A 144,179-nucleotide genomic window follows, 5' to 3' on the forward strand; every position below is an offset into this window, starting at 1 on the left:
CCTTCATTTCTTGGGTGTACAAGGAGGCCTACACGCGGCACCCCTGTTGAGATGCAAAATATTGCATGGGCCAACTCCTACAGGAAGAGCAGGTGGATAGTTTAGATCCTGCACATTCTCGTGGGCGAATGCAACATGCAAACGCTTTGCCATTTTAATTAGTCATTTGACTTGAGGCAGCCAGTAATTGAGTCAGGAGTTGACTGGTCAGAGCACACATCCCTTTCTCTTGTGCAGCATACTTTTAGCCAGAGATCCCAAACAAGAATGCAGCACATCAGGTGTTTCTGACGTTATTGTCAGATCTGACAAGATTAGCTGCATGCTTGTTTCTGGTGTGATTCAGACACCACTGCAGCCAAATAGATTTGCAGGCAGGGCCGGTTTTAGACTTTTTGCTGCCTGAGGCAAACTTGTAAGGATAAGCCCCCACCCCACCCCCGATTAGGAATGATCGCACAGCACCCGACAATTTACTCTGCTTCATTGAATGTTCTCACATGACATACTGCAGCTCAACACAATAGCATACTGGCTAGCTGTGAGTCTGTGACAAACTGCTCTCCCTCAGCCACTCCATTCCTCCTCAGGAAGGTAGACACAGTACAAAAACACTACCCCTGAAATCCCTGCACCTGATGCAAATGTTTCACCTTGCCTCATGAGAGAACCGGCCCTGTCTGTAGGGCTGCCAGGCAACTGGTATTGTTTAAAAGGAAATAAATATGGCAGCATCCATAGCCCTCTCACCTCGGGTTCACTTTAAAGCTAGGTTCACAGAGGGTGTTGCCTTACATGTAAAAAACAGGAATGCAATGCAATGGAATGGGAAAGCGGCGCCGCAAGTTATCTGCCTGTTGCGTCAAATACAGTGAATCATATAGTCAATGAAACCTATGCTTCACTGTAGCTGTAAACACATGCGTTTTGTGGTAACACATGCAGTGCATTACGATTTTGCACGCCGTTACATCGCAACGCACCCAGCACACTGTGAACGTCTCATAGGGGTTGCCTTGCAGTGCGGTAAGATGCGTTACAAAAGCGGCCGTTATGCCACAACGCGCCGCTGTTAATGTAGCCTTAGTCATGAATGATGAGCTCCAAGCTTTATCATATACGGTACATGGATATGCCTATCTGTAAATGCTATTAATAGCATGTTTTATTTCAGCTCACTCATGCTTCGAGTTTATGGGTCTTGTAAATTCTGCAGCAAAGAAAAACAACACCAAGATGTAAGCAAATCCTCTCCAAAAATAAAATGTAGAAGAATGTGAAAAACATGGGATCCCGTTTAGTCCCTCTGCAAGTTCAGGTCCCTCCTGCCTCGTTCCTGCTCAATCTCGTAGCTTTATCTTGCAAATAAGTCAACTGATCTGTTTAAGGTGAGAACGCTTCCTGGTTGCTACAGGTACACTGCATGACCTGCTAGTGAGTGTTGTGTCTCTGGCATTATGACAGGAAGAACAAAGGCAGTGAGAGAGCAGGTGGAGAGCGACAAAGGGAAAGCCAGTTACTGTGAGCAGCGCTGCTACCTTTCTCATGGACTCTCCCACACACATCATTAGAGGGGCGATCCAAAACATTTCATGAACTTGGAGTCAGCTCAGGATCTCGCTTTCTGAGAAGGACACTCCTAGAAGAGGAGATTTTATTGCTGAAAACTTCTCTGAAGATCCCAGCAGACAGGCTGGCTTGTATTGTGCTATGATGGAGATGGCAAAAGATCAGCATGAAAGGAAAAAAGCCTTACAGACTTCCAGTCAGGAAGTGAACATGAAAGCGCCTCTGAAGTGGTAAAGAAATAATGAAGAGGATCCTATACAGGTATAGCTTTTCATCTGAGTGCAGAGTGAGCACGTTTATAAACGGTGTGTTTTTTATTCTCAGTGTTTTTTTTCTTCTGAATTGTCACGGCGTATAGATAGGCGGAAACTTCAGCTTCAGTTCATCTAAGCTCGGTCTTGGTTTTGGATGTATGCAGGTGGATTTTAATGATCTACCGTATATTACTGTAGGACTCTCTGAGCTGACTGTATGTCAGTTCCCAAGTCTGCCCACAGAGCAGGCCTTCACAAAGCCTGCCATTTGCTTTACCTTACAATCAATACATCGGAGGCCCTCAGATAAATACAGGTAGATCCACCAGGACTGGTGCTGTAAACTGGGCAATTGTCCACGGCCTGAAGCTTCTTTGAAGAATCAGAAGCTTCTTAGGGCCCCCATGTTAGGTGTTGGGTGTTGCAGAAGCTTCTTAGGGCCCCTTATGATAGGTGTTGGTTGTTGGAGACGCTTCTTAAGGCCCCCATGTTAGGTGTTGGGTGTTACTTAAGCTTCTTTGGGCCCCCATGTTGGTTGTTGCAGAAGCTTCTTAAGGCCCCCATGTTGGGTGTTGCAGAAGCTTCCTAGGGCCCGCATGTTAACTTCTGGTTGTAGCAGAAGCTTTGTAGGGCCCCCATGTTAGGTGTTGGGTGTTCCAGAAGCTTCTTAGGCCCCCCCATGTTAGGTGTTGGGTGTTGCAGAAGCTTCTTAGTGCCCCTATTTCAGGTATTGGGTGTTGCAGAAGCTTCTTAGGGACCCCATGTTAGGTGTTGCAGAAGCTTCTTAGGGCCCCCATGTTAGGTGTTGCAGAAGTCCCTGGAGTTTTACTGTCAGTACATTGCTAAAATGTAATGTTCATTTTTGCTCAGAGTCCCATTTTGCCAAAACCCTCCCTGAGATCCGTGGCCAATCACAATTGAATGGGAATGTCAAACAACTTATACATGTGTCTTCCACCTGATCTTTTCCAAGTTCCCTTGGGCAAGTTCCCTTGGTTTCTTGTTCCTGTCACATTACATAGATTGATTGTTTGCACAGCATAAAGTGAGACATACTGTTGTAGCCAATTGATACACACTGGCACATATTATTTTATTGCTGAACAACCATTCAAATAATTGTTTACCAGGTTTTTCTTCAAAATAATTCACCTCGATTTGTTTCACCAACTCATTATTTGGTCAGATTGCTCAGCAGAAAATAAGTCAGTTTTGGCCTTAGACTAGGTCTAAGACTCCCTGTAATGACTGCAATGATCATGGTGGAAGGACAGCTGGGACAACATATGAGGTCTCTGCATAACAATGTTGCTATTTGAGTGGCTAACAGATAAAACGCAAGAGAATAATTCAGACATACCAGATTTAGGTGAGCTTAGATTTCAAGATGACGGCCACTTTGCTCACCTAATTATGTTTTGTTGTGTAATTACTGCTTATGCAGACATTATAAGACTATTATAAGTACCTGTAAATGTAATAATAATATTGTCTAAGGGACGCCAGGACATAGGAATAGCATTACAATTTGAGATATCTTCGTAGAAGCTAAAGCAATAATAATGGTTGGATTTTTTAGGTCCCAACAATCTATTTTTGTCCTTCACCTGAAGTGTTTAGAGGAGAGGTCTTCTATTCACATAACTATTGTATGTGTAATTGCAGGAGAAGCAATTGTTGTATAGTAGAAGCAGGAAGTTGCATATTGGTATGAGAAGCAGCTGGGCAGAAAAATGTTGCCAGTTCGATCGTCTTCTGATTTCCAGCTGTCGCCCAGTGTTTACAGATGGCGTTAGTTAGTTTTCTGTACTGCCGGAAAATATTGGAAATTTATAAAGAGCTTCTGAGCTGTCATTTTTGGCATTGCTACTGCAAACTTAAACTACTTCCTTTAAGTTGTTGCTTCACCCATTCAAAGAGAGGATGTCAAGAAAAAATGCATTCATCAGTTGAATTTTATAAAATTATACTGATATAAACAATACATAAAGCATATATACAGGAATATACATCTCTCCAGCTGTTGTCCATCATCTGATATACATTGTCAAAGTTCCTTTAGCAAAACAAGTCCATATCACTATAGCAACTCTTCTCCTGTAGGTTTTATCTTCCATCGATAATTGTTGTCATGAGATGCATGGTGCACACAAATATAGCTTTATCCTTAGGAATGGTATATAGAGTTCTATTCAAGTATAAATAACTGTATATATCTTAATCAAACAAAGCAGGGGAGTTGCCCCTAAGCTTTCAAATGCATTTAAATAGTAATGCCTACTGATAGGTATATAAAAAATGTCATAAAAATTTATCTAAAAACTTTAAATTGCGGAAGCTTTGAAATGCCAAGTTCTTAGCATTTATATAAATGATTGTCAATAAATCACCAAGAATAATATAAATGACCTCTCTTGGATTCTACAATCACAGTGGAAGGCAGTCTTTCTTTCAGCTTTTGCCTGTCAGGCCTTTTAATAATAAATGTTTCTAAGATGGAGTCTTTTAAGGGATTTTATGGTGACGCACTATAATCATACTTATTTTTAGTTTGTACATTAGTTTTGTACATTTTCTAAATTGTGACATTTTAAACTATCCGGTTATCTGAGCAGGTGCCTATATGAACGACTTCACTTGACTTATTTAACATAAACAACCTCCATATTTTTTAATCAAAAAGGCATCAATAAACATTTTAATTAGATCTTATGACACAAGTGGTGTTGTTATGACATCTCTCTAGATCTGATACTCCTAATTGGAGTGAGGTAAGCCAAGATATAATACATATGTTCATTACGTATCTTTATTCTAGGAATCTGGTAGGTACATCATTAATTAACGTCATTTGTATGCAGTGGCATAGCTAAGGAATTGTGGGCCCCATGCAAGTTTTACATTGGGGCCCCCAAGCACTCTATACATAACAATTGATATGGTACATCAAAACCTGCCAATGGCAACTACAGTGTCAGAGGTGCAAGAAGGAGATGGGGAACAATTTGTTAATGATTACCACTATTCAAAGTATCTATAGAAGTGATTATTATGAGCACAGGACCAATAGAGAGCTAATACTGTAGTTGAGGGAGGGCCCTTCTGGGTCCCCTCTGGCCCAAGGGCCCCGATGCGGTCACAACCTCTACCACCCCTATTGCTACACCCCTGTCTGTATGGTCACCAGAGATGTCGCGAACCTCCGATTTTCGGTTTGCGAACCGGGTTCGCGAACTTCCGCGGAAGGTTCGGTTCGCGGAAAAGTTCGCGAACCGCAATAGACTTCAATGGGGAGGCGAACTTTGAAAAATAGAAAAAATTATGCTGGCCACAAAAGTGATGGAAAAGATGTTTCAAGGGGTCTAACACCTGGAAGAGGGCATGGCGGAGTGGGATACATGCCAAAAGTCCCGGGGAAAAATCTGGATGTGACGCAAAGCAGCGTTTTAAGGGCAGAAATCACATTGAATGCTAAATTGCAGGCCTAACGTGCTTTCAAACATCTTGCATGGGTATACATCAATCAGGGAGTGTAATTAGAGTACTGCTTCACACTGACACACCAAATTTACTGTGTAACGCACGGCAAACAGCTGTTTGTGTAGTGACGGCCATGCTGGACTACTGCGCAACATGGCGAGATTGCTCTTCCTCACTCAGTGATGTCAGGTAATGTGTGACTTCCTTCTCAACTTTCCATGTCATTGTTAAAAAGCTTACGTTTTGTTTTTAAATTACATTTTCTACTTGCTGTGTACTTGTTCAGTACCGCTACAATGAGAATCCTGTGGAGGCGGGCAAGTCTGCCATTGTGACCCCGGGTAATGGCCGGGGAATGAGGGGTTTGAATCCGGTGTGGAGCCTGAGCAACGGCTACCACTACACATCCAAGGAGGGCAGCGGGCAGGCATGCACGCCCGCCCGCCCCGAGGTAGTGACCAAAAATAACAATACAGGAGGAGGACTTTCGAGGCCCTGCTGTGTATTTGAAATGAATGTACTTTAAATCCTTTAACGAGAACCAGTTATGGTGGGCAAAGATGACACCACATTCCTTTCACGAGAATCATATGGAGGCGGGCAAGTCTGCCATTTGTGACCCCGGGTAATGGCCGGGGAATAAGGGATGGAATCCGGTGTGGAGCCTGAGAAACGGCTACCACTACACATCCAAGGAGGGCAGCAGGCAGGCATGCACGCCCGCCCCGAGGTAGTGACCAAAAATAACAATACAGGAGGCGGACTTTCGAGGCCCTGCTGTGTATTTGAAATGAATTAACTTTAAATCCTTTAACGGGAATCCGTTATGGAGGGCAAGTCTGCCATTGTCACCAAGGGGAATGAAGGTTGGATTCCGGCCCGAAGTGGGAGCCTGCTGAGACCCATGCTGTAGCTGCCCTGACCGTGCTTTGCAGACCAGGCATCTGTGGTCAGATGGACCCTTAAAGAGGAACTGTAACATAAAAAGATCCCCTGGGGGGTACTCACCTCGGGTGGGGGAAGCCTCCGGATCCTAATTAGGCTTCCCACGCCGTCCTCCATCCGTCAGGGGTCTCGCTGCAGCCCTCCGTGGAGTCCGGGCAGCGGTGACGTCATTATTTACCTTCCTGGCTCCTGCGCAGGCGCTCTGACGGCTGTCGGCTCCGAACTACACGGAAATACCCGATCGCCGTCGGGTCCGCTCTACTGCGCAGGCGCAAGTTTCCTGCGCCTGCGCAGTAGAGCGGACCCGAATGAGATCGGGTATTTCCGTGTAGTTCGGAATGGAAAGCCGCCACAGCGCCCCCGCTGGAGCCAGCAAAGGTAAATATTGAAATGACAGTCGGCACAGTCGCCGGCTGTTCGGAGGGCTGCGGAGAGACCCCCGTGGGACAGAGGACGGCGTGGGAAGCCTCATTAGGATCCGGAGGCTTCCCCCACCCGAGGTGAGTACCCCCCAGGGGATCTTTTTAATGTTACAGAGTCTCTTTAAGCCAGCGGAAGACAAACCAAGTCAAAAGCATTTGCCAAGAATGTTTTACGGAGGGCAAGGTTTTTTTGCCCTTTTTTATATTGTTTGAAAATGATAGATGGTTGTATTTTTAAATTGTTTGAAAGTTTAGATGGTTGTATTTTTAAATTGTTTGAAAGTTTAGATGGTTGTATTTTTAAATTGTTTGAAAGTTTAGATGGTTGTATTTTTAAATTGTTTGAAAGTTAAGATGGTTGTATTTTTAAATTGTTTAAAAGTGTATCCATTCTTCCTCCCCCCAGCCACGAACAATACCATGGGAACGTGGAGCAGCAGAAGCCCCCTGTGACGGCTGCCGCGGTTGTTCTCCGCGGCTTGTCTTTTGAGGGGTGCTGCTTTTCCTCAGGTGTTCTTGCCATAGCTGTTTGTGCCTTCTCTCCAGGTGCCTTCGTAAAGCACTTGTCCCTACGTGACAGTTGGCCTTTCCACGGCTCAATTTTTGCTGGAAGAGACAACAGATGGCTTTGCTCCGATCTGAGACACACACGTTAAAAAATTTCCAAACAGCTGAGCCCCCTTGGGCTGATGGCGCTACGGTGGCATCAGCAGCTGAGGTTGAAGGGCATGTTGGCTGTCTGGCCATAGCGGGCGATACATGGCGCCGGACACTGCCCCCAGCTGTTTCTGAGGACGAGCTCCTTCTGCTTCTATCATGGAGTCGTCTCCTCCTAGTCCTCTCTGACTCCTCCTCTGAACTGTCCCCCTGGTCATCTCCTCTACCGGGAACATATGTGGTATCCGTATAATCGTCATCATAATCCTTCTGGCCAGCTGCGCTTTCCTCAGAAACCTCCTCAACTGCACCAACTTCAGGTGGCCCATCATCCACATCCACACACGTTACGTCCATACTATCGCCACCTAACTCAGACGTAGGCGGTGGTGTACCTGCGCCTTCTTCTTCTTGTTGCAGTAGTGGCTGTGAATCGGTGATTTCACCACCACCACCACCAAATAACTCATGCGAAGTGTCAAATGCAGCGGATGTGGTGCTTGTTGTAGCGCTGGTGGCTGCGGGAGATGAGGTGTTCTGTGTTAAATACTCAATCACCTCCTCACGATTTTGGGAAGTGATGGCACGTGCCTTCTTCTGAGCACTGTATTTTGGGGCAGGTCCGCATGAAATCACAGCAACACCACCTCGCACAGACCTGCCGGTGCCTGGTGGCCTTCCTCTGGGTCTGCCTCTACCTCTTCCTCTACCTGGTTTGTCCATTTTGTCCATCTCGGGGGGATGCTAGGTATATGCAGTGAGCTGGGTTCACTCAACACAACAGGTAGTAGGTATATGCAGTGAGCTGGGTTCACTCAACACAACAGGTAGTTATGTGCAGTGATGAGGTGGGTTAAGTAAACACAACAGGTAGTAGTAGGATGCAGTGAGCTGAGTTCACTCAACACAAAGCTAGGTATATGCAGTGATGAGGTGGGTTAAGTAAACACAACAGGTAGTAGGTATATGCAGTGAGCTGGGTTCACTCAACACAACAGGTAGTAGGTATATGCAGTGAGCTGGGTTCACTCAACACTACAGGTAGTTATGTGCAGTGATGAGGTGGGTTAAGTAAACACAACAGGTAGTAGTAGGATGCAGTGAGCTGGATTCACTCAACACAAAGCTAGGTATATGCAGTGATGAGGTGGGTTAAGTAAACACAACAGGTAGTAGGTATATGCAGTGAGCTGGGTTCACTCAACACAACAGGTAGTAGGTATATACAGTGAGCTGGGTTCACTCAACACAACAGGTAGTTATGTGCAGTGATGAGGTGGGTTAAGTAAACACAACAGGTAGTAGGTATATGCAGTGAGCTGGGTTCACTCAACACTACAGGTAGTTATGTGCAGTGATGAGGTGGGTTAAGTAAACACAACAGGTAGTAGGTATATGCAGTGAGCTGGGTTCACTCAACACTACAGGTAGTAGGTATATGCAGTGAGCTGGGTTCACTCAACACAACAGGTAGTAGGTATATGCAGTGAGCTGGGTTCACTCAACACAACAGGTAGTAGGTATATGAAGTGAGCTGGGTTCACTCAACACTACAGGTAGTTATGTGCAGTGATGGGGTGGGTTAAGTAAACACAACAGGTAGTAGGTATATGCAGTGAGCTGGGTTCACTCAACACAACAGGTAGTAGGTATATGCAGTGAGCTGGGTTCACTCAACACAACAGGTAGTTATGTGCAGTGATGAGGTGGGTTAAGTAAACACAACAGGTAGTAGGTATATGCAGTGAGCTGGGTTCACTCAACACTACAGGTAGTTATGTGCAGTGATAAGGTGGGTTAAGTAAACACAACAGGTAGTAGGTATATGCAGTGAGCTGGGTTCACTCAACACTACAGGTAGTAGGTATATGCAGTGAGCTGGGTTCACTCAACACAACAGGTAGTAGGTATATGCAGTGAGCTGGGTTCATTCAACACAACAGGTAGTAGGTATATGAAGTGAGCTGGGTTCACTCAACACTACAGGTAGTTATGTGCAGTGATGGGGTGGGTTAAGTAAACACAAGAGGTAGTAGGTATATGCAGTGAGCTGGGTTCACTCAACACAACAGGTAGTTATGTGCAGTGATGAGGTGGGTTAAGTAAACACAACAGGTAGTAGTAGGATGCAGTGAGCTGAGTTCACTCAACACAAAGCTAGGTATATGCAGTGATGAGGTGGGTTAAGTAAACACAACAGGTAGTAGGTATATGCAGTGAGCTGGGTTCACTCAACACAACAGGTAGTAGGTATATGCAGTGAGCTGGGTTCACTCAACACTACAGGTAGTTATGTGCAGTGATGAGGTGGGTTAAGTAAACACAACAGGTAGTAGTAGGATGCAGTGAGCTGGATTCACTCAACACAAAGCTAGGTATATGCAGTGATGAGGTGGGTTAAGTAAACACAACAGGTAGTAGGTATATGCAGTGAGCTGGGTTCACTCAACACAACAGGTAGTAGGTATATACAGTGAGCTGGGTTCACTCAACACAACAGGTAGTTATGTGCAGTGATGAGGTGGGTTAAGTAAACACAACAGGTAGTAGGTATATGCAGTGAGCTGGGTTCACTCAACACTACAGGTAGTTATGTGCAGTGATGAGGTGGGTTAAGTAAACACAACAGGTAGTAGGTATATGCAGTGAGCTGGGTTCACTCAACACTACAGGTAGTAGGTATATGCAGTGAGCTGGGTTCACTCAACACAACAGGTAGTAGGTATATGCAGTGAGCTGGGTTCACTCAACACAACAGGTAGTAGGTATATGAAGTGAGCTGGGTTCACTCAACACTACAGGTAGTTATGTGCAGTGATGGGGTGGGTTAAGTAAACACAACAGGTAGTAGGTATATGCAGTGAGCTGGGTTCACTCAACACAACAGGTAGTAGGTATATGCAGTGAGCTGGGTTCACTCAACACAACAGGTAGTTATGTGCAGTGATGAGGTGGGTTAAGTAAACACAACAGGTAGTAGGTATATGCAGTGAGCTGGGTTCACTCAACACTACAGGTAGTTATGTGCAGTGATAAGGTGGGTTAAGTAAACACAACAGGTAGTAGGTATATGCAGTGAGCTGGGTTCACTCAACACTACAGGTAGTAGGTATATGCAGTGAGCTGGGTTCACTCAACACAACAGGTAGTAGGTATATGCAGTGAGCTGGGTTCATTCAACACAACAGGTAGTAGGTATATGAAGTGAGCTGGGTTCACTCAACACTACAGGTAGTTATGTGCAGTGATGGGGTGGGTTAAGTAAACACAAGAGGTAGTAGGTATATGCAGTGAGCTGGGTTCACTCAACACAACAGGTAGTTATGTGCAGTGATGAGGTGGGTTAAGTAAACACAACAGATAGTAGGTATATGCACTGCAGTGAGCTGGGTTCACTCAACACTACAGGTAGTAGGTATATGCAGTGAGCTGGGTTCACTCAACACAACAGGTAGTAGGTATATGCAGTGAGCTGGGTTCACTCAACACAACAGATAGTAGGTATATGCAGTGAGCTGGGTTCACTCAACACTACAGGTAGTTATGTGCAGTGATGAGGTGGGTTAAGTAAACACAACAGGTAGTAGTAGGATGCAGTGAGCTGGGTTCACTCAACACTACAGGTAGTTATGTGCAGTGATGAGGTGGGTTAAGTAAACACAACAGGTAGTAGGTATATACAGTGAGCTGGGTTCACTCAACACAAAGCTAGGTATATGCAGTGATGAGGTGGGTTAAGTAAACACAACAGGTACTGGGTATATGCAGTACTGGGCAGTACAATGTGCAACTCCCTGTCACACACACAGGCAGTCAGTCACTGAATGTGCTGGGCTGCTGGCAGTGGCACACACACACTATCAATTAGCAAGGCTGTGCATGCAACAAAAGTGTCAGTTTGACACACAGTAAAAAAAAAAAAAAGTACAGGATGAGCTCTGACAAGAGGTAGGGTGCTATAAAAGCAATAACAATCAGCCAGGAGCAAACTAAGCAGCCAAGAACCTAACTAATCTGTCCCTAGAAGAACAAGTCTGCAGCAGCTGTCCCTTTCCTCTCACTAGCAGGCAGACGAGTGAGTGTAATGGCCGCCGGACCCTGCCTTATATAAGGGGGGGTGGGGCTCCAGGGCTTACTGTAGCCTGAATGGCTACAATGTGCCTGCTGACAGTGATGCAGAGGGTCAAAGTTGACCCTCATAGTGCATTATGGGGCGAATCGAACTTCCGGAAAAGTTCGCCTGGCGCAGGCAAACGCGAACCCCCAATGTTCGCCTGGAACCGTTCGCCGGCGGTTCCAGGCGGTTTCGCTACATCTCTAATGGTCACATGTTTTTTGTTAATGACATGACTTGATCAGAGCACTCTGTAATGTGATGTGGAAACCATGTCAAAACTATGTAAATATAAAATAATAAAAACATTAACAAAAAATGTTGTTTCTATCCTGCAAAAATAAGGGCGTCTAACCCATATCACTGAAGATCAATGCTTCTCTGGAAAGGGAAACTTCTTTTAAGTATCTAGAATATTTCGGCTATAAATACATCAATTTATCCTGTAAAGCAATTTAAAGAGCAATGCTCATATCTATGCAAAGCATGCTGGACCAAGTTCACATCATTTTACAGCTATAGATAACTGTCTTGATATTTCATCTTTGTACTGTTGTGCTGTGTACACCTATATACCTATATATACAGTATCTTAGTGTGATTTTATTGCAAAGAAACTTTTAGGCACGCAGATAAAGTAAATATAAACAAAGCAATTAAAGAGGGAACAGACCCATTGTTGTGAATGTATGGATTTACATGGGGTTAAGAGAACTACTTCATTTGGGAAAAATACAACTGGAGTCCAAGTATCTAGTGCTAGTTGCTGAGTGACACACTCAGGTGATCAATTGACATTCTAGCTACTCCCTATGAAATGACTTCCTAAGATGCAGTTACTGCTACTTCTTCCCAGTAGGGGGCACTGAAGCACATTTGAAGGCATATTTAAGGTACCCGTACACTAAACCGATTTCCTATCGAAATACAGCAGATTCAATCACTGTGATCGAATCTGCTGTGAAATCGGTAATGCAAATGTTGACCGATTGACTGATTTCCACAAGAAATCGATCTATTCAATTGATTTGTCCAAGCGAAAAATTTAGCTCGATCGCCAGCGGGTCGGGAGCGCGTTGCTATAAGCGTTCGATATGGCGACAACCGACGCAGCAATACATCACCTGTCCACTGGGGTGGGTCCCCGCAGTCTCTCGCTTCTTCTCCATCTTCACTTTCTGTCCCAACAGGAAGTGAAGAGAAGATAGAGGAGGACGCTGAAAGAAGTGAGAGACTGCAGGGACCTGCGCCAGCAGACAGATGATGTATTGCTGCTGGCAGGGGGCGGTGGTTCCACAGGTTGTGAATCGGTTTCATGCAGAAATCGATTCAAAATCTGTGCAGTGTATGGGCAGCCAATAGATCCCTCTGTGATCTGATCAGAGAGGGATCTATCTGTTGGTCGATCTGGTGGCAATCGATCAGTGTATGGCAGCCTTTACACTTGGCAAGATTGGCGTTTGCAGGAAAAAACATCACATTGTCTTGTAATTAACTGCTTCTGGACCGCGTTAGTTGCAATCTACGTCCTGAAGGTGGCTGAGCATCTTTGACAGGACGTAGATTTCAACCAGTCTGCTGTGCGCTACCGCCGATCTTTCTGCTCTCCCCCTGCCGCAGTTCACTTGCCCTGCCGTCTATATGATGGCAGAGCTCTGTGAGCCGGTCAAGAGCCGCTTTTATTGGCTCCTGACCGTGTGATCCCTGTGAGCCAATCACATTGGCTCACATTGATTGACAGGGTCAGGAGCCAATGAAAATGGCTCCTGACCAGCACACAGAGCTTTGCCGTCATAGAGATGGCAGAGAGAGGGGCCTGCAGCAGGGAGAGAGCAGCGAGAGTGGCGGTAGCGGCGGGTATGTGTGGTGATTCGTCGGGAGGTGCCGTTTTGAGGTACAAGCAGTCTCTGGTCCTTAAGGGGACAAAGTAATTGCTGTGCAAAGTAGAGAAGCTTCTCTAGACCATAGATGAAAATTGAGTTTCATCCAGGGCTATGGTGTCAGAGTCGAGGAGTCAGAGTCGGTGGTTTCATAAACAGAGTCAGGTGATTTTTATACTAACTCCACAGGCTTGGTAAGTATTAGACTAAAGAGTCGGAGTCAAGGAGTCGAGGAGTCGGAGCAATTTTGGGTACCCAGAGTCAGAGTCAGTGGTTTCATAAACTGAAGAGTCGGAGAAAGATGATTTTTGTACCAACTCCACAGCCCTGGTTTTTGCATGTTTGCACCATTATGAAATAAACAAATATCTATCTATCTATCTATCTATCTATCTATCTACATACTAGGGCAGTGACGGCTAACCTTGACACACCAGCTTTGACATAACTACAAATCCCATCATGTCTCTTCCTCCCCGAGTTATGCTTAGAGCTGTCAGAGTATTGCAATGCCTCATGGGACTTGTAGTTTCACCCCAGCTGGAGTGCCAAGGTTAGCCATCACTGTACTAGGGGGTACTAAAGATGTTACCCACAATAGTGTATATTTAGGGACTGTAGACATCAAACCAACAAGGGTTGATTCCAGTAATACCTTTAAAGACTAGCTTTACATGGTTTATTACAAGCTTTCGTAACTTTAAGTTTCTTCTTCAAGCATTATACAGAACTGAGTCAGAACCGTACCCAGTTCTTTATAATGCCTGAAGAAGAAACTTAAAGTTTGAATAATTTGCAGGACTTCCCTGGAAAACATTCCCCAGCACTTTATCTTTTAATTAGTGTGCATATTAATGCATGCGTACATTAATTATTCTAATCATTGTCTGTGCAGCATTAAGAGACATTTATACTGTCAGTTATTATAGCACCGCTGACAGTATGTGACAAAAGCCCATAATTACCAATGCTAATCTCCCAGACGTATAACTGCTATCCACCCTGCGCTGCCAAATGTTAATGATTAAACATGAAGTTGGCGTCTCTATGCACTCTGCTAGCAGCAATACATAGCTGCTTATCTTTCAGCTTTTCTATACCTCAGCCAATTTATGTTCTCAATAAAGCTATATGATTTCACTTTTCAATTCCCTCCCATTTAATGGGCCAATAAAACAATTATATTAGTTTCATGTAATCAGTTTCCTGCATACATACATACAAAAAGGGACTTTAACCAAGGATCCCACTCAGTAGCTGATACCCCCATTCTCAAGAGAAATCTTTGCCTTTTCTCGAATAGAGCATCAGGGGATCTGTATGGCTAATATTAAAGTGAGAACCTAATCCACTCTCAGCTGAGGAGGAGGCCTTCCTGGTGATTAGACATTGCTCTGGCTGACTATATAAGAAAGGCCTGTAGTCAGCAATAGGAGACATGTCTGCGGGTTTTCCTTATTAAAGGGTCGCATTTTTAAGGGTGGAACAATCAAATTAAACAGAATTCACCAGCAATTCAACACAATTCTGCAACACACCAAAGCTAATTTCCTCTGTATAGTGTTCATCAATCAGACTATTATGGAATCTCGATGCAGTCCCCCTCCTACCGCATCACCACCATCTCCCTTTAGGGCCCTCCCTCCTTGTTTATTGTACCTGATCATACATTTTGCTCATAGATTAACATCAACTTGTATTACTTGGACTACTACTGCACTTCATGATCTAGGATTATGTGTCTTATTGCTTATTACCTGTATTTTGTTGTATGTAGCCCCTATTATCAATGTCTGTAACCTAATTTGTTGTACAGAGCTGCTTAATATGTTTGCACTATATAAATCCAATAATTATTAATAATAATGATAATAACACCCTTCCAGAGTGTGATGTCATGACCATGGTCCTGACAGTTCTCTGTCTGTGAACCTCGTTGCATTGTGGACAATACCCTCTACCTCCCTGTGTGCATAGAATCCTCAGAAACAAACATTCCGTACAGAGCACCTGGCAGAAGTAAAGATGTCACCATGGGCAAACACTGATTAAATAATTTATAAGTAAATATGGTAAAAAAAAAATAAGCAATTTTATTCATTACACATGTCTGCAAAAAAAGTTTTGGTCATTCCTTGTAATCTTTATGGTTTTTGGTGCGCTGAATCCAAAAACAACCTCCATTTTGTCATAGGACATCACGTTTCCTGACAATTTATGTAACTATGTTGTTGCCATCATTGTGCTCCATTTACCCTGGTATCTCCTTTCCATCTCTTTAATGTCTTGGTGGAACTGTTCCCCTTGTTTCTCACTCACAGCTCCCAAATTAGTACATACCTCCCAAATTATTGAGATAAGAAAGAGGGACACTTAAGCAACGTCCCTGCCACACTCCTAACCACACCTCAGTCACACATACCATAAAGATTTCATAAGAAAAATATGTTGTTGTTTTTTTATAATTCAAACCACACTGGTCCTTTCTATCCTGGTTCATTGTCCTTCACATTAACATTTGAAAATAAGAAATATATTAATATAAAGGATGGGAGAGTCAATGAAAGTCTTATTAGATTAGAGTCAACTAAACACATATTTCAGTAGATAAAATATATACTGTATATTTACCAGGGGTCTAGCCCTGGGAAAAGAGGTCAGTGGACTAACTCGAAAAACCCCTGCGCTGCCATTGCGTGGCGCGCCCAAAAATGGGCATGGTCAAGCATAACATGGGCGTGGTCATGGGTGAGGCCAAATATACATGAGAAGTGGTGTAAAAGGTCTGCCGGGGAAGTATGAGCTCTGCCGTAGTGTATCCCCCAAAAATTGATGTAATCTGACAGCATTTCACCAAAAGGACACGTAATCAGGCGTGGAACGCCGAAACGCGTTATGATGGACTACGCGCAGGGCAGCTGCCACCATTCACACTGTGTGCAGCTGCAGTTCCTGTCTCATCTACTGAACTGATTCGGTTCAGCGTGATGAGTCCGATCACTCAACTCACAGGAAAGAACTAACTCAAATGAACCAATCACTCATGAACCGGACATCACTACTTCCCCAGTGCTTGGATCGAGGAAGACGTAAGTCCTGCTCGCTGCCAGCCGCCCGCAAATTTTAGTTCTAGAGGAGAGAGTGAGGAAGGGGGACTCAGGGAGCCCCAAGGTGAGGGAAGGGGGGTAGAGGTCCCCCCTTCCCCGCTGCTGTCCCCATCGCTTCCTCTTCACTGCGCTCTCTCCCTCCACACATGCTAGGGTGGACTACGTCCACCCTCTGAAAAAAGCAGGTGGACGTCGTCCACCCACGTTCACGTACGACTCGACCCCTGATATCTACATAGATCTGTACATGAGTCCTGAAAGGGGGACAAATGAAAAAGAAAGAGGGACAGAAGGGCTGGGTTCCCAAAGAGGGACTGTGCCTCCAAATGAGGGACAGTTAGGCGCTATGAAAGTAGTCAAGGTGGGACTGGAGAAAATGCACTTTCAAACTCATTGGGCAACCTAAAGCTTAAAATGCTTTCTTTTTGTAGTGAGGATCTTTGTTAATGCCTAAATATTTCTGTATGACTTCTTTAAATGCAATCCACCCTTCTTTTTGAGGATCCAACAATTTAAAAAACTGATGAATTTGAAGACAATGTTGCTTTTTGTGGGAAATCATGGCATCTAGGGGTTTTTCAATATTTTATTTGTTTTCAGCACACCAAAACACATGGAAATTTGATGAAAATAATCAAACAGCTTTTTAGTTGCAGACCTGTGCTATGTTATTTTCACTACGGTTCCTCTTTAATTTGCACACTAGGAATGTACTGTACTTGGCCATAATACAAGGAGTTCTCATTTTACATTTTTACACTTCATGAAACAAATGAAGCAACATGATATCCTAGATCAGCCATTTTACCGGTTTAAACAAGCTGTGTTGTGCAGGTTTATTTTGAATTCCTTAGGATGAGGACCCACAAAAATACATAAGGTGTAAAGGGACTGTCTCCCAGGGGTTTACTCTTGGAAGAGTTCTCTGCTATGGGGCATTTTACAGAGATTCAGCGACATATGATACTCAACAAATAATTGTATTTGTTTGGAACTCTACAGAGGTTTGCCAAGATTTAGTATTATACAGAAATTATCTGAAATGTGTTACCCTACAGTGATAAATCAAGATTTGATACACTAGAGAAATAACAATGAGAAACTGAAGACATGGCTGCCATCAGAATTCATAAAAACAATGTTAGCCTAATACAAGTCACACTTCAAGGCCCTTTTTGGGCTCCGTGAATGGTAAAGTTCTGGGATGCACTCTTTTTATCCGGTACTGGAGTAGTACCTGTAAACACCCCCCGACATATGGCAGCTCTGTGCCCATACATCAATTGAGGCTATGGGCATACCGACCATGAGACAGATTTCTTTGATCCAATATGATCAGAGGGGTCTGTTGCCTGCCCATACACTGCAGACCGGTTTCTGATTTCAACATGAAATGTATCAGAAATTGGCCTAGCATTGCTGCCTCTGCCGCCTGCCTGGCAAACCCCTTTAGTATGAAAATGTCCCGCTGTGCCTGTGCTCCGTTGAATCCATAAAATCTCACCTGTCTGACACCTAGTCTGCGTTGTGTGGCTGTACCACACACGGGGGGACCAATGCTGGGGGTCCGTTAACCTCCTTGGCGGTAATGACGAGCTCAGCTCGTCCATTACCGCCGGAGGGTGCCGCTCAGGCCCTGGTGGGCCGATTTTCATCATTTTTTTTATTACATACAGCTAGCACTTTGCTAGCTGCGTGTCTAACCTGATGGTTGCCGCCCACCACCAATGCGCCCCCCCCCCCCCCCCCCCGAGACCCCATGCGCAGCCTGGCCAATTAGTGCCAGGCAGCACTGAGGGGTGGATCGGGACTCCCGATGACATCATCACGGTCGTCGCCATGGCGATGGGGGAAGCCCTAAAGGAAATCCTGTTCAGAACGGGATTTCCTTATGGGAAGACGCGCCGGCAGCGATCGGAGGGGCTGGGCGGACGCTGCAGGGAGGGAGAAATCATGTAGCTAGCGCTAGGCTAGCTACATAATAGAATTTTTTTTTTTCAAAAAATAGTGCTGCGTATCCACCCTGGTGGTTAAGAAGGTCAGTCATCACGATATCAAAAATTATTATTGCCGCGCACCGATCAAGCACTTGCGACCAAGATTTTCCAACATGTGCCAGTGATCCTTTTTGCCGATTTCGGAACTGAACCAATCAAAATCTCAATTGGGTGGACAGGTTGTTGCAACGATTTCCCCTGAGTCAATGAACTTATCGAATTAGAAGGTCAATCGGTCTGCAAAATCCCCTGGTATATGGCCACTTTAACATTTTAAACTGAAAATATAAAGCACATATTCTGGGAGACTAAGAAAAGATATCAGAAGACATTTCTCTTAGTCATTCTGTATGAAGATAATAATATAAATGCCTATCATTTTTTCATACATCGTAAATTGGCACTTAAAGTGAACTCGTGGCCCACTGCCACATTTTGAGCTGCTTTGCTGGCTGTAGGGAAGACATAAATCAATAGTAGGCTGTGATGATATTTGGACAGGAGTGGCAATAAAGAACATTAACCTGTCTGACTCTACTCGGTCAGTGATAATATATGGTGTTATCACAGTGATTGCACAGTAATATCACAGTATTTTAGAATCTGTTGTAATTTACATAGTCTTCAGTTGACATTTTCCCATTTTCGACAATGTAATTGGTATAGAAAATAATTATCGGATTCACTTTTTGTTGCTTTGCAGCCTAAAGTGATGACACACCAACGTGTATAATATAATAGCAACAGTTCACAAAAAATAAAAAATAAAATAAAAGATACACTCACTGAGATAGATATTATATTACTTGTTAACTCAATAAGGTGTACCTAGTCACCTTCTGCTTTGCACAGCAAACTAATTGGTGTCCACTTGTGATCAACTGTAATAACTTTGATTCATTCAGCATAAATACAGCTACTTCCTGAGCATTCCAGTACTTGGCAGTGCAACTGAGGCAGGGAACACACTTGTCTTTCAGTTTTCCGCGCGCGTTTTCCTGCATACTTTTTCTGCACACCAAGTGTGTCTCTATGCAGGAAAACGTGTGCGTTTTTTCACAGCAGCTGATGTAATTGATACAAAAAACTGACAAAATGTGCAGAGTCATGATGCAGAATGTTAGTTTATTTTCTGCGCGCGAACAAAATATTAAGTGTGTACTAGCCCATTGATTAACATGAGTTCTCAGTTTTTCTGTGCAGAAAACGCGTACGAAAACAGTCAAGTGTGTTCCCTGCCTGAAAGCAAACAATCAATTATGGTTGGCAATGCACTGTTAAAAGGGATATTGTTATAGAAAGGCACAAGTCAGGAGGTAGAATAAAAAACCTAAAGAAAGCCTTTATGAAGCCCTAGGATCACAGTTAAGTCAATAATTAATGAAGGGGAAAGTGCTACTAGGACTCTTCCTAGTAGAGCAAAGAGGAAACTGGTTAGAGAGGTTACCAGGAAACTTAGGGCAACTCTGAAGTGTTTAAATGAATTTATGGCAATGAGCAGTCCTAGTGTGCATATGATAACAATATCATAGTAGCTGAGACAAATGGGGCTTGTGCTATGCATCCACATACACTAGGGCTGTATGTTGGTTAAAAGCATGTCTGTATTTTTAACATATGCTATATCAAAGTTCAAATTGCCTTCTGTTAAATAACATAATAAAGTGCCATTAATGATTTTGCTAACCGGCAGACATCAGAATACTTCTATGCTACATACTGAAAGATTTCCTTCTAGCAGCCCTCCAGGTTGCTGAACAGCATTGTAATTTAACTGCAACGATTACTTAAAGGATTTGCACTTTTTGAAATATCTAAGCAGGGGTGGTCTATACGTTTGGTTTGAGATTACTGTTAAAATGAGTTTGTACTGCCACTCCTGTCTCTACGAGGCGGTAGATATAAATATATTTGGTGAGCATCATTTCCTAGATTTTTGATTGTAGGTTGCTGAACATCCTCTGTCCTAGTTTTGCCCTCCAAATTAGCATTGCTTAGAAATCTGTGATCCGAATCTTATATCTGTGATCTGTTATATGCCTAGTAGTCTGACCAGTGGAGAGAAAGTTGGCAGCAGCCACAATACATGTTTATATAGGTCACAGTCTGTTGGTAAAAGAGCAGCTTTTGAACACTGAGAAGACAGAGAGTTCTTAGTTCTCTACAGGAGGGTAAAACCAATAATAAATTATATAGATTTATTTATCAGAGAAAATGTAGGGCTGATATAGCATGGGTATGTTATAAGTACCCCAAAGCCCCGTAGACACACTAGATGAAGCTTGGACGAGGCAGCTGATAATGACTGCCTCAGGCAACAATCCAACATGTGCACTCCCGTCCTCAGCCGAGCATAGGCTGAAAGCATTGTTCTCCTCACTTACTCCTCCCGCTGTGTGGCGCCACTCCTGCACCACTCCATTGGTCCTCTGCCCCCCCCTCCCCGCCAGCATAGGAAATGAAAATAGCCAGTCTGAAAGCCTTGGGCCAGTAATGTCGCTGAGAGGTCATCTCCCGATCTCTGCTGGGCAACATGCTTTGCACGTGTGTGCAAGGCTTTATCCTTTAATATCCATTTACACTTGCACACTTACTCCATCACTGAGGGCAGCTCTGTCTTTAAAGAGGAACTTAAACTTATGATTGAGCTTCATCCCAATCAGTAGCTGATACCCCCTTTCGCACGATAAATCTTTTCCTTTTCTCAAATAGATCATTGGGGATGTCTGTATGGCTGATATTGTGGTGTAACTCCTCCCACAGTGTGATGTCAGGTCCATGGCCCTGACAGATTACCCACAGAACTCAATTATTTCTTGATCTAATTTCTATTATTTAACTTCTCACTTTGCAAGGGGCGGTGTGTGGACAGTATACAGTAGATGAACCTGAAGTGGCTCCAAGTGTTTTCAGGGATTGTGGCTGGACAAGGGAATCATGTGACCCTGAAGATGAGAACCCCTGTTGGGCTAGTTAGGGGTGTGGGGAAGGAAGAGTTAGTTAGAAAAAGATAATTCACAGACATGTACTTAATATCATGACAGCAGGCTGTACTGTGATCCAGCAGTGCTGATCCAGTAATTGTTGCTCCTGCCATTCTTTGGGCTGTAGCTTGTAGAGCGTGGTCACGGGTGGTGTGATGCCCGGGACCCCACCCGTTTTGCACATTTCTGTGTAGGAATTTGGTAATCTAGAGTCGGGAAGGAATGTTGTCTCCTTTTAGGGGTCATTAGTCAAAAGCCTTGTAAGGTTTTTTTGCCTTTCTCTGGATCAACCAGGATATGTGAGGGTGCTGGCTGGTGAACCATATTGGATGGATGTCTTTTTTCAACCCAACTATGTAAGTAACTAAAATTATGCTGACAGCTGTAGCTCTGAACAGTCCAATGATCAACTGAGCAGCCACCTGAAATACTAAGGATGAGAAAAAGAGAGAACACCAAGAGCCCAATATAGTGTAGTATGTACTGGTAAGGTATAATTGATAGAGTAATAATATTAATTTAATACTCACAAACCAGGGTTACCAAGTAGGCAACCGCTGTCAAAGCAGGTGGGGAGATTGTCCTGACCCCACTCAGGATTAAAAAGTTGCTCTCTGTAGTTGAAGAAGGAAGGGTACAACCCTCCACCAAGGGTGGACTTGATGTAGATAATAGGATAACAGAGGCGCCAATAGGATAAAAAACGATAAAAGAACTTAAAAACCCATCTTGGTAATAGAGGAGGCAGTGGTGGACTCACCCCCTCCAAGCAGAACACACGACTGTGGATTTTCAGTCAAAACAATTTTATTGGACACTCCAAATAAAGTGCAACGCGTTTCACGGGATACAAACCCGCTTCATCAGGCAATAACAGATAGGAGTAAACAGCATCTGCCAGTATCATCAACACTGAGCGCCTCAGTGTTGATGATACTGGCAAATGCTGTTTACTCCTATCTGTTATTGCCTGATGAAGCGGGTTTGTATCCCGTGAAACGCGTTGCACTTTATTTGGAGTATCCGATAAAATTGTTTTGACTGAAAATCCACAGTCGTGTGTTCTGCTTGGAGGGGGTGAGTCCACCACTGCCTCCTCTATTACCAAGATGGGTTTTAAAGTTCTTTTAGTGTTTTTTATCCTATTGGCGCCTCTGTTATCCTATTATCTACCTGAAATACTAAGGTGGAGAAAGTGGGGCAAAAACACATGAAGTGAAGACTTTTCCTTAGTTAGTTTAAAGAACTTGCATGCACACTTTAAGATAAAAAAACCCAAAACCTATATTATGCTAATGTTATCTAACAATGCTAAATCATTTTTGGATGAAAAGGAGTTTCATGTCAGAATGTTGTCTCGATTGGCCTGTACAAATCATGCTCAGAGTTTGTCTACGTATTATTTTTCTGCTGGAAGAAAAATATTGTGCTTTCAATAAGAGATTGGAGGACTGTTCTGAGAGGAGACCTATGCCAATCAGCAAGCGAGGTCCACCTAAGAACCCCTTTAATCAACTGTAACAGAGGCATATGAGAGAAACTTGTAGGTCACTAGAGAGGTCAGCGACTGTCAGTTCTGCCCTTCATTATAGTTTCTGATAAATGTCCGCCACAAAGCAGTCTCCCACTTTCCTGATGAAAGCAGACGTTCCCTTTAATCCAGCTGGACTCTACCCTGTACTTGAACTATATGGTAAGAAAAGATGGAAAATCCTTCTGTAAGGTGCATGTTAGCATTAGTGATGTCACTCCCCCCACTAACATTCTTGGAGGCATCCATGACATCCTTCTTCTCCAGAACATCCTAGTGTTCATGACTGAATGCGTGTGCCTGTGTTGTGGTTCGCTGGTTGACCAGCAGACCCACCCGCAAGCATTTGGGACTGTGCAAATCTCACGAATGTTCATCTCTATTGGAAATTCCAACCCAGCTGACAGGCTGACCTAGTTTAAAGTTATTATAGAACTAAAGTTCGCTGTTGGCAAATGTACATAAAAGTTCATAAACACATGTGGCTGCAAATCTCAAAGTTTGTATCTTTAATAAAACACATTATTTTTTATTTAAGGTTAGGAAACATTACAATAAACCTATGATACTACTGTTTATTTGTGGGAGGTAGGATGAAGGTGGTCTGGATCTTTGTGTTCTGGTCATTGCCAACCTCATTGCAGTGGAAGTCTACCCCAACTTTAACCCCCACAATGTCAGGATATGGGGGGAAGGTTGTGACCTAACAGTAATTTTTAATGGACGGTTGGAGAAAGGCAAGTTAGGCTGCTTTTTTGCCGATATGTACAGAATGAGTTAACTTTAAGATGTACATATGCTTAGCAATCTTACTAGAATTTGATGGCAAGTAAGCATGGTATTAATAGGTAAAACCCATAAAACTAGGAAACAAAAACTCACTCTTGTTTTATATATGTGATTTTCCTCTGTCTCCTCCTGCTAAATCCTTGGTGCGCTGAGCAACTCCCTGCTGTGTGAGGCCGAGCTGAAGTACTATGCAGGTCACCACCCAATTGACCAGGATATCTGCCCATCCCCTTTTCTCCACGTGGCACCACATCCCTCCCATGCATGAGCAGGTTATAGGAGACAGCATGACAGCCTTGAAATGTGGAGTGCATAGTGATGTCATCACACACATGCAGATATGAACACTAGGAGAAGTGGAGTGTCATGGATGCCCCCTGCAAGAATGTAAATGGGGGTGGCACTGTGGCAGTAAGGCTGCTCAGATGCTTACTGTTCACTCAAAGGGCTTAGGCGGCCTTTATGATAGGCACTGTATAAATAATTGTAAGTTCAGTTATCTTTTAATAGGATATAATGTAAGCCCAAGACCTCCAAGGCAAGACTAGAACATGATTAAATCCAATTCTATTTAGAACTAGGCTGTATTAATTATTTCTCACTTTAATTGTTAAGAATCCAGAACTCTACATGACAGATTCCCTGCAGTCAAAGTTAAACTGCACTATAACTCTTACTGACAACTTATTAGAGTTTATACAACTCCTGCATGGCTGAGAAGAACACACCTGAGAGCAGCAAACAGATTACAAGTGCAATAATTCATGATCTGTGTATGGGAGCTGAGTGACCATTAAAATCTACCCTCATGTACCGGAGACAGTTAAAGCGAACCTTAAGTCCAAAAAAAAAAAAGACTGCAGCTGTCCGGTGCCCTCGCCGTGTCCCTCCGATCCTCGTGTCCCCGCCAGCAGCCACTTCCAGTTTCGTCGTCAGGACCCGACAGGCTGGGAACACGAGTGATTCTTCGCGTTCCCAGCCACAATAGCTCCCTCTATGCTGCACAAATTCTTAGGTGCCTTTTTTAACCTCCCTGGCGGTCTATTAGGAACCGCCAGGGGGCAGCGCAACACCATTTTTAAAATATTTTTTTTTTATATCATGTAGCGAGCCTAGGGCTCGCTACATGATAGCCGCTGTACAGCGGCATCCCCCAGCCTGCTTCGATCGCCTCCGGCGATCTTTGATCAGGAAATCCCGTTCAAAGAACGGGATTTCCTGAAGGGCTTCCCCCATCGCCATGGCGACGGGGCGGGGTGATGTCACCAACGTCATGGACGTTGTGACGTCTAAGGGAGTCCCGATCCACCCCTCAGCGCTGCCTGGCACTAATTGGCCAGGCAGCGCACAGGGTTTGGGGGGGGCGGCGCGGCGAGGCAAACAGCGGTGATCGAGCGCGGAGCGGCAGCGATTGGAATGCACACGTAGCTAGCAAAGTGCTAGCAGCGTGTTGCAAAAAAAAAAAGTAAGTAAATCGGCCCAGCAGGGCCTGAGAAATCCTCCTGCGCGGCATAGCCCGAGCTCAGCTCGGGCTTACCGCCAGGGAGGTTAAATGTACACATGCAGGTTTTCAGTGCTCTCTTCAAAACAAAAATATCGCTACATACAGATTACATTTTTCATGCCTTTTGGGTGAAGTATACTCGGATATTAATGATCTCATTTTGTTATTTACTCTTTTGCAGCTGTCACATTGCAGTGAATACAGAGGATGTTTTAGTTAGAACTACAAGCTTGCTGTGGACCTAGGAGACTGGCACCGTGTATATTATTCTTAAAATTACTGCTGGATTACAAACATCTGTAGGACATTCAAAGATGGCGAATTCTCAGATAAACTGTCTGGAAGATGACCAGGAGTTTGTGGACATTACCGAAGCAAGTCCTGCATTTTTCTACTCTGAAAAGCAGAGGGCGGCCTTGGAAGCTCTGTTAAGCTCTGGGGAAAATGCTTTTCAAAATTACCTGAAAAATGAAGGAATGCGCCAATTCTTATCTCGGGAGGAAGTTACTTCCATCGAAAAGTCTGCAGTGGATTCTCAGGTGGGAAAAGTAGAGCTGGAGGAAGACACAGAGCTGGACGATGACTTGAGTATTAGTTATTGGCCTGGAAAAACTGATGTTCCGACTCCCATGCTTGATCTGGGGTGGCCAGAAGGAGATACGTGGAAAGGAATCACACGAGCCGAAGTCTACACTCATCCTCCATCTAATAATGCTCCACATATAAAGGTCGTGGTCCGAAGAGCAATACAACAAGCTACAAAGGTAGAGTATGCATCATAAGATTATTCTTTCATTTTCATTCTGCAAATGCAGCCTGGTGCCGTTATGGCCAGAATTTGAAACAAATGCATGTTGATTTTAGGCATTTCTATTTTCGTTAAAGCACACTTGAAGTGAGAGGGATATGGAGGCTGCCATATTTATTTCCTTTTAAACAATACTGGTTGCCCATCTGTCCTGCTGATCTTTCTAGCATCAGAAGTGTTTGAATCGCACACCTGAAACAAGCATGTGGCTAATCCAGTCAGACTTCAGTCAGAAACATCTGATCTGCATGCTTGTTCAGGGTCTATGGCTTAAAGTATTAGAGGGAGAGCATCAACAGGACAGCCAAGCAATTTGCATTGTTTAAACTAAAACAAATATGGCAGCTTCCATATCCCTCTCACTTTCGGTGTCCCTTAAACAGTGAGAAATTGTTTATTTTGCAGGGTGATGAGAGGCAAACAATACAGGGAGAAACTAAGCAGGTAGATGAAGAAACTCTGACAAGCTGCAGTGTAGGCTGCAAAGAGTTCACCTCTCAGTAGCAGAGGGATGTGGTGGGCTGATTCTGGTGATAGGCGCTGTTTTGGGAAATAAGACCTGTTCCCAAGCTGGGAAATCATAGCTCCCAATTGTTCCTTTTTCAGAGGGACAGTCCCTCTTTGGGAACCCAGTCACCCTGTCCCTCTTTCCTCCTCATTTGTCCCTCTTTCAGGACTGATGTACATATTTATGTATAATAATAATAATAATAATAATAATAATAATAATAATAATAAATTGTAATAAATATTTGTTGGTTGCTATGGGCAACAACACTACACCTTTGTTCAGCACCATATAACCAGTGGTGCTCGGATACCTCTTTTTGATATCTGGGTTGTTCCGAATCCAGATAGTAAAAAATCTGGATAAATCCAGATATCTGGATTCGAACCGAAATGGCTGTAAATTAACATGAGGAGGTTCCAGACAGCGGTCGTGTAGCCCACATTGTGTCCAATGCACAACTGGGACATCACAGATTTCAGCCCAGACATCTCAAAAAAATTAAACAATTTTTTCTTCAACAAAATACAGCTATTGTAGTGGCGTAATAGCTGGTGACAGTGGCAGACTGGCAGCAGAAGATTTCTTCTGTTTGGTGGGCCTGCTCATCCACCATCAGCTCCATCACAGGCTCGGCGTCTTTCTCCTTCAATGGCTACACGCTGCTGCACCTCTGCAATGTGACTCCCCCTAACAGCTGGGCTTCCAGTGCGTCCGCGGCCAGTGGCTAGCAGCGGAATGGACACTGACGTGGCAGAACTGCCGACGGTGGCAGCAATGCTGCTCCGTCTCCTCTCGCCCTTGCTTTTCATGCTGCCCCTCCCCTGGCTGCCAGTGCCAGCAGACATAGTACAACTTTATATGTGTCCAAATGAAGTGGGGTACTTGTACTTTATTCAAATCAGTAGTACTAGTAGATAGTAGCAGTAGTAGAACTTCAACTAATGGAGTGACAGCAGAGTAGCACACACTGACACACTAACTGTCTGTCTATCTGTCACACTGCAACAGCACTGCAATTAAAGTAATCTTACTCAATACAAATTAACTATATATAACTGGTAGTAGTAGACTAGTTGTAGTAGTGCTAGTAGAACGTCAACTGACGGAGTGAAAGGAGCACACACTAACTGTCTATCTGTCACACACTGACTGACTCTAACAGCAGCACTGCAATAACTATCTGTAGTAAATGAAGCTAACACAGTAGTACTCTCTCTAACAACTAACTACACACAATATAAGACTAATAGTAGTACAGTAATCTAATCCCTAATAACCTACAAGCTATACTGTAGCTAAGGCTGGCAGCAGGCCTAGCCTGTGCACACAGCAGGCCCTAACCTAGTCTAGCAGCTGCAGCACTGAGTCTGACTGTCACACTGACTTAAAACAAAATACAAGCTAGCTAACTAAAAAACAATAAAATACTGGTGTAGTACAGGTGTTTAGGAGCAAAAATGCTAGTTTTAACTCAGTAATACAGCATTTGCTTAGCCAATAGCACTGGAGATGTCTCTCAGTGAGCAGTCACAAGCAAGGACAAGATTCTCATCATGGCGCTCACCTTTTATACTGGAGGGGCTAGCCAGGGTTTCCCTCTGTGATTGGTTGCTAGGACTTCAGCTGGGAGCCCTCTGATTGGCTCAATGACGTCATGGGCGTCGTCTTCGTAGTTACGCTATCCGGATCCGCAGGGCCGGCGCTACCATTAAGGCAAAGGAGGCAGCTGCCCCAGGGCCCCAGAGCTTGTAGGGGCCCCCAGTGGCTACAAGAGGAAAGTTTCATTTAAAAACCTGCTGACTTTAATGGTTAATAGCAAATCCACCTTAAAAGCTAGAAACCCTAAATTTGCAGGACATGTTAAGGAGATCATTAGGAATAAGAGGAAAAAAACAATTTTTCAAAAAGACCTTATAGTTTTTGAGAAAATCGATTTTAAAGTTTCAAAGGAAAAAAGTATACTTTTAAATGCGGTAAATGTCACTTTTAGTAGCAAACCTAACGGTAGTGTAATTTTACATGCATCAAACGAGAGCGCAATAAATTTCCTGACGGGGTTTCCAGGGGGTCTATACGCAGCCACAGCGCTTTGGCCAGGGATCGCTATACAGCCGCAATATGGCTGTATGAAGATCCCTGACATTTTTTCCTATTTTGTGGGTGAGTGTGGGAATTTTTTTTTTTTTAATTATGTGGGGTCCCCCCTCCTGAAACTTTTTAACCCCTTGTCCCCCATGCAGGCTGGGATAGCCAGAATGTGGAGCTCCGACCGATTGGGGGCTGCGCAGCTCTAGGGCCTTCCCCCCGATCCACGCAACAGGAGACGGCCTATAGCATGGATCGGGGGGGAGGCCCTAGAGCTGCGCAGCCGCACTCGCGCATATGCGGACTGCACAGCCGCGGCCAGCTCCGGCGGCCATCTTAGTGGGGGAAGGAGAGCCCGGCCCGGGCTGTGGGGTCGGGACCGGCCAGGGGGGCACATTGAGATGCGGGGACCCGGCAGAACGGCACGGAGGGTGCGGACGGCGCCCTCCGTGCATTGATATTTCAAAGCGGTATTTAACTTTTTTGGACTATTTTGCCTCGTAAGTCCTTTAACCATTTCAGCCCGCGGGTATTTTTCACCTTATGGACGAGAGGAATTTTCACCTGTCAGCGCTTCTCCCTTTCATTCCCCAATAACTTTATCACTACTTATCACAACAAAATGATCTCTACCTTGTTTTTTCCGCCAGCAATTAGGCTTTCCTTGGGTGGTAAATTATGCTAAGAATTATTTTAATCTAACTGTACTATAATGGGAATAATAAGAAAAAAAATAAAAAAATGCATTATTTTTCAGTTTTCAGCCATTACAGTTTTAAAATAATTAATGCTACCATAACTAAAGTCCACACATTTTATTTGGCCATTTGCCTTCGTTATTTAAACGTTCAAATTATACCCCTAGTGTAATGTATGGTGACAATATTTTATTTGGAAATAAAGGTGCACTTTTTCAGTTTTACATGCATCACAAATTTTTAGCCCAATATTTATTAATTTAATGTCCTCTTGACATAAATAACCATTTATTTTTATTCCCCAAACTCGGTAGGTGTGTTATACTATTTGGCCACAAGATGTCCCTACTGAGCAAAAATCCCATTAGCGTACAAAGTACGCTAATGGGGATACAATGTATCACTACATTGTAACCAGGGAAGTGACGTAGGCTTCCATCGGAAGCCTCCGATCACAGCGGCGGCGGGGAAGTTATGAATGGAAACATTGTTTCCATTCATAAATTTAATGATCGGGCGGCGGAAACCGGCGGAAATCGCGGCGGGAGATAGCGCGGCGGCTCCATTTACAGAATAAACACTGTTTTTCAACAAAAACAGTGTTTATTCTCGGCGGACATGCTCGGATTGGCACAGGGGACTTTTGTCCCCTGCAGCCAATCCCCTCTGCTAGCAGCAGCGCGATCGCGGACATCTGCCCGCACGATCGCCTGCAGACCACCCAAACTGCAGGGACGTGACTAGCGCGTCCCTGCGGCTCTAGCACTTGCCGCTGCGGACGTGAAGCTCACGTCCGCGCGGCTGAAAAGGTTAAAGAGAAACTCTGCAGAACAAGTCCTTTTACTAAGACCAGTTATCTAATGTAACTGCAGCCCCCCGGATTCAAGTATATCATACTTAAATTCCTTAACTTTTACTTAATTACTTAAATATATATCTTCTACAATATGTGTTTTTGTGACTGTAAACTTTATTCCCATCTTCTAAATAGATATATTGCTTGTTTTTAAATGTTAATATGAAAGAAAAACGAAAAAAAAATGGGGAGGTGTGAATTCTTAAACTATGGCTTTTGCTCACAAATATTTGTGGCATGCATATCTAGGGGTGTGTTCAGGGCGTGGCTGGAGGGTGTGTGTCTTAAATGTCCCTCTTTCTTACATCAGAAAGTAGTGGGGTACGGGGAAATGGCCATATCCCCCGGCAGTTGCCTGTTTTTTAAATGGATCACTGGATCAAATGTGACTTTTCTAAAGAACATTTCTCTGTAAGAGCTGCATGACATATGAAACCTGTGAGTGATGTACAATCTGCTGGATCCTGCCATGTATGTTGGGTGTGTTGTAGGATCCATGCTTGCTACTATTGTCATGTCATGTTTGTTTTCCTTGCAATGCCCAGAAAAGTCAGGCAAGAAGGGACTTTGCATTCAGCTACTGCAATGGAGACAACAATAAAAAATAGTCATGTCTGAACAAATCATAAAGAATCTGAGTTTGTTCCATCATTGGTCTCTCTGCAAATAATGGTCCAGTTTTATGTGTTAACTTAGCCTTAAAAAGTAAGTTCTCTAGAAGTAGTTCTCAACATACAATTTTCCTCATGTATGTGGCCATGGCCCAAAACTTCTGCGTGTCTATGCACCGCATTGTTATTTTTTTCACTTTTAATACTTCATTTTTAACACTTTTAAAATGCAACAAATTTGCAGGAGGCAGAAAATACTGAAACTTCAGTAAAGTCCAAAAAAAAGGCTACAATTCACTAGGCTTATTCCCTCTCTTTAATAATGATTCTGAGCTATTTATACTGTTATTACAATGGTGATAAATCATTTAGTATTCACAAAGCAATTCACTTCAAGCCAACCTTAAAATAAGGATTCTGTCCTTAAGTTAAGGAATGATTACTAATCCTTAAATTAATGGCTGAATCTTAAATTTAAAGACAGGATTTTAAATCACTGAGAGGAATGCAAGTGATAACAACTGTAAAGTGTGAGGAATTTCAACTGGCCTGAGCTGTCTTTAAGTGGAGTGTTAGTAGAGAAAGCAATGTAAAGTACAGAATTCTAAACTATCTGCTTCACTTTTTAGTATTTTACATAGAAGGGAACTGTGTATAGAGAGAAATACGCAGCAGGCACACAGGGAGGGAGAATGAGACTTCAAGCTTCTGCATGCACACAGACACACACAGGCATATACATAAACACACACACACAACTCTCTCTCTCTCTCTCTCTCTCTCTCTCTCTCTCTCTCTTATTCTCTCTCTCTCTCTCCCTTTCCCTGGCTGCCATATACAAGCTGCAGGCTGGCTTTAATCATGGTAGCAGGAGAGACTGCAGGAGAGGCAGAGCTACATCCTGTCTGTGTGTGCTCCTCCCCTTCCTATCTACTGCATGTAAGAATAACTACAGAGGTGATGACTTAAGGACTAGAGAGTGTTATCTTATAGTAACTATGTATATATAAGATAACACTCTCACTGTGAAAACTTATCGCTGCATGTTAATAAGGCAAGCTTCTTTAATTAATTAACACATAAAATCCCGATCTTTGTGTGGTGATAGGTTCTCGCTTGCCTTATTATCACCAGCATTATCTTAGTGAATTGTGGACAAAGTCACAGAAAAGGATTCCTGAAGCTGAAACAATAGACTGGATATTTTACTGACTTGCTGCAGCTCCCTTCTCCTGGGTATCAGTCGTTGTCACATGTTACAGATAATAAGTACTCATAAAGATTTGCCATTCAGCATATGGGTTGCAAAGATCATCGCCTCACCAGCAGCTCCCCATAGTATGATATTAATGATAGTTTGGACTCAGTAACATATGCTGTAGATTGCAGGTAATGGTTCAACATGGAAGTGCTGCTGTACCCAGTGATACTGAAACTACTTTGTTTCTTATGCTAAAATGTAGAGAAACCGAGAGCCCAATATAGTGTAGTATGTTAAAACATAAACGAAGTAAGGCAAATCAGTGAGAAGAATATACTCACAAACGTGGGTTACCACACAGGCAACCACTGTATAGGCAGGTGAGGAGATTAGACCTGTCCTCACTCAGGGCTAAGAAGTCGCTCTCCGTAGATGAGAAAAAGGGGTAGATCACCGCTCCAACAGGGGTGGACACGATTTTGCAGTAGGAGAACAGAGGCGCCAGCAGAATAAAAGTGGATACAATTTTTAAAATTTGCTAGGAGGAAGTGGTGGACTTACCTCCATAAAGCAGACATAAAAGACTGTCTGAAAAGTAGCAATCACATGTATTATATAGTACCCCAAAAGTGCAACGTGTTTCGCAGGCCGAGCCCACTTCATCAGGCAATAAACGTGGGGACAAAAAAGAATTCCAGCAATAGCAGGTGTAGCGCCTCTTATGCTAGCTGCATAACAAAACTAGTTAAAAGTTAAAACCCTGGTTCACCTCCCAGGTTTTTCATTGTTGGTAAAAAGGTGAATACAGGAATGTACCATAAGTTACACAATTTGCATATCTGATGGAGTTATTTCAGAGAGGTTCCCTTTGGAAGAGAAAAGTCAGTCATGTGACCCCCCAGATTCCTCTACAGAGCAGGCATCTGGCAGAATGTGGGTGTCCTCTAGCTCAGTGGTCCCCAACCTTTTTTGACCCAAGGACCGCTTCAGCATCAGGCAATTTTTCCAAGGACTGGGCGGATGCGGGGGATAAGAGTGTTATTGCGCGGGGGTTCTACCAGCAGGGTCATAACATAAAGCAGTCCTGGGAACACTAGCCCTACCTAACCACTATCTTCATCACCCTCAGCACTTTGGAAAAGATGCTTCTGCACTGCACAGGGGCTGCTGCATAAGCCACCAGCACAAGGTACATCTGGTGTGTCAGGTGGTGTGAAGGGGGGTACTGCCTGGGCTTCCTTATCTACAGGCAGTCATTTCCTACCCTTATCTGTCTCCCCTCACTTTTACCCTTCCCTCCTCCCCACAGCCCCTCTAGTCCCCGCCCCACACCCACTTCACACTTCCTTCCTCCCCACACTCTCCTTTACCCTTCCATTCTTCTTCCCACTCTAGCTTCCAGCATCAGCTGCTCACCTCTGTGCAGACTGAACTCTGTGGCTGGCAAGAGACCAGAGCGTCCCAGTCATCCTCACTGCTGCCACCTGGTGTCCGTACAGACAGAAAGCATGCTGCATTGCAAATAACAGACACTAGGTGGCAGCAGTAACAGTGGCTGCAAATGGCTCTTCTCTATAGCTTCGGGGAAACTTCAGTAACACTTCTCTTTGCACTGTAATGATTCGGCATGGCCCAGAACAGTGCAGCCTGCGGCCCACTAATGGGCCACGGCACAGGGGCTAGAGTCTAGCTGGTAAACTGCTCTTTCAAATTGCTTGTGATATCCAAGCATATGTCCGCATTTTCGTTATACTTTAGAACAAGCAAGGCTTTTTTTCCTGATTAATTTATATGTGGATGTATATACCAAAAATAGCATATTTTCACCACGTTATGATCAGGATCGATAAGTAACTACCCAATATCGAAGCTATGATTGGCCTGGGCTTAGGCGGCAGCTAGCATAATTCCCTACTACTTAAGGTAGCCCTGTAGCGAGAGGGACAGAGAGGGACATAGAGGCTGCCACATTTATTTCTTTTTAAATAATGCCCATGGCCTGGCTGTCCTGCTGATCCTCTACCTTTCATATTTTAAGCCAAAGATCCATAGCTAGCAGACAGGGCAGATGCTACAGAAGCCAAAGAGTCCAGCAGGACATGTGCATGTAGTTAAGGCGCCCGGGATATTTAGGTGTAGGGTGAATCTGAAAAATGGTCCACCTTGCTCCTGTTAAAGTCCTGGCGGTGATAATTACTATTCCCCCTCCAGGCCACCTTGGACTGTGGCATAAACATCACTCAGCTGCCAGCTATTGCTGGTGGCTGAATTACGGTATTTTTATAGTTATTTGGGCTGCTATAGCTGTAATTCCTATTACAGCCTATGGCAGCACCATTTAACTCGAGTAGGCAGAGGCGTATCTACAGGGGTGCAGGTATGGCATGTGCCATGGGCGCCTTGTACTGGGGGCGTTGCTCCCTAGTATCCCTGGTGTCCTTCAAATAGACCCTAGTTTTTATCTGGAGGACATTCTGCTGCCTGGTTACATCTTTTGGGGACAAGTTGTCTAATTGTTATTTGGGGGATATGTTCAGGCTGGCCTATTGCCATACTCCAGTCTTACAGGCCATACATCACATCAACTTGGACACAACCAATTCCACAAAATGGCTTCACCTTTAATTTCAAGGATGGTGCGTCCAGGGCCGGCTCTAGACTTCTTGCCGTCTGAGGCAAACTTATGAGGATGCAGCCCGCCCTCCTCTCCCCAGGTAGTATAATTGCCCCCAGATAGCCTGGAGAGGGTATGGCCGCCGCCCCGCCCCCCCCCCCCTTCATGAGTGCCGCCTGAGGAACCTGCCTCACCCAGCCTCATGTGCGGCACGGGGCTGGGTGCGCCCCCTCCCCTTTCTTCCCCGGGGCAGATTTCAGCGTCAGGCACTCTTTTCCCTAGAAAAAGAGCAGAACAGCCAGCCAACCAACATTGCTTAAAAGTTAACAAATATGTCAACCACCACACCACAGAGTGAGTTTTTAAGGTCAGACTTTTTAATTTAAATCTCATTTGACTGTAGTCCTCATGCTGAAACAAAGTGTTTTGGCTAAAATAAATAAGAAAAGTAAGAAAAGGTTGAAGCGAGGGGGGGGGGGGGGGCGTTGAGTTTGCTACACTTAGCTTCTGCTGGGTAAATACTTTTATTTGCTTTACCTTATTGGACTTGATATGATAAGGCAAATAAAAAGGGTTGCCATTTTAGTGATAAATGTAAAACATTCCTTACAGTCATAGTACTTATTAAAGGGCAATGTACTTTAACATAAAAATGAAACAGATAAACCAAACCCATATGTCTTAATTCAGAAATCTGACTTCGCTTAAAGCGGACTTGAACTCAGAAGGTAATTTCTACTCTAGAAGATAAGAAACAGCATAATAACCTGCATAGAAAAACATTTGTTTGTTATATCTGATCTGATACAAATACTGCAATAAATATGCAGTTTGTCAACTTCCTGCTTTCAGACACATTGTTAACATCCTGTGTTTACAAATGAGATCTGTGCCGTGGCAATCAGCTGACACAGCTGAGGGATCAAAACTGTCTGTGACACAGATAAGGGGGAATTAGACAGGCTAAACTCTCTGAATACACAGAGGGGGTATTTCTTTATGTTTTCTTTCTGTTCTGTGCAAGGGTTCAGGTCCAGTGTGAATGCTCCCATAGGGAGACGTTTCATCAGAGATTTGCCGATTGCAGGTGATCGACAATCGCAGCGCAAACAGCCATTCGCCGCTGGTGTGAAACAGCAGTAAGGATTTTGTCTGTAATGCCTTAGTAAAGTTAGCAGCAGTGTGAATCTGAAGTGGATGTCATCAAACACACCAATCTTTCCTGATAGAGAACGCAGTGTGGAATTGCCACGTCCTGACACATGTAAGTTTGTTTTAGTTACAGTCAGCGCACTCCTCGCTTGACATTATTTTTACTCCAAATAATTTCTGTGTGATGAACTTCAAAGGAATTATTATGTGTTTATACCAACACATTTCTCTAAGGTTATCCTAATTACTTGGGCTGTGCACTTTATGAGTAAGAGCATCATAGATCTGCCTTGTGTTTTGATTGTGGATGATCTGCCTAGCCTTATTAAAATGACCATAATAATGACCACGCAGAGAGATTTTCACAGGTGACTTTCCTTTTCAACAATTGCATCGTAAATGTGTGTTCCTTGTTCCGTGCTTTACACAGATTCATAGCTCTCAACTGTCCCTTTTTTTTGGAAGGACAGTCCCTCTTTTGGAATTACATCCCACTGTCCCTCTTTCTTCCTCATTTGTCCATCTTTCAGGACTAACGACAGATCGATGTAAATACTGTATATGTCATTTTCTACTGAAAAATGTGTTTAATACACTCTAAATGCTAATTCTATCATTTAAATTATTATTATTATTTAGTATTTATATAGCGCCGACATCTTCCACAGCGATGTACAGAGTATACTGTCTTGTCACTAACTGTCCCTCAGAGGGGCTCACAATCTAATCCCTACCATAGTCATATGTCTATGCATGTATCATGTAGTGTATGTATCGTAGTCTAGGGCCAATTTGGGGGGAAGCCAATTAACTTATCTGTATGTTTTTGGGGATGTGGGAGGAAACTGGAGTGCCCGGAGAAAACCCCCGCAGACACGGGGAGAACATACAAACGCTTTGCAAAGGTTGACCTGGCTGGAATTCGAACCGGGGACCCAGCGCTGCAAGGCAAGACCGCTAACCACTACGCCACCGTGCCACCCAAATTGATACATTTCTTATTTTAAAATATTTAAATGAAGGCGACTGACGATAAAGAGCACCAGTGTTGTCTGAATTTTAAAACTTCAACTTTTGCTTTTGAATTATTTCTAGTATCTGTGACTAGGGGTGTGGCAGAGCCTGATTAGGGGTGTGGCAGGAGTGTTATCTAAGTTGGGAGGTATGCAGATTTTACAGTGTAATGGAAGATCTCTGAGAATACCACTTACTTCTAAAGCTAAATACACACGAGCTACATTTGTAGCTGTCGCTAGCACACGGGAGCGTGTGTGTGACAGCTCGGCGACAGCTCGTCTCCAAGTCCCTCTGCATCCACATGGCAGCAGAGGGATTAGCGATGCGGCGGAAGCTGTCGCCGAGGTTCCTCCCCCCCACCGGAAGCTCTGTGTGCTGTGTGTGGGTTGCTGTCGCTAGCCCGCATACCTATGCGGGACTAGCAACAGTTCCGGGGAAGTTGCGGCGACAGCTGTAGCCGGCGATTGAACATGTCAATCGCCTGGCGACAACTCCGACGGGCGACGGTTCGGGGCGCGCGCGTCATACACGCGGGTGACCTGTCGCCGCAACACGCGCGTGCCACGTGGTTGCGGCGACGGCCGTACCCCGTGTGTATGAGGCTTAACAGGATACGCAGGAGAGTCAGGCAACTGGTATTATTTTAAAAGGAAAAATCCGTATCCTTCTCAGTTTAGGTTCCCTTTAAAAACCAAAACAATTTTCACATTTCAGCACTCATCCCATTCATTCAGCAATAACTTTATTGTTACTTATCACACTGAAATAATCTACTGTATATATTGTTTTTTCACCCACCACAAATTAGGGTTTCTTTGGGTGGTACTTTTTGCTAAGAATTATTTTATTTGATATGTTTTGTAAAAGGAATAATAAGAAAAAAAAAAGAAAACATTTTTTTTTCAGGTTTCAGCCATTATAGTTTTAAAATAAAATGTGCTTCCATACATAAAACCCACACGTTTTATTTGCCCATTTGTCCCGGTTGTTACAACATTTAAATTGTGTCCCTAGTACAATGTATGACGATGATATTGTATCTGGAAATAAAGGTGTATTTTTTCCGTTTAGGGATTTTTAATACTATTTCACTTATTACAAGACTTTATTTGCAAAATTAACAGTAATATAGAGTATGTATTCAGTATATACAGTATGCATTCCGTGCATTAGACCATAGATGAAATTTGAGTTTTATCCCACTTTAAATCTTGACAATCTAATACAAACTATTAAACAAAAAAAACTATATTCACTTTGATTTTACATGAAAGCTGATAGGTATAGCAAATATACTACTAAAAATCAAATTGACTTAAAGAGACACTGAAGCGAAAAAAAAATGATGATATTATGATTTGTATGTGTAGCACAGCTAAGAAATAAAACATTAAGATCAGATACATCAGTGTAATTGTTTCCAGTACAGGAAGAGTTAAGAAACTCCAGTTGTTATCTCTATGCAAAAAAGCCATTAATCTCTACGACTTTCAAAGTCGTGGAGAGGGTTGTCTTCTGACTTTTATTATCTCAACTGTAAGTGAACAGTTTTCTTTTTCTCTGCCAGAGGAGAGGTCATTAGTTCACAGACTGCTCTGAAAGAATCATTTTGAATGCAGAGTGTTGTGTAATCTGCACATATTAGAGAATGATGCAATGTTAGAAAAAACACTATATACCTGAAAATAAAAATATGAGAATACTTTCTTTGCTGCTAAACTTCTAGTAATTATTCATAGTACACAACCAATTCATTATATCATATTTTTTTTTTCGCTTCAGTGTCTCTTTAAGCGTCCTTTAATCACATTGTACTTTTCAGATGCTCACTTTTGCACTGCTGCTTTGGCATGGGACTGAGAGGTCAGTATGTACCTGCATATGCTTTTATGTTGCTTCTAATCGTGACAGTTATATAATGTAAAGTCTTGAGAAACAGCAGGATAACAAGCATCAGATAACCATAGGAGAACAACACATGAATAATGGCAGGCATCCCAGATTTCCCCATTATTCAAACAAAAGCTGCACAGATGCTGAGGTCTTTATTAGATTTTATTCTTAATTATATCCCCTTTGTTTTCTGTTTTTGTTCCCCCTGACCGATAACATCAAAAGCACAACAAAGGCAGACAAAACATCATTTCTAGATGAATCACTGTCCAACATCAACCATACTATAAAGGAGGGGTGCTGAGAGGACAGAGCGGAGTCTGATCTTGTAGTTTCTTTAAGATGAAATATAAAGTGTGTAATGTGGCTGCAGAACATCACAGGCAGGCTGTAAAAGGCTTATGGAGTAATGGTACACACTACAAAGTGCATCTAATGACACATCTACAAAGTTAAAGGACATCTAGTGTGAAAAAAAATATTTTTGTTACAGTCTTTCCCCAAAAATAAGCCCTCCCCTGCAGATAAGCCCTAGCTGTATAGAAAATCAGACACTATGCTAGTGTATGGGGAAGTGTGCAGTCTCTTACCACACCTCCCTTGTGGCTGTGTCTCCCTCCATTTGCCTGTAAACAGCTGCAGTATCCTAAGATGGTTGGCGCTCTTTGACCCGATCGCCGCACTTGCGTGGTATGCTGGGTCGGATCTTCTCTGACCACGCTCCCCTCTTATCATGGTCAATGTGCGCACGTGCACGTGCTGATGTGTCTCCGGTGCGGTCAGAAAGGAGCTGACCCAGCACACAGCGCATTTGTGGCAACCGGGGCAAAGGGCACCAGCCATCTTAGGAGCCGTTTACAGGCCAACGGAGGGAGACCCAGCCACAAGGGAGGTGCAGTAAGAGACTTCACACCTCCCCATACACTAACATAGCATCCGATTTTCTATACCCCGCAAATTATAAGACATCCCTCAAAATATAAGACATCCCAGAAAATAAGCCCCTCCTACTAATAAGCAATGCTTGGTGAAATTTGCCTTCTTAAAACAGAAGGAAATTTGCAATAATTCAGCTATAAGCGAACATTTGTGGTTACCCACAATGCACCACTACTGAATATGCACAGGAATCATTATACCTGAGTCATTATAGCAGAGCCAAAAGGGGGCAGGCTTGGGCTTGAAAAGACATCAGAGAAGACAGACTCAGCTATAATGATTCCTGACCAAAGCCAGACTGAATGCTCAGTCGGAGATTTTATCAGGGCTGATAACAGGCAGGCTGAGCAGTGAAGGATGAAACAGAGAGCAGGGTAGGGGTTTTCTCTAATGTTCCCACTAATATATATGGTTAAATACATAAGGGTGCTTCGTCTCTGGTTCACTTTAATTAATAACTTTTTTCTTTTTAAGGCCTGGTTCACATTAGCGTTCGCTGTCCGGATTTGCCTGATCGGATCCGGACCGTATACTGTACAAATGGAACGTACATTCCGCATAGCAATGCAAAGTCTATGCGGACGTTCACATGCATCCGTTCCGTACAGAACAGAGCCGGATCTGCTCCGGACTCCGGACACTTTTCCAACATGCACTATTTTTCGGGTCCGGATCATCCGGCCCACGCACCCGGACCAGAGCCTGACTGCACCATCCGGAAATAGAAACCAATGGGAAACGGAAAGCACAGAACACACTGCCTACAAACACCTGATGTTCTACCCCACTTCCTATGCGTATTCTAGCGGCCATTTTGGATGGGGACACATGGGCCCAGCATTTCTGGGGTGGAGCAGCAGTGACTAACGTGCTGGAGCTGTTTGGCAGTATGTCGGAGGTGGATGTGAGGCCTAAACAGCGGAGGACCTGATTCTACAGATGCACCTTCTGCTGACCTCCCAGACCCCAACAATTATATAGTTTTATTAATAACTTTTACCAAACGGATCCGGATCGCAGCCGTATACATACCTGATGCAACCGGACCGGATCCGGATCCAATCCAGATCCGGTCCGGTCATCCGGTCCGTTTGGCACAGAAACGCAAGTGTGAACTTAGATATCCATCTGACTGATTTTGATATTCTTATTTTTTTAGACAAATTGGACTTTCTAAAATAAAAATAATATAATAATAATAAAATTTATTTCACAAACATATTTAGCACAAACAAGGAAAAATCTTTTTGTTTGTGTTTTTTAGACATAGCATCTCAAATCATTTAAAAAACAAAACAAAAATAAACATCCTGAAAGCATATACTTTAGTTAAAATTATTTTATACAGGCAAAAATACAACTTACCTAATTGTGAAAATATTAAAACCACTCTATTACTACTGTTTTTTATTATAGACAGAAAAAAATAAACATGTCTCTAAATACTTAGGGCTCACATGCAATTCACTTTTTCTCCTGAGTTTTCTCCTAGGTGATATTTTCACAACTTGTCATAAAATGCCTTATAAGAGACCAGCAAGCAAGAAAATACTCAATACATTTGATAGTACTTTTTCACTAAAGTTTGGGTACTCTTTCAATTGTATAATGCTGAAAAGTTAGTTGTAAGAGAAGATGAAAATTATCTCCTAGGAGATAACTCGGGTGAAAAAGTTAATTGCATATGGGCCTTAGAGTCTTATTGCCATCCAAAAATAAACCATATTTTAACCTGGAGTTTTATACTGTGGCTGTTGTATTCAGCATTCTCTACTCTTCTAATACACTGAAAGGGGAGGGGCTTAATACCAAGGGGTGTGTCAGAATGACACCTTCTTCGTTTTGCCTTTTAAACACTGGTATAGTTAGATCATTGGTAATAATGGCCACATGCTAGGTATCATCAAAATGATGTACTGTGCTCTCTCCATTTTCAAATGTAACTTGAAATGGAATAGTGTGAGGAATAAATAAGTGATTTGTCAAATGATTGTGACTTTGGATGGATTTCTCCTTATTTTATCACTTCTAGTGTTGGCCCAAACAAACAGATTCACAAACTTGCATTTGCACCAGGAATCGCACATGCGCACCCACTGGCGAATACAAAGTTCTGGCTGTGTTTGCCAGTGGCGCACCCATTACCCATAATGCCCAGCATGACCTTCAAGCTAAGTTCAGCTGGGCTGAGATGGCCAATCTGATGCAAGCACTAGTGTTCATATAAGTTCCCATGTTTGTAGCTGAATTTGCCTTATCTAACAAAACAAAAAAGACCCCTACTGGAATATAAATTTTTCATAGACACTAAAATTAGCTCATAGGGCTTGAGCAATTCTCTATAATTTAAAGAGACACTGAAGCGAAAAAAAAATTATGATATTATGATTTGTATGTGTAGTACAGCTAAGAAATAAAACATTAAGATCAGATACATCAGTCTAATTGTTTCCAGTACAGGAAGAGTTAAGAAACCCCAGTTGTTATCTCTATACAAAAAAGCCATTAAGCTCTACGACTTTCAAAGTCGTGGAGAGGGCTGTTATCTGACTTTTATTATCTCAACTGTTAGTTAACTATTTACTTTTTCTCTGCCAGAGGAGAGGTCATTAGTTCACAGACTGCTCTGAAAGAATCATTTTGAATGCTGAGTGTTGTGTAATCTGCACATATTAGAGAATGATGCAATGTTTTAAAAAACACTATATACCTGAAAATAAAAATATGAGAATATTTTCTTTGCTGCTAATCTTCTAGTAATTATTCATAGTACACAAACAATTCATTATATCATATATTTTTTTTTCGCTTCAGTGTCTCTTTAAGGGCTCCCATTACACACGTCATTTGAGGGGCTAGAGACATTTGATTCTCTCTAGCTGGAACACCCATTCCCATCACTAGGCCATCTTAAAGCGGTATAAAACCCTGACATAATATTCAATAAAAACATGTTTTCTTACTTCTTATATGCCATACGGTTATCATATTTGCTTTTGTTTATAAGTATTATTATTCATTTAGAAATGACAAGATTCCAAAGTACCCTTTTTAGTTCTGAGACCTGACTTTGCATTTTATTCATAACTGGTTTTTTTTTTTTTTCATCTTGAAATATAAGCAGAAATGCTTGCTGACTGTCTGTCTGTATTCAGGAGAGTCTGCAGTGTCAGAGAAGTGTTTGTTTACATTCCTCACTTGATACAATTAAACGCAAGATAACATTATCTCCAGTTCGGATGTGTCCAGCTTTCCCCGGCATTGAGCTTTTCTGTCCTGTGTTTAACCCTTTGAATGCTGTTCTAGTAAAAAAATAAATGCTGGTAGTATATAATATGCTGTAAATAATGTTTTAGAGCAAAGAAGAATTGCTGGGTTTCATTCCGCTTTAAGAACCTGGTTTATTCTAATTTAAAAATAAAGAGACTTCTAATGCTTCACCATAGTGTACGTATTAATACGATGCCCAGTCCGTTGGGTGCAGGGTGAGCCAAATCACAGCTCACCCTGCTGCCACTGAAATTCCGGGAGTTAAATACTATTCCCCCTGTTTAAAAGGCAAAAGGAAGAAGGTGTCGTAGCAACTCAGAGGGAGGAGTAGTTACACCGAAAGCCCCCCTGCGCCACTATAGATGTAATAATATTACATCTATGGCGGCACAAAAGTCAGGTGCTACGTGGGCTAGAGCGTGTGCCAAGACAACCTGTTGCATCGCCCTGGCCTTAAAGGACAACCGAGGTGAAAATAAACAAATGAAATAAACAGACAGTTGTGTGTATCCTCCGTCTCCTAAAAATGACTTTTTAAGATATTCTACAGTTTTATTTTATATTTAAATCTACTTTTTAAGTTTTTACTGTATTGTTGTTTTTGCTCAATGATACATTCATTGAAGTATGGCAGGGTTAAAATCTATGAACTATTGACCCTTTTTATCTCTTTCCTGCTCTCAGAAGCCATTTTTTGCTAGAAAAGTGTTTTATAGTTGTAATTTCTTATCAGTGAGGGGCACACTGTAGTCTGACCCAGTCCTGACTCAGACAGGAACTGCCACTTACATACCTGATGTTTAACTCTTTCAAGCAGAGTAAGAAAAAAAGGAACACAGCATAGTTATTTGTGTGCTAGGTACTGTACATACACATGTCTATCTCATCAAGTCGCATGTCAATTCGGGTATCCTTTAATAGAGCATATATACATCTAACTATTGACTGGGATCTTATCATCCCACACCTTTTACATCCTGCTTAAATGGCAGCTACTCCCCCAACTTAAGGCCACTAGGAGAAAATGCCTTACACCCTCCCCTACTGACTTCTCTCTGGAGTGGCAGGTCCAGATTAACTAAATGCCTTTACCAAGAATCGAGTGGATAATACACAGCTGGTTTAGTGTTGGGCGAACAGTGTTCGCCACTGTTCGGGTTCTGCAGAACATCACCCTGTTCGGGTGATGTTCGAGTTCGGCCAAACACCTGACGGTGCTCGGCCAAACCGTTCGGCCACATAGCCGAACTAAGAGCGCATGGCCGAACGTTCCCCGAACGTTCGGCTAGCGCTGTGATTGGCCGAACGGGTCACGTGGTTCGGGCCCGAACGCGCTCTGATTGGCCGAACGGTCACGTGGTTCGGGTAAATAAATACCCGGACCACGTCATATCTCCGCCATTTCTCTGTGGGTTTAGCTTTGGGTAGGCAGGCAGGGTAGTTCGCTCTCCAGCCACGCTAGCCAGGGTCCCCCCCAGTCATTGTGTGTCGCTGCTGGGAACAGTAGTACACCGCTCGCTCAGCCACACTATATATATAGCATTGTTTACTGCCACTGTGTACCTCGCTCAGCCACGCTATATATAGCATTGTGTTTTCTGAAAATCTGTGTACACGGCTTAGCCTGGCTATATAGCATTGTGTGTACTGCCACTGTGCACCTCGCTCAGCCACGCTATATATAGCATTGTGTTTTCTGACACTCTGTGTACACGGCTTAGCCTGACTATATAGCATTGTGTGTACTGCCACTGTGCACCTCGCTCAGCAACGCTATATATAGCATTGTGTTTTCTGACACTCTGTGTACACGGCTTAGCCTGACTATATAGCATTGTGTGTACTGCCACTGTGCACCTCGCCCAGCCACGCTATATATAGCATGGTGTTTACTGCCACTCTGTGTACACCGCTCAGCCAGACTATATACCATTGTTTACTGACACTCTGTGTACACCGCTCAGCCAGACTATATACCATTGTTTACTGACACTCTGTGTACACGGCTCAGCCTGACTATATAGCATTGTGTGTACTGCCACTGTGCACCTCGCTCAGCCACGCTATATATAGCATTGTGTTTACTGCCACTCTGTGTACACCGCTCAGCCAGACTATATACCATTGTTTACTGACACTCTGTGTACACCGCTCAGCCAGACTATATACCATTGTTTACTGACACTCTGTGTACACGGCTCAGCCTGACTATATAGCATTGTGTGTACTGCCACTGTGTACCTCGCTCAGCCACGCTATATATAGCATTGTTTACTGACACTCTGTGTACACCGCTCAGCCAGACTATATAGCATTGTGTGTACTGCCACTGTGCACCTCGCTCAGCCACGCTATATATAGCATTGTGTTTACTGCCACTCTGTGTACACCGCTCAGCCAGACTATATACCATTGTTTACTGACACTCTGTGTACAGCTCTCAGCCAGACTATATACCATTGTTTACTGACACTCTGTGTACACGGCTCAGCCTGACTATATAGCATTGTGTGTACTGCCACTGTGTACCTCGCTCAGCCACGCTATATATAGCATTGTTTACTGACACTCTGTGTACACCGCTCAGCCAGACTATATAGCATTGTGTGTACTGCCACTCTGTGTACACGGCTCAGCCAGACTATATATCATTGTGTGTACTGTCACTCTGTGTACACCGCTCAGCCAGACTATATACCATTGTTTACTGACACTCTGTGTACACCGCTCAGCCAGACTATATACCATTGTTTACTGACACTGTGTGTACACCGCTCAGCCAGACTATATAGCATTGTGTGTACTGCCACTGTGTACCTCGCTCAGCCACGCTATATATAGCATTGTTTACTGACACTCTGTGTACACGGCTCAGCCAGACTATATAGCATTGTGTACTGCCACTCTGTGTACACCGCTCAGCCAGACTATATAGCATTGTGTGTACTGCCACTCTGTGTACACCGCTCAGCCAGACTATATAGCATTGTGTTTACTTCCACTCTGTGTCTGCTGGGCCTGGGAAGAGTAGTACACCGCTCACCTGCCACTGTATAGCATTGTGCTCTGTGTCGTTGCTGGGAATAGTGGTACACCGCTCACCCGCCACTGTATAGCATTGTGCTCTGTGTCGCTGCTGGGAATAGTGGTACTGTATAGCATTTCTGTACTGCCACTGTACTGCTGCCAGTCAGCGTGTACTGTAAGGATAAGTGAAATGAGGAAGAAATCCGGTGAAAGAGGAAGGGGCAAGGGAAGAGGTGTTTCCCCTGACGGTTCACGTACAGGCCACAGGGGAGCACCTAAGAAAACCCACTCAATACCGCCCATGTTGTCCAGGACAACAACCCTCACAGATCCAAAAGAACAGGACCAGATAATTACTTGGATGACCTCTCAAGCGTCCAGCAGTGGGTTAAGCAGCACCAGCACATCACGCACGAGGTCCGAGTCCTCAGCCAGTTACAAGGAGCCAGTGGGCACAAAGCTGACACAACCGGCAGCGACACCACGCACACAACTGCCAGATAACCAGTCCGATGAATTACCTCAGGACACAATGGGGTATTCGCAGGAGCTATTCCCAGCCCAACAAACTTCCACCTTTCAAAGGTCAATGGAGGAACAGCCAGAAATGTTGTGCCCGGATTCACAACCATTAACTGTGGGAAATGCACCGCGCACTGAAATACAAGGCGAGTCCGAGGAGGACTCGGAAACCCAAATCCCAGAGCAAGTTGGGCAGGAGGGGTTGCAATTGCAGGAGGTCGGCCGACAAGATCTGGAAGACGACGTTGGAGTGAGCTGCGCAGAGGTTGTTCTGGGGAGCTCTACTCCACGGCGGCGGCCCCCCACAATGACATATGACGAGTTTGAGGAGATGGAAGAGGAGGGTATGGACAATGTGGACATAGACCCAGATTTTGTTTGTGAACGAGAACATCGCCGTCGTAGCAGCAGCACAGATGAGTCTGTTGAAGAACCCACTGCTGCACGAGTTCGCCTTGTGCCACAAAGTAGGCGGCGCACAATTTCAGGCACCACAAGCGTGGAAGTTCAAGTGAGAGGCAAAAGAGGAGCAAACAGAAATCGCCAGCAAGGAGGCAGGTGCTCCAAAGTCTGGGCTTTCTTTGAAGACTGCACTGAGGATGTTACCATGGCGATTTGCAAGGTGTGCAAGACCCGCCTGAGCAGGGGGAAAAGTATTAACAACCTCTCCACCACCAGCATGAGCCGCCACATGCTATCCAAACATCCCACTCTGTGGGCAAACGCGGCAGGAGAGGGTACCAGCAACACTGCCTCCCTTGGGTTCACCAGACTCACCACCAGACCCGCCTCAGCAGCAGCAGTAGCCCAGCCATTGCGTGGTTCACAACATTCACAAACATCAGACGACGCTGACACTGTCACTTTCCGGAGTAGTGCTCTTGAGGTCTCCCAGTGTTCATCAAACACAACAACCAACAGCCCTTCCGTGTGCAGCGCTACGGTTCAGTTGTCTGTGTCGGAGATGTTTGAGCGCAAGAGAAAATTGCCAGCAAATGACCCCCGGGCCGTGGCAGTAACAGCCAGCATAGCCAAGCTTCTGGCCTGCGAAATGCTGCCATATCGAGTGGTGGAGACAAACAGCTTCAAGGGCATGATGTCAGTGGCCATCCCACGTTACGTGGTTCCCAGCCGCTACCACTTTGCGCGCTCTGCAGTGCCTGAGTTGCATGAGCACGTGGTCAGCAAAATAACCCGAAGCTTGAAGAATGCCGTTGCCTGCAAGGTTCACCTCACCACTGACACTTGGACGAGTGCGTTCGGACAGGGTCGATACATCTCCCTTACCGCGCACTGGGTGAACCTTGTGGAGCCTGGCAGCGATTCCTCACCTGCTACGGCGCGGGTGTTGCCCACGCCGCAAACAGCTGCACCGCTGTCCCTCCCACTGGATAACAACAGCAGCACCTACCTCTCTGACTCCTTCTCCTCCAACGCATCTCAAAGCTGTACCTCATCCGGAAACGCTAACCCAGCAGCAGTAGGATCGTGGAAGCAGTGCAGCACAGCTGTTGGCATGCGTCAGCAAGCGTTGCTGAAGCTGATCTGCCTTGGGGATAAGCAGCACACAGGGGAGGAAATTTGGAAGGGAATAAAGGAACAGACGGATTTGTGGCTGGCACCGCTGGACCTGAAACCGGGCATGGTTGTGTGTGATAATGGGAGTAATCTCATTCGCGCTTTAAGGTTGGCTAAGCTGACACACATCCCTTGCCTGGCGCACGTGATGAACCTAGTAGTTCAGCGGTTCCTGAGGACATACCCAGGCGTGGCCGATCTTCTGTTGAAGGTGCGTCGAGTGGCCAAACATTGTAGAAATTCCAGTACTGCTTCGGGGGCACTCGCCAAGATGCAGGAGCGCTTCAATCTCCCCCACCATCGCTTGCTGTGTGATGTCCCTACGCGCTGGAATTCTACGCTGCACATGCTAGCACGCTTTTGTGAGCAGAAGAGTGCAGTGGTCCAGTACATGACGGCGCAGTACCGAGGCGCATCCGGACAGCTGCCAAGCTTCTGTGGATCCGATTGGGCCAACATGTTGGACCTCTGCCAAGTCCTCCAAAATTTTGAGCAATCCACGTTGCTTGTGAGCAGTGACAACTCTTCAGTCAGCATTACCATACCACTGCTGTGTTTACTGAAGAGGTCAATGTTGAAAATCAAGGAAACAGCTGTCATGATGCAACTGGGGGAATCTGAAGGAGAAAACGATCAGCGTGATGGTACCAACATCAGGCCATCCGCCTCAGGGAACGCTGGCCCCAGCAGCTATGACGAAGAAGAGGAGGAGGAACAGCTGGAGTTGGAGCAGGAATTTCATGCCACCACTGACGAGGGCCAGAGCGGTGCACGTTGGACTTCCACAATTCAGCGCGAATGGTCAGCAGAAGCAGACCAGGAGGAAGGTGACGACTATGATGCATCACAACAACTATCACAACGCTCACAAGAGGATGATGAGGATTCTGGTAGGACTCTGGCACACATGGCTCTATTCATGCTAGACTGCATTGAACGCGACCCACGCATTGTGCGCATTCTGGACAACACCAATTACTGGGTTTATACCCTTCTGGATCCACGGTACAAACACAATGTTCCAAAACTGCTTGAAGAAAGAGTCAGACAGGTCAAAATGGAAGAATACCAGCAGGCCCTTGTGGAGACTTTAGAGAGGAGATTGACATCCTCCCCTTCCTCTAGCCAGTTGTACGCCGACAGACTGACTTCCGCAAACCCAGGACGACCAGGAGGGCAGCAAACAACGCAAGCCGCAGCTAGTGCCCAAAAGGGAATGGTATCGGCAGTGTCCTTGGAGTGGGAACATTTTCTGACACCCATGCAGCAGCAGCCCACTGAACAGCAAGCGTGCAGATCCACCTCCAACACCGATCGCCTGGAGAAGATGGTCAAGGACTACATGTCAGATGACGTAGCTGTGTCGAACAATCCATCTGCACCCTTCAACTATTGGGTATCGAAGCTAGACACCTGGCACGAACTGGCAATGTACGCAATAGAGGTGCTGGCTTGCCCGGCAGCCAGCGTTATGTCGGAACGCTGTTTCAGTGCTGCCGGAGGCATCGTCACAGATCGGCGTATCCGCCTCTCCACAGAAAATGCAGACCGTCTGACTCAAATTAAAATGAATCAATCCTGGATTGGAAATGACTACGCAACACTCCAGGACCCCAACCAAGTAACATGACCAATGAACATCTGGGATGGTGTAGCGTTTCCGGTCCCTGTTTATTGAACCTCTCATCTGTATTACATTTATGACTGCATGGCGGCAAAAAGCATTGCTGCTATATCCGCACGCTTTTTGTCCTCATGCAAGGCCTGGGTTGTTGTGTCTCAAAAAGCATGGCCTTCTCCTCCTGCGCCTCCTCCTGTTCCATCACGTCTGCTGCTGCTGGGTTAGCGTTGCCGCGTGGTCCCTGTTTATTGAACCACTTATCTTTATTACATTTATGACTGCATGGCGGTACAAAGCATGCTATCCGCACGCTTTTTGTCCTCATGCAAGGCCTGGGTTGTTGTGTCTCAAAAAGCATGGCCTTCTCCTCCTGCGCCTGCTCCTGTTCCATCACGTGTGCTGCTGCTGCTGCTGCTGGGTTAGCGTTGCCGGTCCCTGTTTATGGAACCTCTTATCTTTATTACATTTATGACTGCATGGCAGTACAAAGCATGCTATCCGCACGCTTCTTGTCCTCATGCAAGGCCTGGGTTGTTGTGTCTCACAAAGCGTGGCCTTCTCCTCCTGCGCCTCCTCCTGTTCCATCACGTCTGCTGCTGCTGGGTTAGCGTTGCCGCGTGGTCCCTGTTTATTGAACCACTTATCTTTATTACATTTATGACTGCATGGCGGTACCTCATGCAAGGCCTGGGTTGTTGTGTCTCACAAAGCGTGGCCTTCTCCTCCTGCGCCTCCTCCTGTTCCATCACGTCTGCTGCTGCTGGGTTAGCGTTGCCGCGTGGTCCCTGTTTATTGAACCACTTATCTTTATTACATTTATGACTGCATGGCGGTACCTCATGCAAGGCCTGGGTTGTTGTGTCTCACAAAGCGTGGCCTTCTCCTCCTGCGCCTCCTCCTGTTCCATCACGTCTGCTGCTGCTGGGTTAGCGTTGCCGCGTGGTCCCTGTTTATTGAACCACTTATCTTTATTACATTTATGACTGCATGGCGGTACCTCATGCAAGGCCTGGGTTGTTGTGTCTCACAAAGCGTGGCCTTCTCCTCCTGCGCCTCCTCCTGTTCCATCACGTCTGCTGCTGCTGGGTTAGCGTTGCCGCGTGGTCCCTGTTTATTGAACCACTTATCTTTATTACATTTATGACTGCATGGCGGTACAAAGCATGCTATCCGCACGCTTCTTGTCCTCATGCAAGGCCTGGGTTGTTGTGTCTCACAAAGCGTGGCCTTCTCCTCCTGCGCCTCCTCCTGTTCCATCACGTCTGCTGCTGCTGGGTTAGCGTTGCCGCGTGGTCCCTGTTTATTGAACCACTTATCTTTATTACATTTATGACTGCATGGCGGTACAATGCATGCTATCCGCACGCTTCTTGTCCTCATGCAAGGCCTGGGTTGTTGTGTCTCACAAAGCGTGGCCTTCTCCTCCTGCGCCACCCTCCTCCTGTTCCATCACGTGTGCTGCTGCTGGGTTAGTGTTACCGGTCCCTTTTCCTGGAACCTCTTATATGTATTACATTTATGACTGCATGCCGACAAAAAGCATGTTACCTGTGCAAAGAAAACAGACATTTCCCGCGTTTAAAAGACAGTTTTCCCTTTGAAACTTTAAAATCGATTTTCTCAAAAACTATAAGCTCTTTTTGCTAATTTTTTTTCCCTCTTGTACCCACTCCCAAGGTGCACATAGCCTGTAAATTTGGGGTATGTAGCATGTAAGGAGGCTTTACAAAGCACAAAAGTTCGGGTCCCCATTGACTTCCATTATGTTCGGAGTTCGGGTCGAACACCCGAACATCACGGCCATGTTCGGCCTGTTCGGCCCGAACCCGAACATCTAGATGTTCGCCCAACACTAAGCTGGTTTTGCTACCTAGGTTACCCAGATTGTGTAGATGAATAAAATTACTGTTGATTACTGGCAATGTTTGGTTAGAGACATGTTTGACTATATTCCTTCATTTCATTTCTCTTATGTTGATTTTAAGGTACTATACTTCTTCATTCAGAGAGGAGCTCTTTAGTAGCCCCTTTTTGTATTTTATTCTGTTATATTGCTAATAGTTGTAGTATAGCTATAGACCACGCTGTGTTGTTTTGGACATAAAATGTATTGAAATTTAAAAAAATACATTTTTTTTTTTGCCTTACACAAAATATAATAGGACTGAAAGGGTGCCTTAAATGCATTAATGCGCTACCCTTAATACTCCTGTGTTTTATTGGACTATTCCTGTACAAAGAAAAGAATAATGTTTTATCACATGAATGAAGCATTTATTATATAAGTATATATTTTTTGTGGCACCATCCTATCATATAGTCAAAATCTGTTGGGCTTACAGTGGTAATTACTTGATGACAACCATCTTTTCAACTTGTTTCGTGAACCAACACTCCCTTCCTCAGGAGCATGTTTCTGGTAAGAGTTTAGAAGCAAGTGCATCTCAGTTGAAACACAAAAACATAACTTAACCTATTGAATTGCATAAGTTAAAAAGGAGAGGGAGAGAAAATATGGGGACCAGGAAAGGCGGAGAAGAAGTGGAGAAATGAATGGGAAAGGAAAAGAGGAGAGAGGGGAAAAGTGACTGGAGGCAGCACATTTTCTTACATGGTTCTAGATACACAATCTGTACAATCTGAACACCTTTTTAAGTTATCTGTAATTTGTCATTTCAACAGAACAAGTTCTTTTTTTTTCAGTTCACATTGATTTTATTTGAGCCAGTTAAGTAGAATATAAGCAAGTGTAGACACATTCCTTTTTTATTTATAATGTTAATATTAATGTGAATGAGAAAGCAATTTTCTCAAAATGAACATAGCAGCAAAAACAGCCTTTTACAAAAGTGGTAAAACCACAAAATTGCATTCTTTAAAGAGAACCCGAGGTGTGTTTGAAGAATGTTATCTGCATACAGAGGCTGGATCTGCCTATACAGCCCAGCCTCTGTTGCTATCCCAAACCCCACTAAGGTCCCCCTGCACTCTGCAATCCCTCATAAATCACAGCCGTGCTGTGAGGCTGTGTTTACATCTGTAGTGTCAGTCTCAGCTGCTCCCCCGCCTCCTGCATAGCTCCAGTCCCTGCCCCCGTCCCTTCCCTCCAATCAGCAGGGAGAAAAGGGATGCAGGCGGGGACTGGAGTTCTGCAGGAGGCGGGGAGAGCAGCAGACTGACACTATAGAGATAAACACAGCCAGCTCTGACAAGCTGTTTGTCAGCAGCGTGGCTGTGATTTATGCGGGATTGCAGAGTGCAGGGGAAGCTTAGGGAGGTTTGGGATAGCAACAGAGGCTGGGCTGTATAGGCAGATCCAGCCTCTGTATGCAGATAATATTCTTCAAACCCACCTCGGGTTCTCTTTAAGTAAGAATGTCCCTCTTTCTGTTTGTTTGGAGCAACTGAGGCATTCCAAGCCGGCAGCAGTGACTGCCACTGCTGTCTGCTGAACTCAAGTTTTTTTTTTTGTTTTTTTTTGCAAGCTCATTTATATCTTGCAGGACTAGTGGGAGGGAGGAGTCAGTGGGAGATGAGAGAGAGTTTTTATAGGAATAAAAGTATTGCCTGCAAATAGCCATCAGGATGTGTATGAAACAGATGTTAGTTAACCGATAACACACAGGCGAGCTGTGACTTTTTATGCAAAATAGCATGGAAATAGGCTTTTAGGACCTGCTTGAATTAGGCTTTTTAATATAAAATGAACATTGCTATACTTACCTTGTTTTTGTTATTAGCACTTAAAAAAACTGCGTGGGCTCCCACCGTTAAGCTACCAGTATCTTCCCCCAGGCATAGAGACTTGTCATGAGCAGTAACAAACCATGTGAGAGTTGGGGTACCTCGTGCTCTGTTTACAACCTGCCCTACACCTGTCAGCAGTGGGGGGGGGGGGGGGTTACCATTCCTCTCCCCCACACAAAACATCATGCCCACTTATGGTCTTCAGAGACTTTCGTTACCTAGAGGTATCGATGGTGGTGGTGTTTTATGGTGCTATCAAACCGCTCTAATTCCGCGACTACAGGGGTCTTTTAGCAGACCATTTAGCCACTGCTCAGGGTGTCCAGAGTACTTCAATGATGGAAGCGCCCCGAATGCGTCTAATAGACTTCAGCGGCACTTTATTTGGCCTGAGGAAGTGGGCAGGATCCCACGAAACGCGTTGCCCGTGCTTGATATAAATAAATAGTTCAGCTTAAAGTGAGATGTCGTCTGTGAGGTAAGCCACCTCAATTATTTTCAATGTTAGTGCTTGTAGAGTATTTTATATCCCTTTGGGCGCCTCTTTCCCTTCTTACCTCAATGATGGAGCAAGTCATTTCGGCGCTCGCTGGCGCCGCATAGTGCCTTACATTGGTGCCATGTAGTGCCTTACATTGGCGCCGTTACAGCTGTAATGCTATAGTTCCGCAGCCTGCACATGTGTAATGTTGAGCCAGCAATAGTCAGACCCCAAATTACGTAATTTACGTGTAACTCCAAGTTGCTATGACTCGGAAAGAGAATAGTATTTTACGCTGCGTGAAATTCCAGCGGCAGCAAGGTGAGCCGTCATTCAGGTCACCCTGAGCCCAACTGACCGGCGACGTAACAATATGTACACTGCAGAGATTCACCCTCTGGTGTCAATTGTCTTTGTGCTCTGGCTCTAAACTGACGTCATCCCCCCAGCCATGCTTATATTTATACATATGGCAGGGTTACATCGGTAATGTAACTCCACTGTTTGTGTGAAGGTGGCCATACATCTCTCAACTTGGCGGTCGATCGGCCATCTGATTCGATAACTATTATCTATTATTGATGAAAATCAGTGCCACCAAGAGCATGCCCGATTGACAATGCGAGCAATTTCAGGCTGAAATTGGTTGCATGTATCGATCGGACATGCTGCAAGATGTTGGGCCGTCGTGGTCAATCAGGTGCAAGGCGGTAAAGGCGAGTAATATTGGGACGAGCGACGAATGCGCTGAAACATTAACTGTCCTGCGTTGCTGGCAGCGTATATCCCACTAATGGAAAAGCGGGGGGTTCCAAAGACGGATGGGCACCGTGCAGTGGGTGACGCAGGACAGGTAATGTATAAATGCACAACGGGGGGAGTACATTTATACACTGGGGGGCAGTGTCGAGACAGCGGACGTGGCCAATTCCCAATAGATTTTATGCTGAAATCAATCGGGAATTGAGCTGCAGTGTATGGGCAGACGACAGATCTCTCTCTAATCAGATCCGATCAGAGAGAGATTTGTCTCTTGGTTTAATCTGCCCATCATCGCTAGATGTATGGTTTTTTTTGTTTTAAAGATTCTTTATTATCAAAAGATTTTTCAAAATATAACAAAGAAGAGAAACAGTCATAAAGAGCGTGATACAGTGTACATCATACCATGTCTTAAAAGCATGAATATTTAGCAGTGGTCAACTACCAGTGTCAAGCCATTGAATCATATGACACAGTATGAACATATGTAGATAGCAAATACCAGATAAAAGCTTTGAGTGAGACATCCAGCACCATATTAAATCATGTAAAGATTTATCATGCTGTTGATACACATGTCTGCCCCCATGTGCAATGTACATAGGTCCCATCTATCACCAATATGGTATAATTTAAGCCAATGGGGAATTCCAGGGCCCAGAGGGATCATACACCCGGAACTACCCCTGAAAACTAATCTAAGAGCACCAGGGATCCATGAATGGAGTATTATTGCTTATCTGGAGAGTCTCAACAGCAGAGGTGCCACCAATTCAGCTCCTAATTTGGGAAAAGAAAAGGTAGGATTTTAAGATAAAAAAGAAGTATGAGGAAAAGGGAGAGAGGTATGAGGAAAGATGGAAGGAAGAAAGAGAAATAGGGAAAACAAAAGAGGGAAAGGTTCAACGGTGGCACCCAGGGGCCCAGGATCTAAGCTAATGTGGGAGGGTCCCGAGGAACCAATCCCTTATTAACCATAAGTGATTAGCAACGTCAGAGGAATGAGTCCGTATGGATTTTTTAAATGTACACACAACCGACAGCATTACATCAGCTGAGCATTGAAACTTGAAGACAGAATGCGTAATTATCCGCGTATTGTACGCGTGGGATGGGTATTGGGAATAGGTTCTTACGCATATGGGTTTTTCTTTTTTTCTTTTTTTTAGTAAAATTAGTGAGCGAATGCTGTAAGAATCAGTTATTAAGCATTGGTGAATATCCAGTGGAGTTTTATATCTAAGGTGTATAAATATAGAAATAACAAGACCAACAGATGTTTGTGAATAAATATGTGTTTATATATTAAGATCATTATGTGATATAAAAGTTCATGTGTACAGGTCCTTCTTTCTTTTATTCATATATCTGTTAAACAAAGTATGTTTTATGTATACAGTGTCTTGTTTTTATACATATAATATGTCTGTGACATATGTTTAATTTTTGAAAAAATTCCAATAAAAAATGATTGAAACGAAACTTGAAGACAGAAGAGGCTGGTCTGAGTGTGACATGTGCGTGCACTTTGAGTCTGCCAGAAAAAAAGCACAATATAACATATTTTTCACCTTATAAGATGTACTTTTTCGCCCTCAAAAGTGGGAGGGAAAAGCCCCTGCGATTTTTGGATCGATTGCAAAAAATGTGCATACCTGTATGCGTTTTCACATTCGAGTACGTGTTTACGTGATCACAAAACAAAAAAAATGGATAGAAAAGGGGCAGTTTTTGGTGCGTCTTATAAGTCGATAAATACGACAAATGTTATTTGTCTTGTTTTGTGTGATAGGTACAAATATGTAGGTAGGTACATCTATGTGCCCGTATCTCTCTGTGTGCACGTATGTACACAACAGGTGTGTATCAGTAGGTAGATACACACCTATTTGTATGTGTACAGTTTGCTATGAACAAAGCATTCAAAGTACTGAATTTGAACTTCCAGTACCTTTTTTCTAAAAACACAGCAAGGGTGGGAGGGTTGTCTGTCCCTCATGAGATGTAACTCTATGTAAAAAGGAGAGGCCACTTTATATGACAGAATACATTTCAGTGTGGGAGGGGGTGTTGTTTGTTTGAATATCATAAGCGAATAGGCGCCTCATAGCAGAGCAAACACTAGAAATGATCCTGCTTCTGCAATGTATTTACACAAAGAACTATTGTTGACTTTTCTTCACAGTGAGAAAATTCAAACAGCCTCACCTTCTGTGTCATACATTTGTATGTGTTTGTGGGTCTGTATATGTGTGCTAAATAAATACAGAAGTATGATTGGCCTGCATTCCAGCTGATTCAAATAGCATGCCTGGGAAATATTCACAGCATAACACAGTGACACCTACATGTGTGCTTGGTAATGAGACACTATGAGAAGTCTGGCCAATGTATTCATATGTGCTTTTGCTCTAGTGTATTTAAGGTAATGTTTATTGTTTTATTTACTTACTGCTTCTATTTTTATTAGTTAAATATGAATACTGCATGCAGCCAGCAGAGGGTGCGCCAAACAATCTAGATTATATTACACTTTTGGCTTTGGAGGTCATCCAACTGACTTTTGGCTTTGGGGAAAAATTTGGCAGTAATGTTTCATTAATTAGCTGTTACTTTGTATCTAGTGATGTATAGGCAGATCGACCAAAAGGCAGGTCCCTCTTTGATTGAAACTGATCAGAGGGAGGTCTGTTGGCAGGCCAATATCCATATTTCTACATGAAATCTTTCAGGCGTCGGCCTTGTAACACCACCTCATTGCCTCCGTCGCTGTCCCTCCAAATGTTATATGTCCCCCCCCTTGCCCGGGCATTACAATATTTTACCTGTCTGGCCGCCCACCGTTAGTATCCAGCCTTTCAGCTTCCGCATTGGTGTTCTCATGGGCCTGCCAGTATACAGCATGTGGGGCGCATGTGTGATTTCACACACGCGCCACATGCTATATGGCAGCAGCGAGTGGGGTGCGAATGAAGAAGCAGCCAGAGAGGAATGCAAGTGTAAATTGCGTGAGGAATTATCAGCTGGCCTGAGCTGTCATTAAGTGGAGTGTTACTACAGACTTCAATGTAAAGTGAAGCATTCTGAGCTGTCTCCTTTATTTTTCACTAGTTTTGTAGAAGGGGACTCTGTATAGAGAAAAATTATACACAGAAGGTACACAGAGAGGGAGGGAGAGAAAGATACCAAGCATATATATATATTCACAGACACACACACACACACACATACACACACAGAAATTCACACACAGAGACATAGAAGAACTGCCACACACACAGCCTCTCCTTCCCTGGCTGTTCTACACAGGCTAGTCATAATCGTCCTGGCAGCCCAGGAAGGGTGGAGCTACATCCTGCTTGTGTATGCTCCTCCCCTCCCTATCTACTGCCTCCCTATCTACTGCATCTGAGAATAACTAAAGATATGATAACTTAAGTACTGGAGTGATAAGACAGCACTCTCACTGTGAAAGCTTATCACTACATGTTAATAATAAGGTAAGCATCTTTAGTGAATTAACACTTAAAATACTGATTGATGTGTAGAGATAAGTTTTCACCTGCCTTATTATCACTAGTATCATCTTAGTGAAGTGTGGCCAATGTATTTCCTTTTTACCACGTGTACATTCATATTCACAGTGACTTTTAACTAAATATTAAAGCGGTTTTAAACTCTGACAAAATATTCAATAAAAATGTATGTTCCTACTTTTTAAAACCCATACAATTATTATATTTGCTTTTGTGTGCAAGTATTATTATTCATTTAGAAATTATAAGTTCCCAAAGTTCAGCTTATTTACTTTGAAAGCTGCTGGTGCATTTTATTCATAACTGTTGTATTTCTATTTTAAATGCAGCCAGTAATGATTTCTGAGCAGTGTTTCAGTTCAGGTCTCATTAGCAGAACTTTCTGCACAGTCAGAGAATGTTTACTTAATTGTATCAAGTGAAGAATGTAAATACAAGATAAGGTTATCACCAGTTCGGATGCGGCTGCCCCAGCAGGAGAAAAAGTCAGTCCTGTGATTTAACGCTTGGAATGCTGTTTTACAAAAAAAAATTGTGTTAGTATTAAGGACCGAGCTCGTTTCTAAAGATCTGTGCTGCGTGGGCTCTCCAGCCCACAGCACAGATTGTGTGGCAGCCAGGGCGACCAGACTTCCCCCCCCTTTTTTCCCCACTAGGGGGATGTCCTGCTAGGGGGGTCTGATCGCCGCTGGCTATATTTGTGTTGCGAGGGGGGGCTCCTCAAAGCCCCCCTCCACAGCGTTTTCCACCCTCCTCGGCTTTAACTCCCTCCCCTCCTTTAGCTGAGCGGCGCAGGACGGAACTGACAGGCTTCAGCCAATCAAAGGCCGGGAATCGCCGATCTCCTTTACGGTGCTGCTACGCAGCAGCGCCGTATGATTTAAACAGTGGGGATTTCTTCCCCGCATGTTTACAATTAGCCTGCGAGCCGCGATCGGCAGCTCGCAGACTGTTGATGGAGACACCCTCCATGAACTGGCATGGAAAGTTTCCATGCTATAGCACTAACGACCAGCCGACGCCTATCGGCGTTAGGCGGTCGTTAAGTGGTTAAATGCTGTAAATGATCTTTAAGAGCAAAAAGAAATGCTGGGTTTCATTCCACTTTAACCTTCTGCACAATGAAGTACACTAAAACTGTGTACAAACGCTGCTGTTGTGCTTTTTTTTTATAAACCCCATAGGTAAGATGGCTTCAAAGTCACATATTAGTGGTAGGACCCCTTTTGACTCGGGGGAATCTCATCGTTGGTGAAAGGGTCTAGCTTGGAATGCCTTTACATGCAAACTATTTTGGAAGCGAACATCCTCCATTAGTGAAACCAAAAACAAATTTCATTCAAGTTATTTTTATCATTACTAGAGTGCCACATATGTGTAGCTGAGGGTCTCCCTCTAGTTAGGAGGAGATAGTATGGTCAGTTCAGCCCTTGCATAATTTGGTACTGCAGTTTGAATGCACGCACTGTGTCTTTAATTTGCTGACCGGCTTCTGCAGACTATTTAAAAGGCAGGTGCGGCTTGGAAGTGAACTCTTACCTATTTTGTGTTTTACAAACGCTGCTCTAAACTCAGCAGAGGCAGCCCTGTTGCCTCTGTTAAAGACCCAGCATGAGTACAGCTGCCTGATGAAATACCACAAGATCTGCTAATAAGGATAAGCAAGCAGAGTTTTGTGTGACTGAGAAGAAAGCTGCAGCAGACAGAGTTAACTTCTCTAGGTTTCCACCTCTTGCTGCACTCCACCCTGTGCTCCATCCTATCAACACTTCCTGTTTCACAGCGGAAGTTCCAACTGTGAAACTGGAAGTGTCAGGAGAATGGAGCACAGCACAAAAGAAGGAAATCCAGGTAAGATAACTCCCTCTGGAGTGCCCCCCTTAGACACGAATGGATCCAGTTTTGCTTCTCATGGAAATTTTGCTGCTCATTCCTAATCATCAATGGCTTTCTGTGCTTTATTTTCAATATCTGGCCCGGAACACAGTAATGACTCAAAAAGTAAAGTTACACGAATATCAGATAACTGAGTTTCTGAACAGGTTTTCTGTACATATTTGCAAACCTTGATAATAGCAATTTTATAAAAAGCAACATTTTGTGACCTTTTAAAAATGGAACTTAAATGTCATTGTAAGAGGATAATGTGCAACTGTCAGTTTTATAAAGTCAGGCTAACTATTTGGCCTTAAAGTACAACTGAAGCAAGAGGGAGATGGAGGCTGCCATATTTTCTTCCTTTTAAATAATGCACATTGTCTGGCTGTCTTCGTGATCCTTTGCCTCCAAAACGTTTAGTCATAGTCCATGAACAAATATGTAGAGCTGATGTTTGACTTAAGGAGACTCCGTAACAAAAATTGCATCCTGTTTTTTATCATCCTTCCAAAAGCTATTCTAATGTGTTCTGGCTTACTGCAGCACTTTCTACTACCACAGTCTCTGTAATAAATCAATGTATCTTTCCCCTGTCAGACTTGTCAGCCTGTGTCTGGAAGGCTGCCAAGTTCTTCAGTGTTGTGGTTCTGCTATGAACTCCAACTTCCAGGCCCCTCTATGCACACTGCCTGTGTGTTATTTAGATAAGAGCAGCTTCTCTCTTCTCTCTTATCTTTTACAAGCTGGATAAATCGTCCTCTGAGCTGGCTGAGCTTTCACATACTGAGGAATTACAGACAAAGGCAAAGCTGTTTGCAGGAAGAAATGAGCAGCCTGAAACTTTAGTGCATGAGAACTGCAGGGGGAAAGAAACACACAAATGATCTCTTGAGATTCAAAAGGAAGGGTGTATACAGCCTGCTTGTGTATGGATGTATTTTCTATGTGTGGACATACTGTACATCAACCTACTTCCTGTTTTGGTGGCCATTTTTTTTGTTTACAAACAAACTTTTTAAAACTGTTTTTAACCACTGTTAATGCGTCGAGGAGTGGCGAAATTGTGACAGAGGGTAATAGGAGATGTCCCCTAACGCACTGGTATGTTTACTTTTGTGCGATTTTAACAATACAGATTCTCTTTAACCTCCTTGCCGGTCTAAAAAATCCGGCAAGGAGGCAGCGCCGCACATTTTTTTAATTTTTTTTTTTAAATCATGTAGCGAGCCAAGGGCTCGCTACATGATAGCCGCTAAGCGGCGGCATCCCCCCACCCACTCCGATCGCCTTCGGCGATCAGAGTATGCAGGGAATCCCGTTGAGAACGGGATTTCCTGCAGGGCTTCCCCGGTCGCCATGGCAACAGGGCGGGATGACGTCACCGACGTCATGGACGTCATAGGGAATCCCGATCCGCCCCTCAACGCTGCCTGGCACTGATTGGCCAGGCAGCGCAGGGCTCTGGGGCGGGGGGGAGCGACTCGGCGCGGCGGATTGCGGCGGATCGGCGGCGAGCGGCGGCGATCGAAAGTTACAAGCAGCTAGCAAAGTGCTAGCTGCTTGTAACAAAAAAAAAATTATGCAAATCGGCCCAGCGGGGCCTGAGATATCCTCCTGCGCAGGTTACCCCGAGCTGAGCTCGGGATAACCGGCAAGGAGGTTAAAGAGACACTGAAGCAAAAAAAAAATATGATATAATGAATTGGTTGTGTACTATGAATAATTACTAGAAGATTAGCAGCAAAGAAAATATTCTCATATTTTTATTTTCAGGTATATAGTGTGTTTTCTAACATTGCATCATTCTCTAATATGTGCATATTACACAACACTCAGCATTCAAAATGATTCTTTCAGAGCAGTCTGTGAACTAATGACCTCTCCTCTGGCAGAGAGAAAGTAAATAGTTAACAAGCAGTTGAGATAATAAAAGTCAGAAAATAGCCCTCTCCACGACTTTGAAAGTCGTAGAGATTAATGGCTTTTTTGTATAGAGATAACAACTGGAGTTTCTTAACTCTTCCTGTACTGCAAACAATTAGACTGATGTATCTGATCTTAATGTTTTCTTTCTTAGCTGTACTACACATACAAATCATAATATCATAATTTTTTTTCGCTTCAGTGTCTCTTTAAGTTTGACTGCACTGCCACATGCTTGTTTTGGGTGTGTGATTCAGACACTACTGATGCATGAAAGATCAGCAGGGCTGCCAGGCAACTGCTATTTTTCTTAAAGGAACTAACTATGGCAGCCTCCATATCCCTCTCAGGTCAGTTGTCCTTATAGGTTGGATTTTATGTATTGCAGATAATGTAATGATATACAGTATCGTTATAATATATAGTTGACTCTGCTGGCTCAGTAAACCCCTATGGTCCACATCAGTCATGAGCAGAAATGCCGATATTCTTTTTGTGTTATTTTCCTTAAAATAAGTACAATTTTCTTTTCGACAAGCGACAATAGGCTCGAATATTTTAGCATTTTTTCGCTTTATTTTTCACTTATAAAGCGAAAAATTTTGTTTAGCATTTTCTCGCTTTGATTTATCGCTTTCTGTAAAACCTAATATGGGGAGAGAAGACATTACTTCCTATACATTTTCGCATTTTCACGCACAGCACATTTCAAATATGTCATTTATTTTCAAAAATTGCTATTTGGTCAAAAATATGGCATTTGTTTTCCTAAATTCACTATTTGGGCAAAAACGCAGTATTATAAGTAGCGTATTTTCATGGACAAAAGGCTAAAGCGAAAATGGCATTTTTGATGTAAAAATAACTTTGGCAAAAATTTGCCACCAACGTTATTGCACATCGATCTCCCTTTGGCGTTTCATTGTTCTTTAGATTTATTCTGGAATGGAGTGTACCGTAACAGAGATATTCTCCAGGTACCTACAGTATATTGGGAAGGGGGTTTTGTGGAGGAAGGGAGCACAATGTATTAAAAAGTGTAGATTTACTCATGCCCCTGCTAACTATGAGCTCTGAAGCGAGAATTATTCTCGCTTCAGTGTCTCTTTAAAATCGCACACAAATCGCTGTGTAGTGATTTATGAGCGATTTGCCGGCGCTTCAATACTTTACATTCAAGCGCAAACGCTCCCAAAATGCTTCATGTCCTGCGATTGCGATTTTGCTAATCGCAATTGCTACTGTGGAATTTGTTATATTTATTGACATTGGCAGAGCGTTTAGGGAAATCGCTAGCAATTTAAAGCGCTCCCTAAATGCTCAAAAAAAGAAAAGAAAAAACGCTCTAGTGGGTTCCAGGCCTCAGACCTTTATTTGCAGTACTTCATATTTTCTAATTACAAAGGTACAGTTTTTTTTTAACTCTATGTCCTATATACTATACAGAAACCAGAATTGATTCATATGTGTTGCAGAGATGTTAAAACTCTTTGCTTCCCATCAGTGCATTTTTTTTCACATGAAAAAATCATGTCCTATGCAAATTTTTGCAATTTGCATGTAAATTTTAATAACTGGGAGCCCTGCCTTACAGCCAGAATTTTATAGCAGCGACCAATATGACTTTCTTACCCTTCATTTTACATGTCCACTTTCACAGGACATTCAGCTATCCATACACTGTAATTCACAAAGTTCAGTTAGTCCAATAACGTGAATATTTTGTCAAACCTGGTGTTTAATGTAAAGTAAATTTGGATAAATAATTTAGAAGATATTAAATCATTCTAGCACAATTTTTTTTTTGGTTTTTTTTTTGGGGGGGGGGGGGGGGGGGGTTAGGCCTTAGAGAAATAAAACATCAGTGCTGGAGATTTTCCTTAAAATAAGAATATCTACTAATTAGAAAAAAAATCATGTCCCTTGCAGGGGCGTAACTATAGGGGAGAAGCCCCTGAGACTGCAAGGGGGCCCAGAGCTGTTGGTGGCCCTCAACTACTAACATTCCCTCCCTTTGATACAGGGTCCAGATCAGGTGTTTTTGTAGCTACACTTGTGAAGGCCATGATGGTTCCACTTGTTATATGACCACTGGCAGATGGTCCCCCAGTCTGTGAAGGTCACCAAGGTGAGGCAAGGGAAGGGTGTGCACAATGGGGGGCTTCGTCAAAGTTTTGCTTGTGTTCCTCATGATATGTAGTTTTGCCTCTGATCCTTTGTGTCATATATGGGGGATCTAAGTATGAAAACTGGTATCACAGTACATTTTCTTTCCTTTACAGGTTATTGCTGTTGTCATGGATGTTTTCACAGATCCAGACATCTTCCTGGACTTGTACGAAGCAGCCAAACGAAGAATGGTCCCAGTGTACATAATCCTCAGTGCTCATCATCTGTCGTCTTTTCTTCACATGGTAGAAGCTGCTAATATCAATGTCCGGTTCACTGAGGTACATTTTATATTTTATTTTTTCTCCTAGGAGATAATTTTCATCTTCTCTTTAAAACAACTTTTCAGCATTTTATAATAGAAAAAGTAACCAAAAGTTGGTGAAGAAGTACCATAAAAATGATTTTGAGTATTTTCTTGCTTGCTGGTGGTAGTTTAACCTCCCTGGCGTTCTGGACGAGCTAGGCTCGTCCAGAGACGCCGGAGGCGACTGCTCAGGCCCCGCTGGCCCGATTTGAATAATTTTTTAAAAAAACACACAGCAAGCACTTTGCTTGCTGCAAGCCTTACCCGATCGCCGCCGCACACCGCCGTTCTGCCACTACCCGCCGCGATGCAGGCCCCCCCCCATGCGAGACCCCGTGCGCTGCCTGGCCAATCAGTGCCAGGCAGCGCTGAGGGGTGGATCAGGTCTCCCTGTGACGTCACGACGTGCGTCGCCATGGCGACGGGGGAAGCCCTCCAGGAACTCCCGTTCAGAACGGGATTTCCGGACGGGCCATTGCGCCGGCGGCGATCGGAGGGGTGGGAGGGACACCGCAGGGAGGGGAGAATCATGTAGCTAGTGCTAGGCTAGCTACATGAAAAAGAAAAAAAATATGTGCAAAAAACGTTCCTGCGGCCGCAGGGCCGCGGGAATCAGAATGCCAGGCAGGTTAAAAAGCATTTTATGACAAAGAGCCACATGCAATTTACTTCTTCACCTGAGTTTTCTCATAGGATAAAATCTTCTATTTAATATAACTTTTCAGGATTTTACAATTGAATAAGTACTCAAAAGTTGGTAAAAAGGTACTATTGAGATTATTTTGAGTACTTTCTTGCTTGCTAGTGGTTTAATAGGCATTTTATGACATGTGAAAATATCACCTAGGAGAAAACTCAGGAGAAAATGTGAATTGCATTATTTGCATATGGGCCTGTGGCCCTTATTCAATTCACTTTTTCTCTTAAGTTTTCTTTTAGGTGATATTTTCACATCTTATTAATACAATGCCTTATAAACCACTAGCAAGCAATAGAATAATCAGAATAAATTTGACAGTACTTTTTTCAGCTACTTTTTGGTACTTTTTCAATTGCAGAGTGCTGAAAAGTTATTTTATACAGAAGATGAAAAAATATCTTATACGAGAAAACTTAGGAGAGAAAGTAAATTGAATAGAGAGGTGTGGGTCTAAAACATCTTCAGTTTGTAATGCCCTTTTCATGCAGTGATAACCTGTCCCTGGACACATAGAGGAGTTTGGGAAATCACAAATGATTGCATTTCAGCCACTAAGGTATGGATCTTAGTCAGGGGCGTAACTAGAAATCACTGGGCCCCCCTGCGAATATTTGGATGGGCCCCCCCCCCCCATAGGTGCCAAATAATTGTAATGGGGCAGCGTTTCACTGTAAATTAATTGTAAAGTGGGCAGCATTTTACCAGACAATCGTAATGTGGGCAGCGTTCACCAGAATATCGTAATGTGGGACAGAAAATCGTAATGTGGGCAGAGTTCACCAGAAAATCGTAATGTGGGCCTTTAGAAAATCATAATGTGGGCAGAGTTCACCAGAAAATCGTAATGTGGGCACCAGTCACCAGAAAATTGTAACGTGGACAGCATTCACCAGACAATCGTAATGTGGGCAGCGTTCACCAGAAAATCATAATGTGGGCCGCCTTCTCGCTCTAGCGGCTGACGTCACTTCCGCTTCCGGAAGTGACGTCAGCCGCTAGAGCGAGAAGGCGGCGATGGAACGCAAGGAAGAAGGTATGTATCCCGCTGCTGCCCGCTGCCCGCTGCCCAAACACATTGACTAGCTGGAGGGGAGCGCAGAGGGGAGAGCCCCGAGGTGAGGGAGAGGGGGGAACTTCCCCTCTCCCCGCCGACTGTGGGCAAGGCTTTCCCCTCATGCTGCCACCCCTCCAGCCCCCAAAAAACGGCCCCGAGCAGGCCCCAGGGAGGGGCCGGGCCCCCTCGCGGGCGCAGGCGCTGCAGGGCCTATTGCTACGCCCCTGATCTTAGTACCTTAGTGTACATTGGTCCTGATGTGTAGAAAGCCAGTAATTTTGTCTTGTGCAGGCTGCGCATGGCAATTTTACCAGTCCTAATGCCCATTACTCTATTAGCGCCATGCTCATTCCCGGGATGATGTATGTTGCTATGGTAACGTGCTATTGTTCCTCCTCCCTTCCCCTTAGAAACCATACACAGCACTCTGATACAGCAGAGCAAAATGCCTATACAGTAGGGCCCCGAACTGTCCCCTGAGGGCCGGAGCCCACTAACAGTTGTGCTCAGTTGAGTCCGCTTTTCAGCAACAAATCAATGTTACGGATGCTGAAAAGCAGACACAACTGCGCACAACAGCGTTAGTGGGCTCAGAGGGATCGATTTCTTATCCTCTCTGGCAACAATTATTGTTTGTGTATGTGTTTTGATCCTCTTCGAACGGAACGACAGAACGACAATCACAATGCTATCGCCTCCAAAGTGCTGCATGCAGCGCGTTTGCAATTTATGCAAATCGCAAACGCTGCGGTGAGAATGATAACATAGGGATAAATCAGCAGCAGCACTTTACCGATTGCCGGCAATCAGCATAGTGCTGAAAAGCACTCAAGTGTGAACCAACCCTAAGAGAAGGTAGAGGCGCTGTGTGACTGAGAAATTACAATCTAGTCTCGCTGTCCAGGGCCGGGCCGAGGCAGAGGCAAGAGAGGCTCCAGCCTCAGGGCGCAGTGTAGGAGGGGGGACACAACTCAATCAGCTATCATTCCCCTATTGTGTTTGAAGCAGAGAGAAATAAGAAAGGGGATACATGGCAGTGACTGCAAGCCAGATGACTATAGATTAAGGTGTAGGGGGAGTTGGGGGCCCTGGGGTGCCTCTTAGTCTAATAGCAATCAATGTGTGGCAGCTGTGGTGGGAGGGATGGAGGGGCGCACTGTGGTGTCTCAGGCTTGGGTGCTGGAGGACCTTGTCCTGGCTCTGTTGCTGTTCATAATATAACTGTTCTGTGTCTCTCCATTTTGCCAGAACTTGCGGGTGAGGGTATTATCAGGCTGCACCTTCAGCACGAGGCATTTAAAGCAAGTAACAGGAACGCTGAAAGAAAAGTTTCTGCTTGTTGATGGTATTACTGTAATCACAGGATCATATAGGTAAGTGTATTAGTAAGCTACCCAATACTGGTCTACTGTTGTTCTATTACTTGTGTCTAGTTGCTGCTGAACCCTGGGAAATTAAAAAGTAGTTCATTAATACAATTAAAGTGGAGTGAGGACATTACCAATTTTTCTCTTTTTTCTCATCTTCTGCTCTTATGTAAATTATAAGCTTATTGAAAAATAAGTCTTTACTTGTCTAAGTAGGATTTGTATTTATTGAAAGTAAAGGACAACTTGTTACCTCTTCCATCTACTGTGTTTATAACTAGCAGAATAAACAAAAGGGTGCCCTGTGCAGATGGTGCCCTGGATGGGTTTGAAATGGGAATGCAGCGCTGTAAGGCGAGAGTGCTGACCGCATTTTTGATTGGAAATCTGCATTTCTGATGAGAATTTGTAAATGGGAAAACGGAAATCGGAATTTACCGCAACTCGGTCATTTTAGCCCAATCACAGGACTCTAAAGCCTTGAACCAATCAGAAAATGCTACATTTTTCTGCAACATTTTAATTTTAGACCAATCACAAGATTTCCTGTTTTTCCGATTTCTGTTTTTCCATTTTTTTTTTCATTTTTTGCATTCTCTGATGCATAAAATTACAAATAAAACATTCCTCAAAAATCGGAAAACTGGAGAAACAGAAAATTGGAAAAATGGACGATTGGAAAATCGGGAAAACAGAAAATCTGAATTTCCACGGAATCAGAAACCGGCATTTTCCAACCATCCCTAGAGTAGAATTCCAAATAGCTGAACAGCCTCGGCTAAGGATCACTATGGAGGGGGGGGGGGGGGTTCATACCAATATACAACAATATATAGATATAGGAGGTGTTTCTGATGGTAAACACCACGATAATAAACGTAAAACTGGGTATCCTGAACTATTTACTACATTCTACTATTTTTCACGATGGTGCTTTTTTAAGGTACCTGCGGTATGTCAATCAAGCCTCAAGGCTTAGACCAAACATTTTCAGTATCAGGTGGCCGATCTGCCTCCTGCGTCTGTTCATACTTGATCTTTATGGCATTCTCTATGACAGACAAAGGTATTATATTTGCAAATAGCAATGTCAGATATTTTTCACTCAATAAATTCTTCACATCCTTCCAGCAGCCTTATGTTTCAGGCCAGCGGCGCAGTGGGTGCTGCAGAGGTGAGGTGTGGGCTGGACCATGGCTAATGCTGATGTGAACAGGAATATTAGCTGGGCTGGGGGCAGAGCAACAACTTTCATCCCAGTGAAACTAGAATTCTGCACTGAGCATCATGAAAAGATAAAAGAGTTTTTGTTGTGATACATCAAAACACTTGTGAAGCAATTCAAACACAGGCTTTAATCAATGATTACAAGAAAGCGGAAGGTAATACATGGAGGGGACATTTTCCTGTTATTTATTAGATGAAAGTAAAAAGCAGACAGTAGGTATATAATTCTCTTTTTTTTCATTGCTTCATCTTTCTTTTGTTATTCAAATTAACGTTTACCTTGGATCCGTCAAATAGTTGCTCATTTTATTTAAAAGAAAATTATTTTTCTAAAAAGAGAGAGAGACAGAGAGAGAAGGGATACATATAGGGTATAAAAGCCCCTAACCTATTTGTATACATTTCCGTTTAAAGGACTCCCGAGGTGACATGTGACATGATGAGATAGACATGTGTATGTACAGTGCCTAGCACACAAATAACTAGGCTGTGTTCCTTTTTTTCTTTCTCTGCCTGAAAGAGTTAAATATCAGGTATGTAAGTGGCAGGACTGAGCCAGACTACAGTGTGACTGACCCTCACTGATAAGAAATTACAACTATAAAACACTTTCATAGCAGAAAATGGTGTCTGAGAGCAAGAAAGAGATAAACAGGGTCAATAGTTCATAGATTTTAGCTCTGGTATACTTCAATGAATGTGTCATTGAGCAAAAACAATAAAACAGTTAAAACTTAAAAAGTAGATTTAAACATAAAATACAACTGTGGAATATCTTAGAAAGTCATTTTTAGGAAAAGGAAGATAGATACAATCGTTTATTTCATTTGTTTATTTTCGCCTCAGGTGTCCTTTAAATAACACTCTCTCCCTCCAACCCACCCACTCCCAGTAGCGTGGCTTGCTAAGCAGGGTCGGTTCTACCTGGGACCCTGGGGCAAAAGTAACTTGAGGGGCCCCCTGACACCCCGCCTCCAACCAAAGGCGGGGTGTCCAACCAAAGAGCCCCTGAGCTGTCTGCCAGGCCCGATCTAATCTCATCCCGCCACACAATGCCATTAGGTGTCCATGAAATGTCCCCTAAAAAGTATTTTTGGGGATTCCCATTATTCACCTCCTACTTTCCACCCTAATGGGTCACCATAACTGGAGGGGAGGGGGAGTGCCTTGGGGGCCCCCACAGGCTCTGGGGCAAATTCCCCTTTTGCCTCTATGGAAGCGCCGGCCCTGTTGGTAAGTAAAAATATATAAAAGAATTTACCTAAATGCTTTGAGTTGTTGAACAGTGACTGTCATGTGACTACCTCTGCTTTGCACACGCTTCCAACCTGTTTCCAGGTCCCCTAGAAGAGCAGACATTGTCCAGCTGCTGTACGCCACCCTTACCAATCAGAATGTGGGAGATGGCTTTGACCAAGTTATCACTCAACTCCTTTAATATAGGGGTTTAATGGGAGAGAGCAGGCAAGATTAGTGACTGGGGGTAGTTTGGAGGGCTCTTTGAGTGTTTAACAGGGAACTTTGCCAATATTGGGGGAACCTGATTTTTTTCTAAAAATTAAGTTATCTAGGTGAGGTTTTCAAACAATTTAAAGCGGACCTGAACTCAGAACTTCCCCTCTGCTCTAAAAGATGCACAACAGCATAATAACCTTTAAACAAAAACATTTCTTTGTTACAGCTGATATAACTACTAAACTAAAGCTGCACTGTTTCTACTTCCTGATTCATGGAAGCAGACATATTGTTATTTTGTTAACATACTGTGCTTTCAAATGAGCGTATCTGCCATCTCTGCCATGTCAGTCAGGTGACACGGGGAGGAATCAAATTATATTTGTGATAAGTCACAGATGAGAGATAATTAGACAGGCTAAACTCTCTAAATACATACAGGGTACATTTCTCTATGTTTTACTTCTGTCCTGTGCAAGAGTTCAGATCCACTTTAAGTTAGGTTCTGTTCCCTGTTCCCACAAAAATTGACCCATTTGGTACTTTTTATGAAGTTCCAAGCAATGCAGGAAGCAGATCCTATTGTTAAAAATAGGATCCACTTCCACTAACGAAAAAAAATAAAAAAGATAATAAAGAGTTACAATGGGAACTGAGCCTTACTGAGCAAGGTTAGTGAGAAAGCAAGGGAGGGTTATTTGTAAAAACATGCAAGGGAGGAAAGCCTTAAATAATTCTTTTACAATAAAACCTGAGGTAAGAATGTTTAAAACGTTAAAAAAATCATTTTTTTTTTTCGTTGCCATCAAAGAAACTGTACTCTGTGTACAGGAATGTTGTTATTCACCATCTACCTGTTTCTGTGATTAGCTCACTGCTTTTCCCAGACAAGAGACTTGCTTCACTGCACAAATATTTAGAATCTGTAGCAAGTAATTTGGACTACCTAGGTGTCCGGGGTTTGACTGCTTAGCTTTTCCCCGCACCACATTTCCATAATCCACCACTACTGGCACAGAGGGCAGGGGATGGTATAAGTCACATGGTAATGCTTACCCTTTCACGACCTGTACGTTGTAGAGGAACCAATGGGAAGCTCACAAGTCTTTGCTTTTGTAATTGGAAGTTGCAGAGTTGTGGCAATCTAAGTAGCCTTCGCCTTAGTACAATTTTGCTTTCCGCACACCATAGGTGCATTGATATTTCAAACTGTGCACATCCTTACAGTAAAATGTTCAAAGCACATCTTCATAACGCAAGCCAATGAGTGAAAATCCTCATTCTTCTAGTGCTTACAAGTTGTAGTAAACTAAGGTATACCCCAGTGTCTTACATCATACTCAGGCCTCTGCAAAATGCAGAGGTTGAAACATGGTTATGTGAATGATGAGGGTTCTAGGCAGTAAGACCATGGTCAGGACCAATGCAGCATAACTAGTCTATTTCAATTGGTACTGTTTATTCTGCCACAAGTAGTTGGCATGTGTATCTGCAAGGCACAAGTGGCCATCCGATCTTCACCACAGCACCCTGAAAGTGACAATTGCTCACCACCATTAGTGTGCACCAAATATTTTCATGTCAATGACAACTAGGTTGTGGCCACTAGAACTGCTCCACTGGTGGCAGGGAGAATAGGCAGCAACACAGTGTAGAGGTAGTATACGTGAAGTGAGGCCACAGGCCAAGGTCAAGGCTGGAAGATGTCAGATGCAGTTGAATTAAAAGGCAGAGGTAAAACCAGAGGGGGAAATTGAGGATCATTAGACAAGCTGGGTCAGGAAGAGCTGCACAGATCAAGAATGATCAGGTATACCAAGTATAGTATAGCAAGGGCAGCACAATAGAAGGGCAGGCAAAGCCACTAGAGCTGACACAATTATCAACATTGAGTTCTGTCTGGAAGGGATTCTTATAGGCAAGGCTCTGGCATTTTGGCAAGTGAAGTGTCTCCCGGTGTTAGTCGAGGAGCAGAAATGCAGACATCAAACCAACAAACGTTGATTCCAGTGATACCTTTAATAACGAACTAGTTTATTGTAAGCTTTCCAAACTTGCCACGTGGTTGCGGCGACAGTTGTAGCCTGTGTGTATGTACCATTAAAGTCAGCCAGTCACTAGAGGCCAAATGGTGTTACAATTCATACATACTCATGAATCCAGGCTTTACGTTCAAGCCCTGAAACATTTTCATAAACTTTTATTAAAATGTCCGACGTTCCTTCCCAGTCTGAAATTTCCCCTTTGGATGGTAATTTTCAGATCCCTTATGCTGTGGGCACGCTTGTTAAAATGCACATCTAACATCTTTGGTACATCTGGCTGCTGTTCCTCATTGTAAATTGGTCTTATTGTATTTTGCATCACCATTTAGGAGTAGGACAGACATAGGAGGACAATGGAGAGCTGGACTTTACACTGGAGATAGTAATATACTTAAAATAGCATCTACTGGGGGGCAACGGGGGGGGGGGGGGGGGGGAGTATAGGGGATCTCTATATTGGAAGGAGGGAGGGGTAAAGTCCCATTTGTAGTTGCGCCTAGTTGCGCCACTAAGTTTAACATGGTTGACAGCCACTCTACAATGTGCTAGGGATCTATGGGAAGTGTTTTGCTGCTACAAATCTCTATGCATGTGTTATAGTTCTTAGACAGTAAGCCTTTGAAATCTATGAAACATCACATAAATATTTGCGCTATCAATGAATCAGATCTGTATTCTGTCTTCACAATAAACACTCCTTTTGTTTTCAGTTTTACATGGAGTGATTCACGGCTGGACAGAAATATTGTCACACTACTGACAGGGGAAATTACGGACTCCTTCGATAATGAATTTCGAACACTGTTTGCAGCTTCCCGTCCATTGCAGAGGTACGATTTTGCCAAAGACCTTAATAAAGACATTCAAAATAGACTGCCAATTCCCTCACCAACCATAATAGTGCCTAAAGAACCAGAAAAACTGAGTATCAATGCCCAAGTTGTACCCATCGTACCAGAGCCTTACACTAATGGATTTTCCTCACCTCAGAAGTTTAACACCAGTGGGGCATTGCAGCCAGCCGATGTCCTTTTATCTCCTTATATGAATCCAGTAGGAGCCATAACATTAACTAAAAGTATTAATAACATTGCAGAACGCCGGACGGTAGTACCTGTGGCAGGAATTGGTATGGATGGTGGATATAACAGAACCTCATTAGCATCTCAGGACCCTTCAGTAGCTATCAGGGACCAGGTAAATGTGCCTGATTTCTCTATTCGCCACCGACTTTCAGCTTGTCGCAACTTTGAAGGACCTACTTTAACCTTCCGAGCACAAGAGTCCCACAGCGCTTTAAGTGATATTTTAAAGAATGTGCAACGCAATAGACTGTCTGTTGCCAAGACAACAGGAGGACGACCCAGCAAGTCTATGTGGGATCTCAGTCAGCTGTCTCAGTTGTCGGGGTATGGTGACGACCCAGGAACGAGACAGAACCCCTTGGAACCTGGTGAAGACCCAAAGGTGAGGTTACTATATTTTCTTTTTATGGCTTGGATTGTAGATTAAGTTAATAGAGAAGATTGCCAGATTTCAAAGTAGCTCATATAGCCAATACAATATGTATTCTTTTGGGTTAACATACTTTTTTTGGGGGGGGGGGGGTGAGGGGTGTTAACCTCATGTGGTTGATGATATGAATGTACCGAAGGCTTGTTGTAGAATCATAATGCCACAAGATATGCTTGACAAGTTTCTTGTGACATGTAAAGTGATATACAACATGGCAACGTGAGACTTTTTTTTGTTTCAATAGTTTTTATTGAAACTAAACAAATCTTGTACTTGTTAGGAAAATTCATAAAAATGCAAACCATGATACATACACTACTGAGGCAATAAAATATGACAAAACAGGGTTATGAAAACAAAAAAAAAGAAAGTAACTAAACTCAAGTCAGGGTTATAGTTTTTAATAAGTTACATCTTCTATTTTACAATTTAGCAGATCTTATTGGTCATTTTTCAAGGACACTTTCCAGTGGTCTTCCCAGCATATTCAAGAGGAGGAAAAGGGAATCAATGATGACCTAAACCGAGAACTCTCCCTTTTTGTAAGACCAAGGTTGCCATATTTTACTGTGAATAAGTAACTTATCAGATATAGTGGCAGGGGCTGGTCTAAGAAGTTTTTTCTGCCATGCACGAGCAGCTCCGTACTACTGTGCCAACGCAGGCCGTCAGTGCACGTGCGCCTGTGCTTGATCATGGAGTGGGAGTCTCAGGAAGTTAAAGCAGGACTCTAATTCTAGCAAACATACAGGATGCCAGTAACCACAACACTGAAAGAAGAAAATCTTGTGTAACTTTATCCTTTTTATGTCGGACTATGGTTGGATTGAGTAATGGTTACGAGCTCTGCTTCTGACACAGACGACCTGGCTTCAAACTTCGGCTCTTCCTATTTCAGTAAGCCAGCACCTATTCAGTAGGAGTTCTTGGGCATGACTCCATAACACTGCTACTGCCTACTGAGTGCGCTCTAGTGGTTGCCTTGCAAGTGCTTTGAGTCCAACTGGATAAAAGCACTATGCAAATATTGGAATTACAGTATTAATTATTTGTTAGTCATTTTTTGTAATTTTTCTATAACAGTTTCATGCACTATAATTACTTTAATAAAATGATATAAAATAACGTAAGGTTAGCTCCTGTTCTGAGTATTCATAGCACTGAATCCACCACTGAGTATTACCTTAGATATATTGGCAGGTGAACAGAGGCGCCAGTAGAATAAAAGTACATACATTTTTTAAAAAAAATTGCTGGGAGGAAGTGGTGGACTCACCTCCGTTAAAGCAGACACCAAGGACTGTAAATATATAGATATACACATTTATTGAAAATACCCCAAAGATGCAATGCGTTTCGCGGACACAGCCTATTTCTTCAGGCAATAAGCAGGGGATAAACAACAGCAATTCTGTTATAGCAAGCAGAGGTGCTCTGGTTGCTATAACAGAATTGCTGTTGTTTATCCCCTGTTTATTGCCTGAAGAAGTGGGCTGTGCCCGCGAAACGCGTTGCATCCTTGGGGTATCTTCAATAAATGTGTATTTATTTATTTAATCACAGTCCTTGGTGTCTGCTTTAACGGAGGCAAGTCCACCACTTCCTCCCAGCAATTTTTTAAAAATGTTATGTACTTTTATTATACTGGTGCCTCTTTTCACCTACCAGTATATTCAAGTCCACCCCAGGTGGAGGGGTGATCTACCCTTTTTCTCCTATCTACAGAGAGCGACTTCTTAATCCTGAGTGAGGACAGGTCTAATCTCCTCACCTGCCTATTGAGTGGTTACCTGAGCGGTAACCCGTGTTTGTGAGTATTACCATCTCACTGTCTCAATTATTCAATCTGTCTTGACATACTACACCATATTGGGCTCTCGATTTCTTTTCAATTTTAGATATATTGGCGTTAATTCACTAAACCGTGCTAACTCATAGCACAGGCGCGCTAGCATTTTTCTGTTTTCGCGCGCAATCGGGAATTTTCACATGCAAATATTCACAATTGCGAGCAAAAATGTGCGTTTGTCGTGAAAACCGTCATGTGCGTTATAACGTTTAACACGGTTTAGTGAATCAACCCCATTGTGTTTTGTATAGAGCAAAGGGTTACACAAAAGTTGTTTCGCATAACTGTTTCTTTTCAGGCCATGTCCTATATAGTACATGGCGGCAATGGATTTAATTGTCTGCGTTCTCCCCAGTTTCTGTTAGCCTGCTCTAAGCTGGTCTTGAACACTGGAAAATCTATGTGCAGGGTTACATAGTTACATAGTTACATAGTTATTTTGGTTGAAAAAAGACATACGTCCATCGAGTTCAACCAGTATAAAGTACAACACCAGCCTGCTCCCTCACATATCCCTGTTGATCCAGAGGAAGGCGAAAAAACCCTTACAAGGCATGGTCCAATTAGCCCCTAAAGGGAAAAATTCCTTCCCGACTCCAGATGGCAATCAGATAAAATCCCTGGATCAACATCATTAGGCATTACCTAGTAATTGTAGCCATGGATGTCTTTCAACGCAAGGAAAGCATCTAAGCCCCCTTTAAATGCAGGTATAGAGTTTGCCATAACGACTTCCTGTGGCAATGCATTCCACATCTTAATCACTCTTACTGTAAAGAGCCCTTTCCTAAATAAATGGTTAAAACGTTTTTCCTCCATGCGCAGATCATGTCCTCTAGTCCTTTGAGAAGGCCTAGGGACAAAAAGCTCATCCGCCAAGGTATTATATTGCCCTCTGATGTATTTATACATGTTAATTAGATCCCCTCTAAGGCGTCTTTTCTCTAGACTAAATAAACCCAGTTTATCTAACCTTTCTCGATAAGTGAGACCTTCCATCCCACGCATCAATTTTGTTGCTCGTCTCTGCACCTGCTCTAAAACTGCAATATCTTTTTTGTAATGTGGTGCCTAGAACTGAATTCCATATTCCAGATGTGGCCTTACTAGAGAGTTAAACAGGGGCAGTATTATGCTAGCATCTCGAGTTTTTTAGGGTAAGGCTGTGACTGGGAATAGTAACACTTACTACCCAAGCAGAGGAGCAGTCAATATCCAACCATATTTCTATTGAAAGCTGATTGATAATGAGTGGAACAAGATGCAAAAAAATCTTAATTTCCTGATAAGTGAAATATTGATCATACCTAGCATTGGGCATAAATTGCATAGTGTATGCAGTACACAAGCTAGAATAAAGTCGGCTAAGGCGGTCGATAACGACCACCTCAGCCAATAATCTGGCATATGTAGAGGAGCTCCCGACCACCGCCCAGCCAGCGATCCGCCAGGCGGATCAACTCTACCAAGAAGGAATTGGTTAGAAACATACAGGACATACATTAGAGAAGTTTGGGGAGTATTTCACAATGTGGGCCGGGGTTAAGTAGCTCTGATGTATAATGTGACATGAAGGATAGTTTAGCATAGACTATAGATGAGAGAAAAAAGGGGAATGCCACAGTCGGGGCTGCAGTTGGTGGGTGGTGCTTCATGTGGCCGGTCAGTGCTGTTAACTCGGTTACCCACCTGTCACGCCACATCAGTCCAGCATGTGTACGGACCTTTAGACCTTAGGCAGTACTAGGGGCTGGCACTGCAGGTAAGAATACAAATCATTAAATTCACTTCAGCACTCATAACTTTCTTAATGCTTTGAACACTGAAGATCACAGATTTTCCATTGCCAACACTGTTGCAACTTGGCTTGCACAAACAGCAACTATGCTGTTAAACACTTCCCAAGAAGGAATTAAAGACAAACTAACCTGGTTTTCACCATAGATACTTGTGCTTTTTCTTCCTAACTGTATGAGCATTAATTACATATCCAAGTACTTCCTTGTTTGACAGATGTCCTTCACTAAGTGCAGTGTGATACTCCTAGCCAGACACTTCATACTGGTCCTTGTTAAAGGTCTAGCACATGCTTCACCTATTTATCATGTCCCTGCATACCTACCAACTTTTTGAGATAAGAAAGAGGGACACTTAAGCCATGCCCCTGGCACACCCCTAATCATGCCCCAGACACACCCCTAGTCACGCATACCATAAAGATTTCATAAGAGAAATATGTTATTTTACACACTAATTCCCACTAAAAATAAGATAAAATAGACCACATATATATATATATATATATATACATACATGCATACATAAATCTGTACCTAAGTCCAGAGACAGGGGCGGAGCTTGCTGTGGAGCAGGAGACGCTGATCACATGTGAAGAATTTTATATGCAAATTTTAAATACGTAGATTTTAAGTGCATTACTTTTTATATGTTTTACTGGAATAAACATATTAAGCTACGGAGATGTCTTCTTTAAAGGGGAATCTGAACTGATGGAAGTTCTAATGTGCAAATGCTGGTCTATAGCAGGGTCAGCCATATAATTTAGTGAGCGGCTACTGTTTTCTTTCTTGGATGACATGCACGGGGTGAATCGTGTGCCCAGTCAGAACACTTTGGGGTGGGGAAAGCGCATGGGGTATGCCCACACTGGGAGTGCAACAAATACATTTTAAATGCAGTATTACACTATGGCATATTTTTTTCTGGGTAAATTTATGAGGAGGATCACTCCAGATTCCAGGGAGGCTCCTAGTCTGACTGGAAGGGTTTAGGGCTCTACACACTAGGAGCTGATCTGAGTGTTTTGACGGATCGCTCCTAGTTTGCATTTAGAAAGGTAACATGAAAGCCTGTTTGACTTTCATGTTAACTTTCACATGAGACGAAGCGTTCCAGAGCGTTACGTTACAACGCATCTGGGAGTTTCGTAACATGCCAGCATTTTCCCATCAGGTAAATTAGAAGTACCGCCGCTAATTAGCGTTCCACCGCAACTTCCTGACGTCACACCGCAGGCCATATCGCGTGCAGGAAACCGGCTCCTGCACATGTTCTGTGATGGGAAAGAGCCCTTATTGCTGGTCTGTCATACAGTCAGCCAGCAGGGTCGGTGAGCACAATCAGTTTTCCAATAGTCACACAGAATTACACAAATAAAATGTGGACTGAACAATATGTCTATGTGCATTTGTTGTCATTATATGTAATGTCTTATCTGCTGAGTGCTTTGCTTCTGGTAGAAGATTATTTACGAGCCAACTCTGGCTTGTGTAATGGGAGAGACTTATTTTGTGCCTTTCTGCTTTCACAACTTTGCCAGTCAGCCCAGTAGATGGTGCTCTAAAAAAAGAGTAACATAAATGTGTGATAGTTAAAATCTAACATGTAAATATGATTTATTCTATAAATTAAATTATGCCTATAAAATAAATGAAACAAATCTGGGGGCGAAGCCACAAATTATGCCCCCACCACAAAACTTTGATGAGACCTTCAAAACATTCACACCCCATCCACCATAGTAATCTTCTTCCCTTCAAGAGCAAGAGGCTAGCGCCCACCATGACTCCTCCACCCATATCCTATATAATAAAACCCGTGTCCCTGCGTCCTCTCATGTCCCTGTGTCTGTGCCTTTGTGCCAGTGTGCATGTGCGGACTAGGAACAGCAGCAGGACCGATGCTGGAGGCTGTGCGCACATGTCGAGGGAGTACGTCCGTGTGTGTGTCGGGGAGCGCGGCTGTTTGCGCGCAGTGTCAGCAGTTTTGCACGGGTAAGGCAGGAGAGGGAGTTGAGGGGGGTTGCAGCTGAGCACTAGTGGCCGTTTTTTTGGGGTTATTTCTAGTAGTCACATACAGTCACAATGATCCCTACTTTGAAGAGGGGCCTGCATTGGAAGGTGGCTGGGTAAAAAGTTCAGGCCACCCACAATCTAGGGTCTCGCTGTGGTTGCAGGGGCTGCTACCCCTATAGTTATGCCACTAACGAAGAGTGCTTTCAAAGTAAACCTGTGAGATTAAGGGGAATGAAAATGATATACCTCCTTCGGGAAGGGGATCCTTCAAAGGCTTCCCCCGTCCTCCATCACCAAGTCATTTCACAGCATGGACCCACAAAGCATAGCCACACTGCGCCTGCACAGTAGCACGGGCCCACTCGGGTTTCTGCAAAAAATAGCCGAGCCCGATTGGGTCCATGCTACTGTGCAGGCGCAGATGGCTCGCACAGGCCCTATCAGCATTGGCTTTTCCCGCCGAAGCCCTTGTGGACAGTTTTGTAAAGGCACAATAAGGGTAAAGAAGAGCACAGGGGTTTATAAAACGGCGTTAAAAACAACAGTAAAAACAATTAATGAGGTGGCTTACTTAAATAAGGACATTCTCATACAGTAGGAAAAAAGAGAATTTTATTTTTGCACAGGCAACGCGTTTCACGAGTCTAAGCCGGCTTCCTCAGGCCAAGAAAAGTATGTAGAGCCAGTATGCATGGAGTTTTGTAAATGGCACAACGCTGGAACTGCCCAATGGAGGGGGCAGTGGGAAGCCACTGCCAAGGTGAGTACTCATTTGAGGCACTTTTTTCTCTACTGGTTTCCTTTAAAAATGATGTAATGCAATATCTTTCTGTAAAGTCTGCCACCAGGTTTGCAGAGAATTTATGAGCGAACATATATTCCTATCTCTACCTTGCACTTTGTATAGTGCTAGGCTATGTGGTTTCCTCCCTTGTCTAATATTCCCTCCACCTTATTTCAATATTGACTTTTCAGATCCAGTTAATTTGCCAGTGTACCTGTATGGCTTTCAGATGTTATTCATCTTAGCATCTGGCAATAAAGTAAGCCAAGGACACACAGCCGATCAACTGATTCCATTAAGTGAGCTGATTTCTTTCCTCCGGTGACACTAAACTCTCATAGATTACTTATGTTATGAATACTATTGCAGAACGTTTATGTAGGTCAGGATAACGATTTAAAGATTAACATATTTTAAATATTACATCAAAAGGAAATTCCAGCTATGCTGCTAATGAAGAAATTCATTGTGCAGCTGTAATAAGATGAGCGTTTGCTGCTATTCTTCAGTGAGTAAGACTCCATGCATTCTTACATTTAAAGCATATCTCAACTTTCACTAATTACAAAAAGCAATTCATATAACATCTTGTCTATGTATTTAGAGAATTTCATTGAGCTGCGATACATTGACATACCTGTGATTGCTCTGATGTTTCTTCCAAGATCTCCCCTCTAAAGCTCCCTATATACTTCACTGTGAAAGCAGTTTTGCATGGCTGTCAGCAGTTACTGAAATGGGAGTGATTAATACTAACTGCTGCATATGTAGGTCTGGAAAACCTGAGATCTTCCAGAAAGAGGAAAAAAACACAGGAGAGGCCAGGAGTTCCTTATGGTGTAGTATGTTATGCAAATGGTATAAATAATAATTTAATAATTGGTATAAATAATAATTTAATAAGTGGACCAATAAAAGTGGTACTCGCTAATCTGGGTTGTGGAATGGCAACCGCGGTATATAAGCTTTGAGTGTGAGATATCCAAGCACACTAACAAATGTACATGTCTTGTAACGGTTAGGTCACTCTGTAGAAAAAGTGTAGTTTGGGTCAACAAAGGGGTAGACAGTTAGCAGCTCAAGCTAATAACCACCCCTGAAGGGCGTCATAACTTAACTTGGGAAGGAGGGAGTAAGATGCCCCAAAAATTATAAAACACGTGAAAGACCTTGAATTAAACCCAGATTTAAAAAATACAAAATGTTTGCTTCATAATATATATATTGTATGTCCCATATTGAGCAATTCAGCCATTACTTAGATGTGGAGGAATACAAACAAACAAGAATACAGTAGAAGCAATCCTTCCACAGCTATGGTCAATTGAGTAAACACTTTTTTATGGCTTGTTTTATAAGCTGCATGAATATAAAGCAGAGAAAATGTGTGCTTAATTATATATAGCTGTGGACAGCTTTGCTTAGCTCTGACACTGTTTATGAGTATTATTGATTTATATAGCGTCCGCATCTTCTGTAGCGCTGTACAACAGCATACAGCGTATAACAATACAAAATAAACAATTAATCAGTTAATACAAGACAATGGTGGCTTGCAGCTGATGAACTGATGAACAAATTAGCTCCAGATTTGTACACAGGGGTGGTAGGTGTGCACACACATTACACAGCATTGTGAGACAAAAGGGGAAGAGAGTCCTGGCCAAAAGGCCTTATAGTCTAAAGCAGAGGTCTCCAAACATTTTCGGTCAAGGGCCAGGTCAATATACTTCAGATTGCTGGGGGGCCGAAACATACATAAAATGATGTTGAAAAACATTCCACTGAATCTAGGTTTTTCTTCTCCCCCAATCATGCCCAGAGGAGAACTCCCAGCAGCCTCCATTCAGTCATGCGGCGCACGAAGAACGTCTTTGCGCACCAGACAGTGAAGCATACTCAGGTGACAACCTGCTGTCCATTTGGACAGCAGTGTCACCTGATGCAGAATTGGATTGGAAGCCAGCGAATGACTGCTCACTGGCTTGTACAGTATGTGGATGGGTGATGCCAGCACTGCTATTGTATATGCGGGTTGCCGATATTTAAAGGTTCAGTGAGCTGCATTTATAAGATAGATTTTGTGTTTGGGGTTCCAGTGAAAAAGCCTCAACGGGCCATTCGGCCCGCGGGCCTTAGTTTAAGGACCACTGGTCTAAAGGTTCAAGGTATAGGATAGTAGGTAAAGGGAAGCTGTGTATGACCTATGTAGGTAAAATTCTCATAAAAAACATTTTAATGTAATATTACATTTGCCCTTCACTTTCAGCCAGCACAGATTCATAATACACCTCATTTTTTACAATTACGTAATAACATTTTATATTTCTTTTGTGCGTAATTTTGGGTGGCAAATGAAAATGAGCCTCTGAGTCATGCAGTCAGGATTTCCCAGAAGCCTCCTCTCTAATATTCATATGACTTCACTTTTTTTTTTTACCGCGAACTGTGCGCAAAGCCTGTAGACAAGTTATGCACATCAATTCATGAAACAAGACAGCTTTTCGTTCCTTTAGATAAATTAAGAGATCAGCTCTCATGACTGTAAAATTTCCCTTCTGGTAATGTTGGCTCTGACAACTCAGCACTGTGTATTTCAGGCAAGAGCTGTCAGTGTACAGTATTTCCCCACAGCCCCCCATAATCTTACATAAATTACCACAGGTACTAGATACTACTACCCCCACAATCTCTAAAATACCCCCAGATTAAAATATTGTTTTCTCTCCCAACGACCTAGCATACACACAACCTTTTGGAACGTACAGAAAATGCACATGTTAATTTGGGCGCTGGGTGTTCCAGATAGATAGAATATCTGAGATTTGAATTACTGATCTAGTATCATCTTGTCTAATGCCTAACACTAACCCCCTTCTTAAAGTGAACCAGAGACGAAGCACCTTCATGTATTTTACCATATAGATCAGTGGGAATATAAGACAAAACACCTACCATGCTTTCTGTTTCATTCTGCACTGCACAGCTTGTTTCTTATCAGACCTGATAAAAACCCAGACTGAGCATTCAGTCTGGCTTTGCTATAATGACTCAGCTATAATGATTCCTGAGCAGAGCCAACAGGGGGCAGGCTTGGACTTGAAAAGACATGAGAGAACACAGACTGAGCTATAAATATTCCTGAGCAAAGCCAGACTGAATGCTCAGTCGGGGATTTTATCAGGGCTGATTAGAAGCAGGCCGAGCAGTGCAGAATGAAACAAAAAGCAAGGTATGTGTTTTCTCTAATGTTCCCACTGATCTATATGGTAAAATACATGAGGGTGCTTCGTCTCTGGTTCCCTTTAAGCATACCCCTATCTAGTTTATTGACACTGTCACATATGTCTTGATAAAAGATATACCATTTGACCCAAAAACAATTGTTGTACCTATTGGTGTATGAATAAAAGTGAACGCAATGTTCACTTTTATTCATACACCAATAGGTACCACAATTGTTTGGTCTGCAGACCATTGGAAGGATCTCTGTTTGTGAAGGTGTCTTAGATCAAGCGCCCAGTAAGTAGGATTGATAGTGTGCCAGCATGATCTTTGTGAGACCTCTATTTTTCCCCCAGACATGATAGTATTTTGGCCCATTCTTGCACTTAAAATCTTGAAGGTTCTAAAGGCTTCATCTATGAATGTATGTTTCTAGCATCTACTGAGTTGAGACAACCTTGCACCTGGACAGATATCTACGGTATTTATGGATGGCCATAATTTCTACAATAGTTGCTGCTACCCATATCAGTGAATTGTTTTGGGTCCCGTGAGTTGGTCTGTGGAATTTTTTAAATGTTGTTGCGCTATTTTGAAAGACCATGTTGTTGATGTGTTAATATCATCACAGCAAGACATATGAAGCTCTGATAAGGAGACCTATGTCAATCGTGAAACGTGTGTGAAGCCTCTTTCACCATCGCAAAATATATATTGGGGTCTGTGGTTTTTATTATTTATGCCACTGGTCTTTAAAGCATTTAATTAAAAGCTATATTCTAAGGATAAATGGTTTGTTCTCTCAACCGATGCCTCTATTTTTGCTTTTAATTTGGATATTTCAAGAACTACCGTACTTAAAGTTAATCTTTGCATAATGATAAAGGCTAATGTATGAGTCTTTAAATAGAAAAAAAATCCCTGAAGGCGTAAGAAATTATTTATTACTTAGTCACAGAATAGTTACACACTTAAGATGACCCAACCCACATTCTTGAACCAATAATTAAATCATTCAACAAGGTATGTTACAATCCTGTCCTATTACCCAGCCACATTCTCTGACCAAAGTTAGTCAACGTTTCAACCTCCAGGTTGAGCCAGGAGCTTTCTAAGACAACCGGTAGAGTGAAAACTTGGCACTGAACTCTGGAGAATCTTACATTTCTCTTCAAAGTAACATTAATGTTAAAATATAAATTGCTTCTGTATAGAAGATTTGTTTATACTATTAAAGTAGATATGTCACCCCCCCCCCCCCCCCACCTACACTCACATACACAAAGCTGTTCAGACAGTGGGGGCCCATTCAATACAAATTCATTCCTCCTCCCTCCTCACTGTAAGGGACCTTTACCTAGCCCTCTGCACCTATGTAGAGGCTAAATAAGAGTGCTAACCCGGGGTAGAGAGCAGCCAACTGTTAGGAAGGCAAAGATTGCATTCCATGTTTGGCCTTGTGTGCACAGAGAGGCTTCATTGTAGGTAAGTATGCTATTTATAAAAAAAAATCCCCTAGCATGTACTAGCGCTCTAACCCTGTAACCAGCCATTTTAGCACTACACTAAACAAGGTTATAAACACATATCAAGCTTGTTTATGGCCCCATATGCTTCTTTGAAATAGTGCATCAGAACCAATTATTTTTATTACTTAGTTTTTACCTGTTAATCAACGATCAGCAAAGTGCTGAAAAGCGCTCAAGTGTGAACCCCCCCAAAAATAGCCAGTTTTTCCAAATTTCAGACACTTTACAGAACACTGACAGTAGAGCAACCAAGTTATCCATTGTTAGATTGCATGAGCAGCTAGTTCTCAGTTACTTCTCAAAAACTGAAATCGAGTTGAGGTTTTTAGTTAGCCATTCTAAGATTGGATTTTTCTCCTAGTGTACTCGATATTAGAATGGTTATTTTGTAGTATTTTTTTGAACTGGTGTTTGTATCAGATTTCCCTAATCTGCAGATTGTGGCAAATAGCTAGAATAGATATATTTTGGTACCCTTTATTAATCCTATACTCCCCACTGCTGACAGCTTATGGCAACTCCACCTGGGAACAGGAAAAAGGGCGCATATGGCTAATGGACTAAAAGGGCACACTATAGGCTCCAATGCAAAATATCGGCTATTGGGTGCTAAAGAAGAAATTAGGGCGCCCGTTAAATAGCGGTTGCCAGGACTGAGAAATCAATATTTTTTGTTTACAGAATAAGTTTTGTAACAGATATTGTTTCAAAATTTGACTAGCGTAACTTATTTTTGCGGTTTAAAATTTGTTTTTTAGGACAATGCGTAAGTTATTGTTTTGAAGCTTATGATCTTACAAATATATTGCTTTTTGAATTTACCTTATTTTCGGAATTACAATGCGTAAATTATAATTTTCACATTTATAATCAAATATATATATTTTTTATATTACCGTTATTTTAAGATTTTTAATGCATACGCTATTGTTAGGCTTTTTATACTATTAGAATAATATAGCTTTTTATACTCATGTTATTTGCAGCAAAGTAGATGGGTTTTTAGGGTTAGGCACTACCACGGGGGTTTTAGGGTTAGGCACCACTAGAGGGGTTTGGGGGTTAGGCACCACCAGGGAGGTTTTAAGATTAGGCACCACCAGGGGGGTTTTAGGATTAGGCACCACCAGGGGAGTCTAAGGGTTAGGCACCACCAGGGGGTTCTTGGGGTTAGGCACCACCAGGGGGGTTTTGGGGTTAGGCACCACCAGGGGTTTTAGGATTAGGCACCACCAGGGGAGTCTAAGGGTTAGGCACCACCAGGGGGTTCTTGGGGTTAGGCATCACAAGGGGGGTTTTAGGGTTAGGCACCAACAGGGGGATTTTAGGTTTAGGCACCACCAGGGAGTTTTAGGGTTAGCCAAGACCAGGGGAGGTCTAAGGGTTAGGGATAGGTACAGGGAGGGTTCTGTGTGAGAGTAGGGTTAGGTATAGTTGCAGTAAAATATCTGTAATATTTACAATTTCCTTCCTATGCTTAATACAAGTCTAAATATCGTTATATGGTTATAGACAACATTTTCCAATTTTATTATCGTATTTATACTTGATTTTAGATTATGATTTAGAAACCATACAAAATTGTTATAGATAATATCTTAAACTTTTGTCTATATCCCGCACCCTTTTTGCATGTATGCACTCCATCTACCTATGAACTAGGTGATGCCTGTTCACTCAATGGCATGTAATAACAAGAGCCAGGAGGTATACAGTGAAGTGGCTGAGAAGCCTGTATTTGTTATGTAAATAAATGCACCGCATTGTTGTAATGTTCTACTTAGGTATAATTCTGTTTTACAAAGGCCATGACTGGCCACTTTCCAATGTATAGTCTAAGGCCATTTGCTCTGGAGAAATGCAACAGACCAGTCTGCTCTGCATTCTGGCTACAACAGCATGTTGCTCTCTTGTATATACAGTACATTCAACAAATGGGTAAAAGTTTTCTGTACAGTTGAGCCTCAGTCATCTGTGTATAGCCTGAGTCTCAGCTTCCTTCCAGGTAGTCCCTACTGACTAATCAAAGGTGGTTCTTCAGAGGTAAGGATATTCTTTCACTGGCCAGCATCATTCTAAGCAAAAGCTGTGATTGGCTGTTAGTTTTATGACATCACCAAGGGGGTTGGAAGGGCATGGCTGGTACGGGAGGTTCTCAGTAGAGTGAGTGAAGGGGAGGCAGGAACCATGGCTGGGCTTCTAAACCAAGAAGTCCAGCCAAACTTTGGGATTCAGTAGCCTCCCGTTAGTGGGGATGACCTGCGATCCTGAGGTGGCAAAGCTGTTGCAACCATTTTACAGTCATGAAGTGCTCTCTAAGGTTGTGTTAAATAAACATCATTGTGATGCTTTGTATGGATATTAATGGGTGTTACTAGCTGCCTGTGTACCAACTTGTTGCTAAGTGGATTAGAGAAAGCCACCAAGCTAACATTTAAAAATAAGCCGTTCCCTTTTATTTGTGAATGCTTGAGTATGTTGGCGTGTTTCGTGTTACAATGACATCATCTAACATTATTGTACAACTGAGTCTAAAAGCAAAACAAAACACCATTATACTGTTATTTTCTCCTCAACCATTCTGTTTGGAAGATATTAGAATACTGACTAATCATAACCAGCTTTTGTACATAAGTGTTTTCACTACAGTAGTGATGTGACTGTCCTATTGCTGTTGACGTTGTGACTGCACCAGTCAATATGGGCTACAGGCCAGGGGCATAACTACTATTCATATGAAGGCTGCCATAGTTATTTCATTTTAAGCAATACAAGTTGCCTTGCTGTCCAGCTGATTTTCAGTTTCTAATACTCTTAGCCATAGACCCTGAACAAGCATGCAGATCAGGTGTTTCTGACAGAAATCTGACAAGACCAACTACATGCTTGTTTCAGGTGTGTGATTCAGACCCTACTGATGCCACAATGATCAGCAGGAGAGCCAGGCAACTGGTATTGTTCAAATGTAAATAAATATGGCAGCCTCCATAAACCTCTCACGTCAGTTTCCCTTTATGCACCCAAATGGCAGTGTTTGTAACCACAGCTGTATCAGTATTTGTCACGCACAGCAGTTGCAGGACAGTAGAAAAACATCTCATGACAAGGCTAAGTGCAGCTACCATGCTCAGATGTACAAAAAAAATGAAACGAATGCCACCCAACTACCCATACTGAGCCCAGTTGCTAGTGCCCAGCAGGTCCACAGTAGCAACTGACATTTGCCAGCTGCCATGGGTAGCTGACGCCTGCCAGCTACCCATCTGAAAGAGGTGTCAGTTAGGATAGACTTAAAGGGGTTCTGTGGAGGAACCTAAGGATAAAAAACGCCACTTACTTGGGGCTTCTATCTGCCCCATGTAGCAGTAATGTCCCATGCCGTCCTCCTCCGATCCACCGTTCCCCGCCGCTGGCCCCGGTCTACCACGTCACGCCGTCCAACTGCAGCTGCGCGGCCGTGGCCTGCTCGCTCCCGCCTGCGTCATCGGAAGCTTACTCTGCAGGCGCAGTACAAGAAAACCTCATACTGCGCCTGCGCAGTAAGCTTCCGAGGATGCGAATGGCAGTGCACATTATTCCAAGATGCCAGACGAATAATGCCCGGGGCCGGCGGCGGGGAACAGCTGATCGGAAAAGGACGGCGTGGGCCATTACTGCTACATGGGGCAGATAGAAGGCCCAGGTAAGTGGCAGTTTTTATCCTTAGGTTCCCCCACAGAACCCCTTTAATTGAAGTTTATTGGTTAGCGTTAAAGGAAAATATCTAGTCAGGATAAGGTTAAGTATCAGTGGAAGTTAGAGCTAGGCAGGGGTGAAAGGTAAGAGATAAAGGCCCTGATGCAATCCACTTTTTCTCAAAAATTTTCTCCTAGGATTGAAAAAGTACCAAAAAGTAGGTGAAAAAGTACTGTCAAAGATATTCTGAGTATTCTCTTCCTTGCTGGTGGCTTAAAGAGAATGGGAACCGGATTTGTAAAAGAAAAAACAGATACTTACCTAAGGAGAGGGAAGGCTCTGGGTCCTAATGAGCCTCCCCTCTCCTCTCCCGGTGCCTGTCCCAGCGCTGGCTCCCCCGTAGAAGTATTTGACTAAATTGGGAATCCGAATGCTCCCGAAGACGGTCCGCTCCAAACTGTGCACGTGCAAGCGCCCTCTATCGTGTACTCGCGCGTGCACAGTATGGAGCCGCCTGTCTTCGGGAAGACTCGGCTCCCGAAGACGTCCGAAGTCCACCGCGGCCAGGGATTTGAACGGCGGAGCTGCCGCTGCAACGAGGGCATCGGGAGAGGGGAGGGAAGCTCATTAGGACACAGAGCCTTCCCTCTTCTTAGGTAAGTAGCTGGCTTTTATTTTTTTAAGTAATCGGGAACAATTGGCTTTAAAGGCATTTTATAAGTAAGGTGTGAAAACATCCCCTAGGAGAAAACTTAGAGAAAAACTGATCGGATCAGGCCCAAATGCAGGCACCTGGCAGGGAGGGGGTTTATCTTTAGATGCTAAGTAAAACTAATCTAATAGCAATGCATCAATGTGCAGATACTAAGTAAAACTAATCTAATAGCAATGCATCAATGTGCACACTCACAGATACAGGGCTTAGCAGTTACTGCAGGCAAAAAGAAAACAAAAACGTCATACACACTGTATACATTTGTGATGTAAATGCATACATCACTGTTCCTTTGATCGCCTGATATCTACAGGATTTTATTTTCTCACAGAAGTTATATATAGCCAATGTGCTGTTCTTGGTTATAATTGGGAATTAGTAATTATCCCTTTGCAGCGATGGGTCCCTGGTTCCAATCCCAGCCAGGGCACTGCAAGGAGTTTGTATGTTCTGCCCATGTCTGTGTGGGTTTTCTCTGGACACTCTGTTTGCCTCCAACATCCCTAAAAACATACAGATTAGTTAATTGGCTTCCCCTAAAAAAATTGGCCCTGGACTATGATGGAAATATGACTATGGTAGGGAGGGATAACATTGTGAGTCCCTCTGAGGGGCAGTTAAGGACAAGCCTACAGTATACAGTATACTCTGCACAGCATGTCATGCTATATAAATACTAAAAATAACTGATTTCTAGCAAGTCTACTAACTGACCTAAGCCATCAGCAGGGCCGGTTCTCTCATGAAGCAAGGTGAAACATTTGCATCAGGCGCAGAGATTTCAGGGGCAGCCTTTTTGTACTGTGTGTACCTTCCTGAGGCGTAATGGAGTGGCTGAGGGTGAGCAGTTTGTTTGTCACAGAATCACAGCCAGCCAGTGTACTATTGTGTTGAGCTGCAGCATGTCATGTGAGAACATTAAATGAAGCAGAATAAATTGGCGGGTGCTGTGCGATCATTCCAAATCGGGGGGCGCATCCTCACAAGTTTGCCTCAGGCAGCAAAAAGTCTAGAACGGCCCTGGCCACCAGGATTCAGCATTCTCAGTGAACAGTCGCCACTAGGGATCAGGGGAATTGCAATGCTGTGTGCAACAGGATATTGGTGCAGTAAGCAACATAAACCCATCCCAGTAGCCTAGAGGCTAGCGCAGCATAGTGAGGCTAGAATGTCATTAATATAATCAAATCCATTTTTAATGCAAGCTATACTTGAGTGGGTGATATTCTAGGAGACAGGAATTCATTTCTAAAAACAAAAGTCAGAGTGAACTGCTTGGCATGTCTCCTTCCCCAAGTGGTCATAGTTCATATTTGCTCTAATACAGTAACATAAGTGTGACATGAGGCAATAGCATTCCAGAATGTGGCTCCACTGGAGCCCTATTTCGACACAAACAGACGTCTAAAGCTTTATTTAAAGCACATATGCATGTATTTATATTTTTGTTATACCACATCAGGCTTATTTAGCCTTGTAACTAACACCTCAGCAAATATGCTTGAAAGACAGGAAAAAGAACCGAGAGCCAAATCTGGTGTAGTATGTTTCAACCAAATATGGGAAAAATAATTTTTATGAGAATATACTCACAAGTGTAGGTCACCACGTAGGCGACCACTATGTAGGCAGGTGGGGAGAATTATAACCTGACCCCACTCAGGTATAAAAAGTCGCTCTCTATAGAAAGAAAAATTGGGGAAACACCCCTCCACCTGAGGTGGACAAGCTGTAAGTAGTGATTGGTATATAGAGGCGCCAAAATAGAATAAAATGAATTAAAAGAAAATAAAAGGAGGGGGTGGGTGGATCCACTACCCTCACATAAAATGACCAGGCTGAATTCAAGCCGTAACAGTATAAAAAAGATATTTATTAGTCTCCAAATACAATGCAACGCGTTTCACGGGCACACATCCCGCTTCATCAGCGCAGCGCAAAACTTTTCATCAGCTGTGCACTGCGGTGCTAACCCAGTTGGTGCTTAAACTTATCACGCCTAAACTTATCACACCTAAACTTATCATGCCTTAACTTATCACACCTAAACTTATCACACCTAAACTTATCATGCCTAAACTGAGTTTAGGTGTGATAAAGGGCTTTTCACCAGCGTGCTAACTGTTAGCACCGCTTTGTGAATCAGGCCCAAAGTGTGCAAAAAACAGAATAGGGGCCGTCTACAAAAACACTAAATAGGGACTGTCTACAAATCTTTGTCTGCAAAAACGATTCCTTATCAGTGGCTGAGCAGATACAATCATTAGAATTGTGCAGAAAGTTTTTTCTCTCCTTGCCGTAGTTGTCAGTCTCTCAGGACAGGGAAAATAAAGTGCCCCCCCCCGCCACGGGGCCCCCTGAGGTTTCTGGTCCCCCCGCAGCTGCATCCCTTGCAGGGCCTATTGTTACGCCCCTCTCTTTTAGGATCATCCCTACTTGCTAAGAAAAAATCATGATGTTAATGGTAACTCACATGGGGAGTGTGGGTAACTGATACTCTCAGCCACCGGTCTGCGTGGCATACTTTAGTCTGTATGTCCATATCCCTGGTTGGCAAGTGGTTGATGGAAGGGATCATGCCAGGCTTTCCATAAACGTAATAGAGGCAGAACCATGTGCTGTGAAATGATGGAGCACAGAGCAGTTCCTATGCATGCAGATTCAGGTGGCTACTGCTGGGGGCAGTATACAAATAGTCTCCAGGTTTGCTTGCAGTGTGTAGCAAGTTGTAAAATCCCATAATGAATATATTCATCCTAGCTCAATTTGAAATTTGGTCCTTTTTATTGCATCTAATTTTTGTAATATGAATGCTTTGTTGTTGGCTTTTTTTAATGCAAAAATCTTTGAAGTTTGAGTATAAAAAAAAAAAAAGAAAGAAAAAGAAAAGACAAAATTGTCTGTAGTGTATTATTGTATTTATCAGGCAGGTGGCGCCAATGCATTACTTTAGCACAGTCTTTCCAGATTGGGCATATGAAAACTGCAATATTTGCTGAGGTAAGTAGTGATTGGTATATAGAGGCGCCAAAATAGGATAAAATGAATTAAAAGAAAATAAAAGGAGGGGGTGGGTGGATCCACTACCCTCACATAAAATGACCAGGCTGAATTCAAGCCGTAACAGTATAAAAAAGATATTTATTAGTCTCCAAATACAATGCAACGCGTTTCACGGGCACACATCCCGCTTCATCAGGCAATTCTGAGGTAGGAGAACACTAAAAAGGAACAAGAAAAGACAAAGGGACAATGCTAAGAGGAACTCAAAATTATAGTAGCAGTTAACCACATTACTAACGTCAGTGTCAGCATAACAGTATATAAAAAAACACATATTCCGCTTGATACTGTGGTACGTGCATTATTGCTTCTAATGGTTCAGAGTTGCAATCCCATGTAATCATTACATCTTAATAAAATATGATGTTTGTCTACTGGTAGACAACGTTTGGTATGCAATGGCCCTCCACCCTGTGGTGGGCAAAGTACGTAAGGATATATGCCAGATTTAGTTTATTGCTATGTGCACCATGCACGGCGGCATGTGAAAATGAGGAAATAAACCAACCGTTTGACTTACCAGTAACAGGTCATGCATAAGCTAGAGCGCCTCTGTAGAGTGTGGGCGCTCTCCCTTAGATCCTTTTATTAAGTGATGAGCGGCTAGGATCCCCCGCTAGCCGGATTCAAACCCCGGAAGCGGACGTGACGCTGAGGACACAAAATGTGTCAATAGACCATTAGGCCATAGAAAGGAACAGGGTCGTACCATGTGATGTTGTTAGTGCGTCCCTGCGTCTGACGTATGCGTCATGACGCCGGTGGTTATATGCGGGGAAGTCTAGGGAGGTATAGTGTGAGGCGGCGCATGCGTGTATACACAGCAGTGCGCCGCCGTCACCATGTCTAAGAAGGGCGCAGTGCCCTACTCAATGAGAGCGTCTACGGTGTGTTTATATATGAGACCGGCACAATGTCATATGTCTATTGGGGCAGGAATTTGCCGGCCAAAGACGAGTATACAGGCATCTGTTATAAATAGATACATACAATTATAAAGAGACTGTGTAGCCCTTTGTGTTTTCTACTGCCATCCGATGGTAAAATGTTATATTGCACTCATCCTAGAGTGTTTAAACTCATCCTAGAATATTCAAACGATCAGGAAGATAGCCTCTATCTGCCTGATATTGATGGTATTCCTGGTTGCCCAGGCTTATCTGGTGATTATGTCATTAGTTCTGTGGCATATTACCATTATTCTGAAAAGGTTTAACCTTAATGGTCAATATGGTAATATAGGTTTATTCATAACACCTGTTAAAAAGAGAGATAGTACATTTGAAGACGAATTTCAGACATAAATATAAAATGTACAGCATATTGGTATATAAAATATATATAAAAAATAAAAAATTAAGAGGTATGGATAAAAGAGAGGACTATCATGGACTTTTAAAACCATGATTCTTGTAAAAGCTTTAGATGTGATTTTTAGTATGATTTTTCAATATAATTTCTCAAGCACCTCATTGAGCCCTTCTGGAGCGAGGGTTCTCAGTGTCTGAATCCAAAACATTTCTTTTGTCCGTATCGCCTCAGAAATATTGGTGGTATGTATTAGTTCTATGAGCGTGATAGTGAGGAATTTGGGATCACCATTGTGGTGAATACTGAAGTGTTTGGATACACTGTGCGCGGGGTACTTTTTAAGAATGTTTCTCTTGTGCTGTCCAATTCTGTCCCTAACTAGTTGTGTGGTTCGACCTACATACTGTAATTTGCAGGGGCAGGAGATGAGATATATGACATTTTTTGAGATACAGTTAATGTTGTGTTTGATGTGAAAAACTGTATTTGTAATATTGGAATGGAATTTATCTGTGTTGTCTACAAACTGACAGGCTGTGCAACGTGAATGGTTGCATGGGAAAGAACCTGGGATGGCTGAGTCCATGTGGGGTATATCGGTATTGGAGCCCGATCTCAATTTGCTGGGAGCCAGGATTCCGCGTAGGTTTGGAGCCCTCCTGAACGTCAGAAGGGGATCTCTTGGTAGTGTGGTTCTTAAATATGGATCTTGTAGTAGTATTTCCCATCTATTTTTCAGAATGGAACGAATTTCTGTGTGTTGGGTACTATAGTCTGTGATGAACCGTGGAAAGGATGGGTACTTCGATGATTCCTGTGTGGTCTTATTAGTCTGTGAAGTGATCGTGGCTTTCTGTTTGGCATCTTGGATGAGTTTTTTTGGGTAACCGCGTTCTATAAATTTTTTTGTTAGAATATTGGATTGAGTATGAAACATGGAGGAATCTGTACAATTTCGGAAGATTCTGCGATATTGGCAGTAGGGTGTGTTGGTGGTCCATGGGCGATGGTGAAAGCTGTTGAAGTGTATGTAATTGTTTGAGTCTACTGTCTTAAAATGTGTTTTGGTATGAATGGCTAGGTCTTGTATATAGAGTACCAAGTCAAGGAACTCTATAGATGTAGAATGGTATTGAGTAGTGAATGTGAGACCTGCTGGATTGTTATTGAGGTACTCAAGGAAGCGTGGGATAAGGGTACATTCACCCTTCCAAATAAGTATAAGATCGTCTATGTACCTTCTATAAAAGACGATGTTTTCAGTAAATGGACTTTGATCATTGAATTTAAGTAGTTCTAGGAGCCCCATCGCTAGATTTGCATACGAGGGTGCGAAGGAGCTCCCCATGGCTGTTCCTGTGGCTTGATGGTAAAAATCGTCTGAAAAGGAAAATACATTATGTTGCAGGATAAATTCTGCGCAACTTTTTAAAAATTGTTGTTGTGTGAGGGGCATCTTGGGGTTTGTTGTTAGGTAATAGTCTAATGCCCTGAGTCCAAATGAGTGTGGGATGTTGGTGTATAATGACGAGACATCACATGTCAGCCAGCAATAGTCTGCCTTCCATGTGACTTTTTCCAGTAAGCTAATGAGGTGTTGAGAGTCTTTTAGGTAAGATGGTAATGATTGTACCAACGGTTGTAGATGTGTGTCTAAGAATTTTGATAAATTACTAGTCATGGAGTCAATCCCAGATATGATTGGTCTGCCGGGGGGATTGGTGAGGTTTTTATGAATTTTTGGAAGGTAGTAAAAGAAGGGGGTTTTCGGGTGATGGTTAATGATAAAATTGTGTTCATTTTTGGTGATGATGTTATTAAAAAAGGCTTGATTAATGAAAGATTTAAGATTGAGATTAAATGTGGGGGTGGGATCTGTACTGAGCTTAGTGTAGTGGACGGGGTTGTCTAATAATCTATGAGACTCTTTGATATAGTCTACAGTATTGAGGATCACTATACCCCCTCCTTTGTCCGCAGGTTTGATGGTGATGTTACGATTGTTCCTAATTGATTTGAGTGCTATTTGTTCCAGTTTTGTAAGATTGGGAGAAGGTAAAAAATCAAAATCTATTTTCTGGAGATCACTAAGAACTAGAGTGTAAAAAGTATCAATGAAGTTGCCCTTTGAAGCTGTGGGGTAAAATCTAGATCTACCTTTTAACTGGGTGGTGATGAATTTTTCAATGGCTATGTCATTGGAATTGGCCCGATAGGTGGGATGTTGATCGTTATCGGTCAGGATAAGACTGTTGGCTGTGTCTAATAGAGTAGATTGATGTTGTTTGATAGCAAAATGTCTTTTTAATGTTAGTTTCCGTACATATGAATTGAGTTCTACAAACAGTTTGGACATTTGTGAGGTATTGGTGGGGCAGAAAGATAATCCTTTCTCCAATAGTTTCGTTTCCGCTCTGGACAGTGTATGGTTTGAAAGATTAAACATACAGCGTGTTTGTGTGGATGATGCTGTTATCGTGTTGATACTTGTGTCCGATTTCTTTTTTCTACGCCCTCTTTTCCCTCTTTTTCTGATTCTGGGAGTAGGCGTTTGAATTTGTGTTTGGGTTGGAGGAAGACCCTCGATGTGGTGGGGCTGGATAATGGTAGGATCAGTGTGTTCTGTGTGATTGTGGAGGGTAGATCTAAAAAAGACAAAGATGAGGAGGATGTATTAGCTGGACTGAAGTGGTTTGTGATAAGGCCCGGTTTGGACTGTAGACTAGGGATAGGGGTGAAAGTAATGGGTGGAGAACCTGTAGCGGGTGGTGTATTGTGCACACTGAGCTGTGAAAGGCCAAGTGTGTCTTCATTGATGAGCCGATCAATGAAGACACACTGGGCCTTTCACAGCTCAGTGTGCACAATACACCACCCGCTACAGGTTCTCCACCCATTACTTTCACCCCTATCCCTAGTCTACAGTCCAAACCGGGCCTTATCACAAACCACTTCAGTCCAGCTAATACATCCTCCTCATCTTTGTCTTTTTTAGATCTACCCTCCACAATCACACAGAACACACTGATCCTACCATTATCCAGCCCCACCACATCGAGGGTCTTCCTCCAACCCAAACACAAATTGAAACGCCTACTCCCAGAATCAGAAAAAGAGGGAAAAGAGGGCGTAGAAAAAAGAAATCGGACACAAGTATCAACACGATAACAACATCATCCACACAAACACGCTGTATTTTTAATCTTTCAAACCATACACTGTCCAGAGCGGAAACGAAACTATTGGAGAAAGGATTATCTTTCTGCCCCACCAATACCTCACAAATGTCCAAACTGTTTGTAGAACTCAATTCATATGTACGGAAACTAACATTAAAAAGACATTTTGCTATCAAACAACATCAATCTACTCTATTAGACACAGCCAACAGTCTTATCCTGACCGATAACGATCAACATCCCACCTATCGGGCCAATTCCAATGACATAGCCATTGAAAAATTCATCACCACCCAGTTAAAAGGTAGATCTAGATTTTACCCCACAGCTTCAAAGGGCAACTTCATTGATACTTTTTACACTCTAGTTCTTAGTGATCTCCAGAAAATAGATTTTGATTTTTTACCTTCTCCCAATCTTACAAAACTGGAACAAATAGCACTCAAATCAATTAGGAACAATCGTAACATCACCATCAAACCTGCGGACAAAGGAGGGGGTATAGTGATCCTCAATACTGTAGACTATATCAAAGAGTCTCATAGATTATTAGACAACCCCGTCCACTACACTAAGCTCAGTACAGATCCCACCCCCACATTTAATCTCAATCTTAAATCTTTCATTAATCAAGCCTTTTTTAATAACATCATCACCAAAAATGAACGCAATTTTATCATTAACCATCACCCGAAAACCCCCTTCTTTTACTACCTTCCAAAAATTCATAAAAACCTCACCAATCCCCCCGGCAGACCAATCATATCTGGGATTGACTCCATGACTAGTAATTTATCAAAATTCTTAGACACACATCTACAACCGTTGGTACAATCATTACCATCTTACCTAAAAGACTCTCAACACCTCATTAGCTTACTGGAAAAAGTCACATGGAAGGCAGACTATTGCTGGCTGACATGTGATGTCTCGTCATTATACACCAACATCCCACACTCATTTGGACTCAGGGCATTAGACTATTACCTAACAACAAACCCCAAGATGCCCCTCACACAACAACAATTTTTAAAAAGTTGCGCAGAATTTATCCTGCAACATAATGTATTTTCCTTTTCAGACGATTTTTACCATCAAGCCACAGGAACAGCCATGGGGAGCTCCTTCGCACCCTCGTATGCAAATCTAGCGATGGGGCTCCTAGAACTACTTAAATTCAATGATCAAAGTCCATTTACTGAAAACATCGTCTTTTATAGAAGGTACATAGACGATCTTATACTTATTTGGAAGGGTGAATGTACCCTTATCCCACGCTTCCTTGAGTACCTCAATAACAATCCAGCAGGTCTCACATTCACTACTCAATACCATTCTACATCTATAGAGTTCCTTGACTTGGTACTCTATATACAAGACCTAGCCATTCATACCAAAACACATTTTAAGACAGTAGACTCAAACAATTACATACACTTCAACAGCTTTCACCATCGCCCATGGACCACCAACACACCCTACTGCCAATATCGCAGAATCTTCCGAAATTGTACAGATTCCTCCATGTTTCATACTCAATCCAATATTCTAACAAAAAAATTTATAGAACGCGGTTACCCAAAAAAACTCATCCAAGACGCCAAACAGAAAGCCACGATCACTTCACAGACTAATAAGACCACACAGGAATCATCGAAGTACCCATCCTTTCCACGGTTCATCACAGACTATAGTACCCAACACACAGAAATTCGTTCCATTCTGAAAAATAGATGGGAAATACTACTACAAGATCCATATTTAAGAACCACACTACCAAGAGATCCCCTTCTGACGTTCAGGAGGGCTCCAAACCTACGCGGAATCCTGGCTCCCAGCAAATTGAGATCGGGCTCCAATACCGATATACCCCACATGGACTCAGCCATCCCAGGTTCTTTCCCATGCAACCATTCACGTTGCACAGCCTGTCAGTTTGTAGACAACACAGATAAATTCCATTCCAATATTACAAATACAGTTTTTCACATCAAACACAACATTAATTGTATCTCAAAAAATGTCATATATCTCATCTCCTGCCCCTGCAAATTACAGTATGTAGGTCGAACCACACAACTAGTTAGGGACAGAATTGGACAGCACAAGAGAAACATTCTTAAAAAGTACCCCGCGCACAGTGTATCCAAACACTTCAGTATTCACCACAATGGTGATCCCAAATTCCTCACTATCACGCTCATAGAACTAATACATACCACCAATATTTCTGAGGCGATACGGACAAAAGAAATGTTTTGGATTCAGACACTGAGAACCCTCGCTCCAGAAGGGCTCAATGAGGTGCTTGAGAAATTATATTGAAAAATCATACTAAAAATCACATCTAAAGCTTTTACAAGAATCATGGTTTTAAAAGTCCATGATAGTCCTCTCTTTTATCCATACCTCTTAATTTTTTATTTTTTATATATATTTTATATACCAATATGCTGTACATTTTATATTTATGTCTGAAATTCGTCTTCAAATGTACTATCTCTCTTTTTAACAGGTGTTATGAATAAACCTATATTACCATATTGACCATTAAGGTTAAACCTTTTCAGAATAATGGTAATATGCCACAGAACTAATGACATAATCACCAGATAAGCCTGGGCAACCAGGAATACCATCAATATCAGGCAGATAGAGGCTATCTTCCTGATCGTTTGAATATTCTAGGATGAGTTTAAACACTCTAGGATGAGTGCAATATAACATTTTACCATCGGATGGCAGTAGAAAACACAAAGGGCTACACAGTCTCTTTATAATTGTATGTATCTATTTATAACAGATGCCTGTATACTCGTCTTTGGCCGGCAAATTCCTGCCCCAATAGACATATGACATTGTGCCGGTCTCATATATAAACACACCGTAGACGCTCTCATTGAGTAGGGCACTGCGCCCTTCTTAGACATGGTGACGGCGGCGCACTGCTGTGTATACACGCATGCGCCGCCTCACACTATACCTCCCTAGACTTCCCCGCATATAACCACCGGCGTCATGACGCATACGTCAGACGCAGGGACGCACTAACAACATCACATGGTACGACCCTGTTCCTTTCTATGGCCTAATGGTCTATTGACACATTTTGTGTCCTCAGCGTCACGTCCGCTTCCGGGGTTTGAATCCGGCTAGCGGGGGATCCTAGCCGCTCATCACTTAATAAAAGGATCTAAGGGAGAGCGCCCACACTCTACAGAGGCGCTCTAGCTTATGCATGACCTGTTACTGGTAAGTCAAACGGTTGGTTTATTTCCTCATTTTCACATGCCGCCGTGCATGGTGCACATAGCAATAAACTAAATCTGGCATATATCCTTACGTACTTTGCCCACCACAGGGTGGAGGGCCATTGCATACCAAACGTTGTCTACCAGTAGACAAACATCATATTTTATTAAGATGTAATGATTACATGGGATTGCAACTCTGAACCATTAGAAGCAATAATGCACGTACCACAGTATCAAGCGGAATATGTGTTTTTTTATATACTGTTATGCTGACACTGACGTTAGTAATGTGGTTAACTGCTACTATAATTTTGAGTTCCTCTTAGCATTGTCCCTTTGTCTTTTCTTGTTCCTTTTTAGTGTTCTCCTACCTCAGAATTGCCTGATGAAGCGGGATGTGTGCCCGTGAAACGCGTTGCATTGTATTTGGAGACTAATAAATATCTTTTTTATACTGTTACGGCTTGAATTCAGCCTGGTCATTTTATGTGAGGGTAGTGGATCCACCCACCCCCTCCTTTTATTTTCTTTTAATTCATTTTATCCTATTTTGGCGCCTCTATATACCAATCACTACTTACCTCAGCAAATATTGCAGTTTTCATATGCCCAATCTGGAAAGACTGTGCTAAAGTAATGCATTGGCGCCACCTGCCTGATAAATACAATAATACACTACAGACAATTTTGTCTTTTCTTTTTCTTTCTTTTTTTTTTTTTATACTCAAACTTCAAAGATTTTTGCATTAAAAAAAGCCAACAACAAAGCATTCATATTACAAAAATTAGATGCAATAAAAAGGACCAAATTTCAAATTGAGCTAGGATGAATATATTCATTATGGGATTTTACAACTTGCTACACACTGCAAGCAAATCTGGAGACTATTTGTATACTGCCCCCAGCAGTAGCCACCTGAATCTGCATGCATAGGAACTGCTCTGTGCTCCATCATTTCACAGCACATGGTTCTGCCTCTATTACGTTTATGGAAAGCCTGGCATGATCCCTTCCATCAACCACTTGCCAACCAGGGATATGGACATACAGACTAAAGTATGCCACGCAGACCGGTGGCTGAGAGTATCAGTTACCCACACTCCCCATGTGAGTTACCATTAACATCATGATTTTTTCTTAGCAAGTAGGGATGATCCTAAAAGAGAGGGGCGTAACAATAGGCCCTGCAAGGGATGCAGCTGCGGGGGGACCAGAAACCTCAGGGGGCCCCGTGGCGGGGGGGGGCACTTTATTTTCCCTGTCCTGAGAGACTGACAACTACGGCAAGGAGAGAAAAAACTTTCTGCACAATTCTAATGATTGTATCTGCTCAGCCACTGATAAGGAATCGTTTTTGCAGACAAAGATTTGTAGACAGTCCCTATTTAGTGTTTTTGTAGACGGCCCCTATTCTGTTTTTTGCACACTTTGGGCCTGATTCACAAAGCGGTGCTAACAGTTAGCACGCTGGTGAAAAGCCCTTTATCACACCTAAACTCAGTTTAGGCATGATAAGTTTAGGTGTGATAAGTTTAGGTGTGATAAGTTAAGGCATGATAAGTTTAGGTGTGATAAGTTTAGGCGTGATAAGTTTAAGCACCAACTGGGTTAGCACCGCAGTGCACAGCTGATGAAAAGTTTTGCGCTGGCAAAGTCTGGTGCACTTCGCATAGAGTTTAATGGCGCTGCTTTGCGTGCAGGACTTTGTGCGCAATCTAAACTTATCTAAACTTAGCATGCCTAAACTTATCACACCTAAACGTATCACGCCTAAACTGGCTTTTCACCAGCGTGGTGCAATGGTTATCATCAACTGGGTTAGCACCACTTTGTGAATCAGGCCCTATGTGTGTCTGTATGTGTGAAAACATGCACATTTATCACAGAAGCTAATGTAATTGATAGAGAAAATGCATGCAGTGCTGTACTGCTGTTAGTTTTTATCTACTTGGGGAAAACACATTAAAGTGTGCACTAGCCAATAGAGTCACATTGGTTCTCAGCAGTGGCATTCCTACAATAGGGCGCAGGGGGGCGTGGCGCACCGGGTGACAACCAGCCAGGGGGTGTCGCCACGACCCCCCATTGTTGCAGACAGTGCAGGAGGGGAAGAGCAGCGCTGGAAGGAGGGGTGACTGGGATAGCGGCGGGGAGGGGGGAAAGATCCCCCTCCCTCACCTGGGTCCCCTCCTTCTGCCTCTCTTCCCCTCCAAATGACAGCGGGGGCAGCGGGCAACTTACAGTCAGGGCGGGCGGGCAGAGACTACTCACTTTACTTCTGCGTTCCAGCAGCTGGAACGCTGGGTCGCCGTCACGTGCCTCTTCTGCGCCTCCAATGCTGTGACACGCATTGGAGGGGCAGAGGCACGTGACGGCGACGGAGCGCTTTCCCCCCTCCCCGCCGCTGCCCCACTGCCCCTCCTTCTAGCGCTGCTTCCCCCCTCCTGGAACAGCTATAGTGGGGGCAACTAAACTAGCTATACTGGGGGCATCTATACTAGCTGTACTGGGGGCAGCTATACTAGCTATACTGGGGGCAGCTATACTAGCTATACTGGGGGCAGCTATACTAGCTATACTGGGGGCAGCTATACTAGCTATACTGGGGGCAGCTATACTAGCTATACTGGGGGCAACTATACTAGCTATACTGGGGGCAACTATACTAGCTATACTGGGGGCATCTATACTAGCTATACTGGGGGCATCTATACTAGCTATACTGGGGGCAGCTATACTAGCTATACTGGGGGCAACTATACTAGCTATACTGGGGGCAGCTATACTAGCTATACTGGGGGCAGCTATACTAGCTATACTGGGGGCAGCTATACTAGCTACACTGGGGGCAGCTATACTAGCTATACTGGGGGCAGCTATACTAGCTATACTGGGGGCAGCTATACTAGCTATACTGGGGGCAACTGTACTAGCTATACTGGGGGCATCTATCCTAGCTATACTGGGGGCAACTATACTAGCTATACTGGGGGCAGCTATACTAGCTATACTGGGGGCAGCTATACTAGCTATACTGGGGGCAGCTATACTAGCTATACTGGGGGCAGCTATACTAGCTATACTGGGGGCAGCTATACTAGCTATACTGGGGGCAACTATACTAGCTATACTGGGGGCAACTATACTAGCTATACTGGGGGCAACTAAACTAGCTATACTGGGGGCATCTATACTAGCTATACTGGGGCAACTATACTAGCTATACTGGGGGCATCTATCCTAGCTATACTGGGGGCAACTAAACTAGCTATACTTGGGGCAAGTAAACTAGCTATACTGGGGGCATCTATACTAGCTATACTGGTGTACTGGTGGCAACTATACTGCGGGCAACTATACTAGCTATACTGGGGCAAGTATACTAGCTATACTGGGGCAGCTCTGGGGGCAACTATACTATCTATACTGGGGGCAGCTATACTGGGGGCAACTATACTAGCTATACTGGGGGCAGCTATACTGGGGGTAACTATACTAGCTATACTGGGGGCATCTATACTGGGGCAGCTCTGGGGGCAACTATACTATCTATACTGGGGGCAGCTATACTGGGGGCAACTATACTAGCTATACTGGGGGCAACTATACTAGCTATACTGGGGCAACTATACTGTGGGGAACTAAACTAGCTATACTGGGGACAACTAAACTAGCTATACTGGAGGCAACTAAACTAGCTATACTGGGGGCAACTATACTATCTATACTGGGGCAGCTCTGGGGGCAACTATACTAGCTATACTGGGGGCAACTATACTAGCTATACTGGGGGCAACTATACTAGCTATACTGGGGACAACTATACTAGCTATACTGGGGGCAACTATACTAGCTTCACTAGGGCAGCTATACTGGGGGCAACTGTACTAGCTATACTGGGGGCAACTATACTAGCTAATACTTTAAATTACAGTTAGCTCCGCCCTCATCTGGTCATGACCACGCCCATTTTTTTGCCGGTTGTGGCCACGCCCAGTTTTTTTTAGGGGGGGGGGTCTTTTAATACCCAGCACCGGGTGCCAAACGCCCTAGGTACGCCACTGGTTCTCAGTTTACCTGTGCAGAAAGCAGGGGGGGGGAGGGGGCATTTAAAGTTTTGATTTCTAGTTACACCTTTGACCTGAGATGTAGCCTCATCAGATTTCAGCAGAGGCACATTCAGGGCGCTATAGTTAACCTATGTGGTGGATATGCCAGTATACCACCAGTGACTAGCATGCTACGTCCATGCTTATATCCATATCCCTGGTTGGCAAGTGGTTGGCAGAAGTGATCATGCCCGGCTTTCTATAATAATAATAAACACAGAACTAGGTGTTGTAAGTTGCTGGAATACAGAGCAAATCCTGTGCCTGCCAATTAGAAGTGGTCAAATGAAGCCATGGAACTAGCCATGTTTACAACAGGAGCTGATATTAGTGTAATTAATATTTTTTATTTATATAGCATCTTCTGTAGCACTGTACATAGTGCAAAACAAACAATGGGGAACATACTGTATATACTGTACATGAGATGTTCAAGACACCGTACAGTCATGACAATCGATAGTACAAGGACAAATACATACATAGTTAATGTGTAGTTGGTACACTAAGAGGAAGTCCCTACCCTTATGAGCTTACAATCTAGTGTTGTCAGAGCAGGATCATCCACCAGGCAATCCACCAGGTCCACCTGCCATCTTTCTTCACTCTCTACACTTCAGCTTACCAAAAGGACCACAAGGGGGGCCCAAATCTCTGAGTGTTGTTATTATATAGAATAATATGTTTTATTAATGTCATGCAATGTTATTCCATTGTTTTCATAAAGGCCTGAGCCCACTAACACAGTTATGTCCGCATGTCATCAATGTTGCAGATTCTGAAAAGCGGACAGAAGCGGACACAGCTGCGTTAGTGGGCTCAGGCCCTTATAAAAAAATGATATAAAAATTAACAAGGGATAGATTGTACCGTTCTCAACAAAGTGTTCAGTAAGTGAATATGCGCATGAACAATTGTGATAAAAAAATGTACTGAATAACTAAATATAAACAAGGGTAAAGTACTATAATAGACAAGAATATTTATATTGCGCTTTTCTCCTGGTAGATTCAAAGCCAGGGTCAGATTTACCATAAGGCAATGTAGGTACATGCCTACAGGTGCCTTATGATTGAAAGGCGGCTCACACTCCTCCTCAAGCACCTCCCTTCCTTCTTTACTATGCAGAGTCCTGATCAGAGTGTAATAGAGAGGTTACTCAGCTCTCTGCATTGCACTGACAATTTCTTCCTTCAGTCAGGGGCACCTGTAGCTACCCAATATTTACGTTCCACTGGTTACCTAATAATTGGGGGCACCTCTAGCTATTTAATACCGAGGATACTTCTGGCTACCAAATACTAAGGGGCACCTGTAGCTACCTATGATGGGCAAGGGAAGTAAGGGAAAAGGGCCAGCTGGGCCAGCTAGCACACTTGCAGTGTAGTTCGGTGGGGGTTTGTTAATTCATGGAGTGTGAAGTCTAAGGCTACGTTTCCATATGTGCGGCGGCATGCGTCTTGCGAGACGCGATGCCGGCACAACTGCTGCCTCTCGCAGCCGCATCCCTCTAGCCGCGCTATGCACGGCTATGGGATTCGGACAGCTACGGACGAAATTATGCTGCAGGGCCTTAGATTTTTCCTCGGTCACAAATTCGGATGGCTCTCATAGACTTCTGTAGGCTGCTGTAATCCATCCGAATTCGTGGGCGGGGAATCGGCTGGGATTCGCAGCAGTGGAAACCCGGCCTCAGGTGCCAGGACATCTGTGCCTATAGGCTCCTGTGAGGTAAATCCAGGCCTGCTCAAAGCTCTTGAGCTGCAGCCACTAGAACGCTTTCTAAACAAGAAGAACTGAGGTCCGAACCCTGCTCACCGGTGTCAGAGGCAGAGCCCTTAACAAATACACTATCGAGGCACCATAATAAAATACAAACGATAAAAAAGTAAAGATTTCAGAGGCTTATAAATAAATTGAATTGGCAGACTAAAGCCGCATCTACACGCGTAGATGCGGCGGCGATGCTCCTTATCAATCGAGCCGCTGATGCGGCTCGATTGATAAGATCCGACAGGACGTATCTCCACACCGCCGATTCCCTGCTCGCTCCCTGCGAGGGGACAATGGCAGGGAATCGAGCGGAAGATAAGCGACGCCGGCAGGGATGAGCGGGGAATCGAATCCGGCGCACGTGCGGCGAGCGGGGACACGGAAGAGGCGATCCGGCGGCTAATCGAGCGTGTAGATGATGCTTTAGGTCAGGATGACGCAGTTACCCATCGGGGTTGAGAGAGAAACACGGCATACTGTATGTGTGGTTACTGGAATCCAGCCAGCGTGACCTGAGAAATGCTGGTCATAGATGGGTGAATCATACACTTTACACTGAAAGTGCATTTTCTTGCTATTGTTTTTTTTACGATATCAACAAACTGAGTAATATCTGATTTATTTTCTTTCCTAACAGACCAAACGATGGTCAATCAAGGACACTCCAGCAATGTTACTGATGAGGCAACGAGCCTTTCCTGCTGAAGAAAACAGAAATAGGGAACCTTCTAATCTAGCCACTCTACCCCCCTTTCCACCTCAAGCTAACGCAATCCCAGTACGACTGCAAGGACAGTTAGTGCATGGGGTGTCAACAACATCTCTGCCCAGACCTTGGACTAATACAGCAAGACACGGGCGGCTATCATACTACTGAACCATTTTTCAGTCGGAGATTCTTTTTTTTTGTTTTTCCAGCCTTGATATGAGCTTGACAGTAGAAGTACAACATACCGTAGTTGTTGGCTTCACCACAGATGCAAAATCTTTCACCATATTGTTTGTAACGAAATTGTATTTGCACAGTTGCCACTGTGAACATGATAGGCTGTCTACCAAGTGCAATGGTTATTGGTGAATGCAGTGATCCTCCCATGACCAACTGTGAACTGTTGCAAGAAAATAATAATGAATTGAAATATCCCCGGTACATTTCACGTTGAAGGATACTTGATCACTCGCTCTGGGTCAATGGATACGCCGGGGTTTCTGCTATGATCACTTCCAATGTGGAATGAATATTAATTTAAGAGGCTTTATGAAGATTTTCTTGCCGTTATTTTGGCACGTTGTTGAGGATGTACTAAAAGGCCAATGTGAAGGTTTCTTGTAACACCAAGGGCAGCTCTTGTATTCATCCTATAATCCATGAACTAGATAAATGTACACTTTAAATTTGATAATAAAATGTGAATCACGGTTTCTCTTTCAATCTTTTTTTTCCCTAGCTTATTACTAGTGATGGCCATGTCTAGGAGAACTCGTGGAGAAGCATGTGATTTGTGTGATCAGCTGATAGATTTGCAAAGCTCTGATTTGCTGTGATCACATCCTGCTTTAGCACATGATAATGACTAGCAAATCAGAGACTTGCATATCCATCACCTGACAAAACTGATAACATGTTTCTCCATGAGTTCTCCTAGACATGACCATCACTACTTATGGTATTACGTCACTATAATGTTAAAAATGTAAGGGCACTAGGTTTGTAGGGGACAGTTACCCATAACACATTCCAAACCAGGGAGTAAAGCTGGCCATACACTGGCCCGATTTGCCGCCGTTTCGACAGCAGATTCGATCACTGGGATCGAATCTGCTGCCAATCGTTCGCGCTACACGCCGAATTTCGATCCATTTCGTCCGATCCCGTCGAACGCTCCGTGCGTAAAATTACCGTTGATCACCCGCGGGTAGGGAGCGCGTCGCTAGCGGCGTTCGAGTGCCCGGCGACCGACGCAATAGAGCGGCAATACATTACCTGCTCCGCCGGCGCGACTACCCCCGGTCACCGCTGCTCCGTGTTTGCGCTGGTCTCCGGCATGCTTCAGTTCCTCCTGCCCGGCAGGAAGTTTAAACAGTAGAGGGAGCTCCACTGTTTAAACTTCCTGCAGGGCAGGAAGAAGTAAAGCATGTCGGACCTGGAGACCAGAGCGGAGACGGAGCAGCGGTGACCGGGGGACTGGAGTCGCGCCGGCGGAGCAGGTAATGTATGCGGGTATGCGGGCGGGGGGGAGCAGCGGCAGCACCACCACCACCACAACAGATTGTGAATGGTTTCAGGATGAAATCGCTTCACAATCTGTTTGCAGTAAAGGTGGCCATACGATCCCTCTCTGATCAGATTCGATCAGAGAGGGATCTATCTGTTGGTCGAATCTGATGGCAAATCGACCAGTGTATGGCTACCTTTAGCTTACAGTCACGGGAGCCTGTAGCAAAGCTGTGATGCCCCACTGTCCATGTGGTGGTAGCTCAACTCTCCCACCTCACAGAGGGCCATATGCAATTCACTTTTTCACCTGAGTTTTCTCCTAGTATAAAAATGTTCATCTTTGATTTAAAATAACTTTTTAGCATTTTGCAATGGAAAAAAGTATGAATAAGTAGGTATAAAGTGTTATCAAAATTATTTTGAGTATGTTCTTGCTTGCTGGTGGTTTAGAAGGCATTTTACTGACAAGTTTTAAAATATCACCTAGGAGAAAACTCAGGTGAAAAAGTGAATTGCATATGGCCCAGAGTGTTTGGCTTCCTGATACACCTAATTCCCCCTCCCATAGCCTGCTGCTTACCGTCCCTCCTCTACCAGGTGCAGAACTAACATGGCTTATCTTTTCAGGTACCCCATCTGAAAAGTACAGCCATAGGTGCCTATGCTAATGTTTTATAAATTAGCGGCCACCCAAAATATCAGCGGATAGGGTTAGGCTTAAGGTAGGCAGGCATGTGCTACACAATATTCTTAGCATTAAGCATTACAACTGATGTGAACATTCAATCTACACTAATGAAAATCTATTAGAAACAGTACCAAAATATTGATGGCTATATTCACCAGACATGGCCATTCTTTTCCTAATTAACCACTTTAGCCACACACATGAGGCTCACGTCTGTGCAGTCTGCGGGACTATGCATGTGACCGCAACACAGGGTATTGGCTGCAGGGGACAAAAAAGCCATCCTCCTGTTGTCCTCCGTTCGTCCGCAATCAGCCCCGGTAACTGGCTCAGTTGGCTCCAGTCTGGGTCTTAATATGATTTCTGATAAAAAATCAGCTTACCGCAGCGGAGAGGAGTATGTGGAAATTGGAATTCCATGGAAATACCACATTACTGCAACTCCTTAATTTTAGGTCAATCAGAAGACTTCTGAGATATCAGGCCAATCATAGAAAGCAGATTTTTTTTTTTTGCGGAAGTCGTATTACTGCAGAAATTATAGGACAATCAGAAGAGTTTGGTAGTATAAGGCTAATCAGAGATTGCAGAAATTTACTGCGGTTGCCAATTGGAAATGCAGTTTCCGCATAATAATGCACATTCGCAAAAAAATAGCAGATTCCGCATTCTTTTTTCAATTGACTACGGTAACTTTATTGTCAACCATCTCTGATGTGTATAAAGAAACTACCAAACATCCTAGCTGGAAATGCCACAGCTTGCATTGATGTGCCATCCTGGATGAGCTGCACTTTCTGAGCCAGTTGTGTGGGTTGTCATGCTACCACTAGAGCACCGCCAGCATTCAATAGTGACCAAAGCATCAGCCAGAATCACTCCTTTATTGGGGATGTCTTGCTGATTGCCTATAATTTCCACCTGTTGCCTATTCCATTTGCACAACAGCATGTGAAATTGATTGTCAATCAGTGCTGGTACAGTTTAGGTAGCCATAGATCTAGTGATGTATGGGCAGATTCAACCAAGAGACAAATCTCACGCTTATCGAATCTGATAAGAAAGATATGTCAGCTGCCCATACACCACAGGCCGATTACTGATCTATTGCATGCTGAAATAGATCCGGAATTGGCCTAGTGCGCTGCCTCGACGCTGTCCGCCAAATGTAAATGTCCCCCTGGTGCCCCGTGTAAAGTATACATTACCTGTCCTGCGCTTGTCCCCCGCTGCCTCCGGGATATCTCCTCTGCATACACGTGTGACATCACACGCGCGCCCTTACTAGGAAACCACATGGGGTGTGCGTGTATGGAGAGGGGAATACGGCCAGAGCAGCGTACAAGCGCAGGCCGCGGACAGGTAAGTACACTTTATATGGGGCACCGGGGGACATTTTTCAATACCGGAACAGCGACGGGGGTTTTATCGCGGAAATTGCACGCCGTTCCTGCAGTACACCCAATCGAGCAAGTTGGCCCAACCTCTTGCAGCATGCGCGATTGAGAATCTGACCAATTTTCATGCAAAAATTGGTTGCATTGTCGGTCGGGCATGCACTTGGTGGCACCGATTTTCATCCAATTCGATTATAATAATCACATTGGATGGTTGATCGGCCGCATGTATGATGTATGGCAACCTTTTGAATTCACAGAAGTGTGATTGACTTGGAGTTACATTGCATTGTTTAAGTGTTCTCTTTATTTAGCAATGTAGAAAAAAAAATCTATTAACCCTTCGCACTCTTGCATGCAAATTCAGTGCACTCCCTCCTTCCCCTGTATGTGTTTGTCAGCATGCAGACAGCTTATGCTGGTGTTTGTGCATGGTGCACATGGATACATTACGTTAGCTCCCTTGTGCTATTGGTAAGATGCACTATCTGTCCCAGGAGAGGACGTCAGGATGTGTGCTCCTAATCCATTGATAGGTTTGATGCAATGAATGCGTTTGCATGTCTGCACTATGCATGTTACAGGGCCAGAGTTAGGACACCTATGTTTACCTGGGTACTTCTGCGCAGTATAGGTGACTAAGCATAAGAATGCATTCTTCTGTGAACTAAAACCCCGGCTTTTAACCTCCCTGGCGGTAAGCCCGAGCTGAGCTCGGGCTATGCCGCCGGGAGGCACCGCTCAGGCCCTGCTGGGCCGATTTGCAGAATTTTTTTTTTGTTACACGCAGCTAGCACTTTGCTAGCTGCGTGTAACCTCCGATCGCCGCCGCTACCTGCCGCTATACCCGTCGCCGCAGCCGCCCCCCCCCCCAGACCCCGTGCGCTGCCTGGCCAATCAGTGCCAGGCAGCGCTGTGGGGTGGATCGGATTCCCCTTTGACGTCACGACCGTCATCCCGCCCCGTCGCCATGAACGGGATCTCTTGATCTCCGTTCGCTGAAGGCGATCGGAGGGGCTGGGGGGATGCCGCTCAGCAGCGGCTATCATGTAGCGAGACATTGTCTCGCTACATGAAAAAAGAAATTGATAAAAAGGTATTTGCTGCCCCCTGGCGGATTTTAACAAACCACCAGGGAGGTTAACTTAGCTGTAGGGATAACAGTTGTGCCTGTATGAGTGAATCTGTGAATGCATTTGTTTGAACATTTGCATGCAAGAGTGCGAAGGCTTAATAGATTTTTGCTGTTTTCTAGCCACACCCCCTTCAGCACCTGCCTTTCCTATATAACTTATTTAATGTCCTAACTAGATGCGATGTGCCTGGATATATGTATTTATTTATCAATGTAGTGTACATCAGAAATAGCAGCTCCTTTGTTTTGTGTCTGGTATGAAAGGGTCAATGGTTTCCATCTATCCTTTCCAGGATTAAAGTGAACCCAAGGTGAAAATAAACTGATGAGATAAACAATTGTATCTATCCTCCTACTTCTTTTTTTTAGCTATTCCAAGGTTTTATTTTATATTTAAAGATAACCAGAGATCTCCCATGATAAAGTTTGTTTACTTACCAGGGGCTTCCTTCAGCCCCATAAGCATGGATGCATTCCTCGCTATCCTCCCGTTGTCCTCCGTTCGTCCGCAATCATGTTAAAGAGAACCCGAGGTGGGAATTACTTTTACTATTGGGGCACAGAGGCTGGTTGTGCGCACTAAGACCAGCCTCTGTTGCCCCATCGTGTGTCTCCATGTCCCCCCTGCTCGTCGCTATACCCCCCGCATTGCTGGCGACACGCAGCGTGTCGCCAGCTCAATGTTTACCTTGCGCTGTCAGTCAGCGCTGCTCCCCTGCCTCCTCCGCATCGGCGCACCCGCCCGTGTCCCTTCCCTCCCGCTGATAGGAGGGAAGTGACGCGGCGGGTGGCGCCGATGCGGAGGAGGCGGGGGAGCGGCGCTGACTGACAGCGCAAGGTAAACATTGAGCTGGCGACACAGCCAGCAATGCGGGGGGTATAGCGGCGAGCAGGGGGGACATGGAGGCACACGATGGGGCAACAGAGGCTGGTCTTAGTGCGCACAACCAGCCTCTGTGCCCCAATAGTAAAAGTAATTCCCACCTCGGGTTCTCTTTAACCTATGGATCCATTCACATGCGTCCATTAGTACAGATACCTTCCGTACGTTCCGGTCCCCGGACCTAAAGATTGCTGCAGGCCCTAATTTTCCGGACCGTTCTACTTAGCGGAACGGATCCGGACAAAAATGCAGCAGCATTGGAGCAATGGGAAATGGAACGCTTCTTCACACTAGTGAAGAAACGGACCGTTCCACAGGGGATAGGGGCATGGGCCGACGCAAATCTAGCGACGGGAGGGTGAGGGGAGGGTGCAGCAGCCGGGCCGGTGGGTTAGGGAGGGTTCATACATACCTAACCTTCCGTAGCAGCCGGCTGTAGAGGCTTCCGTCTTCTTCCGCGTCATGGGACTACATGACGTGCTCTGTAGTCACAGCAGAAGAAGAGGAAGCATCTACCGCCGGCTGTTTACGGAAGATTAGGTATGTATTTGCTGAGTGAAGACAGATCCGATCATTGATCAGATCCATTTTCATATGTAAACCGGGCCACAGACTGAGCCATCCGGATCTGATAAAGCGGAGACCGGATCCGCTCACTGGATCCTTTTGGCTCATTTAGCAGATGTGAACCGGGCCAAAGTGGAACTGTAACGAAAAGGGAAATAAATCAACACATTGCAAAGTGAGAAGTTAAAAAATAGAAGAGAGATCAAGAAATGATTTATATTCGCCATGTAATTTGTTCATATTGTTTGATCCACAATCAGCCGACACGTCATCATCTTTACTACTGGCAGACATAAAAAAACCAGACAGCACCAACTGTCATTATCGATAACCACACCCCCTAACCCCAACAATATGATAGGCTAAACGGTTGTTGTTTTTATATGAATATGCACAGGGGGAGATACTGGTTGCTTGGCAGAAACAGCTGTTGTTTCCCACAATGCAACAAGGATCACAGACAGGAACCTGTAAGTACTTAGGCACTGACCTCACATTGTGGGAGGGGTTTCACCACAATATCAGCTATACAGACCCGATTGATGATCTATTTGAGAAAATATAAAGATTTCTCATGGGAATAGGAGTATCAGCTAATAATTGGGATTAAGTTCAATCCTGGGTTACAGTTCCTCTTTAAAGGGGAACTGAAGTAAGAGGTATACAGTGGCTGCCATATTTATTTCCTTTTAATCAATACCAGTTGCCTGGCAGCCCTGCTGGTCTATTTCTCTGCAGTAGTATCTGAATAACACCAGAAACAAGCATGCAGCTAGTCTTGTCAGATCTGACTTTAAAGTCTGAAACACCTGATAAGCTGCATGCTTGTTCAGGGGCTATGGCTAAGTATTAGAGGCAGAGGATCAGCAGGGCTGCCAGGCAACTGGTATTGCTTAAAAGGAAATAAATATGGCAGCCTCCATATACCTCTCTCTTCAGTTCCCCTTTAAGGGCGCAATTTGATGGCAGGGTTTTTTATTCGGAGTGAAGTGATATACTGTCGGTATTGAATAGAATCCTGCACACACGCCATATGAGGACTAAGATGAGTGTTGTGGGTGTTACTGAGATATACAATACAATCATTCTATACTAGCTCCACTGTGAAGCTAATTTTTCATAAAGCAAGGTGGGAGTTTATGGACATTCTATTCTCCAAAGAGATTGTTTGCTATGAGTCAAACAAGTGCAGTTTGAGCTTATTATCAGTTTTGGAAATTCTTAGATGGCTGTAAATTGAAATAGATTTTTTTTAACAATATTAAATTACAAAAAGACTTGTGCAACATTAATATCTGTTTATGGCAAATATACAATTTACATTTAAAGATTTTTCTATATGCTTGTTCTTCTTCTGAATAGTAAATACTATGTAGCTCCATCATTTCCTGGTAACTAACTTCTGCCAGTCAAAGCAGCAAGTGGAAGTCTAAAAAAAGAAGAAGAAAATGCTTACCTGAGATGTTTACCCACATCTAACCAACCAACATTGAGCCAGGTAAAACCTTCAAGGCTCTTTCACACCCCCCAAAAAATTGCTAAATGCAATCTCAAACGCATTTTGCAGTTCGCGTTTTGTGATATGCGCTATGCTGGTCTCAATCAAAATGCAGCAGAACTACGGTTGCTTTTTAAGAAAATCGTAAATGCACTCAGTATGAATGCATCCCCAAGATTTCACTTGTAACTTTACTGTACTTGCGTTTGGAAAATCGCAAGTCTTTTCAAAAACAACACAGCCGATGTGAAAGAGCCCTTAAAGTGTAAAGAAAGAAAACATATTTGCCTAAGAAGAGGGAAACCTCTGCATCCTGTAGAGGCTTCCCACTTCATCCTCCAGAACCCCATTGCCAAGTGCGGACCCCCCCCCCCCCAAGAAATCCAACAATGGCTTATCTGATTGAAGAACTGGGCCATACACCTCTTCAGGAACATAAAAAAGGGGGGAGAACCGAGAGCCCAATATAGTGTAGTAAGTTCAGGCAATTAGTATAATGAAAAAGAGTAAGTTATATACTCACAAACCAGGGTTACCTCCAGGCAACCACTGTATACGCAGGTGAGGAGATTGACCTGTCCTCACTCAGGATTAAGAAGTCACTCTCTGTAGACGTGAGAAGAAAGGGGTATCCCCCTCCACCAGGGGTGGATATGTGTTATATTGTAAATTGAACAGAGGCGCCAAAAGGATAAAAACAGTATTTAAAATGTTTAAACATTTCTAAGGAGGCAGTGGTGGACTTACCTCCCTCAAGCAGACACAAAAACTGTGTAGTTCAATAATGAAAGATTAGTACACTCCAAGTTTTTATACAACGCGTTTCGCAGGTCTATACCCGCTTCATCAGGCAGTGGAGATAGGAGTACACAGCAAAATGTCAGAGTCACACCTGGCATTATTGAACTACACAGTTTTTGTGTCTGCTTGAGGGAGGTAAGTCCACCACTGCCTCCTTAGCAATTTTTCAACATTTTAAATACTGTTTTTATCCTTTTGGCGCCTCTGTTCAATTTACAATATACCTCTTCAGGAACGAGCATGGTTGTACCTGCACAGTAAGAACAAGCCACTCATGCACAAGCGGCTCCGTGCTACTACACAGGCGTGGCCGTGCTCACATGGATGCATGAAAAGGAGCGCGGCCTGGGTCTTCCTGAGAGTCTCTGGTGAACATTTATCAAGAGTGTCTGAGATAAAATATTAGTAGGCTTTTAGAAATCTGTGTAGAACTGTTTCAGAAATCTTAAAGGGAAGGTTCAAGCAAAATAAAAAAATGAGTTTCACTGACCAGGGGCTTCTACCAGCCCCATGCAGCCATCCTGTGCCCTTGTAGTCACTCACTGCTGCTCCAGTCCCCCGATGGCAGCTTGCCGACCTCGGAGGTCGGCGGGAAGCATTGCGTACATTTTTACGCATTCCCACTAGTGCAGGAAAATTAACACATACATTTTTACGCGTTACTGGTGGCAGTAATGCGTAAAAATGTATGTGTTAATGTTCCTGCACTAGCGGGAATGCGTAAAAATGTACGCAATGCGTCCCGCCGACCTCCCAGGTCGGCATGCTGCCAGCGGGGGACTGGAGCAGCAGTGAGTGACTACGAGGGCACAGGATGGCTGCATGGGGCTGGTAGAAGCCCCTGGTCAGTGAAACTCATTTTTTTTTATTTTGCTTGGACATTCCCTTTAAGAAATCACTAGATAGTGCAGATTCCTTCTTAAACTGTTAGGAATAGGAGGAGTTATGAAGGTTTCTCAGACAGCGCAGTGTGTGAGGGAAATTGCTGTTGCTGAGGTAACCAATACATCTGCTGTATTGCATCAATGCCCAGCACTGGAAGGGTTAAGCACAGAACAGCTTCACAGGACACCTGGCAGCAAGGGGGAGAAGCACTTCACAAATCATGCCTAGCCTGCACTGCTGCACTCTCTGTAGAACAGCTCATAAGCATTTATTAATTGGTGGCAGTTTAGGGATGGATTTGCACTTTTCTTAACTCTAGAAATCCACACTAAGCTGCCACTATTACATAGGATTTAAGAAGTTTCTTATCATGCAGAACTGTTCCTCTGCTGGTTAGAACAGTTTAAGAAGAAAAAACTATTGGTAATGCTTTGATAAATCTGGCCCCAGTGAGCAGCGGCAAGGAGGATACAGGAAGCCTTTACAGTACCCAGAGGCTTCCCTCTTCTTCTGCAAATATGTGTTTTTTGACCCAAACTTTGGCTTGGGTTCTCTTTAATGACAAACTGTACATAGTTCATTACAAGCTTTCGAAACTTTACGTTTCTTCTTCAGGCATAACCATATGGCATATTTGTCGGCATCTCTGCTCCACAACTACCACTGGACCATAACATTTGATGTTTCTAAAAATATCTTTATTTTATTCGTGTTAAACACAATAAATAAAACAAATGTGCTAAAAACACTAGACATTCCCCTTAATCACCAGATACCACTACAAAGCAAACCCACCTCTTATTGTACATTCCATTAAAAGACACCCAGGCTTATTTACAAAAATGAAAATGGACATCAGTGATAAAGGGCAACTTACAATAACTATTTATTGTATTTATAAAGTGCCAACATATTACGCAGCGCTGGACATTAGTTTAGGTTACAGACAATATTTAGGGGTGACATACAGCAAAATGACAATACCTGAATACAAGAAACACCAGATCATGCAGCACAGTATGAGTACAAGCATAGCCCCCAACCGTCCCGTTTTCAGTGGGACAGTCCCGATTTAGGGGGGCTGTCCCGCTGTCCGGGTATGACCCCCCAGTGTCCCGGGCGGCTAGGGGGTCAGATGTGCAAAAGAAATGATCGAGGCCCCAGCCGGCAGATGCGGTGTGTGGCATGTGGGTATGGGATAGTATTGTCCCCGTCCCTCCGAATGTGCCCCCCAGTGTCCTCCTGTATGCAGAGATAAGAGCGCAGCGGAGCGGGCAGTCTTACCATTCCTTCTCGCGTACGGGCATCTCTTGCTTCCACCTACTTCCTGTGACGTCACAGGAAGCGGAGAAGACCAGATGCCCGTACGCGAGAAGGAATGGTAAGACTGCCCGCTCCGCTGAGCTCTTATCTCTGTATACAGGGGGACACTGGGGGGCACATTCGGAGGGAGGGGGGGACAATACTATCCCAGACCCGCATCCCACACACCGCATCCGCCGACTGGGGCCTCGATCATTTCTTTTACCTCCTCACCCATGGGCACCCTCTCCCCACCCACAAATATTTTTTTTAATAAAGGATATATATAATGATTGACTAGGGGTGTGTCAGGGGGTGTGGTTGGGGTGTGTCAGGGTGTGGCTTAAGTGTCCCGCTGTCTCATCTCAAAAAGTTGGGAGGTATGGTACAAGGTAATGCTTAGTCACTGGAGGGGAGCATGGAGATTAGGCAAGTTAGGTTCACTCCGATGCATAGCATGGGTTAACAGTAATGAATGTGCATGATCAGGTAGGACACAAAAGGAGGAGGACCCTGCCCAAAGGCTTACAATCTAGAGGGAGAGGTAAGGACACGAAAGGTAGGGGACCAGAGTTCAGCTGTGGGTTTAGAGCACTTGTGAGGGGTAGTAGGCCAGAGTGAAAAGGTGAGTTTTGAGGGCCTTGTTGAAGATGTTGAAGGAGGAGGCTGCCCTAATGGGTGGAGATAGGGAGTTCCATAGTGTTGGAGCAGCTCTTGAGAAGTCCTGGGGGCGTGCATGGGACTGGGTGATGCGGGGGGCGGTTAGGCGAAGTTCATTGGAAGAGCGGAGTGAGCGGTAAGGCGTGTACCTCTGAGTAAGATCGGAAATGTAGGTTGGGCAGGTTTTGTGGACAGATTTGTAGGTCAGACACAGTATCTTGCATGTGATTCTGGACTGGATAGAAAGTCAGTGGAGGGATTTAAGGAGGGGATCCGCCATGGTGGAGCGATGGGAGCAGTGGATAATTCTGGCTGCCGCATTCATGAACTGCAGTGTGGCTGTTCAGGTCATAGGGAGACCAGACAGAGGGGCATTGCAGTAGTCAAGGTGGGAAATTATGAGGGCATGGATGAGGAGTTTGGTGGTGGCAGAGGTCAGGAAAGGGCGAATCTTACAGATGTTACGAAGGTGGAAGTTGCAGGAATTTGTGAGGTTTTGGATGTGGGGAGTGAAGGGAGAGTGTGGAGTCCAGGGTGACACCCAGACAACGGGCTTGAGAGGTAGGGCGAATGGTAGTGTGGTTAACAGTGACATGCACATCTGGGAGGTTCATGGATGGCCGGGGTGGGAAGATCATAAATTCCGTTTTGTCTAGATTTATTTTCAGGAACCTAGCGGACATCCAGGAGGAGATGGCTGATAGGCAGGAGGAGACCTTGTCCATGGTAGTGGTGAATATGTCAGGGGTGTGGAGGTAGATCTGGGTGTCATCTGCATACAGATGATCGTTAAAACCCATGGAGGAGATAATCATGCCAATGGCAGATGTGTATAGGGTGAACAGTAGGGGGCCAAGGACTGAGCCTTGGGGGACTCCATCCATGTTGCAGAAGTGGAAGGTTGAGCAAGGCACTAAAGCTATTAAGGTGTACCTGAGCCAAAACTTGGGTACAAAATTAGATTATTACCTAAAGAGGGGAAGCCTCAGGATCCTATTGAGGCTTCCCTCTGCATTCTAATGTCCTTGTCGCTAAAGTGGTCCGTCGGAAGATTAGCAACAAGGCATTGTTGCTAATCCTATTGGGGCCACGCAGCTCTTCTCCCTGTATCATGGCCGCGCAGTAGCCGTATGAGCCCACCAGTGCATGTGCAGTAAGCCGGAGCCGTGGGCTCTGTGCTACTGCACATGCGTGGCTGTGCTCCCGTGTCTACTGTGCGGCCACGCTGCAAGATGGGAAGGAGCACTGCCCCGATCTGGAGGGGAACAGTGCTCAGCGACGGGACATCTGAGTAGCAAAGGAAGCCTCAATAGGATCCTGAGGCTTCCCTCTCTTAAAGGGAAGGTTCAGGGAGGGTGGGTAAAAAATAAAAATCAATTTCCACTTACCTGGGGCTTCCTCCAGCCCGTGGCAGGCAGGAGGTGCCCTCGCCGCCGCTCCGCAGGCTCCCGGTGGTCTCCGGTGGCCGACCCGACCTGGCCAGGCCGGCTGCCAGGTCGGGCTCTTCTGCGCTCCAAGGCCCAAAACTTCTGCGTCCCACGCCGGCGCGCTGACGTCATCGGACGCCCTCCGGGCTCTACTGCGCAGGCGCAGTAGTTCTGCGACTGCGCAGCACAGCCCAGCGGACGTCCGATGACGTCAGCGCGCCGGCGTGGCCACCGGAGACCACCGGGAGCCTGCGGAGCGGCGGCGAGGGCACCTCCTGCCTGCCACGGGCTGGAGGAAGCCCCAGGTAAGTGGAAATTGATTTTTATTTTTTACCCACCCTCCCTGAACCTTCCCTTTAAAGAGGAACTCAGGTGAAAATAATGTAAAAAAAAAGTGCTTCATTTTTACAATAAATATGTATAAATGATTTAGTCAGTGTTTGCCCATTGTAAAATCTTTGAAATCCCCGATTTATATTCTGACATTTATCATGTGGTGACATTTTTACTGCTGGCAGGTGATGTAGCTGCTGCTTGCTTTTTTGGCAGTTGGAAACAGCTGTTAACAGCTATTTCCCACAATGCAACAAGGTTCACAGCCAGGACCATGGTCCTCAGAGTTTCTTGTGGGAGGGGTTTCACCACAATATCAGCCATACAGAGCCCCCTGATGGTCTGTTTGTGAAAAGGAATAGATTTCTCATGTAAAAGGGGGGTATCAGCTACTGATTGGGATGAAGTTCAATTCTTGGTCAAGGTGAGTATCTGATTTTGATCCCAAGCTTCGGCTCGGGATTGCTTTAAACGATTACCTGTGACACGAGGAGCACTGCTTGGACACTACTGCTTGGAGATAACTACATGCTCAGCCTGAAGACATACGCAATCAAGAAAACGTACCCAGAGGTTCTAAGGAACAACATGCTATTAGGTGCAAATGATTTCCAACCCTCATCTGGCTTATATCAGTTTACAGTGAATATTACGCATACTGCTCAGCTCCACAAATACTAATTCAGTAAACGGTCAATAACCTTTTTCCACTTGTTATTGAATTCACAAACTGTCAATCTTTAGACCGTCAGTATTTATAAAGAGTCCCATTATGCACAATATGGAGATTCAGAGGAGCTGCTGCTGGTGATTTTGCACTCATTGTGCCACAGTGAAAACACTAAAAACCAGGCCTGGATTTACATTCACAAGAACCTATAGGCACAGATGTCCTGGTACGTGGCACCCTGGACTTTGCCCTCCATGAACCTACAATAACCCACCGAAACTCTCCACAATTGTGCTGGCCGGCCCAGATGTCACTTCTCCCTCGGTTCCCTTACCCGACACAGGTAGCTACAGGTGCCCCTTAGTATTAGGTAGCCAGAGCTATGCTCAGTATTAAGTAGCTAGAGATGCCCCCGTCTGAAGGGAGATCTGGTTAGTGGAATGCCGAGACCCAAGTGGGAACCTCACATTTACATCGCTCGGGACTCTGCATAGGGAAGGAGGGAAGAAGGCCCTCAGGGGAGGAGTGAACCACCTTTCCATCATCAGGTGCCTGTAGGAACGTGGCTACAGTGCCTTATGGTAAATCCAGCTCTGCTATACACTATCGGAGAGTTTTTTTAAGACAGACACTCCTATAATCTTTATTTAGAAGCCATCACTATCTGTGCTGGCTAATTATGTGACTGTTATTGAAAAGGTAGCAATATGCTTATTTCATGACAACCGTGATGTAATACATATAGGGATCTCCTGGACCCTAATAGCAATGTATAAAAACTTCACCTAGGCAGCAGACTTGACACCAAGCATATATAATTGCTCTCTAAGATCATTTTTAGTGACATTAAAAACTTTAGCTGATCAGTGACTGTTCCCTGCTGATCTCAGGCAGAAACAAGGATTGAATTCCCACACCTGATTAGAAAGAGCTTCTGAACCGTCAGTTGCCAAAACTTTTGTTGCAGAATTAATCAACCAGTAACATTGGCTAATTAAAGTGAGGGAACCAAGTGCCACTTTTTTCCTGCAGTTTCTACTGGTTTCTAATAGCTGTAGGAGCTGCCATGTTTCCCCTCCCCTTCTAGCTACATTTTTTTATCCAGGGGCAGGTGTGAAGATGGCATCTGTGACTTCTCTAAACTCTTTCAAGAACAGTGTCCTACCCAACTGATGAAAGCTTTTGTTTGCTCTCTGCTAATGTGTGCTATACAATAATTACATCAGTCCTTATCTGCCTAAAATTTCTGTGGTCGGGGAGGCCTCAAAGGTAGGGCATTAAAATTCTCTAAAATTTGTAACAATGAGCATTCTTGATAGCTTGCATTTTTAATGTGCTGTTGAAATGCTCTGGGTGCTGAAATGGTGCTCGGTTAACTTTGGCACCTATTTCTTGCTAGAATTGTGTTAGAGGATACTTAGCATCTCCCGTGAAACAAGGTTTTCCTCAATTTTCACAACAGATCAGTAAAATGCATGTGATTTGTTTCATGTATCACAAACTATAGCAAAGTAGAGCTGCATAAGAGAAAACATAGCAATAAATATGAGATCAGCTCTGTGGGTATTTTGTATAAAAAAAGTCTTGTATTTTCGATGGGCTTAATGCATATCACAAAATGGACAACACTCTATTAAAATTATTGCCACAATCAAACAAATATGGATGAATTTGGGTCAGACCATGTTTAAAGTGTACCCGTGGCGATATGTGACATGATGACATAAACGTGTCTGTAGAGTGCAAACCATTAATAACCTGGCTTTTGTTTTATTTTGCTGCCCAAAGGAGTTAATTTTTAGGCATGGAAGTGACAGCTTCTGTCTTGTTGGTGCCTTGTCGGGAACATAGGAAACATCACTGATAAGCAAATTACAGCCATAAAAGATTTCCTGGCAGAATACAACTTCTGAGTGCAGGGGGAGATAGAAAAGGGTCAATAGTTCATGTCTTATCATTTAGGGACATTTCATAGGCTGCCACTGAGCAGAGACAACAAAACATTCAATTTTATTTTGTAAATGTTTAAATATAAAATAAAACCATGGGATATCTAAAAGGTCATTTTTAGGAGTAGGAGGATCAATACAATTGTTTATCTCTTCAGTTTATTTTCACCTCGGGTTCACTTTAAGGCTCAACATTGTCTTTCTTTTTAACTTTATAAATTTTAGTGTGCCCTATGGCCATGCTGGCATTTTCTGTGTTGTGACAGGTACCGGTATCATTCATTTACTTACAAAATTACTTAAAGGGAAGCTGAAAAAAGGACATCTACTTACCCGGGGCTTCCTCCGGGGAGCCAGCAGCTGAGAGCGGACCTGCAGCAAGGGACATAGCGGCTGCTGGGGGCTGGAGGAAGCCCGGGGTAAGTAGATGTCCTTTTTTTATGCAGCTCGGATATTCCCTTTAAGCTTAGCAGCAATTAGGGTTGTGTTCCCTTAAAGCAGAATTACAGTCAAAGTTTCCTTTCTGACACACTATTATAACTTATAAAAACTGTATTCTGTTTTTAAAAAGGGAGTTCAAATGGTTAAAATGTGTGCTTTCACTTTCTCCTGGAGCTTTGTCTTGAGATGGTGAAGCACTTAGTTGTCACCACTGTAAACAGATTTTTCTTTGATGTACAGAAAAAGAGAAGATAAGCCTTTGTTTGATAACAAACAAATAAGGATCAGGAAAAAAGAAGTTTGGTTAGTAAGGAATAAAAAATAAAATAAAAAAAACCTAGGTGCTGCACTGCACATAAGAGAAGACAGAACACTCCCTTTGAATAGTATAAGACAAAATCATGCACAATGGCTGCTACCATCCAATATGTACTGTAAAATATGGGAGAAATTGTGTTTTTTTTTACACCAGTGACATTATTTGTAACATAGGCAGGTAGGATAACTATATGGGCAAGAACAATCTGGGAGATAGGTTGTTGTTATATGCTGTGTCGGACTGCAATTCTGCTTTAAAGGTTAACACTGATTTTGTACAAAAAGAAATGTATAGAAAAATATAATTATACAGTACTTTCAAAAATATTGTCAAGAAATTCAAGTTAATTTCTGTAAGAACTTAAAGTATATCATAAAATGCAGCAAAACTGCTCTTTGTCTGTTTGCCATGTTAGATTGTCATCTTCTCCTGAACGGTTTTCAGAACTACCTTGTTGGTCATCTTCTTCAAACGTAGTACTATGAAGGTCTAAAACCTGATTTGTTTTCCAGTTTAACCTTTCTTCACTTTCATGCAACGTTCTGGCAGTGTAATAGTGCCACTGTTGTGACCCTGGTAAGGATCTGTTTAACTCAGCTGTTGTGCTTGTATAAATATGGGGGATGCTCAGTTGAGTTTGCAAAGATGAATTCATCATCTCATTTTTGAAGATGTGGGAAGTATTTATATTCTGCTGAACTGGGGGAGATGGAGATCTTGTTTCACCAACCCTGGTTTCCAAATGTTGTACGGTCTTGGGCACGTCGGTTCCCATTTGACCACTGGTAGGCATAAAGTCTGTCTTTTTCCATGGTGAGTGTGTTATGAAAAATGTCGACAAGTCTGGATGAACCACCTCATTTGTTTGCCTCCTAGGAAGGAATAATTGGCTCTCAGGTCTTATAGATAGTCCCTCTGAAGGCCTCTTTTCTGTATGAGAACATGGAGTTTCCATTTGATTTCTGGCTTGGGAATTAGCCTCTTTATTAGGAAACTGCAATTCTGGAGACCCAGCTGGTTCATACCTAATTCCAATTTGTGCCTTGGAAATTACCTGCTTTGGCGGTGTTGTCTGACCACTGGTAGGCATAACGTCAGTCTTTTTCTGCTGCAAGTGTGGTGTGGAAGACAATCCTTTTATTTTTGGAGACGGCTGAACAGTCTCATTTTTTTGCATTCCTGAAGGGGGTGCTTGGCTCTCATGTTTCTTACCTAGTGCCTCTGAAGGACTCGTTTCTGTATGAGAACAGTGAGTTTCCATTTGATTTTTGGTTTGGAAATTAGACTCTTTATTAGGTAACTGCAATTCTGGAGACCCATCTGGTTCACACCTATTTCCTATTTGTGACATGGAAATTTCCTGCTTTGGTGGTGTTGTCTGACCACTGGTAGTCTTATTTTGCAGAAAGTGTGATGTAGAAGATCCTTTCATTTTTGCAGAAGACTGAACTATCTTATTTGCTTGCATTCCTGATGGGGATACTTGACCCTCAGATTTCGCAGCTAGTGACTCTGAAGGCCTCTTTTCTGTATGAGAACATTGAGTTTCCATTTGATTTTTGACTTGGGAATTAGACACCTTATTAGGCAACTGCAATTCTGGAGACCCAGTTATTTCAGACCTATTTCCTATTTGTGACTTGGAAATTTCCTGCTTTGGTGGTGTTATCTGACCACTGGTAGGCATAAAGTCTGGGGTGTTTTGCTGCAAGTGTGATGTAGAAGATGTAGACAATCCTTTCGTTTTTGCAGATGGCTGAACAACCTCATTTTTTTGCATTCCTGATGGGGGTACTTGGCTCTCATGTTTCCTAGCTAGTGAATCTGAAGGCCTCTTTTCTGTATGAGAACATGGAGTTTCAATTTGATTTCTGACTTGCGAATTAGACTCTTTATTAGGTAACGGCAATCCTGAAGACGCAGCTGGTTCACACCTATTTCCCATTTGTGACTTGGACTTCTTCTGCTTTGGTGGTGCTGTCTGACCACTGGTAGGTATAAAGTCTGTCTTTTTTTGCAGCAAGTGTGGTGTAGAAGATGTTGACAATGCTTTTGTTTTTGCAGATGACAGAACAACCTCATTTGTTTGCATTCCTGATGGGGATACTTGACCCTCAGATTTCGCAGCTAGTGACCCTAAAGGCTTCTTTTCTGTATGAGAACATTGCGATTCCATTTGCTTTTTGGCTTTGGAATTAGACACCTTATTAGGTAACTGCAATTCTGGACACTCAGTCATTTCACACCTATTTCCCATTTGTGGCTTGGACTTTTTCTTCTTTTGTGGTGCTGTCTGACCACTGGTAGTCATAAAATCTGTCTTTTTTTGCTGCAAGTGTGATGTAGAAGATGTAGACAATCCTTTCGTATCTGCAGATGGCTGAACAACCTCATTTTTTTGCATTCCTGAAGAGGTTACTTGGCTCTCATGTTTCCTAGCTAGTGACTCTAAAGTCCTCTTTTCTGTATGAGAACATTGAGTTTCCATTTGATTTTTGGCTTGCGAATTAGACACCTTATTAGGTAACTGTAATTCTGGAGACCCAGTTATTTCACACCGATTTCCCATTTGTGACTTGGACTTTTTCTGCTTTGGTGGTATTGTCTGACCACTGGTAGGCATAAAGTCCATCTTTTCCTGCTTCAATTGTGATGTAGAAGATGTAGACAATGCTTTCATATTTGCAGGTGGCTGAACAGCCTCGTTTTTTTGCATTCCTGAAGGGGGTACTTGGCTCTCATGCTTCCTAGCTAGCAACTCTGAAGGCCTCTTTTCTGTGAGAGAACATTGAGTTTCCATTTGATTTTTGGCTTGGGAATTAAACACTATATAAGGTAACTGCAGTCCTGAAGACCCAGTTGGTTCACACCTATTTGCCATTTGTGACTTGGCCATATCCTGCTGTGATGGTGCTGTTGCAGACACTGTTTTCCCAGCATAAATGGGCTTAGAACTCGGTGCTTCTTGTTGTGAAGGAGAAGGCGAATCGGTCTTAATCATTTCATTGAATTTTTTGCCCATATCTACATTTGTTTCCCGTGGCACAAATGAAAAGCCAGTATCTTCCCTCACAAATATGAAGTCTAAATGGGGCATGGGACCAATGTAATTTAAAGCTGGAGTCATATCCTGTACATGGACACTTCTGCCATTGGTTTTGGGAAAGTCGTGACATGGTTGCAAATGTGAAGTCACAGCAGTGGCATCTTGTCCCTGAAGCTGTGGAGACTGAGCGGTTTCCTGCTTGAGACCAAGCTTATCATCTTGCTTATTTACATGCGATTGCCTAGAGCTCACAGCACTTTCTTTGATCTCTTTTAAAATTGTAAACTTCTGCGGGAGAGCAGGCCATTCTGCTTGGCTAATGCTCTGTCCAGCTCCAGAGTGATAAGGTGGCTCAATCATATTTTTGTTTGAAGGGAACAATGTAGATGTCTTGCTTGTTGGATATGTACTATTTTTTCCATGAATGTCATTTTGGACATGGGTCTGAATAAACTGTTGGTTGTGTGAAAGGGCCTGCATATGAGTATTGTCCCCTGAAGAAGAGCCTGGCATGTGACTTCCTGCTGGTTTGGTGTCTTGGTGTCCAGAATGGGAAGAGCAGAAGGTTAGAGTCACTGGTGTACCTTGTTGTATGTGCTCTGCACAAGTTCCTGGACTTACAGCTTGCAATTCAAGCTTTCTTCTCCCGTCTTTAAGCATTAAAGGAGTTCTTTGCGGCATGAAATCTGAAAAAAAAAGAAACAAACATGTTGTTGAAGAAGCAGATATTCAGTGTATATATTTTTCGGTGTATACAGTATATATTTCATGCTAAGATCAATCTTTTGGGCATGTTGGGTGGCAAACTGCCAATGTATGGCAGACTTTATTTGACCACCAGACAGGATCATAGAAGAGTCTGTCTGGTGGACAGCTGGTAAAAGGAGAACATACAAAAAACTGGCTGCCAGGGGAATATTAGATCTCTTTAGGAATACTTTAAAGGGGACCTGTAACTCAAAAAACAAAACGCTCACATACTTAAACACATAAAGGGAAGCCTCTGGATGGCTCAAAGGCTTCCCAATCCATCTTGGAGCCCACCACTGCTGTGGAGGATCCCTCCGTACATAGCCAAGAAGCGCTTGTATGATATGCTGACATGGCTGCTTTCACTTCCATGTATAGTTGTGCCTGCACAGTAAACCAAAGCCGCTCGTTTACTGCACATGCTTCACCGTACTCTTGTATACACCGAGAAAGGGGATGGCCACAAACTAGAAGGGTGTACCAGCAAGCAGGGGTGGGGTCAAGGGGGACAGGAGAAGCCTCTGGACCATGAAGGGGCTGTACATGGGTAAGTATCTAAAAATAATTGTTTTTGAAGTTACAGGTTTGCTTTAAAATTATATTGTTCATCATGGGCCAGTTTGAGCTTAGCGTAGCATATGTGTAACTATACTTGGAAAACCATCAAAAATTGGAGAAAAAAAAAAAGAACTTTGTGATGCAAATTGTAAAGATGTGAAAAGTCAAACAGATTTTAACCTGGCAGTCCACTGGTATCATCTCTGCACCCAATGTCGCAGCTGTGTTTACTCGCCATAGAAGAAAATCTCCCTGCTGGATAGCACAATAACTGATGGTGGGGGAAGCACGGTGCCAAGTAACCCAATCCTGTAAGGCCTGGCAGATTCCCTGTCTTCAGCCTGAATCTTCTCTGCGCGCTTCACCTTGCATAGCATGTCCCTGATCAGCCAAGGGATGACAAGAGCATCGTCCCAGCATTCTGTTACACCCAGGCCTACAAGTGCGCATGCTACAGAGACTGATGGAAGGAAGACAGAGATACTGGCAGAACCCACTAGGCAAAGACAGGCAATGCCAGGTAATATCAGCATGTAGTACGGGATGCACTGTGGAGGAGCAAACTGTGATCACAGCAGAAGTAGACAGACAGGAAACAGGGAGGACCGCAGCTCTGAGCTTCTGGTAACCACCACAAGGCTTTTCAAGACGTAATTAACACTAGAAGGTAAGCTATTAAGTATAAAATATAACTTTTATTCACATATAGTTTAACCACTTAATGACAAGCAGGTGTATTAAAACATCCTGCTACAGCCTCTTAACGGCTCCAGTGCACGCACCTGCGCGTTTGCACGTGAGATCAGTGGGGAAAAAAATACACCTTTATTTTCAAATAATATATTGTCACCATACTTTGTACTAGGGACATAATTAAAATCTTGTGATAACCAGGACAAATAGGCAGATAAAATGTGTGGGTTTTATGTACAGTATCAGTGTTTATATTAAAACTATATGGGGATGAAATTGGAGAAATAGTGTATTTTTTAATTTTTTCCTTGTTTTTCCCTATAAAATGCATAGAAATTAAAGTAATTACTGAAAACAAATATCAACCCCAAAAAGCCTAATTAGTGGTGAAAAAAAACCAAGATATAGATCATTTCATTGTGATTAGTATTGATTAAGCTATTGGCAAATGAAAGGGATGAGGACTGAAAGGTGAAAATCGCTCTTGTCTGTTAGGGTAAAAACCCATTTGGGGTGAAGTGGTTAAAATTCAGACTGCTCAATAGTATGCAAATTGATTATGACCTTATCAAGGGCAAGGTCCAAGGTCAGAAATAGGTCCCTCTTTATGAATACAGACAAATTATTGATAGGACCTATAAAAATATACCCTTGAATGGAATGCTACTATTTACATAAAGACCCCCCCACCAATCCGACATGTTTCACCCCTAATAATTGGAGACTTCATCAGGGAAAAAGTGCATAGTGCTAAGGGTGCAAGTGCATAGTGCAAACGCAGCATTCAAAAATACACTTCTAAATACAATCAGAGTGACATTCTCGCATGCTCTAGCAGCAGCCAGGCTAAGGTATAGGTTTGTAGGTCCTATCAATAATTTGTCTGTGCATGCATTCCACATCTTAATCACTCTTACTGTAAAGAACCCTCTCCTAAATAAATGGCTAAAACTTTTTTCCTCCATGCGCAGATCATGTCCCATAGTCCTTTGTTAAAGCCTAGGGACAAAAAGCTCATGTGCCAAGCTTTTATATTGCCCTCTGATGTATTTATACATGTTAATTAGATTCCCCTCTGATGCTGGGAATACACGGCTTGATTGTGAGCCATTAAGATGGCTTGATATATAATTTCCAACATGTCCGATCTCCCGCCCGATTCGCCGCTCCATTCCGGATTGAAGTGAATGGAAAAAGATAAGCAAAAGAGCAGAAGAGAAATATATGACTTATTGACCTTATCTAGCCTCTGCCCTCTAGAGACAGTTCTCATCCAGGAAAGAGTTTTTTTATGGCTGTACTGTAATTCCTAGTCAGTGAGGGTTACAGTTATAGTCAGACTAGGTGGAGAGAAACTGATTGCTGCATACTAATTAACTTTCATAATGTGTACTCTTTTAGGCAGGAAAAGAAAAAAAAAAAAAGAAAAAAGAAAGAACTCCAGCCTAGTTATATGCACGATTGGCACTGTACATACACATGTCTATCTCATCATGTCACCTCAGATATACTTTATGCAGTTTTAAATTAGGTAAGGTGCAAACAGATAAGGCAAGATGAATCATGAGAAAAGCATTTTGAATTAAACGGAAACCTCCCTGCCTTGTGCCGCTAATTACCCCCACAGCAAGACAGGAAATCCTGGACAGTTTTATGGGAACTCCACCCATAACAGAATACAGAGAGTGCTGTTGCTAAGACTGCAAAGAAGGACAATTTTAAAGAGACTCTGAAGCAAATTTTTTTTTGCTAAATTTACCTTTCCATTTGCTTCAGAAGTCTCACCAGCGCTAAACCGCTGCATCCCCGCCAAAAAACGAGCACTGCAGACCCCCCAAATGCCCAGGCAAACATCCGCGACCAACTAGGTCGTGGATTGTGCTGCCCTGAGAGGCTGAGCTATTCGCTGTAGCTCCACCTCTCCTGCTGTCGATCGCCGCCTCTCCCCACCCCTCTTTGTGAAGAAAGAGTGAGAGGGGCGGGGAGAGGAGGCGATGCGCGGCGATTGACGGCAGGAAAGGCAGAACTACAGTAGAGAGCTCTGCCCCTTCCAGGAAGCGCCGTCCTTAGTCCCCCTGGGGATTTGGGGAGTCGGCAGCCCTCGTTTTTCACCGGGGATGCGTCGGTTTAGTGCTGGAGAGAGTACTGAAGCAAATGGAAAGGTAAATTTAGCAATATATTTTCGCTTCAGACTCTCTTTAACTGAACAGTTTTAGAAATGTTTAGCTGGCTGCAGAATAGAAGGACAACTGTAGTGAGAGGATGTGGAGGCTGCCATATTTATTTCCTTTTAAACAATACCAGTTGCCTGGCTAGCTTGCGGATCCTCTGCCTTTAATACTTTTAGCAATAGCCCCTGAACAAGCATAATCAGGTCAGGTATTTGACATTATTGATCAGACAAGATTAGCTGCAAGCTTGTTTACGGTGTGATTCAGACACTGCTGCAGCCAAATAGAAAATAATATAGAGGCTGCCATATTTATTTCCTATTAAACAATACCAGTTGCCTGGCAGCCCTACTGATCTACAGTATTTGGCTGGCTGCAGAAGTGTCTGAGTCACACCAGAAACAAATATGCAGCTAATCTTGTCAGATCTGACAATAATGTCATAAACACCTGATCTGCTGCATGCTTGTTCAGGGTCTATGGCTGAAGGTATTAGAGGCAGAGGGTCAGCAGGCCTGCCAGGCAACTGGTATGGTTTACAAGGAAATAAATATATCAGCCTCCATATTCCTCTTACTTCAGTTGTCCTTTAAATCGAAAGATAACTTTTAACAGTATTAACTTTCAAAAAGACTTGAAGCAAATTCAACATTTTTTTAATTAAACCAAAGTCAAATTTCCATTTAACTGTAAGGACTAGTTCACAGTGCTCAGTTGCGTTGCAGAATAATTATGAATGTTAACTCACTGCCCAGACAGTTCTGTGGGCCTGTTCACAGTACTGTATTGTAACTGTTTGCGTTATTCAAACTCGCTGCATGCAGGTTTTGTATTAAAGTCTATATACAGGATCTTCTCAAAAAATTAGCATATTGTGATAAAGTTCATTATTTTCTGTAATGTACTGATAAACATTAGACTTTCATATATTTTAGATTCAAATGCACACAACTGAAGTAGTTCAAGCCTTTTATTGTTTCAATATTGATGATTTTGGCATACAGCTCATGAAAACCCAAATTTCCTATCTCAAAATATTAGCATATTTCATCCGACCAATAAAAGAAAAAAGTGTTTTTAAAACAAAAAAGTCAACCTTCAAATAATTATGTTCAGTTATGCACTCAATACTTGGTCGGGAATCCTTTTGCAGAAATGACTGCTTCAATGCGGCGTGGCATGGAGGCAATCAGCCTGTGGCACTGCTTAGGTGTTATGGAGGCCCAGGATGCTTCAATAGCGGCCCTTAAGCTCATCCAGAGTGTTGGGTCTTGCTTCTCTCAACTTTCTCTTCACAATATCCCACAGATTCTCTATGGGGTTCAGGTCAGGAGAGTTGGCAGGCCAATTGAGCACAGTAATACCATGGTCAGTAAACCATTTACCAGTGGTTTTGGCACTGTGAGCAAGTGCCAGGCCGTGCTGAAAAATTAAATCTTCATCTCCATAAATCTTTTCAGCAGATGGAAGCTTGAAGTGCTCCAAAATCTCCTGATAGCTAGCTGCATTGACCCTGCCCTTGATAAAACACAGTGAACAAACACCAGCAGCTGACATGGCACTCCAGACCATCACTGACTGTGGGTACTTGACACTGGACTTCAGACATTTTGGCATTTCCCTCTCCCCAGTCTTCCTCCAGACTCTGGCACCTTGATTTCCGAATGTCATGTAAAAGTTGCTTTCATCCGAAAAAAGTACTTTGGACCACTGAGCAACAGTCCAGTGCTGCTTCTCTGTAGCCCAGGCGCTTCTGCCGCTGTTTCTGGTTCAAAAGTGGGTTCATGCTTCCATCTGCTGAAAAGCTTTATGGAGATGAAGATTTCATTTTTCAGCACGACCTGGCACTTGCTCACAGTGCCAAAACCACTGGTAAATGGTTTACTGACCATGGTATTACTGTGCTCAATTGGCCTGCCAACTCTCCTGACCTGAACCCCATAGAGAATCTGTTGGATATTGTGAATAGAAAGTTGAGAGACGCAAGACCCAACACTCTGGATGAGCTTAAGGCCGCTATCAAAGCATCCTGGGCCTCCTGAGCAGTGCCACAGGCTGATTGCCTCCATGCCACGCCGCATTGAAGCAGTCATTTCTGCAAAAAGGATTCCCGACCAAGTATTGAGTGCATAACTGAACATAATTATTTGAAGGTTGACTTTTTTTTGTTTTAAAAACACTTTTCTTTTATTGGTCAGATGAAGTATGCTAATTTTTTGAGATAGGAAATTTGGGTTTTCATGAGCTGTATGCCAAAATCATCAATATTAAAACAATAAAAGGCTTGAACTACTTCAGTTGTGTGTATTTGAATCTAAAATATATGAAAGTCTAATGTTTATCAGTACATTACAGAAAATAATGAACTTTATCACAATATGCTCATTTTTTGAGAAGATCCTGTACAGTCTCCATTGCAGTTCACACTCATTATAGCACGTGCATTATGCAACTGACCACTGTGAACCTAGTCGTAGGCCATGTGCGGTGTAACAGCTGCTGTGTAACGTGGCTTAGCACACTGTAATGCACCACCTATGCGACATTCACAGCGCGGCAGGTGCGTTGCGATATAATGGGTTGTGGCATCATAATGCACTGCATGCAGTAAAAGTGATGCATACTTTTCATTCACTGTAGGCTTCACTGTATCAGAAGCAATGTGAGCATAGCGTGCAGCACCACAATCCCAATACGTCATGTTGCGTTTCTGCAGTCAAGTTCAAGGATAGGAGAAACAGCAAACTGGCACTTAATGCAGCAGGGATGGATCAAAAACCACATTGGGCTTACCTGCAGCGTGCTCCAAGACAGTCCATAAATTCCAAGCCATAAAGGAAAAAGATGGGCACAGCTGCATAAAATACCATTTATTGTGGCTTGGTAGACACAATGGTTACAGCACTGGGGGGGGGGGGAAAGGAGATGTCTGACAGCTGTTTCACCGGGATTAACCCAGGGATAAATCCCTGCATAACAGCTGTCAGACATCCCCTTTCCCCCCAGTGCTGTAACCATTGTGTCTACCCAGCCACAATAAAGGGTATTTTATGCAGCTGTGCCCATCTCTTTTTCCTTTATGGCTTGGCGTTTCTGCAGACACAGGGACGCAGCGGCCACTGTGAATGTAGCTTTAGTGATTCACCTCTGCATTAAAGAAAACCTGAACTGAACATTAAAAGTCAAAATAAACATACACAAGTCATACATGCCTCCTGTATAGTGTACTCATCAATCTATTTTTCCTCTCCTGCATCCTGTTTGTCCACTGTGATCAATGGAATTCTCCGTCCTCCATTTTGAAAATGGCCATTACCTCATAACAACTTCCTGGTCAGCACACTGTTAAACTGTAACATCGCCCACTTGAGCCATAGGGAAACATGGACACATCAGTTCTCCTCTCAGCTGTAACTGACAGCAACTGATATATTTCAGTTCTGACAAAATGTTGTCAGAACTGGAAGGAATCACTGTAAGAAGAAAATGGGGAGCTTCTGAGAGGAACTGATGGCAAGGTAACTATGTAATGTTCATTTGAAGTTACCTCATGTGTTTATTTTAAATAATTTTACTCAGTACAGGTTCTCTTTAAATGTATCAGTTTTCAGTGATATGATCCCTAAAAACAGCCCAGAAATTATTTTACAGCTGAAACTATAAGATGTACAGTATGTGGCTCTATATTTGCAAGAAAGTTTGATCCAGAGTTTGAGATCAAAGATTTTCTAGAGGTCTTTAAAGATGAATGCAATCTTTGCCCTGGACCCTGTGATGTATGACACGAGGCCTTTATGGAAAAGCCAGTACAGAATATAATGAAAACACATGGCAGGTATTAAACAGAAGTGGTCAAAAATAGTCTTTTGCAATAATCTGAATCTAAAAATGCCCCTTTATCGATTGATCAATTAGGTTCAGTTTACTGCATCGGAATTTCAAACATCAACTTTGTATCACAGAGGAAGGATCCTATAAAGGGTGTCAATCTTACTGCTTGAGCTCACAGCTTTTTATTCTTTCCTGTTGATAACTTATTTAACCACTTTACCCCCAGCGGTACGGATTTCTCCGTCCCTTTTTCCACCCGGTTACCACCAAGGGACGGAGAAATCCGTACCCGAAGCCGCTCTTGCCGCTCCCGCTCGCCCGTCCACGCGCCCCCGCGCTTGTGCACGCCGCCATCCGCTTGCCCGGAGATCAATGACCGGGAAAAACGTTTCCCGTTCGTTGATATCTGCCCCCCCCCCCCCCCCGCAATGATCAGCTGCTTCTACGAGAAGCAGCGATCATTGTGAGAAAAAAAAAACAGTGTCCCAGCCTCCTAACCCTTCCTGCAAGCGTACTTCCTGTACGCTTGCAGGTCGCATAAACAAAAAGTTACTGTGGCCATCTTGTGGCCAAATAGTAAAACTACACCCTAAAGCATTTTTCATATACAAATACATTACTTTTACACTAAAAATTAACTCATTACCTCCTACACTCCCCAATAATTTTTTTTTTGTAATTAAAAAAAAAAAAAAGAAAAGAAAATTACAAGTAAAAAAAATACATAAATAGTTACTTTAGGGACTGAACTTTTTAAATATTTATGTCAAGAGGGTATAACACTGTTACTTTATAAACTATAGGCTTGTAATTAGAGATGGGCGCAAAACTGAAAAAATGCACCTTTATTTCCAAATAAAATATTGGTGCCAAACATTGTGATAGGGACATAATTTAAACGGTTTTATAACCGGACAAAAGGGCAAATAAATTTCATGGGTTTTAACCTCCTGGGCGATAATCCCGAGCTGAGCTCGGGTTATGTTGCGCAGGAGGAGTTCTCAGGCCCTGGTGGGCCGATTTGCATAATTTTTTTTTTGTTACACGCAGCTAGCACTTTGCTAGCTGCGTGTAACTTCCGCTCACCGCCGCTCACCGCCAATCCGCTGCCGTGCAGCCCCCCCCCCCTCCCAGACCCCTTGCGCAGCCTGGCCAATCAGTGCCAGGCAGCGCTAAGGGGTGGATCGGGACTCCCTCTGACGTCACGACGTCCATGACGTCGGTGACGTCATCCCGCCCGGTCGCCACGGCGACCGGGGAAGCCCAGCAGGTAATCCCGTTCTGAATGGGATTTCCTGCTTACTCTGATCGCCGAAGGCGATTGGAGTGGGTGGGGGGATGCCGCTGCGCAGCGGCTATCATGTAGCGAGCCGAGGGCTCGCTACATGATTTAAAAAATAAAACATTTTTTTTAAAAAGTGCTGCGCCCCCTCCTGGGCGATCTAATTGTATCGCCCAGAGGGTTAATTACAGTAGCATGCATTATTTAAAAACTATAAAGGCAGAGGACTGAAAAATAATACATTTTTTTCCCCGATTTTCCCATTAAAACACATTTACAATAAAATAATTCTTGGCATAATGTCCCACCTAAAGAAAGCCTAATTGGTGGCGAAAAGAACAAGATATAGTTCATTTCATTGTGATAAGTAATGATAAAGTTATAGACGCATGAATGGAAGGAGCGCTGAAAGGTGAAAATTGCTCTGGTGCTCAAGGGGTAAAACCCCTCAGTGGTGAAGTGGTTAATAAGGCATTTATTCTTACTGTTTATTTCAGTAGACGTAGCAGTAGAGGCAGAAAACACTTGCATTTGAACTCCCAAAATCTACCCTCTAGCAAGGAGAGATGCACAGGAGACACTGCCAGGAACGAGGAGAGGTAACTATCCTCACACACCTCCACACATGGCTCGCATATAAGCTGACACCCCCCTCCTCCAAACACACACACACTTTTGAGGCACTTTTTTGTCCCCCAAATTTGGCTTATGTGCGAGTATATGTGGTATAGTACAGTATAGTATAAATAAAGGAGACGCCCAGTTCAAAATAAAAAGTTTCAATGTCAATCTGTAAATAATTGGTGCCAGGATAAAGCCCCTTTCAGCTACAAAATAGATTTTGGGTAAAAAAAGAATATATATACATATATATATATATATATATATATATATATATATATATATATATATATATATATATATATATATATATATATACATATATATATATACACACACAATCTCTTCTGTGTTTAACACAGGAAACACTTACCACTGCAGGTGCTTATTTCAGTAGATGTAGCAGTAAATGCGGGAAACACCTGCATTTGAACGCCTACTCCTTGTACCTTTGCCAGATCCCTCATTTCCATCAAGAGCTGTTTCACCGGCAAACCCTTGCGGACTAATGGCTGCTGGAACTTCAAGAGGTATAACTTTTGCAGCTGGAAGATGGATAGTCCATGGACATAGGATTTCAATAGATTTTGAAGATTTTCTCTAATTATGGAACTTGAGAACTGGTTTCTAGGCTCTGCTTTGATTTTAGGCTGTGTCACTGCAGGGTCGGGAGCTCTATGCAGGTTGATATTTACTGGCTGCTGATGTGCGTTTTGATTTAATTGATTCCTCCTTTGGTTACCTGCAAGGGCTGCAGCGTAGGAGATACCTGGTTGTATAGTCTGTGGGATTTGGTGCACAGGCTGCAATATTACATTTTGACTAGTCACAGAGGTCGCAAAAGGGGCAGCAGTAATTCCACCATTTATTGTAGTAGCAGCATAATTTCTTTTTGAAATGTTTGAAGATGGAACATTTGCTCCACTTGCAGGGCCAGGCCTTGAGGCATTGGCTGTATTAGTTCTGCTGGATGTGGACAAGTTTGCAGCATTCTTGGTCACCGTTGATAACTTCGAGGTGCTGAAATGTCCTGTGCTAGTGGAAGGATCAGAATTTTTTACTACATTGACTATTTTCTTTTTTGCTTGGTTATTTGCAGCTTGTTGTACATTTTTTGGTGGTTGCACAAGATGCGACTTACACTTTTTATAAAAATCTGATGCAAATACAACATCATCTTTTCCAACTGTAACTCCAGGGATCTTCTGCAGCATGGTCAATATATTTGCATAGCCCATCGTTTGGCTATATAAATGCAGGTCAGTTTTATATGTACTTCTTATGAATTGGCTCAGCTTTGCAACCTTCAATCCTGAAGGATAATTTTTCAAAAAATCAGCAATTGTTTTCTCTGAGAACCTGGCTTGTTTTGGTTGTAAAGGAATCGGTTTACCGGCATCACAGTATGCTGAAGCAATTACTACATTTTCCTTGATAAATACGATGCCTGGTATCTGTTTCAGAAGGCTTTGCATATCAGTATATCCCCACTCTTTTCCATATTCCTGCAAATCAACACCGTGAGTCGAAATGATGAGTTTCCTAAACTTATCAACCTTTAGACCTAAAGGAAACTCTTTCAAGGCATAAGTAATTTTGTCTTCAGAAAATAAGAGGTTGTTAAGATGTACAGGCTGAAGTATAGTAGAAGTGTTGAGAGAAGCTGGCTTCTGAGTTGTATTGAGGCTGTTGCCCGTTGCGGCGTTGGCACATATGCTATGCGCTGGTTCTTGAGAACACAAGTTGTGGTTAGCTGTGCTGTTAACTAGAAGATCCAAAGAGACAAACATTATTGTTATTTTTTAAAAACATAAGCAAGGTTAAACAAATGTAATAAAACACTACAGCGACAAACCAGCATCTTTAATTAATGCTGGAAAATGTTTGCTCCTCAAGCTAAGCTGGCTCCTAGCAGGGAAGAAGGGTGTCCATGGCAAGCCAAACAAAGGAAAGAGGTCACAATGGCAGTCTATTGTCACCATGTCGATCAGCAGGACCAAAACTTGCTTATCCTTGGATGTACTCATGGTCATAAAGAGTAGAAACAATGTATTAACCAAAGGTGGAAAGATCCAGGCACTGTCCACATATATTTGCAAGATAGAGTTTTTCCCACCACTTGAACAAGCGTCCCTCTTGGCTGTTGTGCCGGTCTGTACCGAGGCTTCCACTTTATGAGCCACTCATCTTTGCAGCACCATACGTATGCACGTTTTGATACAAGTACTAGATGAGCAACATTCATATGCCGTCTTACTACTCTAATAAATCCATTTGTGGACAGTGCCCCGACCTTTACTCTTTTGGTTAATATAGTGGAACCTTGTTCCGGAAATATGCTTTTAATGCAAAGCACTCTTATATCAAAGCAAATTTCTCCATAAGGATTCATCTGAACCCAGTTACATAGTTACATAGTTATTATGGTAAAAAAAAAAGACATACGTCCATCAAGTTCAACCAATACAAAGTACAACACCAGCCTGCTCCCTCACATATCCCTGTTGATCCAGAGGAAGGCGAAAAAACCCTTCCAAGGCATGGTCCAATTAGCCCCAAAAAGGGAAAAATTCCTTCCCGACTCCAGATGGCAATCTGATAAAAATCCCTAGATCAACACCATTAGGCATTACCTAGTAATTGTAGCCATGGATGTCTTTCAACGCAAGAAAAGCATCTAAGCCCCCTTTAAATGCAGGTATAGAGTTTGCCATAACGACTTCCTGTGGCAATGCATTCCACATCTTAATCACTCTTACTGTAAAGAACCTTTTCCTAAATAAATGGCTAAAACGTTTTTCCTCCATGCGCAGATCATGTCCTCTAGTCCTTTGAGAAGGCCTAGGGACAAAAAGCTTATCCGCCAAACTATTATATTGCCCTCTGATGTATTTATACATGTTAATTAGATCTCCTCTAAGGCGTCTTTTCTCTAGACTAAATAAACCCAGTTTATCTAACCTTTCTTGGTAAGTGAGACCTTCCATCCCACGTATCAATTTTGTTGCTCGTCTCTGCACCTGCTCTAAAACTGCAATATCTTTTTTGTAATGTGGTGCCCAGTACTGAATTCCATATTCCAGATGTGGCCTAGGATTCGTTCTGCAATCGAATCACCTGATGACGTCGGAGGTCTCTCCGACATCATCAGGGCGGTACTGCGCAGGTGCAGTAGTTCTGCGCCTGCGCAGTGCCATCCTGATGACGTCGGGGAAACCAGGCGAACCGCACCGCGGAGCGCAGAAGGAGCCGACCTGGAACCCACCCTGGTGATGTCGGCTGCGCCAGTGGAGAAGACTGGGAGCCACCGGAGCTGCGGCGAAGGTCGACTGCCACGGGCTGGAAGAAGCACCAGGTAAGTGGATCTTTTTATTTTTATTTTTTTTACAGCTTGGATCACTCCTTTAAACCAAGTTACTCTCAATCCAAGGATTTACGGTACATTGTTTCTACACTTCCTGACTGTGAGTACATCCAAGAATATGCAAGCCTATTAAGGCTTCATATAGACATTTTGTTTTGCCACCTGGTTATCGTGCAACTGAGAGCTAATAAAAATCAGATTATTATTATAGAACTTCTATAGTGCCATTATAGCACTGTACAGTATACAATTTCAAGTAGTTATCATGTGTGGTCCCTGTTCCCCCCTGATCTGACCGTAAGCCTCCAACCTGTCCAAACAATCGCCGAATCAATGAACCTCCTGATCTTTCCCTAAGACTACCTTTCCACTGCTGCAGTCCGATTCCCCGCACGCAGATTCGGATTCGAATTTTCAGCCTATTGAAGGCATACGAATCCCAGTGGGGAAAAAAACAGTTGGCATGTAGCATAAAATCGCATTACGCATTCAAATCCCATAGCATGGCATAGTTTTAAGAATTCGGATGCGTTCTTGCATCGCAGCAAGTACCAGTATTACGTCTCGCAGACACCTGCTTATCACAGTGGAAACTTAAGGCTGCTTTCACAGTGGGACGTTAAAGTCCCACATTACAGCAGCCTGTAACGCAGCCCAACTCACAGTAATGAAAAATCAATGGGCTGTTCACAGTGCCCACTTTGCGTTACATTGTAATGCTACACGTTGAATGAAAGTGCAGCATGCTGTGCTTTATACTGGGATTTAGCTGTGTTAGACTACTTGCACATGCTCAGTGACTAGCCACATGGCTAATTAATATTCACTGCACTGTGGTAACGTTGTAGTGTTGTCCAGATCATGAATGAATCGTTCATTAGATCCAGATCTTTTTTGTGAGTCAAATCATCCGGATCACCACAATGAACGATTCGGTTCACAGTGGATGTCTGTCTGGAAGAAACAGGAACATACAGAATGTACAGTGCAGGGAAAGTCCTGTCCTGCTAGTCATTTCACCCCCTGCTTCCCTAGTAAAATGATTCAAATGATTCGGTTCAAAGATCCGGATCTTTTCAATGATCCGATTCGAATCATCCGAATCCTTTAAAAGATCCGGACTTCCCATCACTATCCTGGAGAGCCTGTTCTATCAGTATAGACAGAACGAAAACAGTGCACCAAGAGCAGCATAACGCGGCTCAATCTGACGTCCAACTTAAACACCACCATGCGTTGCGTTAGGGGCACGTTATGCGACCTTAACGTCCCCTAAAACGCAACGTCTTGGTGTGAAAGAGGCCTAAAGAGGATCTGTAACTATAAAAAATTCCCCTGGGAGTACTCACCTCAGGAGGGTGAAGCCTCTGTAACCTTTCGAGGCTTACCCTGTCCTCCTGTAGCCCCATGGTGGTCTTTCACTGCCCCTCTGAATGGCGGGATGTAAATATTTACCTTCCGGGCTCCAGCGCAGTAGCTCTCTCCGCTCCAAAATAGGAGGAAATAGCTGATCCCAGTGGAGTGCCTGCGCAGTAGAACGGACCCGACTGAGATCAGCTATTTCTGCCTATTTCCAAGCCGAGAGCCGCAACAGTGGCCCCGCTGGAACAGGGAAAGGTAAATATTGCACAGCCTGACAAATTGCCGGCTGTGCATTCAGTGGGCTGCAGCGTGGGACGGAGGAGGACGGGGAAGCCTCGATAGGATCCACAGGCTTCCCCCTCCAGAGTTGAGTACCCCCCCAGGGGAACTTTTTTTTTTATTACAGAGTCTCTTTAACCTAACCCAAATAGCTTCCTCCTCTACCACTAAACTTATCCCATTACTAACAGCTAACCTCCAATAGACCCCTTCTCTGCCAAATGGCTGTTGGCCATGGTGGCTGTTTGGAGCCGATTCTGCTGAAAAAGTAACGTGTGTACGGTGGCCCACAATTCCCTCAGTGCATCCGGGAGAGATCCAGGCTGCCATATATTCTTATCTGGGCCCCAACCGAGTCCACTCTCTGCCAGATAATTTCACCTGGGCATCGACCGAGTTCTCCCTCCATACCCCTCCCATTTTTTGTGTCGCTCCCGTTTGCACCATATGCTGTCCTTCCAAACCTCTCCATAGCAACAGAACACATCGGGCCCTGAACTGTCACCCAATGGAGTGAGTCCCAATCCCCGAGGGTCACAGTACTCATGCATGCGTATGCACCTTAACCCTGACCTTCCACTAAAATCTAATGTTAACTCTTTAAATTATGACTAACGGCGGATACACATCATGCAATCTCCCGTCAGATAGATAGGTTGAATAGATTATTTCCAACAGGTCTGATCTGATTCCGATCGTTTTTCGGATTGATTTTCTGTTGATCAGAAAAACGATCCGAAAGCAGATTGACCCTGTGTAAAATAATCCATTTGACCCGTCTATCTGATGGGAAATTGCATGGTGTGTACCAGGCATAAAGCTCAACAAAAGTCTTTTAAATGCACAAATTATCAAACAACTTTTGTTTTTGAAAACAACCAAAAAAATTTGTTTGCTATTGTTCAAACAACTGATAGATGCAGCTCAAGTTAATCCAACAGTTGGATTGACTTGAGCTGCGTCTTATCAGTTGTTTGAATAATAGCAAACAACTTTTTGGTTGTTTCAACAACAAAAGTTGTTTGATAATTGTGCATTTAAAAGACTTTTGTTGAGCGTGTGTATGGGGTTTAACACTAAATTTTTTCCCTATCCATTGTCAATCCATTGAATCTTCTGATAAAGTTGTAACACTATTTAAATTAATTTCAAACTCTATTAACACCCAGGTAAACTGCACCTGAGATACATTGCTCCTAATTACAGTGTTCACTTTGCAGTGTTCTCCCCGACTCTTTTAGCCAGGTGCTACACGCTAATTTCCTCCTCCTCCACCTATTCTGTAAGCTCCCCATCCATCCTACTTTTTTAATGGCACCCGGTTGGAAAAAAAAAATCTGGTGAGAACACTGACTTTGCATATCATCACTGTACTTATTTACTAAACAAGCCCTTTGATCCTGAAGATAAAATCGAACCTGGTTGGCCGAGCAGGATTTTATGCAGTGTTTGTATACTTTTACCTGCTGGTGGCTGAAATGGAGTCCAAAGTGAACTGAAAGTTTGCAGAAGGTTGGGGAATTCTTCCTGAAATGAGACATCTGTATCGGGGGAGATTACATTATGTTCAGGAGGGTGACGATATTTAATCAACTGTTGACCATTAACGTTCTGCAGCTCCACCAAGTCCTTCATGTCATCCAACAAGGCTTTCAAGGATGTGTAGCCATAGTTGGAGAGCTTAAGTTGGTATCCATGAACTTGGTGGAAAAGTCCAGAAAAATCTTCAAACAAGACTCCCTCTTCTTTATCCAGCACTACAATTGCAATCTCTGACTTCAGCACGTCATCCATGGCTCAGTTTTGAAGTAGGAGCTCTGTCGATGTAAAAAATGTATACATGATGGTGTGTTTAACGACTTGAGGACCACAGTGTTAACCCCCCCCCCCCCCCCCCTGAAAGACCAGGCCATTTTTCACTAATTAGGCCACTGCAGCTTTAAGGGCCCGCTGCAGGGCAGAACATGTCAGCACACAAGTGATTCCCCCCCCCCCCTTTTCTTCCCACCAACAGAGCTCTCTGTTGGTGGGATCTGATCGCTCCCCAGATGTTTGTTTTTTTATCAATATTTATTTGTTTTCTAATATTTTTGCTTACTTTTTAATTTATTTTATATCCCTCCCTCCCCCCACCAGCCAATCAGCGTGATCGGCTGTCATAGGCTTCAGCCTATGACAGCTGTCCACTGTCATGTCTCCCAGGGGGACAGCCGTGCCACACGGCTGTCCCCAGTCCAGCGTTCCCTTAGATCGCAGCGATGTTCGGCAATAACAGACGGCAGTTTCACCGTCTAACAGTCTCCGACCAGCGATCGTCGCTGGGAGACTGAAGGTGGGGCGGAGCTCCGCCTACCAAGCAGAGATGCGTGCGCATCAGAGTGCGCGATCTCCTGCAAAACAGGCCCGCAGGACCTTACGCCAATCGGTGTTATGCGGTCCTGGGGATGCCGCCACGTCCATCGGAGTGACGTGGTCTGCAAGTCATTAAAATATACAAATGATCAAAATAGCACTAACGCTCCCAAACTGTAAGGGCTGGTTCACACTTTTCAGCACTTTGCTGATCGCCGGCAATTAGCAAAGTGCTGTTGCTAATGTATCCCTATGGGATCAGTCTCACTGCACTTGCGATATGCATAAATCGCAAACTTGCAGCATGCATCACTTTGGAAGTTAACTGCGATGTGATTCTTATCTTGTTCTGTTGAGTGGGAATCACAACACAAATTGTGGCAAATCTTGACTCAAAAACTGTGATCGCGATGCGCGTTCTTGGTGTGAACTAGCACTGAAGGAAGAACAGCCCATAATGAAATATGCCACTGACAATCATTATGTTAGGGTGATAGTGACTAAAGCTCATACACACATATGAAGACTGTCACATACAGGGATAAGGACCTGACCCTTCATAGACTATTTAAAAAAAACAAAAAACCCTGTGCTAGTTACTCCTGTTATCCTG

The 144,179-nt window shown here is 43.5% G+C and overlaps 2 protein-coding genes across 4 annotated transcripts in view; one reads left to right on the plus strand and one right to left on the minus strand.

Annotated features, from left to right (window-relative positions):
* The first annotated feature begins 1,473 nt into the window (after positions 1-1,473).
* FAM83E (family with sequence similarity 83 member E) lies at positions 1,474-107,496 on the plus strand. Its single transcript, XM_068242990.1, has 6 exons — positions 1,474-1,830; positions 25,415-25,997; positions 64,246-64,413; positions 67,442-67,566; positions 72,998-73,754; positions 106,722-107,496. The coding sequence occupies exons 2-6, from the start codon at positions 25,548-25,550 to the stop codon at positions 106,959-106,961; spliced, it is 1,740 nt and encodes a 579-aa protein (XP_068099091.1). The 5' UTR covers positions 1,474-1,830; positions 25,415-25,547; the 3' UTR covers positions 106,962-107,496.
* A 6,754-nt stretch (positions 107,497-114,250) lies between these two features.
* LOC137521698 (uncharacterized) overlaps positions 114,251-144,179 on the minus strand; it is a 33,356-nt gene continuing 3,427 nt past the window's right edge. Inside the window, exons 2-5 of one of the 3 annotated variants that reach the window (XM_068241323.1) lie at positions 142,678-143,031; positions 136,583-137,974; positions 124,312-126,989; positions 114,251-114,401 (exon numbers count right to left, since the gene is read on the minus strand). In XM_068241323.1, coding sequence (XP_068097424.1) covers positions 114,354-114,401; positions 124,312-126,989; positions 136,583-137,974; positions 142,678-143,008 — 4,449 coding nt within the window. In that variant the 5' untranslated portion in view covers positions 143,009-143,031 and the 3' untranslated portion in view covers positions 114,251-114,353. Of the gene's footprint in view, positions 114,402-122,123; positions 126,990-136,582; positions 137,975-142,677; positions 143,032-144,179 lie in introns of those variants that run through there. The other 2 variants (XM_068241322.1, XM_068241321.1) reach the window with 2 other exon arrangements.

The sequence above is a fragment of the Hyperolius riggenbachi genome, chromosome 6 (genome assembly GCF_040937935.1).
Source record: "Hyperolius riggenbachi isolate aHypRig1 chromosome 6, aHypRig1.pri, whole genome shotgun sequence".
Taxonomy (NCBI): domain Eukaryota; kingdom Metazoa; phylum Chordata; class Amphibia; order Anura; family Hyperoliidae; genus Hyperolius; species Hyperolius riggenbachi.

What these genes read in the sequence shown, in the direction of transcription:
- FAM83E (XM_068242990.1), top strand. Translation starts at nt 25,548, where the DNA reads ATGGCGAATTCTCAGATAAACTGTCTGGAAGATGACCAGGAGTTTGTG. An exon ending in CAATACAACAAGCTACAAAG is followed by an intron (nt 25,998 to 64,245) that starts GTAGAGTATGCA and finishes TTTCCTTTACAG; the next exon opens with GTTATTGCTGTTGTCATGGA. An exon ending in GTAATCACAGGATCATATAG is followed by an intron (nt 67,567 to 72,997) that starts GTAAGTGTATTA and finishes TTTTGTTTTCAG; the next exon opens with TTTTACATGGAGTGATTCAC.